Genomic DNA, 121,191 nt, shown 5'->3' on the forward strand with positions numbered 1-121,191 from the left:
GGTTCTTCCAGACACGGAGGACAAAGTTGCCTTGCCACAGTCTTGCACCCATATTATTAGAGACTCTGTTGATGAGCCCCTCATTTGGCAGTGGTGGTGGGATTGGGAAAATTCTGGTTCCCAGGGCAGCCAATTACAGGAGGTTAAGATTTCTGTGGATGGGAAGGGTATGGCACTGGTGAGGATGCTGCTCAGAGTGAGACCCCAGAGGCTTTGCAAAGGGCTGAACAGGGCTCCACCTCCTTGTGAAGTCCTACTTGGGCCATATTCACACACGCAGGCTAGGCCCAAGGCAGCATGCAGGGGTCTCCACCCTGAGGGCACCCGCTCCTACCCTAGGTCGTGACTATAGCTTGAGAGTTGAAGGAGTGACTACCTCGTTCCCAAGAGCATCCAAGCCCAGGAGCAAGTGGGCTTCTTCCTCCACACACAGCAAAGTGCACAAGCCTACGATGACACACACATCATCACTGGAGCACACATGGGCACACTCACCCAGTCACACACATTCTCACTCGCACTGTGACCCACATGGATCTCCAAACATTCACACTAACACACACACACGCTCCAGAACCAAGTCAGATCTAACATGTTTGATGGGGCTTGGGGTGGGGAGGGCTTCCAGTCCGGATGCTCCTCTGGACCCTGGCCCCCCTCCTGCAATACAGAGCCCCTGCGTGTCCCTGTCCTCCTGGTTAAAAGTCCTGAACGCCCCCGTAAGGGGCCCTGATCACCACCGTGCACGCAGCGACCTGGGGACCGCACCGGCAGTGGGCTGGGGTGCGGGGAAAGGCAAGGGTGCGAAGCGCAGTGTCTGCCACGCTGCCGCTGCCTCCTCCTCCGGGATTTTCCATCCCAGCTCGCGCGGGCCCGCGAGGAGCGAGCGCGCTTTGTCTCCCGCCCGGCTCCTGGCACGTTTCCGCCGAAGCCACCCGCGCCGCGCCCGAACACCCCCCTCCCCCGGCCGCGCCCCTCGCCCAGCCCGCAGCGCACGCCCGCCAGTGCGGCGCCCGCCGCTTTGTCTTCCCGCGGATGCCTGCGCCCAGCGCGAAAGCCCCGCGCCCATCAGCTGCCGCTGCGCCCCGGGACGCAGTACCTCGCGGCCTGATCTGGGGCGTGACGACCGCAGCAGCCCGCGCGGGGGGCGTCCGCCTGGAGCTCCCGGGTTCGTAGGTGGTGGGGACCCGCCCCGTCCCGCCCCGCACGTGCCCATCTGGGACTGGCTCCCCGCTGCGGCTCAGGAGCCCGGGTCCTCGGGGCGTGGCGGAGCAGGGAGGGTCGTCTCCACTCGTACAGTCTGGGGCCTGGATCCGGGTAGAGAGGGCCTGCAGGTAAGGCCCGAGGGGGCAGGTGGGGAGGGGTCCAAGCCCCTGTTACTTTCTCCCACCCCACCTCTCACACCCAGACCACTCTGACCTTAGGCGCAGGGGCCCCAAGCATCTGTCAATGCTTTCCTTTATAAGCGACTCTGAACAGGGTGGGGAGGGGTCTCCTAGCCTTTCCTTCTTGCATTTCACTCCTTCCCCACAAATAACCTAGGAAGGTCCCAGTGGGGAAGGGGACGAGTCCCTGGTCTCCTTGAGCACTCTCAACCCGCTTCTTCACCAAACCCTGGGCTCCTGGCTGGCTGGGTGGAATGGGGAAGGGTCTTACACCCTCCGACGGCCCTACTCAGAAATCCAGCGGTCTCATCCATCACATCAGACTCCTTTGTAACCCGGGGCAGCCAGGTGTGAAGGCGAAGGTCCCCACCCCAGAACACCCCCTCCCACCCTCAATAATCCAAGAAGCGGCGACTTCAGGCACAGGGGGGAGGGTGGAGAAGGCTCCAAGCATCCAACGCTCTCCGGGGAGGGGTGGGGGCGACCCGGCCCTCCTCCCTCACACTCCAGAACCCTCTGCATCGTCAAACACCAAGCTGTTCCGACCTCAAGCCCCTGGCCAAGGGAGGCTCACGGGTGGCCAGCGGCTCTCCAGGACGGGTGGTCTCGAGAGCGGCGAGGACACGTCCCACCAACTCCCCAGGCCCCCTCACGCCTCAGCTCATCCCCGCCCCAATAAGACAAAAGCGAGTCTTCACAGCACCAACCTCAGGAGGCGGGCAGGAGGGCGGTCAGCGCCTGTCAGCGCACCCAGCTCCTCCCGATTCCTCACGGCCCCGGCTTCCCGGCGTCGACTCTCGCGGCAGCTGCGGCGGCGGCGACCGCGGCTCGCGTGTCTGGAGCCTCCCTCGGACTCAGCACCTGGAAAGGCGAACAGCTCCGCGCCTCATTCCGGTGACCCCGCCTCCCCCGCGCCGCCGCAGCCAATGGCGACTCGGGCCCCGCCCAGGAGGCTGCCCATTGGGGGGCACCATCCCTTCGCCCTCCGGCCCCGCCCGCGGGATCCCGGGTCTCTCCATCAAGACCACATCCCCCAGAGACGGCCGGAATTTTCGCAAGGCCTTCTGGAATTTGTAGTCCTTTGAGGACGCAGAGTGGGCTCGTGCCGCGGGCAGGCAAGCAGAGATGGACTGCATTTCCCAGGGTGCATTGGCGAAGAGGGGGCGCGGAGCAGGGCGGGAGGGCTGTTTCCATAGCAAAGACGGCCGGTTGGGGATGGCTGGCGGAGAAATGGGGCAGGCCGCGGGCCCCTCGAAGAGTCGTGCGTGACCTCGGGCAGTCTCTTGGGAGGCCGTTTGCAATTCTTTATTTTCTCTTCTATTCACATCTCGGGACCCTAGGCCTCAGTTTTCCTATCTGGGAAAGGGTGGCAACGAGCCGTCCCCTGATCCACGCCTTGAGGTGATAAGGCAAACCCAGGGCTAGCCTCTTTGGTTCCTGCCCTGCAAAGGTGAAGGAGGATGGAGAGGACCTTCCCTGTGCATTCTGAACCTTACCTTTGCGTTTTTTTGTCGCACCATATCATAGAGGAGCATAACCCATGGGCCGCCAAGGCCTTCGGCGTCCTAGGTTCTGGCTTCCTCACCACCGCTGGCTACCACAGCGTCTCCACCAACACCGCCAGAGGGCGCTTCTCTTGCTTAAAACCGGTCACCGGCTTCGCGTTCGTTGCCTCGGGAGTTTCAGATCGCACTCCTCAGCGTGGCGGGTAAGGCCCTGCAAGATCTGGACTACCTTCATGGAAATCGGGGAGCCTGACGCACCGGTCCTCTCTCACTCCCTTGGACCTCTGCTGACTCCTCAGCACCCTTCGGGCCCCGACCAAGACGCTGCCTGTTTTGTGAAGATGTTTTAAATGCCCGCCCTGTGTCTGGGCAGCACCTTCTACCCCCACCCCGCCCCGCCCCACCCCCTACCGTCCCCTTTAGACTATAAGATCCACAGTAGGGGCCATGTCTGCATGACTCACACTTAATAGCCCATGGCCTGTGCACGCAGCAGGTACTCAGTAGATATGGAGATCTAGATGTTGGTTGACTTGAAGCTGAAGTTAGTTGAAAACCTCACTCACATACACCTCCCAAATCCCGATTTCCTAAGCTTGGGTATTGATCGCGGCGGGAGAACGTCACCTACAGGGATGCCACCCTCTTGGAGAACTGTCTGTCATTCCCACAGTGGGGTGGGATTTGGCCTGAATGCTTCCAGGGCTCCTCCAACCCTGTGATGCTAGGGATCGATGGATTCATGTCCAGTCTTCCTGTCCAGTCTCCCCTCAATACCATCAGTTCTTTATGCTCCTCTGTTTCTAGCTGTCAGCCCTACTTCCTTCTGTGCCTAAATGCCCTAACTTTCTGGGACAGGCCTGCCACTGCCAGTTATCAAGTAGAGACGGCCTGAGTTTCCTTTCCCTCTCCCAGCCTCTGTTCTGCACCACACGACCCCAGTACTGATGTTCTGCTTTGCTAGGTAGCGTCTTTCCTCACTGGCGTCGGCTCTTCTTCATTTATCACTCCTCCTCCCCCTTTGGAAGTTTTTTGGTGTCTGTCAGCTGAGGCATTGTGGGGAGAATGCTTCATCCGTGGGAATAACGAATTCCTGGTCAAAAAGGAAGTAACCAGGAGGACTATTACCTTGAGCCAGTTTCAAACCAAAGAGGCAAGGTCTGAGAGGAAGCAACCCTGCCATCATTGAGCTGGGGAAAACCCCGAGAAGGAGGCTAGGAGGAAGGAATGAGTTAAATGAATGGCATTGAGGAAAAAAACTAACAGGACTTCTAAGAGGCAAGGCAGAGGGACTTTGATCCTGGCTGGACTGTGAGGGAAGGCAGTCGGAGCTGGGGAAAGAGCTGGGGCCTGGTTCCTGATGGTGAGAAAACTAAGGAGGCAGGGGCAGTGGGCTGCGTGCTGAAGCAGGGTGCCCAGTTCTGTGGGTGCAGTGAGCAGAGACTGGAAGAGCAGGCAACGGCAGGCCCATGCCATGAAGTGGGCATCAGCGGAGGGCTACCAGAAAGCCCACGTTTTGGAGGCCGGTTTAGCCCTTTGGAAGTAGTGCTCGTTTTCAGAAAATTGGTAGAAATAAGAAAAGGTCCAGGATTCTCTCCACACACAGAGGCTAAAATAGCATCTGCCCAGGCAGAGTCAGGAAGCCTGGGTTCTAATCCCGACTTTGCCTCTGATTAGATGTGTGACCCTGGCCTGGGTCTGTCTCCTCTGTTTTAAAATGCTGCTTAGTGGTGGTAGGGCGCAGTTCAAAAGAGTGGAGGTGGGGAAATCCAGGCCCATTTACCAGCTGTGTGACCTTGCACAAATTACTCTCTTGAACCTGCAGTTCGCTTATTTGACAGAGTTATAAAGGATAAATGAGATGCCTATGTAAAGTACTTCATAAGTTTTTTTTAAAAGACTTGTTTATTTGGGGGCCAGCACTGTGGTATAGTGTGTAAAGCCACTGTGTGCAGTGCCAGCATCCCATATGGGTACCGATTCTAGTCCCGGCTGCTCCACTTCCAATCTAGGTCTCTGCTAGTGTGCCTGGGAAAGCAGCAGAGGATGATCCAAGTCCTTGGGCCCCTGAACCCACATGAGAGACCTAGAGGAAGCTCCTGGCTCCTGACTTCAGATTGGCCCAGCTCTAACTGTTACCCATTTGGAGAGTGAACCATTGGATGGAAGATCATTCTCTCTCTCTCTGTCTTTGTCTCTTTCTCTGTCTCTCTCTGCCTCTGCCTGTCAGTCACTCTGCCTTTCAAATAAATAAATCTTAAAAAAATGAAAATAATTAAAAAAAATGATTTATTTATTTACTTGAAAGGCAGAGTGACAGAGAGTAACAAAGGGAGATCTTCCATTTACTGGTTTACTCTCCAAATGGCCACAACAGCTAGGGCTAGTTCATGCCAAAGCCAGGACCCTGGAGCTCCATCTGGGTCTCCCATGTGGATGGCAGGGCCCAATGATCTGCTGGTTTCCTAGGTGCCTTAGCAAGGAGGTGGATCTGAAATGTAGCAGCTGGGACTTGAGCTGGTGCTCTGATATGGGCTGCCAGTGTCACAGGTGGCAGCGTAACATGCTGCACCATAATGCCGGCCCCTTCATAAATATTAAGCATGTAGCAAAGTTAGTCTGTACCTGCATTTTATATGATGGTTATCAGGTATTGGTTTGACTGTGAGTGAACAGCAGGAAGCAATGTCCTGGCTAATCTGCATTCCATTCCCCATTCCCTGTCCTAGTACTTGTGTGACTGGTCAGGCCGTTCATGAACTCTTCTGCCCTCAGTTTTCTCATCACCGAAATGGAAATATGTACAAAAGAATAGGAAGGATTAGATGAGACAAAGTGCTCAAGTCATAAAAAATGCTGAACACATTTGTCATTTTTAAGAGGTGGTTTTAGGGCACAGAACCTTAAGAGAAGGGCATTCTAGATGCTTGGGAGCAAGGGTTGTGAAGAATTCCAGGAGAACATTGTGCTGGTCTCCTGCCTTCTTCAAGAGGAAGAAGAGTTCTCAGATAACCTGTTTCTAGGGGTAGTGAGCGTTTTTAGGGGGATGTGTGCTTTGAAAAGGCCCAGGGCCGGGTGGAGATGACCAGGAGATGAGGCTGGGTGGGGAAGCTGCCGCGGTGATTACTGTAGAGCACGGGGAGTGGACGGGGAGCCGAGCTGCATCAGGGAGGCAGATGTTCAGAGGACGCTGGGTGCTCAGCTGAGGGGAGGGGTCAGTCCACGGTGAGGCCCAGGATTCTGCATGGGTCAAAGAGGTGGACAAATGGTGGTTCTCTCTCCTCCATGTAGAAGAGCAGAGCTGCGGATTCGGGCAGGAAGAGGAGGTGAGTTTGAATTGAGTATGCTATATCCAGGTGATGTATAACCTGCTAAGGTGGTTTGGAGCTGATCAGGGAGAACTGTTCTAGAGTCATAAATTATCACCATCTAGATTATAATTGAAGCCTTGGGGATGCATGAAATTCTTCAGTAGAGAGGGTCAAGGAGGAGACTAGAATCTCTTGAGAAATACCAACGTTGAAGGGATAAGTGGAGGAAGAAGAGCCCAGGAGGAAAGATGAGAATAGTCAGAGGAAGGAACATCAGAGAACAATCTTTAACAGAAGCCAAACAGTACAGAAATGTCAGATATGCCAAGGTCTGAAAACACACACACACACACACACACACACATTTAGCAACAAAGAGGTCATTGGTGGCCTTGGAGTGAGTAGGTTGAGTTAGAGGCACAAGAGTAGAAGTCTGAATGGGAGACAACTTTTGGGAGTGGATCAGCTTTAAAGGGGAGGAGAAAGAAAACCAGAGAGATAGAGGGTTGGGGAACAATTTGTTTCTAATTGGGAATGCGTAGGACATTAAAAAAACAAAAAGACTGAGAGAGAAGCCCATAGCAGGAAGCCCATAGCAGTGAAAGGAGAGAGAGGGATTGAAAGCTGGAGGGAAATCAGTAAGAGTGTGGGTAGTGGTGGGGTTCAGGGTGAGCAGGAGGACCCACTTTTCCTCTAAGATGGGGAGGGGAGGAAGGAGTGAGGAATTGGAAGTTAAACAAGTAGCTGATTAGGGGTGGGAAATTTGAAGAAAGAAGAAAAGATTCAAGATGGCTGCTTGGGCTGGGGGTTTGGCGCAATGGGGCACCCATACCCCATATTGAAGTGCCTGAGTTTCATGTCTGGTTCTGCTCCAGATCCCAGCTTCTTGCTAATGCACACCCTGGGAGGCAGCAGGTGATGGCTCAAGTACTTGAGTATCTGCCACCCACGGGGGAGAGGGGGGAGGCCCAGACTAAGCTCCCAGCTCCTGGCTTTGCAGGCATTTGAGGAGTAAAACAATATTGGAGATCCCTCTGTCTCTCTAGCTCTCTTTCTCTCTGCCTTTAAAATAAATTTTCAAAAAATTAAAAAGATGGCTGCCATGGAAAAAGGAAAGAAAGCTAATAGCAAACCAAAGAGGCTGTAGAGCAGTGATTAGGGCTTGTGGAGGTTGGGGACCATGGCTTTGTGAGGACACTAATCTGTGAGGGTGTGAGTTTTCTTTATCACCCTGAGATAGGCAAGGAGATGTCTTCTGGTGAGGGCTGAACTTTGTTGGACAAAGGATTTGGAGATACTGACAAGAGATGTGGAAGTTATGGTCCATGGAGAGGAAGGGGAAGCCAGGAAGTAATGGACAGATGGGACCAGTGAGAGGACAGATGTGGTGAGTAGCAAAGAGGAGGGAAGAGAGGGCAACACTGCTGCTCAGAGGTGGAGGAGCTGGGGGCAGCAGTCGGGGCAGGGTGGGCATGGGATTGAAAGGCAAGTCATTGGATGGTTTATTGGCAAGTGTCCCAGGCTGCTTTGAAGAAGAGAACTCTTGTAGCTCTGTGCTAAAGTGTACAGCGAGTGGAAAGCAAGACGATGCTTGGTCAGAGTGCAGAGCCCTCTGACATGAATGTCACAGAAACAAAGATTCTGGGGACAGTAATTGGAAGCCCTCTTGCCTGAAGTGTGCTGAGTGAGGAGGAAGGGAAGCAAGGAGCCTTTTCAGACGTTTTCACTGTAGTATTGTGTCAACTTCATCACACATGATCAATTGTATACACACCTAAAAGGCAGAATGCCTAGAAATAAAATTAACCAAACCAGAAAGCCACTCCAGATTTCACAGTGAAACTGGAACAACCAAGTTCAAAGGTAGTGATTCCTGAAATTTATATTTTAGTATAGTTTGTAGATTTTAGTATGTGCATATCAACTAGAAAATGTGTTTGAGAAACAAATTTGAATATTTTTTGCAAATTTCATTTCTTAGCAACGATTTGTTTTCTCAGTTTAGAACATAAATTAGAGAACTTGTGTTGATATTTTTTCCCCTACATGTAGAGCTTTGAGCTTAATTCATGCCTTTGAAATGCCATGAATTTGAAATGCAGCCATTTTCCTCTCTGTATTCTTGAAAGGGATTACAAGGATTTTATTAGTTTTTCAAATAATCTTGCCAGCACACTCAGACTTCCTACAAGGGTCTCCTATCAGCAATGGGATTGTGAGTGACACTGCAGACATGTTGTAGGTGGGATACTTAAGACTAGTCAAATAAGCAGCCAACTTTAGTGTTTCTTCAACAGCAGTACAGTTTACACTTACTGGACTTGCTATAGGATATGAAACATGAGCCTAAATGTAAATTGAGAAAAATGATCTCTAGTGTATAGTTTGAAAACATTTTAATTTTTTTTAAAGATTTATTTATTTGAAAGAGTTACACAGAGAGGGAAGGAGAGGCACAGAGAGAGGTCTTCCATCGTCTGCTGGTTCACTCTCCAGATGACCACAATGGCTGGAGCTGCACTGATCCGAAGCCAAGAGCCGGGAGCTTCTTTCGGGTCTCCCATGTGGGTGCAGGGGCCCAAGGACTTGGACCGTCTTCCACTGCTTTCCCATAGTGCTGCCCCGAAAACATTTTTACATAGTTGATGCAAGGACACTTCAAATAGTTCATGGAAAATGGAATTAAAAGATCATTTTGGTGCACAAAAATTTGGAAATTCCTGCAAATGAGAGATCTTCAAAAAGTTCATGAAAAATGTATATTATGAAAAAATCTATACATAGATTTTAAGCTTTTTTGGCCACCAACATGAACTCATCTTTTAATTCCATGTTTCCATGAAGTTTTTGGAGTACCCTTGTATGTCTTTGTAGTCTTGAAAATCTTTGTAATCTGTTCTTTTCTTAAAGTGGGGTGCTCAAAAAGCAATCAATTTATGAATGTTACAATAATATGTTCATTGCTTAAAATTTCTCATCTTAAACTTCCATAAAGTTCTGTTCTAAAAACTAATTATTTTAAGATTTTTTTATTTATTTTCATTTCATTTGAAAGACAGATAGACAGACAGAGACAGACAGAGATCTCCCATTTGCTGGTTCAGTCTCCAACAGCCTACAACAGCCAGATCTGGTTCAGGGCAAAACCAGGAGCCTGGAACTCAGTCCAGGGCTCCCATGTAAATGGCAGAGACCCAAGTTTTTGAGCCATTGCCTGCTACCTCCAAGGGTGTGCATTAGCAGGAAGCTGGGATCAGGAACAGAGCTGGAACTCAAACCCCGGCACTCCTACATGGGATGCAGGCCTCTTAATGGCTGTGCCAAATATCTGCCTCCAAATATTCATATAAGAGGAGAGTGTCAGATTGTGTCATACCTCTGCTCAAACTCCAAGTCATTTCTCATTGTTGTGGAGAGCTTGACAAACCCTGATGTCCTCACAAAGTCTGACAGTACCACATACCCTGACTCCTACAGCCTCTCTGCCTCATCCCCTAAGCCCCTCTGCTCCAGTACACAGACCTCCAATCTGTTCTTTGATTGCACTAAGCACAGGGCCTTTGCACTTGCTATTCTCTACTTGGAAGCCTTCCCTGGATAAACTCATGGCCAGCTCACGTAACATGGTGTCCTTTCAACTCCTGTACCCTCCGTTCCCCCTTGCTGCTTTATTATTTTTTTTTCAAGATTTATTTTATTTATTTGAGAGACAGAGTTACAGAGAGAGGTAGAGACACAGAGAGAGAGAGATCTTCCATCCACTGGTTCACTCCCCAGATGGCTGCAACAGCTGGAGCTGCGCTTATCCGAAACCGGGAACCAGGAGCTTCTTCCGGGTCTCCCATGTGGGTGCAGGGGCCCAAGGACTTGGGCCATCTTCTACTGCTTTCCCAGGCCATAGCAGAGAGCTGGACCAGAAGAGGAGCAGCCAGGACTAGAACCTGCGCCCATATGGGATGCTGGTGCTTCAGGCCAGGGCTTTAACCCACTCTGCCACAGCGCCGGCTCCAGTGCTTTATATTTGTGATAGCACTTAACACCTTCTGATGGCTACGTTCTCTTACTATATGTTTTTATTGTCTATCTCTTCTCTGCTCCCACCCTCCCAGTTACACACTAGGATAAGCTGTTCATTAGACTAGAAGCTTCATCTGTTTTGCTCACTGCTGTACTTTCAGTGCCTGGGTACTCAGTAGTACGCATCGAGTGAGTAAGAACAACACATCACGCCTCATACTGTGCCCAAATATCTGTTTTTGATTTATTTACATTGCAGTCCACATCTCTGACACGTGCATATATAGGATGTTTCATATTCTGGATATCATAGCTTAGTTGTGATTTTTAGTTTTTTTTTTTTTTATATAATCTGTAACAAGCATTTTCCCTCACTTGGTTTCATTTATTCATTTACTCATTCATTTAGCAAGTATTTAATGAGCTGTTTCTGTGTTGCAGGCCTTGCTGGGACAACAGTGGTGACCAGGATGCACGCCTTGGCCTCAGGTGACAGCCATTCTTTGTAAGCATCATACATATGAATGTTTAATATTCTATCATGTTTCATAGTCTACCTAACCTCTTCCTATTTAAGAATTTTTGTCTCTTATTAGAAATATGTGATGAACACCTACAAGTTATTCTTTAAGGTAAACTCCCAAATGGTTATTGCTTTCAAAAAGAGTGGTACCTGCTTTATCCCATCACCAGCATGATTGTTCCAGGTTTATCACAGCCTCTCTGATGTTGGTATTACCCCCAGTTTGCTCAGGAAGGATATAAAATACTTCTCTTTATCTTTGCAGGCAACTCACGTCTAGTAAGGTTGAATTTTTTTGTTCCTTTTTTCTGTCATTGGTTAATTCAATAGGTGCTCAGGAGGCTGTAGAGAGCCGGTTTCCTATGTTGCAGCTGTGCCCAATGTTTAGCACACAGGAGAGGTTTATCACATCATCCTAGAGGTGGAAGGAATTGCACTCATGATCCAGTTCCAGTAAAATTTCTGACACTGCCTTTCATCCCACTGTGCTCTGCCTCGGCTCTCCAGCCCAGTCCAGCTGTTACATCCAGAGCCCTGCCTCCTGGGTCACCATCTTGTTCCAGCAGCCCGAGGCTGAGGCTGGCACTGCTGCTCTAGTCAGGAGAGCACTGGGCTCTTGGTAGCTCTGTAATGATAAGCCCAGCCTCTCTGGGGTCCTTCTGTCTTGAAGCCCAGATCACCTCCAGGTCAGCTCCGCTGTGGTGTGTGTTTGGCAGGAAGTCTCCCGCCTTAGGCACTCCCTGATCTGAGTGTTCACAGAAGCCTGGTGTCCACCTGATCCCTGCCATTGCCCAGTGTCTTGGTATACCTTCAGGGAGGCCCAGGGTCACAGTGCATGTATCCAAATCAGCCAGGGGTCATGTACTGGGGTGGGGCCACAGTCATGTGGCAACTATGGTAACATCACTTAATGCAGTCTTCTTAGGGAACTATAGATTCTGTCCTTGCCATTGTCACTGATTTTTGTCATAAGATTGCAACTATAGATTTTAATTCTCTTGTCAATATGATTATATATGATATGTATTTTTAAAGATTTATTTACTTATTTAAAAGGCAGAGTTACAGAGAGGCAGAGGCAGAGAGAGAGAGAGAGGTTCACTCCCCAAATGGCCGCAACAGCTGGAGGTATGTGAATCCAAAGCCAGGAGCCAGGAGCTTCTGGGTCTCCCACGTGGGTGCAGAGGCCCAAGCACTTGGACCACCTTCTACTGCTTTCCCAGGCCATAACAGAGAGCAGGATTGGAAGTGGAGCAGCCGGAACTCGAACCGGCGCCTATATGGGATACTGGCACTGCTGGTGGTGGCTTTACCTGCTACGCCACAGTGCTGACCCCTACGGTAATGTTTTGATACCAAATAAAACCATAAATGGTGAAACTTCATCTGATCTGGATAGCCTGTCCAGATCGGAGTTACTCTGGTCAGGCAGAACCCTAGCACTTCATATGCTTCTCTAATTTCATCTTCATGACAATACCGTGAACTATACAATGATCATTTCCATTTTACACTCAAGGAAACTGAGGCCCAGAGAGGTTACAGGACTAGCCCACAGACACACAGCCAGTAACTGGCTGGCCATCACCTCCAGACCATGCTACTTTTGTTTACTGCCGTCTCCCCCATACCTAAAGTGATGCCTGGAACATAATAAGTATTCAGATACTTGTTAAATTAATTAATAGTACGTTCTACCTCAGTGCTACTTTTTTCTTTTTTTAAATGAATGAATTAATTTATTTTTAAAGGAATACAAATTTCATAAGTACAACTTTAAGAATATAGTTATTCTTCCCACCATACCCACCCTCCCACCCACACCCCTCCCCCCTCCTCCCTCTCCTCCTCCCAGTCCCATTCTCCATTAAGATTCATTTTCAATTAGCTTTGTACATAGAAGACCAACTCCATACTAAGTAAAGATTTCAATAATTTGCACACACACACACATACACACAAAACTGTTTGAGAATTAGGTTTTTTTTTTTTTTTGACAGGCAGAGTGGACAGTGAGAGAGAGAGAGACAGAGAGAAAGGTCTTCCCCTGCCGTCAGTTCACCCTCCAATGGCCGCTGCAGCCGGCACACCACGCTGATCCGATGGCAGGAGCCAGGTGCTTCTCCTGGTCTCCCATGGGGTGCAGGGCCCAAGTACTTGGGCCATCCTCCACTGCCTTCCCTGGCAACAGCAGAGAGCTGGCCTGGAAGAGGGGCAACCGGGACAGAATCTGGTGCCCCGACCAGGACTAGAACCCGGTGTGCCGGTGCCGCAGGCGGAGGATTAGCCTAGTGAGCAGCGGCGCAGGCTGAGAATTAGTTTTACAGTTAACTTTGATAATACAACTCATTGAGGACAGAGGTCCTGCATGAGGAGTTAGTGCACGGTGACTCTTGTTGTTAATTTAAGGTGCTACTTCTTCAGGTTACTAAGTTGGGGGAATAATGTGATCTCCCTAGACCATGACTTTGAATTTGGTTTTCCTGGAGCCTTACTGGCAGTTTCTCTAGTTTTTTTCTCGTGATTTTGGTTCCTGAGAAGATAACCTTAAGGAAATGTAAAGCACGTTGTATAACTGTGCTTCCACATCAGTCTCATTTGATCATGTGACTCTAGGTATGAAAGAACTTCCTCTTAACAGAAGGCCATGTGTAGGAATTACTGGCATTCCATTCTCCCATCCTATGGAAAAATATTCTGTGATTTTCTGTTTTGAATTTTGAACTTGAATTCAGAATTTAAAATCATCACAAATAATACATGCTCATTGTTGAGAATGCGAAAATAAAGGTAAGCAAAGTGGTGAAAAGAGGAATTACTTATATTCCCACCGCTTAGAGATAGTCACTGCTCCATTTTTCTGTTTGTGACTATATTGAAATTTGCGAATGTGCTGACTGATTCTGGGAAGGAGCTGCATTTTTCTGATGAGAAAGTGAACATGGGAGACTTGGTCCTCAGTTCAGGTCTACCTGAGCTAAGAGGAGCCACAGGTCTGAGTCCAGCAGGACACAGGCAGCAGAGATAAAGGGATGGGGTCACCTCCAGTTCACATCCCAGAATCTGACCATGGAGGGTGACCCAGAAGTGGCAGGAGGCTGGAATGAGGTGTGAGCCAGGACAACAACTTTGACCTGGCTGAACAGCCCGTACTTGACCTACAGCAAATTTCAGAGTTTTCCTGGAAATGAGAATGCCTTTTCCTGAGAATTGAAGGGGAGAGAGTCTTGGAAGATTCTGCCCCAGATGACTCACAAGTCAGAGAGACGCAGCCTGTGCAGGCCAGTGGCTGGGGACTCTGCGCATGATGAGCTCAAGTGCTGGGCTGTCCTCTGGACCAGTTCTCTTCCACCCTGATTTCTGAGGGAGTCCCATGGCACCTCTGGTTCATGTCTCACTGCAGGAAAAGGTGGGGATGTGTGTGATTCAAACCTGAGGTCATTTCTTTCGGACATCTTTGCTTCTTCAGAGCTGTCCTGTGTGAGATTCCTGAGAAGTCTGTGGTGTGGGCCAAGCGGCTCACATTTTCTAATGGTTTTTAATATTTCTTTTATTATTTAAACAGTTAAATATGTGTTTATATAGGTATGTATTTTTCATTTGAAAGGCAGAGAGAGAGAGAGAGATCGAGATCAAGATCTTTCTACTAGTTTACTTACCAAATGCCCATAACAGCTAGGGCTGGGCCAAGCTGAAACCTGGAAGTCAATATGAGTCTCCCACATGGGTGACAAGGACCCAAGTACTTGAGCTGTCACCTGCTGCCTACCATGGTTTGCATTAGCAGGAAGCTGGACTTCAGAATGCATCCAAAACTCAAACCCAGGCACTCCAATATGGGATATGGGTGTGCCAAGTAGTGGCTTAACTACTGTCAAATGCCCTCATATTTCCTTTTAAAGTTAATATAAATTTTGCATTCTTCTTCATAATACTTGTCTTGATACTAAAATAATGTGCTGGTTTTTTTTTTTTTTTAATCTTTAAGTGGAATTGCTGTTCTAGGTGCTACACACAAAGGCACTTTGTGCAAACATGGGTCGGCTGGGTGAACACTGGTAATCCCCATCTCCAGAATGCTCTGCTCAGGCTCTGATGGGTGTGAAAAGGTGTGATGAGCACACTGGGCTGGGAGCTAAAGAAACTAATATTTACCAGGCACTATCTATGTCAAGGGTGGTGCCAGGTGTTTTGCCTACATAGCTTCAGTTTCATCCTTGTAACCTGTAAGGATGCTTATTTGTTAAGCAAGAAATCAGAGAAATTGGGACACTTTCTCAAGGTCTGGAATGGGGCAGAAGCAAGAGGAAACTCCTGGTTTGTCTCAGTTTCTGCTTCTCTGGATACACCATACAGCCCCCTGGAGCCATTTATATAATTTTTCTGGAGACTGCATGGGACCATGGTCCACTACTATGTCCTGAGGGCTGGAAAGAAATCCCCCACATCTGTCTTTCTCTATTGAAGACTAAGAAGGCAGGGATGAGAGGATTTGACTATGGGCATGGGAAGATGGTACCTCTGAGTGTTTGGAACAAGCACGTTCCCCCATTCCTAAGTGGGCCAAGCAAGTGGAGGAAGAGGAATGAATTTTGGTGGGCAAGAGTGGGAAGGGATTAGAAGAAGCTGCTCCTCCTCTCAGGCAGGAGATTGCTTGCACAGAGCCTGAAGCCAAAGCCGGGGGCGTGGGGCTTCCCGTGAGCTGAGACTGGGGTTGAGACTTCCTTGCCTGTCCTCAGCCTTTCAAGTCAGGTAACTAGCCTGGTCACTGGGGACCTTGGCCTCCCTCTGCCTGGATGGTGGGGTCAGCCCAGCTGTGTATCTTGAGTTCCTAGGACACACATACTTCCACCTGCTGGACGAGCACACGAAGAGTATAGAGTATAGCACCCATCTTGAGAAGCAGAACTTCGAAGTTGTCTTCCTTACTCTTTCCGTTACCATTGATGCCCCCATCCATGTTCTGTGAGGTTACAGCCTCTCTCTCTTCCATGCTACCCCCTGGTCTGCTCAGTGCTCACTGAGCCCCCTTCTCCATGGGTGCTTTGGGTGATGGATTTCTTCATCCCCCTCCAGAGTAAGGAATGGATAGAGGTGGAGGCTGTGCCATTCTCATTTCCACCAGTTCCAAGTATGGATCAGATTCCCTTGAGGGACCTCACCAAAATCTCCGAAGCAGGGCCGGCGTTGGGGCCTAACAGGTGAAGCTACTGCCTGCAACATCCACATCCCATATGGGCGCCAGTTCACGTCCCAGCTGCTCCACTTCCAATCCAGCTCCCTCCTAATGTGCCTGTGAAAGCAGTGGAAGATGGCCCAAGTGCTCGAGCCCCTGCTACCCATGTGGGAGACCTCAAAAAAGCTCCTGGCTCCTGCTTTGGCCTTGTCCAGCGCTGGCTGTTGTGATCATATGAACATGAACCAGCAGGGGCCGGTGTTGTGACTAGCAGGTAAAGCTGCCATTGGCAGTGCTGCCTTCCTATATGGGTGCTGGTTCAAATTCTGGCTGCTCCACTTCCAATCCAGCTCTCTGATATGGCCTGGGGAAGCAGTAGAAGATGGCCCAAGTCCTTGGGCCCCTGCACCCACGTGGGAGACCCAGAGGAAGCTCCTGGATCCTAGCTTTAGATCAGCTCAGCTCTAGCCATTGTGGCCATTTGGGGAGTGAACCAGCAATGGAAGACCTCTCTTTCTCTGTCTCTGCCTCTCTGTAACTCTTCCTTTCAAATAAATAAAAATCTTAAAAAAAAGAAAGAAAGTGAATCAGCAGATGGAAGATCTCTGTCTCTCCCTCTCTCTCTGTAACTCTTTCAAATAAATAAATTTTTAAAAACCTCTGAGGCTCTCCGTCTTCAGAGTTTTTCAAATTCTTAGCAGTTCATTAGCAGGGAGCTGGATTGGAAGTGGAGCACCAGGCATTGTGATACAGTGGATTGAGCTGCCTCCTAGACAGTGACATCACTTATCAGAGCACCAGTTTGAGTCCTGGCTGCTCCACCTCTGATACTGCTCCCTGCTAATGCACCAGGAAAAGCAGCGGAAGAAGGCCCAAGTACTTGGGTCCCTATCAACCATGTGGGAGACCTGGATGAAATTCTAGGCTTCTAGCTTTGACCTGGCCCAGCCTGGGCCATTGCGGCTATTTGGCAAATGAACCAATGGATTGAAGATCACTTTCTCTCTCTCTCTGTCTTTTCTGTTTCTGTCACTCTTCCTTTCATATAAATAACAAACTTGTCTTTAAAATAAAAAGAATAAAAATCATTCTTGACAATTGTTACAGATCTGGAAGGGAATATACACGTCCTTTAGTTCTTTTGCTAATTTTGCATGTTTCACTCATTTACTCCTTTTTTAAAAAAAAAAGATTTATTTATTTATTTGAAAGTCAGAGTTACAGAAAGAGAGAGAGAGAGAGAGAGAGAGGGAGGGAGGGAGGGAGGGAGAGGTCTTCCATCCACTGGTTCACTCCCCAGTTGGCTGCAATGGCTGGAGATGTGCCAGGAGCCAGGAGCTTCCTCCAGGTCTCCAACGCAGGTGCAGGGGCCCAAGGACTTGGGCCATCTTTACTGCTTTCCCAGGCCACAGCAGAGAGCTCAATTGGAAGTGTAGTGACCGGGACTCTAACTGGTGCCCATATGAGGTGCCGGCACTGCAGGTGGCAGCTTTACCCACTACGCTGGGCCCCTCACTCATTTACTCTTTTAGCCTTGTTGCCAGTCTGTCGATGGCTCAAGTTCAAATTTCCTTCACTCTACTCAGACAAGCATTGGAGTGTTCCCAGTTGAGAGACCATCCATGGCTTTGTGGAACACTCCAGAGCACAAATTACAAAGCTCCAGCTTTGGTGGCTGGTGTTGTACCTCAGCAGATTAAGCCACTGCCTGTGATGGTAGGCATTCCATATTGAACTGCTGGTTCGAGCTCTGGCTGCTCCATTTCTGATCTAGCTCCTTGCTAATGCACCTGGGAAAGCAGAGCAGAAGGCCCAGGAGGAAGATGGTCTCCCTGCTACTCACGTGGAAGACCTGGATGGAGTTCCAGGTTCCTGGCTTTGGCCTGACCCAGCCCTAGCCATTGTGCCGCTTGGGGAGTGAACCAGCAGGTGGCAGATTTTTTTGTGTGTGTGTGTGTGTCTCTGTCTTCCTCCTCCTCTACCTCCTCCTCCTCCTCCTCCTCCTCCTCTTTCTCTCTCTTTTCCTCTCTCTTTGTTACCTTTCAAATAAATCTTTGAAAGAGTTGAAAAAACAACAACAAAGCTCCAGGTTATTCATAGTTATTTTTAATATTTATTTTAGTTATTTGAAAGACAGAGTTAGAGAGAGAGGTAGAGACATAGAGAGAGAAGTCTTCCATCCACTGTTCACTCCTCAAATGGCCGCAACAGCCAGTGCTGACCCGATCTGAAGCCAGGAGCCAGAAACTTCTTCTGGGTCTCTGATGTGGGTGCAGGGACCCAAGGACTTGGGCCATCAGCTGCTTTACCAGATGCATTAACACGGAGCTGGATTGAAGTGGAGCAGCTGGGACTCGAACTGGGGCTTTAACCCATTATGCCACAGTGCTGGCCCCTATTCACAATTGTTAACATGGTTATTCATTGAGGACATCCCAGCCACTTCTCCTTCCAAGGAGAGCCCATGATGTCATTCCTTTCCTTAGGTTGGTGGCACAGCTCTCTCAATTGCTGCTTCCCCAGGGCACAGAGCTGGCAGGTGCATGCTGGGGACAGGGGACTTGAGACTTAGAGAGCTAGATTCCTTACAATGATTATAAGTGTGCAAAAAGTCAAGTATGAGCTCACTCTGTCTAGGCTTGGAGGAGCTGGAAGCTGAACTCCTGGATGTTAACTAACAGTGGCCTTCTTTGGGAGAAGGTACATGCATCCTTCAGTTCTGTTAATCTGCGTGTTTAACTTTTCTGTCATGAACACATTGCTTTTCTAATAAGAAACAAAGAGAGCTAGGACCCAGTCTTATTATATATTTAAGTAACTGATGTTTTGTGGGTTTAACAGTGCCAACACACACATACACACACACACAGAGAGAGAGAGAGAGAGAGAGAGAGAGAAAGAGACAGAGAGAGAGAGACTCTATCCCTAAATTCTGAAATAAAAAAAAAAAAACCTGACAATTTCTCAGAGAGGTTTCTCAGAGTTATAAGTATAGCACACCAGTGACAGGACAATGTGTTTTTTAGTCCAGTCAATTTCTTCAACAGGTCTTCAGGTTGATCAAAATACCACACTTTGGAAATGCACAAACCTTTTTTCTTTAGCATCTACAGCACCAGTCACCTACACAGGGGTAAGGGTGGGAAGGAAAGACAAGAATACCTCATCCCATTGTTACCTCTGGGGTTGTGGGGCAGGTGCAAGATCACGTGCTCATAGGAGGCATGGCCCCGGTGACTCAGAAAAAGGTGGGGTGCAGCTTGTTATTTTAATGTTGAAAATATACACTGCAACCATTGGAATGGCTTTTCTGCACTCACTGTTGTTTAAGTTACAGCCGGCTTTTTTAAAAAACAAATATTTATTTATTTATTTGAGAGGCAGAGTTACAGGCAGATGGAGAGACAGAGACAGAGAGAGGGAGGAAGGGAAAGAGGGAGGGAGGGAGGGAGGGAGAGAGAGAGATCTTCCATCTCTTCCATCCACTGGTTCACTCCCCATATGTCCATGACAGCTGGAGCTGGGCTGATCTGAAGCGAGGAACCAGGAGCATCTTCTGGGTTTCCCGTGTGGGAGCAGGGGCGCAAACACTTGGGTCATCTTCCACTGCATTCCTAGGTTGTCAGCAGGGAGCTGGATTGGAAATGGAGCAGCCAGGACTCAAACTGGTACCCACATGGGATGCCAGTGCTGCAGGCTGAAGTTTAACCTACTGTGCTACAGCTCCATCCCCAAAGTTATAGTAGACTGTTGTCTCCTTTAACAGCAGCAGCAACAACGGGAAACGTCTCTTGCCTGCTATTCCCAGGGCTTCAGTCAGTCTGATCAGAGTTCTTCATGGCCATATGCCCCCTGTCCAGATGCACCTTCCCTGCTGGCCCCAGCCAGACATCGTCTTGCTTTCTGTCTTCTCTGAGGGGCTTCAGGCTCTGAGAGCTATCAGGCTCTCCTGGGACAAAAGAAAATGAGCAGCCATAGAGAGAGGCAGGGTTTCAGGCCAGCGCCATGGCTCATTAGGCTAATCCTCCACCTGCGGCACCGGCACCCTGGGTTGTAGTCCCGGTTGGGGCGCCGGTCCTGTCCCAGTTGCTCCTCTTCCAGGCCAGCTCTCTGCTGTGGCCAGGGAGTGCAGTGGAGGATGGCCCAAGTGCTTGGGCCCTGCACCCGCATGGGAGACCAGGAGAAGCACCTGGCTCCTGGCTTCAGATCAGCGCAATGTGCCGGCCGCAGCGCGCCGGCCGTGGCGGCCATTGCAGGGTGAACCAACGGCAAAGGAAGACCTTTCTCTCTGTCTCTCTCTCTCATTGTCCACTCTGCCTGTCAAAAATAAATAAATAAAAAATAAATTCCTCTACTTTATCTTGTTCTGTAACCCTCTGCTTGTATCTGGTTTCCTTCTTTTACCCTAAATGTGTAATTATTTCCCAGTGCAGAAAATCTTGCCTTCTCCCTCTTTCCTTGGAGCTCCATCCTGCCCTTCACAACAGATCTCTTGGGAAGAGCCCACATTTTGTGTCTCTGTGTCCTCGACTGCTTTTACTTCCCATGAAGGCCCAGCAGTCTACCAAAACTGCTCCTAAGGTCACCAATGACCTCTTAGCTGCAGATTATTAAATGGTATCTTTCTAGTCTTCCCTGAATTGGCCTGCCTCCCGATGGTTGACTCGTTTTTGTAATTCCTCTGTAAAACCTTGGAGATGTTGTGGGTATTTCTTGTTTCCTGCTGCTTTCCAGATGCTTCTGGCCGCTCTTCATCTAACCAAGCCTTCAATATCCGTATGCCCCAAGTTTTGTCCTTGGCCCTGCTGCTTGGTCTTCCTGCCCATTTGGTTCCTTCCATAAGTTTTTTGGTCAGAGGAGGTTTTACTGTGACTGAAGGCTGCAGAGAGAGAGAGAGAGAGAGAGAGGCCTATAATAGAGGTAGAGGCAGAGACAGAGAGAGGGAACATGGTGGCAGGGATCCAGTTATTGGAATCATCATCTGCTGTTTTCCGGGATGCACATTACAGAAAGCTGGAATCAGAAGCAGAGCCAGGACTCAAACCTAAGCACTAGGGATGTGGGTATCCCAAATGACGTCTCAACCACTGTGGCAAATTCACAACCCAAGGAATAGCTTTCTAATGGTGGAAATTCAGGTGTTGAACTCTTGATAGAGGGATTGGATGCAAGGGGGTAATTGTGGGTAACCCTCAGGTTCTTCTCTGCTGTGTCTCATCAAGACTATGTACCCACAGGATTGCTCCATGTGATATGCCAGAGTCTCCCAAAATGACTCATGTAGCTCTGATTTATTTGTCGCTACTCTACAGGACTGTAGGGAAATACAGCCAGCCTTCCGTATCGCTGGTTTCCCATCTGCAGATTCAGCCAACCATAGATTGAAAATTTTAATCTCATCTGTACTGAGCAAATTCAGACTTTTTTTCCTTGTCATTATTCGCTACACAATACAGTAGAACAACTATTTACATGGTATTAAGTATTATAGATAATCTAGAGATGATTTAAATATATGCGGAGGTTCTGTGCAAATACTATACCATATTATAGGATTTGAGCATCTGCGGATCTTGGTATCTGCAGGTCCTGAACTGATCCTCAGGGACACCAAGTGACAACTGTGTGACCATATCCATTCTGCTGCTAAGATGCATTCCCCACTTGGGGATTGTTTCCCACAGTGCTGCTGAAATGCTCTCATGTGTGTCTCCTCGTACACCTGCAGGGGTTGCTCCAGGGTCTATGTGCATCGTGAACTGGAACAGGTAAGGCCAAATTGCTCACACAGGTTTTACCAATGCGCACCTGGGTCCCCATCATTCTGAATGAAAGGAAGATGTACAAACCCTGCCCTCCTCAGGCCAGCAGCCCTCACTTCCTCTTCTTTGCTCCCAGGCTCCTGGGTGCTGTGGGTGCACCCCACATGGCTATGCAGAAACCCCTTTCCTGGGCCCTTGGTCCTGCTTGAGCACATGAGGCGAGGTCTCCATGCTCCACAGTCAGGCTCTTCCAACTTCTTCAGGATCAGAACTTTCTCTCTTGAGTGCCTGCTCCCCAGTACAAATGCAAACGTAGGGCTCCTTTTCCACCAGACATGAAAAAGTTTTTTTTCTTTTTCCTGAAGTCTCTTTCTTGGTCTATAATATTTTTTAAAAATTATTTAATGCAGTGCTTCCTCAGGTGTAAGGATTGCTCCCCATGCAGTGTAGCCTGGCTATTCTCAAAGCCAGGGTGGACATCTGGAAGCAATGGAGCCACAGAAGGCCCTACAAGGGAGGATGGTTCCCATGAGAAGAGTCCTGTTGCTTGCCAGGCATACCTGAAAGTTCACCAGCAGGCAGTTTCTGCATATGAGATTATTTTGTGTATGCTCACAGGAGTATGTGTGGTTTAAAGGAACACCCAGGACACTTATCCATCAGATGACAAATTCCTTTGTCATGGGAGTAATAAACCCAATGAGTTTGTCCATTTTACCAAAGCTTTCCTTTAGTAAGGCAAATGCTATAGAGAGAAACCCACAGTGACTGAGGGCAGATCAAAGACATTGGTAGAACTGGAGGCAAGAACAGTGACATTCTTAGCCTAGTCCATACTTTGGCTTACAATATCTATGAGAACTACCACCATGGTATTGAATGCAACAGCAGTTACCTCCTTCATGTAGAGTCTAGTGTTTGGCTTCCTATAGTCAAGACTTGGTGGCCATGCAGGATTGCTGACCTGGCTTCTGGAAGTGAGAGAACTGCAGATTTGGTTTGGCAAGGCCATTGCCCTCTGAGTGCTTCAACCAGAGCAACAGTCTGACCGCAGAACCATCCAGATGTCAGTCAGGTCAGTGTGGTAAAGGTTGGCATCTGAGATCAGCAGGCATGGAGGATTGGCTTCCTGGCTCCGGAATGTCACGATCACTATGGGTTACATAAGGATCATCTTGCCTGACAGCCCTGACCTGAAGGGTGAGCCCTGCTGGTTCTGTTCCTTCAGGAGCTGATCGTGGCTCAGCATCTCACCGTGGCTGTATCCATTTCCACAGTGAGGCTGGGAATCTCCCTGGATGTGTCACTGCATATTTCACAAAGAAGGCTGGGATGCTGGTGGTAGTGTTGCCCCATGACTGGCTGGACGCCCGCAGGGTCTAGGTGTGATCACCACTGGTCCCAGTAATAGACCAGCCCCTCTGCTTCTGCCTCTTCCTTGTTGGGAGAGAGAATCATCCTCTTTCTCAACAGGGGAGGTGTGATACAGAGGGTATAGTCTGCTCTCAAGGAACCTGGAACAAGTTGAGGGCAGCTGAGTTGGTAAGGAACCCCTGGGTGACAGAGGAGACTGAACTGCAGATTCTGTAGACACAGTCCACTCCCACACTCAACCAGGATTGCTGAGGAGTGGCCTGTCTTCACCAAGGGGCCAAGAGCTGCCACCCTGCCGCTTGCTTTTTTGAACATTAGTTATAAAGTAAATGGCAGATACTTAAAGCCTACAATGTGATGAGTTTTGATGCATGTCCACCCCTGTGGAACAATCAGCATAGTCAAGACAATGACCATATCCGTAACTTGTTTCCTTGTGCCCATTTGAAATCCTCTCTTCCTGCTCCACTCCCAGCCAATCACTGACCTGCTGGCAGTCACTATAGTGTAGTTTGCACTGTTTAAAACTGTGTATGTGTGGAATCATACAGTATATACACTAATTTTGTCTGTCTTCCTTCACTCAACATTATTTTAAGGATCATCTGTGTCAGTGTTTGTATAAACAGATTATGCAATCTTCATTGATGAGTAGTATTTCATCATATGGATAGACTACCTTTTTTTTTTTTTTAAAGATTTATTTATTTATTTGAAAGTCAGAGTTACACAGAGAAAGAAGGAAAAGCAGAGAGAGAGAGAGAGGTCTTCCATATACTGGTTCACTCTCCAGCTGGCCACAATGGCCGGAGCTGCGCCAATCCGAAGCCAGGAGCCCGGAGCCCAAGGACTTGGGCCATCTTCTACTGCTTTTACAGGCCATAGCAGAGAGCTGGATTGGAAGTGGAGAAGCTGGGTCTTGAACCGGCCGGCACTGCAGGTGATGGCTTTAACTGCTACACCACGGCGCCAGCCCCCACTACCTTTTGTTTATCCATTGATTTGCTGATGGACCTTTGAGTTACTTCTAATTTTAGAGCTATTACAAATAAAGCCACTACACATATTCATGTACAAGTGTTTTTGTGGAATATATGGTTTTTTAAAGATATATTTTATTTATTTGAAAGAATTATAGGAAGAAGTAGAGATAGAGAGAGAGATCGTCCATCCACTGGTTCACTCCCCAAATGGCCTCAATGGCTGGAGTTGAGCCGATCTAAAGCCAGGAGCCAGGAGCTTCTTCTGAGTCTCCTACGGGGGTGCAGGGGCCCAAGCACTTGAGCCAACCTCTGCTGCTTTCCCAGGCACATTAGCAGGGAACTGGATCAGAAGTGGAGCAACTGGGGCTTTAACTGGCACCCATATGGGATGCTGGCACTGCAGGTCAGGGCTTTAACCCACTGTACCACAATGCCAGCTGCAGCACCAACCTTGGAATATGTGTTTTTATTCCTCTTAAGTAAGTACCTAAAAGTGGGATGACTGGCTCATATGGTAGGTATATATTTAACTTTTAGAGAAATTGCCAAGCTCTTCTCCAAAGTGGTTGAATCATTTCATATCCTCTCCAGCAATTTATGAGAGTTACAGGTGCTCCATGTTCTTGTCAATGTTTGGTATAGGGAGTTTTTAAAATTGTAGCCATTCTAGTGGGTGTATACTAGTATCTCACTGTGGTTTTAATCTGCATTTCCCTAATGATTAATTATTTGAGTGTCTTTTCATGTGCTTACTTGCCATCCTTGTATCTTGTTGGTAACATGTTTCTTCAGGGTCTGGCATTGTGGCACAGTGGGTTAAGCTGCTACCTTTGATGCTAGTATCCCATATTGGTGTGTCAATTTGAGTCTTGATTGCTCTGCTTCCCTTCCTCCATTTATTTCCTTGCTTCCTTCCTAATGTTTATTTTATTTGAAAGGCAGAGTTACAGAGGGAGATCTGTCCACTGGTTACTCCCCCAATGGTTGCATCAGCCAAGGCTAGCCAGGCTGAAACCAGGAGCCAGGAGCTACATCTGGGTTTCCCCCATTGATGCAGGGGCCCAAGCACTTGGGCCATCCTATGCTGCTTTCCCAGACATCCAGGAGCTGGATCAGAAATGGAGCAGCCGGGACTTGGGGCAGTGCCCCCGTGGGCTGTGGTTTTACCCACTAAGCCACAATGCCAGCCTCTCTGCTTTTGATCCAGTTCCCTGCTAATGCACCTCGGGAAGCAGTGGAAGATGGCTCAAGTGCTTGGGCCCCTGCCACCCAGGTAGGAGACTCAGATGGAATTCTGAGTTAGGCTTCTGGCTTAGGCTGGACCCAGCCCTGACTGCTTTGGCCATTTGGGGAATGAACTAGCCAATAGAAGATTTCTGCTTCTCCCTCTTTCTCTGTCAGTCTCTTTTGAAATAAATAAATCTTTTTCATTTTTTAAGTTGGGTTGTTTATCTTCTATAATTCAATTATAAGATATTTTATATAAATATTAAAAAATTATAAATGCAGCAGAGGCTTGTAGTTTTATACATATAATTCAATAATGAATATATTTATTTACTATAGATATATACATACATATATATATATACATGAGGGAATTTTGGAAAACTTCATAGAAAAATGGAATTAAAAGAAAAGCTTATGTTGGTGCAAAAAGTTTTTGAAATCCATGCAAACTTGGCCGGCGCTGCGGCTCACTAGACTAATCCTCTGCCTTGCGGCGCAGGCACACCGGGTTCTAGTCCCGGTCGGGGCGCTGGATTCTGTCCCGGTTGCCCCTCTTCCAGGCCAGCTCTCTGCTGTGGCCCGGGAGTGCAGTGGAGGATGGCCCAGGTCCTTGGGCCCTGCACCCCATGGAAGACCAGGATAAGTACCTCACTCCTGCCATCAGATCAGTGCGGTGCGCCGGCCATTGGAGGGTGAACCAATGGCAAAGGAAGACCTTTCTCTCTGTCTCTCTCTCTCACTGTCCACTCTGCCTGTCAAAAAAAAAAATCCATGCATACTTTTTCATAATATACATTTTCGCTAAACAATTTGAAGATTCCTTGTATTTCAAATATTTGCAAATATTTCCTCTCAGGCTTTGACTTACCTTTTCATTTTTGTTGCATTGTATTTTGAAGTACAAAAGCTTTAAAAATTTATTGATTTTCATTTTTTATTTGAAAGGCAGAGGGACAGAGATCTTCCATCTGCTGGTTCACTCCCCAAATGCCCACAGTAGCCAGAACAGGGCTAAGCTGAAGACAAAACCTCAGAATTTAATTTTGGTCTCTTACATGGGTCATGGGGACCCAAGTACTTGAGCCATCACCTTCTGCCTCCCGGGGTGGAAACTAGCAGAGGAAGCTGGAATTGGAAGCAGAGTTGAGACTCTAACCCTGGCACTCCAATATGGGATGCAGGCGTCCTAAGTGGCAGCTTAACTTCTGTGCCAAACAGCCACCCCCTGAAGTACAAAAGTTTTATTCCTTGATGAGGATTTTTAGATTAATGTATTGATCAGTATATCAAAATATATCAAATATTTAGAAGATTTTTAGATTAATATATTGATCAAAATATCAAAACTAATTTTTAGATCAAAATATATCTTTTGTATCTTATCCTTTTTATGTACTGTTTAGGGAATCTTTGCCAAATTCAAGGCCACAAAGAATTTCTCCTATGTTTTCTTGTAGTCATTTTATAGTTTTAGTTCTTACACAATCCATTTCAAGTTAAATTTTATATATGGTATGAGGTAAGAGTGTAGGTTCTGGCACTCTTTTTTAAGATTCCTAGTGCGTTGGGTTAGTATTCTGCCTTCTCCCTACCATGCCTCTGTCTCCAGGTCTTCATGAAGCTAGCGTGTGTTCCAGGCTCTGATGTACATACAAGCACTGGGTGGGGACAGAGCTGCCCCCTTACACCCGCTTTGGATGCCCTGGAGAACCATCTGGCATTGAACTCTGCAGCAAAGATTAAGCACTGTCCCTTTGAGGCCATTCTACTCTTGATGGCTGTTTATTTCTGGTGACTGTTTGCCTTCCCAGGCATCCATCTGCTGAATGACAGCCAAAGGGTGTGGAGCTCCCCACTGGAACTCCCCAGCCAGAAGTCTACTCACCCAACACCCCTGCTGGCACATGCAGACACCTGCCTGCACGGAAGGTGGCCAGGCTTCCAGAATGAGGGCAGGTGCTGTCATCTTCATTTCAGGAATGAGAAAATGGAAGTTTCACAAGATCCAGTGACCTGCTTGAGGTCACCCAACTGGCCCATCCCAGAGAGCCTGACTCTAGAGAGTGCCTTAACCCTTGGGCCACACTGCCTGACACCTGGCTGTCAAGCTCCAGACCTCCTCCTGCCAGGCCAGCTGTTTCCACCCTGTCAGTACTACAAGTTGCAGGTGGAATTTTCCTGCCACCAGGACCAATTGCAACCCCACATTCTTGTATGGCTTCAAAGACAAGTGGCTTTAATGGAGGAAGATTTCAAAGTGTACATTGAAGGTCTTGGATACAAATCAAGAACTGGATTTGGGGGAGGCTGCTTTCCCCTTTTCAAATGAATCCAGACTATTTTTACTCCTCCTCCTCCTCCTCCTCCACCTCCTCTTTCTTCTTTCTTCTTTTTTGGTTGGGTTAGGAAAGGAAGTGCTCCTGTAGGGTTCAGGCGTCAGTTCCCAGTGCTCAAGTGCTGAGACTGTGGAGGGATGAAGGGAGAGGCTGCCTGAGGGACCCTCCTCCAGGTCTCCTGCAGCAGGCCCTCCGTGCTGTCTCATTGCCTCCTTTAAGATTCAAGTTTTGGAGAGCGAATTTAACCCAGTGGTTAAGAGATTGGTCCCAGGGCTGGCCCTGTGTCACAGTGGATTAAAACCCTGGCCTGCAGCGCTGGCACCCCATATGAGTCCCAGCTGCTCCACTTCCAATCCAGCTCCCTGCTAATGTGCCTGGGAAAACAGTGAAGGATGGCCCAGTTCCTTGGGCCCCTGCCCCCACATAAGAGACTTGGAAGAAGTTCCTGGCTCCTGGCTTCAGATCAGCTCAGCACTGGTGGTTGTAGCCATTTGGAGAGTGAACCAGCAGATGGAATCAATCAATCTCTCTCTCTCTCTCTTTGTGTGTGTGTGTGTGTGTGTGTCTACCTCTCTCTGTAACTCTTTAAAATACATAAAAATGAATCTTTAAAAAAAAAAAAAGACACTGGTCCCATATAGGAGTGGCTGATGTCAATACCCAGTTCTGGCTCCTGACTTTAGCTTTCTGCTAATGGCTGACCCTAGGAGGCAGCAGATGATAGCTCAGGTAATTGAGTTCTTGCCACTCACATGGGAAACCTGGATTGATTTTCCAATGCTTGATCGCTTGCTCTCTCTCTCTCTCTCTCTGCCTCTCAAATAGATGTTTTAAAAAAGACTCCAATTCCTCAGCCTGCCCAGTTTCCAACCCTTTCCCTGGCTTGTTCCTTGGGCCTCTATCCACCCAGCCAGGCTGGTCACTTAGGACATCCACCCCTGGTTGTACACCTTTACCTGGCACATACCGTTCTCCTCATCCCTCAGCATTGTATGCACCAGTGATGCTTCTCTTGGAGGACCAAGAACCAGCCTGGGTCCCAGCTTCTGTCAGCTGGACAGGTCCACTAGGAAGTAGCACCCCCAAGCCTGGCCACCCTCACCAAAGCTAAGCCTGTTTCTGAGGCTCAGCCTTGCAGAATCTCTTCCCCCGTTACCTGAAACTGGTAATGAGGCCTCTTTCCATTTTCCTCTGCATTATTTTCCCATGTGTCCTATCCTCCCTACCTGGACTTTAGGCTTCTCCCAGGCATGACATATCTGCCCCTTCCTCATTCCACCCCATCTCATTAGCCCCTGGCACCGTCCATGTAGCCCAGATCCACACGGATTACTTCCATTGCGTTTGTCCGGGTCCTAGTTTGGCAGGAAGGTGGGAGGCTTGCAAGCTGAGGTTTATAGTTTCCCTCTGAGTTCTGGAAAGGACACAGGCAATGGTGGCACAGAGAGGCGTGCTCCTGTTGGGAATGGAGGCTAGTGGCAGATCAAGGCTGGCATTTCTCTTTGAAGGAAAGAGAAATAAGAGTGTCCATGCAAGAGAGGTCTTGAGCAGAGTCAGCCCTTCTGCCATCCAGGAGTGCCCTGCCCACAGAGGCATGTCTATTGCTTCACACTGAGGGAGGGCAGGCATGGGGCTGGGATAATTACACACCACACCCCATGTGCCTGGTTGCAAGAGTATGTGCCCCATTCTCCAAGCTCTTCTGCTTGCAAGTGGACCTGTTCTGTGAAGCTTCATGTCTGTGTGGACTGGATTTGAAGAATCTAGAAAACCTGCACAACATGTGCTGCGCAGGGAATGGCTGCCAGGCTGAATCGGAACCAAGCATCATCTTGGCTCTCAGTAAGCTCATTGCCAACAGAGAAGATGACAGGAACACTCTTAAGTGTGGTCCCGGTCTCTGGCCATCACTAAAGGAAGGCGCTCTCTCCCAGAGAGAAGGTATCTAGAAGGATAGAGGTGAGGAAGGAAGTGGGAGGGGGGATGTGTGTGAGCAGAGCAGGCGGTTAGAGGCTCATGAAGGGTGGACTAAGCAAACAGCCAGCCAGCATCGCCTAGGTGCAGGGGAACACGTGGAAGATGAGGCTGAGACAGTCCTTAGGACCAATTTACAGACATCCTTGAAATGCATTTCAATGAAAAGACATCCTGATTGCTTTATGGGAGTGACCTTGGAGTCAGACAAGTAGACCTAGTTTTGTTGCTTCACAGCTGGGCAATCTTGGGCAAGTTAGCCCATTTCTCAAAGCCTCAGTTTCCTTATCTGTAAAACCTGGATGGTGTTAGCACCAACTCACAGGGCAGCTGTGAGGAGTCAGTGGAGTTGTTGCTTGTGATATGCACAGCAGGTGCCTGCATACAGTAAGCACTCAGCATATGATGGCTTTCAGAAGTGAGGGTCATAGAACAGCAGCACTGGAGTAGGCTTAACAATGGATTAGAAGAGCCAGCTGGCATCAGGAAGAAGAGGTGGGAGGCAATGCCCCAGGTCACGGCTTAAACATTTTGAACTTTCACTGGCAGAACTGGGGTAGAGATGAAGAGTTCAGCAGTTCTAACAGGTATCAAACTTCCAGACAGGGCTGGGCAGGACCCAGGTAACTGGCAGAAGTAAAGACATCTAAAAAGGCTTTGCCTGGGTCTCAACTCATCCCCACTGATAAGCCCCTTCTGTAAGCTGAGTCTCTAGCCCCAGGGAGCCAGCATTGAGGAGGGAGGCAGAGGAAGGGGTGGAGTGGAAGTCATATGGTGCTCAGACTTCTGCAGTAGACAGTAGTGCTGGGGCTGTGTCAGGAGATTGTTGGGGTACTTGAGAAATGGCATTCTAAAGCCACATGGGGCAGGGAATAAGGCTTAGCTCCATCACATACACACTGCATGATCCTGAATTCACTGTTCTGTTTTGTGCTATTTTTCTCACCTTGTTCCTCTTTATTTTCCTTTTGGGTTAATCTTTATATTATTATTGTGACTTTTCTCCTCTATTAATTGGAACTTACCCATGTGGGAGACCCTGAGAGAGCTCCTGGCTCCTGGTTTCTGCCTGGCCCAGCCCAGGCTGTGGCAGCCATCTGGGGAGTGAACCAGCAGATAGAAGGTCTCTATTGCTCCCTCTCTGTTTCTGTAACTCTGCCCATGTGACTCCAGTGCTTCTTGCTTGTCTAGGTCCTTCCCTCTCCTTGCTTTATTCTGTTCTCTCTTGCCAGTTATTTGATGCTATTAAGAAGGTATTTTTCTTGTTTCATGCAGTTTTTTTTTTAATGTGGTCATTTTCAGCAACTATACTCCCTAAGACAGTTGTTGGCACATCTCATGCTGTGTGACCTTGAGTGGGTCATTTTCCCTCCCTGGACCTCAGCCTCACCTACCCCACAGGGTGGTTGGGCAGATTAAATGAGGAAACAAAGGTCAAGGGCCTAGCAGAGTGTTTAGGCACTCAGTTCACTTCCCTCTTACTTCCTGGTGGGGTTGTGTCCTTTGGACAAAGCACAAATGCTCTATTGTGAAACTCAAGGTCCAGGCTGCAGCCACAGCTGGGATTTGAGAGCCAAAGCCAGAGTTCATCCTCCTTTAATCCCTGTTATATCAGCTAAAAATTTGACCCCAGAGATGGGGTCCTTTAGCCCAACCAAGAAACCCAGCCACGTGCCAGCGACAGGGAGATGCTTGACCACCAAACCCAATGCTGAGGATCACACAGGGCCCCTGGGGAACCCATGGCTTTGGAAGCATCCTGGGAAGTGCTACCATCAGGCTTGGGAGGCTAGTTTAACCGTGAATGACTGGGATGGCCTGGCCTGGGGGCTGAGACTCTGGGCAAACTCTTTCCCCTTGGATCTAGAAGGCAGCACTGAGCATCCATTCCCAGAGGAAGCGGCTTGTTAAGTGAGGAGGCCGGAAATGAGCCTCTGGACCATGGAAGCTGAGGACAGGAGGGAGTTCCCTGGGACAGTGCAAGCTTTTCCCAGAGTCAGTTCTGACCTGACCTCTCTCCATCCCCCCACATAGCCACCCCCAACCTGCTTGGGCCTCTATAGCTTCCCCCGACACCAAAGGGTTGAATGAGTCTCCAAACTCACAGACACTGCTTTCTGCGGGTACTGTTCTCTCAGAGTTCCCAAACCTCAGGGTCACACAGCACCACCGTCCCCGTCACTACGGCTCCTTTGGATGTTGATAAGAGAGGCCCCTGTCCTTCGCTGAGCACTACCTCTGTCATTTCTGTCCCCGTGGCCCTCACACCAGTCCCTGGAAGGTGAGGTCTGGCAGAAAGGCTGGGTATGTCCATTCTAATGGTATGCATAGCAGGGTCCTAGCCCAGAGAGACCCTTCCCATTTTTAGAGTGAGGTGGGGTGGGCAGCAGGTTGGAAACCATTGTATAGGTCATAGAAGCAGCCAAGGCCCAGAAGAACGAAAAGTCCTCTGATGCTGAATTGTTACAGAATACGTTATAGATGAAACCACTTACTGGTGTTACTGGTGTATGTACATAACACAAACCACTTTCTTAAAACAGTGGTTTATTTTTATTTATTTGAAAGACAGGATGACAGAGAGGGAGAGAGACAGAGAGAAAGAGATCTATCCAGTGGTTCACTCGCCAAGCAGCTGCAATAAGTGGAGCTGGGCCAGATTGGAACCAGGAGCCAGAGCTCCATCTGGGTCTCCCATGTGGGTGGCAGGGACTCAATCATTTGAAGCTACATCAGAAGTAGAACAGCTGGAACTGGAACCAGTGCTTCAGTATCGGAGGCTGGTATCCCAGGCTGTGCCACAACATTGGCCCCCACAGCTTAAAAAAAAAGATTTATTTATTTATTTGAAAGTCAGAATTACACAGAGAGAGAATGAGAGGCAGAGACAGAGAGAGGTCTTCCATCCGCTGGTTCACTACCCAGTTGGCTGCAATGGCTGGAGCTGCACCGATCCAAAGCCAGGAGCCAGGAGCTTCCTCTGGGTCTTCCCACGCGGGTGCAAGGGCCCAAGCACTTGGGCCATCTTCCACAGCTTTCCCAGGCCATAGCAGAGAACTGGATTGGAAGTGGAACAGCCTGGACTTGAACCAGCACCCATATGGGATACCGGCATGGCAGGCGATGGCTTTACCTGCTACGCCACAGCACCAGCCCCCACAGATAGCTTTTAAAAACAAACTCAACCAGTTTAAAAAGGGGGGGTACACCCTTACTAAATAAAAAATGCAATTTGAAGATGGATAAAACATTATCAATTAAGGGTCCCCAATCCCTAGACTGTTGCAGTTGCATCCTTTGGAGATTGCAGCCACTCTCAGAAGGTTCAGCTACCTCCTAATTATCCAGCAGGGAGTCAGTGTGTCTTTGCAGGGAAATATTACCAAGGGCTTTTAGCGGGAACTGTCTCAAAGAAATTCCCTACAGAGGCAGAGAGAGGAGAACTAGGAGAGCTCCAGACTTGGAGGCACACACTCCAGTATGGCAAACATCACTACCTCTTGTTTTCAAACTTGGAATTTCTCTGGAACTCTTTGAACTCCCATAGCAAAATTTGGACCTTGTATCTTACATCCTAAGATGTTTTCTGATGTGGTTGCTTTGGCCTGGACTGCCCTTTCTTGCTCTGTCTGCCTGTACACCTTTGTTGATCACTTAAGAGACTATTCAAGGCCCCTCCCCACAAAGCTGCCCTGACCTTGATGTTCCTAGTGGAGAGATCAGCTCATCAAAATCTACCAGAGAGTCAGATATGAATGAGAATAAGATAAAACGTGTGCTATTTCTGCCTTCCTCTGGTACACCTGTTCTGGAACATTCTTTGATCATTCACAAGAGCACTCTGAATTGTGTTTGCTTCTCAGTGCCCCCACTGGGCTGTGAACTTCTTGAGAGCAGGGTTGAGATGCACCCCCACACATACACAGAGACTCCTCAACCCCACCCTCCACATCCATGGAGCCTTTGGTTGGACCTGGCTCTGCAGGACTTGGCAGTGAATGAATGTTGAGTGCTGGCTCAAGCCTCTGTCTGGTAGGGTATTCATCAGTCTGCCCCAGGGCACTTAGTCCAGGACCCCACAGGCAGCAGATACCCTACCCCCATGAAATGCAAGTAAGAGACTGAATTGCAGAGCCTCTACCATGAAAGATGCTGAGAAGCTGAGAGTCCTAGCAGCTCTCCCAAGCTCAGTCTGTACACTTAAAAATGAATTTCAAGGATCTTACCTGGGGCTGCCACCTTGAGAAATTTTATTTTATTTTTTTTTTAAAGATTTATTTATTTAAAAGGCAGAGTTACAGCGTAATAGAGATCTTCCATCTGCTGGTTCACTCCCTAAATGGCTGCAATGGCCCGAGCTGGGCCAGGCTGAAGTGAGGAACCTAGAACTCTATCCAAGTCTCCCATGTGGTTGGCAGGGTCCTAAGCACTTGGGTCATCTTCTGCCTTCCCACGAGCATGGGCAGGGAGCTGGGTCAGAAGCAGAGCAGCCAGGAATCAAACTGGCACTCTGATACAGGATGCTAGCATCACAGGGTGGTGGCTTAACCTGCTGCACCACAATGTTGGCCATGCCTTAAGAAATTTTAAAGCCGCGTACAGTAGAGAGCTTATCCCCAAGAGGGGTGCCATGGGGTATCTGCTAGGAGAAGTGAACCTTTGAGGACCCCTTGGGTGGAAATCCTGTTACTAACCCAGCTGGGATGAAATCCTAGACTAATCAGGTCATGGCCTATCCTGCACAGGGATAAACCAGGTGAGCACCCCCATGGTGTCACTTGGCTTTGAAAATAAATGTTGAGGCTGGTGCCATGGCTCACTAGGCTAATCCTCGGCCTGAGGTGCCGGTACACCGGGTTCTAGTCCCAGTTGGGGCGCTGGTTCTATCCCGGTTGCTCCTCTTCCAGTCCAGCTCTCTGCTGTGGCCCAGGAAGGCAGTGGAGGATGGCCCAAGTGCTTGGGCCCTGCACCCACATGGGAGACCAGGAGGAAGCACCTGGCTGCTGGCTTTGGATTGGCACAATGTGCTGGCTGTAGCAGGCATTTGGGGGGTAAACCAATGGAAGGAAGACCTTTCTGTCTCTTTCAGTGTCTAACTCTGCTGAAAGAAAGAAAGAAAGAAAGAAAGAAAGAAAGAAAGAAAGAAAGAAAGAAAGAAAGAAAGAAAGAAAGAAAGAAAGAAAGGAGGGAGGGAGGGAGGGAGGGAGGGAGGGAGGGAGGGAGGGAGGGAGGGAGGGAGGGAGGGAGGGAAGGGAAAGAAAGAGAAAGAGAGGAAGAGAGAGAGAAAGAGAGAGAGAAAGAGAGGGAGGGAGGGAGGGAGAAAGAGAAAAAGAGAGAGAGAAAGAGAGAGAGAGAGAAGTTGCATAAATTACCATCTGACTGTGGTATTGAGAAACAGTTTGACCATCATTCTAGGCATTTCTGCTTTGGGCCCGGGGCCTGTCCCCTCCAAACAGTGCCTCTGGCTCTGGCTGCCCCCTATCCCTACCCCCAGTGTGCTGTCATGGTGTAGGGACTTTGGGCCTCCGGCACATCGAAGCTTGTGGGACATTATTTCCAGGTATTTATCCTCCTAGATTTCATCACCAAAGACTGTTTCCCTCCTGGGCCTCCTGCACTTGGTTCCTGCACTGTCCTCTAATGACCCAGGCAGAGCGGGAGTTCTCATCCACCTGCATGACCCAGCTCACCTCAGAAAGAGCAGCTCCCCTAAGGCTGGAGGTGAACAGGAAGGGGTCACCTTCTATGCAGTCAGCAGGCCAGAGACCAGATCAGGACCCCTGAATCTGTGGAGGAGGAGACAGGACTGCCCGGGGGGTCATCAGTGGTGTCAGGAGCCTGCCTCCCATCCCACCCCACCCCTCCAAGTCAGTCTCTCTCTCTGTTTTCCTGCAGGCATGGGGTTGCAGATGAGTAAACAGACTTTGGAACCTCCCAATGAACTTGGGGTGGAGGCCTCAGCCTTCTCTCTTCTCTGGGGAGGAGGCAGATCCAGCTTTTCTCTGCCAAGGAGAAGGCTCCTCTGTGTCTTGCCCTATATGAGAATTGGGCATACCCCACCTAAGCCCCTGAGCACCAGCTGAACCCTGGCCAGGGATGAGCACAGCCTTCCATTTTCCCGGGAAGACAGCTTCACTCTCCCTGGACGCTGGGCCTTTTGCCCTCCCTGGCTCTTCACCCCCTGCTCTCATGCCTTTGAACCTCTGGCTCCCCACCCCATGCTGGCTTACCCCATCATCTTGGGGACTTGCATTCCGCTGAGTAAAGCCTGCTGGATGCTGTGTGCCTTGCACTGCCAAAATAAATGTGCACAAGACACTGTCCTTTGCCTCAAGAAATCTACTAACATCTAATTGTGCAGCAGGACTGTGGAGCACAGATGAAAGAACTATTCATGGTGACCTTCCAGGGTTGGAGGGGAGGGAGGTTTCCCCAGAGGAGGAATACCTGGGTAGGGCCAGTCAGTGGAGGGACCATCACACCCAGAATCATGGAGGTGTGAAATAGCTTGGCACATTCAGGGAACCACAACTAATGTATTGCCTGCCACACCAGAGAGAACCAAGAGAAGAGGATGGTGCCAGCGCCGCAGCTCACTAGGCTAATCCTCCACCTTGCGGCGCCGGCACACCGGGTTCTAGTCCCAGTCGGGGCGCCGGATTCTGTCCCGGTTGCCCCTCTTCCAGGCCAGCTCTCTGCTGTGGCCAGGGAGTGCAGTGGAGGATGGCCCAAGAACTTGGGCCCTGCACCCCATGGGAGAACAGGATAAGTAACCTGGCTCCTGCCATCAGATCAGCGTGGTGCGCCGGCCACAGCGCACCGGCCACGGCGGCCATTGGAGGGTGAACCAATGGCAAAAAGACCTTTCTCTCGTCTCTCTCTCTCTCACTGTCCACTCTGCCTGTCAAAAATAAATAAATAAATAAATAAATAAATAAATAAAAAAGAGAGAGAGAGAGAGAGAGAAGAGGATGGAGAGGGGAGCCAGGCTGCTTTAAGGCCTTGAAGACCAAGTTCAGGGCACCCATAGCATGAGGGCAGTATCAGGAGACTGCAGTAAGGGTCCGGGGAGACTCCATCCATTATTTCTCTTTTTAAAATTTTAAAATCTATTTTCATTTTATTTTGAGGGACACACAGAGAAGATCTTTCATCTACTTATTTTCCCCTCAAATTCCTACAACAGTCAGGCATGGGCCAGGCCAAAGCCAGGAATCCAGAACCCTATCCAGGTCTCCCATGTGGGTGGCAGGGACTCAAGCACTTGAGCCATTACCTGCTGTCTCCCAGGGTATGTATGATCAAGAAACTGGAATCAGAAACTGAGGTTCAGGGGGCTGGTACCGAGAAGTAGTAGGCTAAGCCTCTGCTTGCAGGGCTGGCCTCTCATATGGGCACTGTTTTAAGTCCCAGCTGCTCCTCTTCCTTTGGATCAGCTCAGCTCCAACCATTGCAGCCATTTGGAGAGTGAACCAGCAGACGGAAGACCTTTCTCTCTGTCTGCAACTCTACCTTTTAAACAAGTAAATAATCTTCTAAAAATGATAGCCAGAGTCATATTAAAAGAAAGAAAGAGAGAGAGAGAGAGAGAGGGAGGGTGGGAGGAAGGGAGGAAGGGAGGAAGGGAGGGAGGAAGGAAGGAAGGAAGGAAGGAAGGAAAGAAAGAAAGAAAGAAGGAGCAAACAAACAAACTGAGCCAGGACAGAAGCCCAGGCACTCAGATATAGGAAACAGGAGTCCCAAGCAGTGTCTTAATCACTGCACCCAATGCCCATTCCTTTTTCTTTTCTTTTTTCTTTTTTTAAAGATTTATTTATTTATTTATTTGAAAGGCAGAGTTACAGAAAAGCAGAGGCAGAGAGAGAGAAAGAGGTCTTCCATACGCTGGTTCACTCCCCAAATGGCCACAACAGCCAAAGTTGTGCCAATCCGAAGCTAGGAGCCAGGAGCTTCTTCCAGGTCACCCACACAGGTGCAGGAGCCCAAGGACTTGGGACATCTACTGTTTTCCCAGGCCATAGCAGAGAGCTGGATGGGAAGAGGAGCAGCCAGGACTGGTGCCCATATGGGAAATGGTGCCCATATGGGATGCCGGCACTGCAGACTTTATCCGCCACAGTGCTGACCCCTTTTCTTTAAAAAAAAAAAAAAAAAAAAAAAAAAAAAAAAAAAGAAGTTTTATTGAAGTATAGTTGTGATACGGGACACAAGCTACACATATGTGAAGTGTATAATCTGACACATTGTAACATGTATACACCTGTGAAACCACCTCAGTCAAGAGCAGGAACATATCCCGCACCTTAAATGTTTCTTCCTTTCCTTTGCATTCTCTCCCTCCAGCTACTGTCTCCAGGCAACCTCCCATCTGCTGCTCGGTGTCTACAGATGAGTTTGCATTTTCTGAATTTTAAATAAGTGGATTCATTTGGTATGAACTATTTTTGTTCTTTCATTCAACATAATTATTTTGAGATTCCTCCATGCTCTTGTGTAGACTGATAGTTCATTCTGTCTCTTTGCTGAGTAGTATTCCACTGCATGGGTTATTGCACAATTTGCTTCTCTCTTCACGTGTTGATGGACATCCGGGTTGTTTCCAGTTTGGGGCTGTTACAGATAAAGTTGCTCTAAGTGTTTGTGTATAAGTGTCTGTGTGAATACTTGCTTCTCTTCCTCTTGGGTAAATAAATATTTAGGAATGGCCATGTGATAGATACACTCACGTTTCACTTAAAATACATGTTTCTAGTTTATTGATTAAAGAGACAGAGTGAGAGTGAGAGTGAGAGTGAGAGAGAGAGAGAGAGAGAGAGATCCAGTTCAATGGCTCCTACAATGGCCAAGGCTGAGCCAGGGCTAGAGCCAGGAATTGGGAAATTAATCCAGGTCTCCCATGTGAGTAGTAGGAACCCAATTACCTGGGCCACAACCTGCTGCCTCACAAGGTCTACACTGGGGAAGCCTGGAGTGAAGAGCTAAAGATGGAAATCAAATATAGACACTTAGATGTGGGATAGGGTGTTTTAACTGCTAGGTTAAAAGCCCACTGCCGGGCTGGCGCCGCAGCTCAATAGGCTAATCCTTTACCTTTTGGCGCTGGCACACCGGGTTCTAGTCCCGGTCGGGGCACCGGATTCTTTCCCAGTTGCCCCTCTTCCAGGCCAGCTCTCTGCTGTGGCCCGGAGGTGCAGTGGAGGATGGCCCAAGAACTTGGGCCCTGCACCCATGGGAGACCAGGAGAAGCACCTGGCTCCTGCCATCGGATCAGTGCGGTGCGCCGGCCGCAGCAGCCATTGGAGGGTGAACCAATGGCAAAAAGGAAGACCTTTCTCTCTGTCTCTCTCTCTCACTGTCCACTCTGCCTGTCAAAAATAATAAAAATTAAAAAAAATTTAAAAAAAGCCCACTGCCATAAAAAATTATTTGAAAGGTAGAAATACAGACACAGAGAGACATAGTATGTTTTACTTTTAAAAAAAGATTATTTATTTATTTGAAAGGCAAAGTGACAGAGAGAGAAAGAGAAATAGAGAGAGTAGAGAGCTCTTCCATCTACTGGTTCACTCTCCAGATGACCACAATGGCCTGGGCATGGCCAGGAGCCAGGAGCTCCATCTGGGTCTCCCACGTAGGTGGCAAGGGACCATCTTCTGCTGCTTTTCCAGGCACATTAGCAGGGAGTTGGATCAGAAGTGGAGCAGCTGAAACTTGAATCAGTGCTCATATGGGATGCTGGCAACCTGATGCACCACAGTGCCCACCCCAAGTGTTTTACTTTTTAAGAAAGTGCCAAGCTGTGTGCCAAAGTACCCATTGTGTTTCACATTCCCACCAGCACTGGAAGAGCCTTCCTCAGCTGGCTGCAAGCTACGGGAATCTTAGTACTGAGTCTCCGTTAGATTGGCCCAGCTAGTGACTACAGCTGAAGCCCAAGACCTGCACTCCCAGGCCCTGGCCAAAGAGCTGGACTGTCCCGTGTGCCTTCCCAAGGTGGTGTTGGTGCCACCTTCTCTCAGGAGGCTTTTGGCACGTGGGCTGCCCCAGGGGCTTCAGGAATTGAGCAGGACCAGGAGGGGTGATGAGCTGTGGGGACTTTCCAGCTCAGCACCTGTGAGGATCCCTCTGGACCTGCAGAGTCCATGATCCCAGATTGCAGAAGTTAGTTTTTGCACAGATGAATTCTCTGAGCTGATGTCAGGGCTCCCACATACCATAGGAGCAGCCATGGTCCCTGACTCAGGGCCCTGCTCCAGGGAAGTAGCTCCTGAGTCCAGGGCCCCAGAGCCCTCAGGGTCTTCTCAGATGGAAGAATGCTGATTTCCCACAGGAAAGCTGTGGACAGAATCAGGACTAGAGGCCAATCTCAATGTCAGGGTCACTAGTGACCACTGCTGCGGCCTGGCCATTCTGATTTGTGACTCAGGATCTCTGGTGTTCCACACAATGTGCAAGGTGTGAGTCCTTCTAGAGTTTGGGGTATGCTATTCATTCATTCACCCACTAATTCATGCATCAGCCTTCATCAGTGCCTCCTCAGAATTAGAGTTAACTCAGGCAGGTTGGGGTGCAGTTGTGAGAACCCCTTCCTTCCTGTCCCTGCCATGGGATTTCAAGAGAATTGAACAGGAGGGGCATTGATGGTTTCTTCACAGACAGTGACCAGTTCTTGTCTGGGACAGTCGGCAGGAGGGCGGTCGTGGGATCTGAGCAGGGCCGTGGTGGTAGGAGGGAGGACAAGGCCGCGCAGGGTGAGGAGGTGGTCAGCTCTTGCTTCTCGTGGTTCTAATACTACTCTCACTGGCACTTGCCAGACACTGAGTGCATTTCTGATGTGTAGATGAGCAGGTCATGGAGGGGAAAGGATGGCTGCTTGGTCTCAGGAGCGAAGCCTGAAACCAGCCCTTGGAGGTGGCTGTTGGGCCAAGGCATGCATCTCCCCACCCAGCCACCCCTGCCTGAGCGGCCATCCTTCCTGAGGTGAAGGGGGGACCTCAGATGTCTCGCACCCCCACCCCACCCCAGATTCAGCAGGAAGCCACAGACTAATGTCTGATAGTCCTCAGCCTTTGACTCCCTGAGTCTCACCGTCATCCACCAAAGGTAGGTGCTTGATCCCTTCCTGCCCCAGATTCCTCAAGGCAGTGAAGGGTTCCCTGGGGCCATGACTTTGAACTGCTGATAAGCAGTGGCCTTGGTTTACCTTGGATACCCCATCCTCTGGGGCAGGAGGAGAGGAGCAGGGAAACCAGAGGCTGGTGGGGGAGGCTCGATCCTTGTCAAGGAGGAACTGACTGAGTCTCAGCTGGAATCAGGAGCCTCTGCATTGTGTGACCTTTTCTTGGTTATGTACAGCGAGGGCAGCGCAGGCCAGCCCGTCAGTAGAAGGACCCATCAGAGGGCCATCCCCAGATGGCCTCCGAATGGCATTCACCAAAACCAGTTTCCTTTCAAATTAGTGTGCTGGGTAGGGCGGGGAGCATGGGCTGCTGGGTGTGTTAGTGTAGGTGGGACCCTGGGGATGCATGGGGCGGGGAACAGCCTGGAGGCCTGGGTTCCAAGCCCTTGTGTCTCCCCCAACCATGAGAGGGAATCCCTTCTCCTCACTGGGCCGACTCTGGCTCTGATCCCAGGGGACTGCAAATCCTTGTTTGTGTCCCAGTCCAGATACTAGGCACAGGTGGTGGTGGGGAAGAAGGCAGCAGAGCAGAAGCTGCTCCCTCCTGCCTCTCTGGCTAAGGTTTCAGCTATTCAGCCAGTTGGCGCCAAGTGTTTACAATGAGTGCATCTCAGCCTGAGATCTAAGGGGGATCTAAATCAGACCACCTGGGAGGGTTTGATGCGTTATGATCAATGAGGTTATTTGGTCACTGGCTCCTTGTTACAGTGAACTGCCTTTTAGGTCACCTGGGGTTTCAGAGCTAGGAGAGCACTTAGAGGTGTCCACTCACTCCTTTAGTTCATAGAGGATGAATCAGAGACCTTGAGGGGTAGGAAGAAATGGCAGCCTCATCTGCATGGGCCCCATGGACTCCTAGGGACCTCAGTGCTTTGGCCTTCTGGGTTGGCAGTGGTCTTTGGTTCTGTCACTGCCACCACCTTGGCCTATTGCCTGCTCTGTGGCGTGATCAATAGGGTCTTCCTTTTCCTGTTATTAAGGAGAGAGGAGAGCCTGTCTGGGTAGGCCTGGCTGGGGAATGAGGCCCTCCTGTAAGCCAGGCTTCTGCAGCAATTGGTAGCATCCCCAGGGTTGGGGAACAGTTGTCCACGTGTAGGAGTTTGGACTCAGATAACACAGGTGAGGAGTCCATAGCCAGAGTGGGGGGTGGGGCCTGGGTCCCGACCCAGTGCCAGGAGATAAGGTTGTGAAGTGCCAGGCAGTGCCTGGTAGAGTGGGGAGCCGTGGCTGTAGCTGTCATTCTCAGGCTGGGGCTGAGGCTTTGCTGGTAAAGACCTGAGCCAGGCACTGAGTGGTGGTGTCAGCCTGAGGCACCAGGAAGAGGCCTAGTGAGGAGGTGCTTGGGCACAGGCCAGATGGTCCAGCCAGGCATTCATCCCTGGACTCAGGACATGAATTCCTGCCAGCAACTCAGGTGCAGCCAGAGGGTGACCCTTCTATCTCATGCAGCCCTGCCAGGAAGTTTCCCCTGGGCAGCTGCCACCCGGCCTCAGGGGAGGGAGGAGGAATGCAGATCTGGGCGGGGCATGCCCCAGGAGTGAGGCTGTGATCTGGGTGCTGCATTTGTGCAGCAAGCACTCCCCCTGGGTTATTGGCACCACCTGGAAGCTACAGATGTGGGGTACACAGCCCAGGGAGTGTGGCCTTGCCCTAAGACAGGTGCCCCCCCCCCGACAGGTGCCTCTAACCCTTTCTCTGTGCCCTCCATACCTGTCTAGGTCCCATGTGGAGATGCCCCTGGCTGCTTGCCCAGTGAGCAAGAGAGGAAGAGAATGCAGCCAGACAGATGGGCCCTCAGCACCCAGGGGCCACTGCCAGCCTGCAAGGGATGAGGGATGACCTGAAGCCCTAGCACATCTGTGAGGGGGGAAATGAGCAGGCTGGATGAGCCCCTGACCCTGACCTTTTTGGTGACCACTGAGAACTTCCAGACTCAAACCTCTGATGCTTCAGATGCAAGCAGACACTGCCGCCATCTTCTCTCCTCGTGCCTATTCTGCTCTTGGTACCCCTGATCCTGCCCCTTAACCATCCCTTCCTTGCTCTTCCAATTTTTTCCTGCCTACCCCTGGCCCATCTTAGTCCCTCCACATCCTGCAGGCAGCCTTCTCTCCTGGACCAGCCATGCGACGCCTGTCCCTAGCTCTGCCTGGCTCTGTGGTACATGCAGCGGTTGTTGGTCTCCAGCGAGGGCAGGTTGAGGGGGTGATGAGGATCTGGCAGTGGAGACAGTGAGACAGGAATAGTCGGCGGGGAGCCAGGCCTGTCTGGCCAGTGTATCTGGGGACTGGGCACAGCAATGGTAGACCTGGCCCTAGACTAGCTGGCGGGGTCAGGCTGGTGCTTCACCAGCGTATTAGTCAGGTCTGTGCTCAGTGGCAGAGACCTGGGGTTCTGGTCTCTCTGAAGGATGGGGTGAAGGCTATGGCCTCCCCTGGGACTCATGGCAGCAGGAATCAGGAAATGAGGCAGGGTGACTGGATATGATTGGGAGTCATTAGAAGGCCTATTGTGGGTGCAAAGGCAAACACCCCAGTTTGTGGGGCTCCACCTGCTAAATGGGGCAGTACCTCTTTCCCAACAGGCTTGGATCAGAGTTTGTGGGAGGCAACCATGGAGCATTTGACAGGGCAGCCCCACCCATCGTTTAATCCCACCCCCACTTAGTACCTTGAGGGCATCAGTGCCCCAAGAGGGGCCGCTAGGAGTAGCTGGAGATATTCTCAGAAGCAACTGTCACAGCCTGACCTAGTCACTGCTCAGCCGGCCCACCTATCACAGGTGAGAAATTCGGGGGGGGGGGGCAACAAGCACCATTCATGGTGAGCCTGGCACAGCCCTGTGCCTGCTACCTGCCCTCCACTCCCACACAGGCTTCGTGGGGGCCTGGGTTCTCCCAGCGCCCGTGGGACCAGTGTCTGGACCTGGGTCAGTGACTACAGGATTAGCTGGTGACAGAGCTAGTTTAGCATTATTAGTCATTAAGGAAATGCAAACTAGAGCCACAGAGAAGTGCCGCCACATGACTGTTAGTCTGGCTAAAAGAAAAAATTTGACAACATCACGTGCTGATCAGGACACAAAGCAGCTGGAACTCTCAGACATGCTGGAGAAAATGCAAAATGGTACAGCCACTTTGGCCAGCACTTGGCATTGTCTAAAGTTAAGCATGCACTTGCCATACAACCCAGCAATCTTATTGCTAGATATTTCCCCAGGAGAAATGAAAATTTAGGCTCACACAAAATCCTATATACAACCACTTATAGCAGCTTTATTCATAATCACCCCAAACTGAATATAATCCAAATGTCCTTCAGCTGGTGAGCAAACAAAAAACTATGATACATACATCCATAGTATGGAATACTATACAGCCATAAAAAGGAATGGACTATATTGATAAGAGTAACAATGTGGGATGGATCTCAAATGTGCTATGTTACATGAAAGAAGCCAGACTCAACAAGTTCCATACTTACAATTCTGTTTACATTTCTGAAAAAGCAAAACAGATCAGTGGTTGCAGGAGCCTGTGGGCAGTGATGGTGAGGTTGACTTCAAAGGGGTACAAGGGAATTGTGGGGGGCTGGTAGAAGTACTTTATATGTTGATTGTGGTGATGATTACGTGGCTGTATGCATTTATCAAAACTCATAAAACTGGGTTTATCCTAGTAGTTGAGACAGTAATTAATACCCACATTCTATATAGCCTGGGTTTGCTGCCTGACTGTCGCTTTTGATGCCAGCTTCCTGCTAATACACTCCATGGGAGGCAGTGGTGATGGCTCAAGTAACTGGGGTCCTGCTACCAATGTGGGAATCCTGAATTGAATTTCCAGCTTCTGGCTTTGACCCAGCCCAGCCCTGGCTGTTGTTGGGAAGTGAACCAGTGGATGAGAACTCTGTCTCTGTGTTGCTCTGTGTGTATATGTGTGTCTGCCTCTCAAATTTAAAAAGGTCATAGAACTTTACCCCACAATAGGTGGATTTTACTGCATGCACGTAAAACTTCAATAAACCTGACTATAAAAGACACACCCATCCCAGGGACTTGGAGTGTGTTTTCTCATCCATTCAGTCATTTGATTGCTCCCTCAGCAGGCATTCATTGAGTGCCTATACCAGATATCATGTCCATTAAATCTTCCCTAAGAGCTTCAGGCTCCTGTGTCACATGGAAACCCCCATAGGAAGAGCAGCCAGAGCCAACCCTCGACGGCTGTGGATGAGTGTGAAGTTCCCTGTGGGTACATTCCCATGGGGTCAGGCTTCCTGGCTCGGAGCCTCTTGAGGGAGTCCAAACTCTAGAAAGTGTGGCTAAAGTGGTGGAGCCAAGAAGGGTCACTTGGGAGGGATTTGCTTCCTCACTGAGGCATTGTCCCCACAGAATTTGAGCAGGATGTGGCCAGGTAGCCATGCCCCTCAAGGTTCTGTCCACAGAGCCTGGCCATGGTGGGGAAGCAGGGCCTAGGCACATTTGCTCGGGGGCTCCTCCCCTGTTCACGAGGATGTCTGTGTCTGCCCACCTGAGACGGAAGTGGCCTTGGCTTCCCTGGTGAGAACTCATGTGAGAAATCTTAAGATGAACTCATGGTGTGGGGCATGCATCCAGAATCATTGTCCTATGGAACAAAGAACAAACCAGAACTGAGGGTGTCAACCCCGACATCTTAAAAATATGAACGGAGTAGAGAACAAATGACAAGATGGATGGAGAGGACACCGTTTAGTGTGTTAAAAACATAGAACAGTGCCATATATTGTAACAGATACAAACTCAAAAACTTAAAAAACATGAACGGGCTGGCACCGTGGCGCAGTAGGTTAATCCTCCACCTGTGGCACTGGCATCCCATGTGGGCGCCGGTTCTAGTCCCAGTTGCCCCTCTTCCAATGCAGCTCTCTGCTGTGTCCTGGGAAAGCAGTAGACGATGGCCCAAGTGCTCGGGCCCCTGCAATCGCATGGGAGACCAGGAAGAAACTCTTGGCTCCTGGCTTCGGATCGGCGTAGCTCTGGCTGTTGCGGCCATTTAGGGAGTGAACCAATGGAAGGAAAACCTTTTTTTTTTTTTTTTTTTTTTGACAGGCAGAGTGGACAGTGAGAGAGAGAGACAGAGAGAAAGGTCTTCCTTTTGCCGTTGGTTCACCCTCCAATGGCCGCCGCGGCTGGCGCGCTGCGGCCGGCGCGCTGCGGCCGGCGCACCGCGCTGATCCAATGGCAGGAGCCAGGAGCCAGGTGCTTTGGAAGGAAAACCTTTCTCTCTGTCTCTCCCTCTCACTGTCTGTAACTCTACCTCCCAAATAAATAAATAAAATCTTTTTTAAAAAAAGAAAAAAAAAAAACATGAACAAGAAGGAGACATACTAACTTCAGAAGTGGATTAGTTTTGAGGAAGACTGTTAGTGAGAAAGAAAACAAAGAAGGCAAAATGTTAGCACTTGTTAAACCTGAGGTGCATGAGTTATACGGAGGGAGTGCTACCTCCCAAATAAATAAATAAAATCTTTTTAAAAAAAAGAAAAAAAAACATGAACAAGAAGGAGACATACTAACTTCAGAAGTGGATTAGTTTTGAGGAGGACTGTTAGTGAAAAAGAAAACAAAGAAGGCAAAATGTTAGCACTTGTTAAACCTGAGGTGCATGAGTTATACGGAGGGAGTGTGTTACATAACATTTTCTGTACTTTGGGTTGAAATATTTTGTGCTTTCAAAGCCAGACAGCCATTGCAGTACACTGAGCTCCACAGAGACAGCGCTGTGGCAAGTGAGAGCTGGAGGGGTACTGGGGGTGACTGTGCCTTGCTGAGGAGAAATAACTAAACATGGGCAAAGGAGATCCTAAGAAGCAGAGAGGCCAAATGTCACCGTACGCATTCCTTGTGCAAACTTGGCATGAGGAGCACAAGAAGGAGCATCCAGATACTTCCGTCAACTTCCCGGAGTTTCCTAAGAAGTGCCCAGAGAGGGGGAAGACCGTGTGTGCTAAAGAGAAGGGAAAATGTGAAGACAGGGCCTAGACACACAAGGCTCATTATGAGAGAGAAAGAAACCTAGCTCCTTCGTAAAGGGAGACACCTTCCCCCCAAAAAAAAGAAGAAGAAGAAGAAGAAGAAGTTCAAGGATCCCAAAACACCTAAGAGGTTTCCTTCAGTCTCTGTCTTTCTTCCTTCCCCCCTTCCTTCCTTCCTTTATTTCTTTTTTGGTCTTTTTCTTGTTCTGTTCTGAGTATCTCACAAAAATCAAAGGAGAACATCCTGGCCTTTCCACTGGCGATGTTGCAAAGAAGCTGGGAGAGGTGTGGAGTATCACTGCCGCAGAGGCCAAGCAGCCTGGGAGAGAGGGCTGCTAAGCTGAAGGAAAACTACGGAAAGAATTTTGCCACACGCCGAGCTTCAGGAAAACCTGATGCGGCAAACAGAGCTGTCCAGGATGGAAAGAGCCAGGAGAGGAAGGAAGAGGAGGAAGACGCAGGAGAAGATGAATGAGTTGGTTCTAGTGAAGCTTTTTTTTTCTTGTCTAGAAAGCATTTAACCCACCCTATACACAACACACTGCTTTTCAAGAAAAAAAAAATTGAACTGTAAGGCTGTATAAGATTTGTTTTTAAACTGTAGCAGTGTCTTTTTCTGCTTAGTTAACGCACTACCAAATGGATCCTTAGAGAGCCTTGTCCTGGTGGTATTTTTTTTTTTTTTTTTTGACAGGCAGAGTGGACAGTGAGAGAGAGAGAGAGACAGAGAGAAAGGTCTTCCTTTTGCCGTTGGTTCACCCTCCAATGGCTACCGTGGCCGGCGCTGATCCGATGGCAGGAGCCAGGTGCTTCTCTTGGTCTCCCATGTGGTGCAGGGCCCAAGGACTTGGGCCATCCTCCACTGCACTCCCGGGCCACAGCAGAGAGCTGGCCTGGAAGAGGGGCAACCGGGACAGAATCCGGCGCCCCGACCGGGACTAGAACCCGGTGTGCTGGCACCTCAAGGCGGAGGATTAACCTAGTGAGCCATGGCGCTGGCGTGGTATTTTCAATAGCCATTAGCCTTGCCTGGTACAGTATGGGGGTTGTAAGTTGGCGTGGAAATTTAAAGCAGGTTCTTGTTGGTGCATAGCATGGATTCGTTGTAGAGAGGTGGTGGTTTTTTCATCTTCAGTTGTCTCTGATGCAGCGTATCTGAAATAATTGTTCTATTACCTGAATGCTACTCTGACTTGCAGCTGTTTTGTTGACACTGCAAATGCTTCTAAGTAAATACAATTTTTTAAGTAAAGAAAATAAAAATAAAAGCAAGCCAAGGGACAAGAGTTCATCTTAGTGATGAAGACACCAGTTAAGGGTGAGAGTGTTGTGGCAAAAGGGGCTAAATTGCCACCAATTGCAACATCCGCATCCCGGGTTAGAGGTCCTGGTTTGAGTCCTAGCTACCCTGCTTCCAATTCACTTCCCTCCTGACGTGCTGGGAAGGCAGTGAATGATGGCCTAGGTGCTCGGGTCCCTGTCACCCACGCGGGAGACCTGGAGGAGTTCTTGGCTGCTGGCTTTGGTCTGGCCCAAGCCAGGTTGTTGTGGACATTTGGGGAATGAGCCAGCAGATGAGAGATCTCTCTTTGTTACTCTGCCTTTCAAATAAAGAAATTGGTTACAATGGTAAGTTGTATGTTATCTATATTTTGCCACAATAAAAATAAATAAAAACAAGTCAGAACAGGCAAATCTCTAGAGACAGAAAGTACATCAGTGGCTGCCTGGGGCTGGGGAGGATGCCAGCAAAATGGCTAGGGTGTAGGCTTTCTTTCTGGGGACAGCAATGTCCTGAAATTGATTTTACTGATGGATGCACAACCCTGGGACCACACTGAACGCCATGAGTGGAAGGCTTTCAGGGGCTGAGATGTGTTATACGTGACCTATATCTCAGTAAAGTTGGTTTCAAAAAGTCAAAAGGGGAAATCGTGTCTGCGTTGGCCACCTGACAGGAGCCAGCGGTCTGTCTGCTCTGAGCTTGGCACTGTCATGAGTATTGTGGAGGCATCCAGAGCTCCAAAACCACCACGTGGCACAGGGAGTCGTAGGCGCTGCAGAACAAGGTTAATGAGAATCGTCTCTGGGCTCCAGGGGTTTTGAGCATTAATTAATGCTCTCAAGGCCCTTGGTGACTGTGAAATCAAAGGTTCTGCAAATGTGTGCATGCTGGCCTTAGCAGCACCGAGCAGGTACACGGGAGCAGGAAGCCAGCCTTCTTAGCATTCATTTAGCTCCCTGAAGTGGCTGCGAGTCCAGGCCAGGCTGAAGCTGTCTGTCTGGGCCTTGTCCTGCTTCCCAGGCCATTCCTAGGCCTGAGTGGTCTGGATGGCCCAGAGCTCCAGGGTGGCTGCCCTGGGTGCCCCGGGTGGCCAGGGCCCTCTCTCAGTGACTGTCCCTTCAGGCCTAGAGAAGACTTCAAGTGAGGGTGGCGGACAGCTTCCCAGGTGGCCAGTCCTTTGGGCGTTGTGTGTGCCTACTAGGATTCAGCACAGCCAGGCCCTGTGGGACCCTGCCTGCAGCACTCATTCTGTCCCTCTGCCCAGGGCATCCTGCAGCTATCACACCATCCCATTTTGCCTTAGCTCAGGGATTTCCTGCCTGTTAGCTCTTTCCTGCTGCTGTCCAAGAACTCTCCCGAGAAGGGCCCTGGGTTGTCCCAAGGCCAAGTGGCACAGCCTCTCCCCCTCCTTTGTTCTGGCTTTGGTCACCCAGACATGGAGTCTCAGAGCACACCACCCCATGGGCCCACATGCAGGAGCACCGCACTCTCTCCCCAGAGCCCCTGCTTGTGCTGGGCCACGTAATACCCTCCCCTGCAGCTGTGGCCACAAACCCACTTGTAATCACTGGGTGGTTCTCTAACCAGGGAGGGAGGAGACAGAAACATGCACAGGCCAGGATCCAGGATCTGTGGTCTTGACACTTGGAGCTCTGGGATGGAAACCCTGGGGGCCCTTCAGCTTAGGGATCCTGGGGGCCCATGACTTTGATGATCTGCAGCCCAGGAGACACATGGCCCTGGGTGTCCACAACCCGGGGAACTCATAGTCTCCAATACCTGATGACCCTGGAGCCTGTGACTCTGGGCCAGCCTCTTGCATATGGACTTCTGTAACCAAGCCCTGCAGGGGTGCCTGCTGAGAGTGGTGCTGAGGGGATGCAGTGCTGAGATGCAACACAGCCTTCCCCATGCTGGGTCTGTTTCTGGGGACTAACCCAGCCCTCCACGGTTCCTCCGGGTAAGCTGCATCCTCGTGGATGGACACTGGTCACTCCTGCCAGGTAGCTCTAAAGATCACGAACCTTGTCATCCATATCGGCCGTCCCTCCCTTCCTCTCCCTCCCAGCTGCCTGTCATCCTCTATCACAGCCAACTATTATTAGGTCTTTCCTTAAGCAGGGCCTGTCAAACCAGATGGGGCTGAGGCCAGAGCCTGTTGGCTGCCTGCCAGCGACCTCCCACAGGGAGGCAGGGTAGTATTGTGGTTAGACCCACAGGCACTGGAGACAGCTTCCTGGGTTCAAACTCTGTGTCTACCTCTTTCCTGCTATGTGATCCTCAGTAGGCTGCTTAATCTCTCTGCTCCATCTGCAAAATAAGGGCGAGTGCTTTGCATGGGCCTGGCATCCAGTAAACACCCAAGGAAGGTCATCTGACAATGGTGCTGAATTGACTGCTTCTAAATCTCCCCGTACAGCTGTCTGTCCTCCACATCTAAGAATGTGTCCCATGAGAGTGGGCCAGGCCTCTTCCCCAAGCCCAGTGACCCCTGTCCCCCAGCCCAGCAGAGGAAGAACTGTCCATACTAGATGGATGCTGGTACTCCCAATGCAATGTTGGTATGCCATGCTCAACTGCTGTCAACACCACTAAGAACTGCCCCTCCAACACCTTAGTCCCCCCACCCCACTGCCTCCCAGGGGGCTGTGAGGCTACATCCCAGGAGGGCCTCTGCATGGTCAGACCATCCCAGGGGCAGCAGGGAGGCAGCCAGCTTTCTTCTATTCCTAGTTCAAGTTCTCTGCCACTGCAGCCCATCTCTAATTTGGAAGTTCTCTTATTATGTTTTCTTCATGTGGCTCAGGGGAAAATCAAATGAAAGGGGAATTCCTGGGTGTTTGGTGAGGGGTGGCTGCTGGCAGACAGCAACTGCATGTCCCTGCCTAGATGGCACATCTGTGCTGCCCAGGAGCATCAGAATAGAAAGGGCCTTTCCTGGGCATGGGTATGGGATACTCCTGGGCTGGGGTGCCCCCAGTTGCAGGAACAGATGGGAGCCTGAATCGTGTCTTTGCCATCAGCTCCCTCAGTGCCCTAGCACAGATGCTACCTCTCCAGGCCTCATCGGCCCGGTCTTCAAAATGGGAATGACAAGCTGGCTCAGGGTCCAGAGGACTACGGCACAGTCCCCTTACAGAGGGTGGAGGATCGCTTAGCTGCCAGCGTAAGGGAGGCCAAGGCCCAGTTTAGCTCACCCCTGGTGCCCAAGGCCCCCATCCTCACATCTCTCTCACCTCCTTTCCTGGTCAGCAGTGTCTGCTGGTCTGGGGGTCCCAGGAGAGGCCACTCCAACCTCCTATCTGTGTATGTATGTATATGTGTGTATGTATATGTATGTATGTATATGTGTATATGTATATGTATGTATATAGGTGTGTGTATATATATATATATGTATTTAAAAGGAAGAGAGACAGAAAGAGAGAGAGAATGAATAGCTTCCATTTGCTGGTTAACACCCCAAATGGCCACGGTGGTCAGGGCTGGGCCAAGCCAAAGCCAGGAACCAGGAACTCTATCCAGGTCTTCTAAATGGGTGGCAGGGACCCTAGTACTTGGGCCATCTTCACTGCCTTCCCAGGTGCATTAGCAGGTAGCTGGATCAAAAGTGGAGCAGCTAGGACTTGAGGCGATGCTCCAAAATAGGATGCTGGCATTGTAGGTGGTAGCTTAGTCTGCTGTGCCACAATGCTGGCCCCAAGAGCAGAGAGTCCGAATGATGTTGATGGTGGCTGGGGAGCTGTGGATACTGACTGCTAGTTTTTCCAATGGGCAGAGGGTACCAAGTCCAGCTCATTCTACACATGGGATGTGAGAAAGTTTGGAGATAGAGTGTGGTTCACTTCCAGGGGACAAGTCACACTGTGCCACTCTTGCATAGGATATATTCGAGGGTATTAGGAAGTGGTGGTACCCGGCTGGCAGGGATGGATCACATTGGTGCTATGGGCCAGGTCCAGAAACGACCTTACCCTGAAGGCAATGGGGAGCCATAGGTGGTTGTAGGTGGGGAGTGCCATGATCATGTGCTCTAAGGTTCATTCTAGTTATAAGTATGGAGATTGAACTGGAGGTATGAGAACAGGTCTGAGAGGCCTGAAAGAGAGCAAAGGTGGGAGGTTGGCAAAGAGGGCATGAACAAGTGAGAATTAAGGAAGTAAAACTGGCAGGACATGTTATATGGGTCCTTGGGCCCCTTTTGTTACCCTGATGAGTTGTAGAAGCCTATGGGAGGGGCTAAGCATATCAGGTCCCATGTGAGGTCCCTGACTTAATTCTACTGCCCATCCTCAAGTGACCTTTGAAGTAGAGAACCATCATGCCCAAGAAGGAAGCCCAGTTGGGTAGTGACGCTGCAAGGATCAGGATCCAGATCTCTCAGCGTGAGCCAGTGGGCCACAAGGCGCTGGGTCTCAGACAAACATGTTTGCAGGTAGCCAGAGCAATTCTTCCTATGAAGGGCGCCAGGTGTGGCTGCAAGGGCTCCCTGCCCCTGCCTCACTGCCTGCCCAGTTCCCAGTGCTGTGACTCTGCCTACCTTTGAGGTAGGGTTCCAGGGCACCAACTGACTCATCACCTATTCACAGGACAGAGCAGGATCATCTAGGGCTGGGCCACAGGGAATGCGAAGTATAGGCAGCTTCTAGATGTTTTATACTAAACTCAGTGATCCTCAGTACAAGTTAGTGCTATTTCCCCCACTTTATATATATATATATATATATATATATATATGATTTATTTATTTATTTATTTATTTATTTGAAAGTCAGAGTTACACAGAGAAGGAGAGGCAGAGAGAGAGAGAGGTCTTCCATCCTCGGGTTCACTCCCCGGATGGCTGCAATGGCCAGAGCTGCGCCGATCCGAAGCCAGGAGCCAGGAGCTTCTTTCAGGTCTCCCATGCAGGTGCAGGGGCCCAAGGACTTGGGCCATCCTCTACTGCTTTCCCAGGCCATAGCAGAGAGCTGGATCAGAAGAGGAGCAGCCAGGACTAGAACCTGCACCCATATGGCATGCCGGCACTTCAGGCCAGGGTGTTAAACTGCTGTGCCACAGCGCCGGCTCCCTCACTTTATATTTTTAAGTTACAGAAAAATTATTTATTTGAAAGTCAGAGAGCTCTCCCATCCTCTGATTCCTTCCCCAATGTTGACGAAAGTCAGGGCTAGGGCAAGCCGCAGCCAGGAGCCAGGAGCCAGGAGCTCAATGAGTCTCATTTGGGACTTGAGCTATCATCTGCTGCCTCCTGGGGTGCTCATTTGCAGGAAGCTAGAATCAGAAGTGGAGCTAAGGCTCAAGTCGAGGCACTCCAGTATGGGATGCAGACATCCCAAGTGGCGGCCTAACTGCTGTGCCGAAGATCTGGTCCTTATCCTCGTTTTACAAATGACTAAATGGAGGAGTAGAGAGGTTTGGTAACTTGTTCATAAATATCCAGCCAGGCTGGGCCTGAACCCAGGTGGTCTGGCCCCAGTATAACCACGCCCACCCACATCTCCCATCCCCCACCTGTTCCTTTTCTGCCTTCCCCTCCTACACCCCATCCCCAGATTTCCTACCTCCAAAGATGCTCCACTCCCCTTCCTGAGGACCTGGGTAACTGACCAGGGCTGAGTGACCTTGACCCAGCCATGCCTCCTGGACATGACCTTGGCTTATCCAGCCAACCCCTCCCATCTGCTCTGGCCAGCCCACCCAGCCTGAGGGGAGTCAATTCAGATCTTTGGGTGGAGATTGGGCACCCCTGCCAGCTGGCTGACCCATGGGAGGTCAGATGGAGGCTGAGAGTTAGTCCCACCAGCGTCTTGCCTGCCACAGCCTTGCCACGTGCACAGACCACAGACCACAGAGACATGGAGCCTGTTGTACTGCCCAGTTTAAAATAAGACAGGCCTGGCTCCACAATGAGAGGTGCCAGGCCACCCCCTAAAATGGACATATGTGCAGGAAGATCTATGGTCATAACCTGGTGACCCATTGTGACTGCATTAACTGCTGTCCCTTCTTGCGGGAGGGCTCAGCCTAGCCCCTTCTTTCAGACCTGATTGCTCTTCTCTTGGCCTGGGGGTGGCCTCTCTCACTTGCTTGCTGCAGCTCGCTCTCCATTTACTGGCTGAGTATGGCTGTCTCTGCAGGGATGCACCAGGGTCGGGGAGAGAGGCAGGAAGAGAAGTAAGGGGGCTGAGAAGGGCTTCTTTGACGCTGGACTTGGGGTCTGACATTCAGGCTTTCTCTAGATCAGATGCACGACTTCTGGGCCTTTCTCCGCTGGGCATTTCCATGGGCTTCCTCAGAGGGACCCTCATCCCCCACTCCTGTAGGGACTGTCAAGTGCAGTTGCCTGGCATAGGCTCCTCCTTATGTGGCTGCTTGTGATCCACCCCAGCGTCTTTCCATCCCTGTCACCTCACTTGAGAGGAAGCTCTCTTGGACTAGCTGCCTTTAAAAAAAAAAAAAAGATTTATTTATTTATTTGAAAGTTAGAGTTACACAGAGAGAGGAAAGGCGGGGGGGGTGTCTTCCATCTGCTGGTTCGCTCCCCAATTGGCCGCAACAGCCAGAGCTGTGCCCATCTGAAGCCAGGATTCAGGAGCTTCCCCCGGGTCTCCTACATGGGTGCAGGGGCCCAAGCATTTAGACCATCTTCCGCTGCATTCCCAGGCCATAGTAGAGAGCTGGATTGGAAGTGGAGCAGCTGGGTCTCGAATTGGTGCCCATATGGAATGCCGGCACTACAGGCAGCAGCTTATCTGCTACGTCACAGCGCTGGCCCCAGGCTAGCTGCTTTTATGATGACTCAGCCAGCTCCCAACTGCTGGGGTTTGGCAACAGATGTGGAGCTCCCTCGCCCCACCCCCTGCAGGCATCTATAAGCCACAGAGAGAACTCTGGGCGTTTGCATTTGAACAATGTGGAGAACTCTGGACAGTTTGACACAGAGGAGGGATATGATAGTTGGCTATTGCACCAGTCCAGGCCAAAGATGACAGTGGTTTTTTCTTGCCATGGGAGCTGTGGAGGACAAGGGAGCTGACCTACTGATAGACTTACTGCTAGGTTGTGCTGAAAATGAGCCCAGTGTTTTGGCTTGATTGATGAGGCGGTTGGAGAAGAGAAATGACAATTGTTGAGGGGACATATGGCATAGAGCAGGTTGAGTAGGCAGAAATCTAGGGTTTTTGACCATGCAAAGGCTTAGATGCTTTTCAGATGTCAAGCAGAGCTGTCAAGGAGGCACACAGATGAAAGCAAGTCTTCCATTGGCCCATCCTGTGCTTTTGTGCAAGTGAGGAAAGGGTATCCTTACTCCAGGTGAATGTAACCTCCTACCAGGAGTCATGGCTTGTGAGCAGAGCACAGGCAGACGCCAGCCCCTGAGTCCCCTTGGCCACATGCATTTGCTCAGTGAACAATCTACATACCTATGAATGGTAGCCCTGGATGTGCTTGTCTGGCTCTCAGAGGACTACTGGGGACTGGAGAAGAGCTCTGAGCCCGTGGGATGCTTCTCTGGATGCTATGTGGCATAGCAGCTCCACCAGCCAAGTGGGCAGGAAAGACCAGGGCTTCACCTAGGTGGACTGGAAGCCCTTGGTTTCCAGGGCCTGGATTCCCTTCTCCTCCTCAGGTGAAGCTCCCTGCTTCCCGCAGGACTGAGTGACTGTGGTCCTCTTAATGTTGTCTTCTCTGGGTCCATCCTGGGAAGCCCCAAAAGTAGGGTGTCAGGAGGCCTCATGTTCCTCTGCCCCCCACCACTGTCCATCCTTGATGCAAGGGTAATGACCGCTGTCACCATGCTGATGACCATCATGTCCCCGGAGGGGATCCACAGTCAGAGTGCCCCCAGGCATCCAGTAGGAGGAGCTGAAGTAGTCAATGACGCCATGGAGATGGAAATGGTTGAAAATGCAAGCAGCCCAGTGTTTGATAGAGGGGTGGCTGGGTTCAAATCCCAGGGCCACTTCCAATAGCTGTGTAACCTCGGCAAGACCTTTAGAGTAAAAGTGGGATGATAATAGCATCTACTTCCTAGGGCTAATGTGAAAAATGAATCTGTTCTCTTTTTTTTGTTTTAATTTTTTTGACAGGCAGAGTGGACAGTGAGAGAGAGACAGAGAAAAGGTCTTCCTTTTGCTGTTGGTTCACCCTCCAATAGCCGCTGCAGCCAGTGCGCTGCGGCTGGCGCACCTCGCTGATCCGAAAGTAGGAGCCAGGTGCTTATCCTGGTCTCCCATGGGCCATCCTCCACTGCACTCCTGGGCCACAGCAGAGAGCTGGCCTGGAAGAGGGGCAACCGGGACAGAAGCCGGTGCCCCGACCAGGACTAGAACCTGGTGTGCCGGCGCCACAGGTGGAGGATTAGCCTATTGAGCCACAGTGCCGGCCAGAATCCGTTCTTTCACATGAAGTACTTGGCACAGTGTCCCAAATTGTAAGCACCCAGTGAATATTAGCTCATACAAGGGAACTTCTAGAAGTTCATGGGAAATTTGCATTATGTATTTTTAAAATTTTTGTGTATTTTATTGATTTAAAGACACAGAGATGGAGAGGGATCTCCTGTCTACCAGTTCATTCCCCATTGCCTGCAACAGCTGGACAAAGCCAGGAGCCAGGATCTCAACCAGGTCTTCCACCTGGGTGGCAGAGACCCAACCACTTGAGCCATCATCACCTGCTACCTTCCAGGGTGTGCATTAGCATGAAGCTGGAACCAGGAACAGAGCTGGGATTTAAACCTAGGCACTCTAATATGGCATGTGGGCATCCCAAGCAGCAAGTTAACCACTACCCCAAATACGTTATGTTATTTTTTAATTTCATTTTTCTAAGAACCATTTGAAGTCCCCTGGTATCAGGAATGCTTCCTTCTCATTGAAATCGTGAAGGCCCCTGCGAGCTGCTGAGAAAGCAGGCAGAGGAGGAAGCTGCTTCCTCCTCCCAATTTGGGGTTCTCCAGGGGTCACATTCCAAGAGCTTTGTGAAGGTCAAACTCAAGGCAGCCAAATGGGGGATCCTCCCCTCTGCAAACACTTCCAGGGAAGGGGATTTCACAACTCCCCAGGACCCAGTCCAGCAGTGCCCAGCCGCCTCCTCCGTGTGTCTTCCTGGGGTAGTAGCGAGTCCTGACCTCAACACTGAGCACTTTTCCAGTCTCAGAGTAAAAGGGGAATGATCCCAGCATGTGGGTCTTTGTGCCCCACTACCAGCTTCTCATCAGCCTGTTTGGGGTCCTGTCACTTGAAAAAATCTGACGAGCCCCACTTGGGACTCCCGCTTCCCATGTCGGAGTGCCTTGGTTCACGTTCCTTCTCTGCTTCTGATCCAGCATTCCTGCCTATGCACACCCTGGGGAGCAGCAGATGAAGGTTCCTGGCTTCTGCTTGGCTTAGCCCTGGCTGTTGTGGGCATTTGGGGGCAGGCAACAGAGAATAGAAGATCTCTCTCTTTCTCTCTTCTTTCCAAATAAATATTTATTTAATGAGCCCCTTACACTCTCTTTATAGCATTTAAAAAAAAAAAAAGCTTTCTCAAATACATCCCTTACCAGACAAATTTTGCTAGGTCCCTCCTTAGGAAAGGCCTGGTTATAACTTGCTAGTTGAACCAACAGGCCCTGAATTTTCTGGGTGGTAAGGCTGCTTCCACTATTTACTGACTGTGAGGCCATGGTGCTTGCCCTATCAGTCCTTTCCCAAATTAAATGATCTGCTAGAAATGTTGTCCCTAGGATCAGGTATCCAGGGCTCAATTTACCACTCTGTCCCCATCCTGACTCAGTGGCTCCCTGGGCAACCCTTTAGCTTCCCCAGGCCTCAACCTTTTTTTTTTTTTTTTTTTTTTACAGGCAGAGTTAGACAATGAGAGAGATAGAGACAGAGACAGAGAGAAAGGTCTTCCTTCCGTTGGTTCACCCCTCAAATGGCTGGTAGCGGCATGCTGTGCCGATCCAAAGCCAGGAGCCAGGCACTCCCTCCTGGTCTCCCATGTGGGTACAGGACCCAAGCACTTGGACCATCCTCCACTGCCTTCCCGGGCCACAACAGAGAGCTGGACTGGAAGAGGGGCAACCGGGACAGAACCGGCGCTCCAACCAGGACTAGAACCCAGAGTACCGGCAGTGCAGGTGGAGGATTAGCCTATTGAGCCATGGCGCTGGCCAAGGCCTCAACCTTTTTACCTTCAACTAAAAGGATGAACTTGAGAGTCACTGAGGATTCTTCCCACCAAAGCCCATGAGATTGATTCAGGCACTGCCCCCCGCTGTGCCCCCACACTGGAAGATAGTAGGCACCACGTGCACATGTGGGAGTGCCAATGAGTGTCATGGGCTCTAGGAGCACAGCCTGCCTGGGGGGAGCCAGAGTTGGAAAATGTCATTTGAACCTCAATGGTGACATTTTACCTATAGCTGGGACCACTTTGGATTGTAGGAAATCTTGATCTAAGTGTGGGGAGCCACAGATGTCCCGTGTTTTCGTGAAGCTAGGAATTGGCCCTAGGGATGGATGTGCCACATAGAAAGGGCAGTTATTCCCAGCAAAGGCTCTCCCTGCTCTGTCTGGAGGGCAGGTGCATTCTAGACTCTTTATATGTTTTTAAAGATTTTACTTATTTATTTGAGAAGTACAGTTATAGAGAAAGAAGGAGAAACAGAGAGAGGTCTTCCATCCACTGGTTCACTCCACAAATGGCCTCAATGGCCAGAGATGGACCAATCCAAAGCCAGGAGCCAGGAGCCAGGAATCTCTTCTGGGTCTCCTTCGTGGGTGCTTGGGATGCCAGTGCCACAGGCGAAGGCTCAGGCCCACTATGCCGTAGTGCCGGCCCGCATTCTAGACTTTGGCCTTTCTTTTAGGACCCACTCCACCATTCAACCTTCAATTCAAGCCAAGTATCTCAAAAGGAAATAACTGGGACGCCCACCCAAGGTCTGGAGTTTGTAAATCCTTGGAGCGAGAATCCTGGTTTATCAACTTCTTGCTGTGTGCTCTGAGACAGCGTTGGAAACACGTATAGTGGTGGAAACAGTCCTGCTTTGTCCTTGTCACTGGCCTCTGAATACATCCCCTCTCGTGCCTGCAGGAGGCCCCGTAAACAAGCAGAACTGTTTCATTTTAGCTCTAAAGAAGGAGGGGGACATCCATAGCCGAGCTCCCACACTGTGGGAGGGGACCCCTCTCTGACAATTTGATGCTTGAGGGGCAGTTGCTGTTAAAGATAAGGTCCTATAGGTAATTGTCCCGGAGGTGACTGACCTGCGGGCCAGAAATGAGGCTCCTAGAGGAGGCAGAGACTCTTCTCTCTGGGAGTGTGTGAGAGATTTCTGGATTCTGAGATGTGGGAAAATGGTGTCCAACTGATTTGGTTTTAGCCTAGGAAGTCTCACATCCCAGGAAACCCCTCAGATCCAGGCATAGCAAGACAGAAGTTTGGATGATTCCAGTGTGGGGACGGTGCTGCCCACACTGAGGCAGGAGGGAGCAGGGGGTGGGAAAGAGAGACCCCACCTGGCTGCTGCTGTTGGCTGGGAGGAGCCAGTGAGTCCAGGCAGTGCCCACAGGCAAGCTGTTTATGGAGCAAAGACTTTTACAAAGCCTGACATCTGCCCAGGAGCCGTTGTTCAGACCCATCTCTTGGCCCCCAAGGAAAGAGAAGCCTTTCCAGAAGCCAGAAAGGGGCCTCCGGGCAGCCAGGGAGGCCAGCAGAGCGTGGAGGAGCAGGTGTCTCAGGGTCACCACCAGCAGTGAGCAAAGAAGCCAGCGGATGTGTCTGGCACAGGTGAGACCCCCGGAATGTCCAGGACATTCCCGGGGTGCAGGGTTCCCTTGGACAGGGTGCTAAACCCAGCTAGTTCTGGCAGGGGCTTGTGCCCCTGGAATTGGGCAGGATATTAAGACTCCTTTTCAAAAAATTGGAGGAGCAGATTTGTTTCCTTTTTCTTTTTTTAAAAAAGATTTATTGTATTTACTTGAAAGGAAGAGTTACAGAGAGAGGAGAGACAAAGAGAGGTCTTCCATCTGCTGGTTCACTCCCCAATGGCTGCAATGACCAGGGCTGGGCCAGGCTGAAGCTAGGAGTCAAGAGTTGCATCCAGGTTTCCCATGTGGGTGCAAGGGCACAAGTACTTGCACCGTCCTCTGCTGCTTTTCCAGGCACATTAGCAGGGGGCTGGATCGGAAGTGGAGCAGCCAGGACTTGAGCCAGCACCCATATGGGATGCCGGTGCTGCAGGCGGTGGCTTAACCCACTACACCACAATGCCAGCCCCTCAGATTTTTTTTTTTTTTTTAGTGAAGAAAATTTTACTACTCTAAGAAGAGTCCTCATAGGAGAAGAACATTGTACCCAAGGTAGCAACTTTTTTTTTTTTTTTTTTTTTTTTTTTAATTTTTGACAGGCAGAGTGGACAGTGAGAGAGAGAGAGACAGAGAGAAAGGTCTTCCTTTGCCGTTGGTTCACCCTCCAATGGCCGCCGCTGCAGCCGGCGCACCGCGCTGATCCGATGGCAGGAGCCAGGATCCAGGTGCTTTTCCTGGTCTCCCATGGGGTGCAGGGCCCAAGCACCTGGGCCATCCTCCACTGCACTCCCTGGCCACAGCAGAGAGCTGGCCTGGAAGAGGGGCAACCGGGACAGAATCCGGCGCCCCGACCGGGACTAGAACCCGGTGTGCCGGCGCCGCAAGGTGGAGGATTAGCCTATTGAGCCACGGCGCCGGCTCCCAAGGTAGCAACTTTTAAAAAAGATTTATTTATTTGTTTGAAAGGTAGAATGACAGACAGAGTGGAAGACACTGAGAGAAAGAAATTGCTCTTGCTGGTTCACTCCCCCAGTGGCCACAAAAGCCAGGGCTGGGCCAGATCAAAGCCAGAAGCCAGGAACTCCATTCTGGTCTCCCACATGTGTGGCAGAGCCCTAAGGTAAGGACTTGGGCCATCTTTTGCTGCCTTCCCAGGTGCATTAGCAGGGAGCTGGATCAGAAATGCAGCAGCCAGGACTTGTACTGTGTCACAGTGGCAGCTTAACCTGCTGGACCACAGCGCCACCCCCTCAACTTCCTCTTAAGAAGAAGGAGCTTTTTCCTCTAAGCCCTGGTATCCAAGGTGAAAACATGCAAGCTCACAGTGAAGTGTCATGAATCTCATGTTCATAAAAGAAACGCGTACAGTGTACCATGCAGGTATGTGAGAGCACCTGGGGACTCATCCCGGCTGCTGAGACAGGCTAGCAGTGCTGGTGAGGGCCAGTAGGGACTCTCCCACCTCCGGGGAAGGATCCCCATTATGTTTGCTGTGGCTTTGTTGGGACCTGAATCCCTTAGGTGTGTCTCTGCAAGCTGGGGATTAGCTATGCCCTGTCCACTTGCTGAGGGCTGTATGGTCTCATTCCCAGGCCTGGCAATAAATAGATGTCCCACAAGTACTTCCAGAAGCTTACTGAATTGTCCCTGAAGTCCTGTGTAGTGAAACAATTGTGTGACAGGTACCTGCAGTTCTGTTGGTGAAAGCTCTCCCGGCAACCTCAGAAGCCTGTGGAAGAGAGCAGTGTCACTCTGGGCCCTGGCCCCATCGTCCAGCCAGCTCCATGAGCCCAGGCAGTCAGTCTGCCGAATCACCCAGAGCCCCATCACTGCCACCTGTGGCCAAACTGCCTGGCCTGCTTCTCCCTCCATCTGATTCCTTCCTTCTGCTCACATACAGGTGGGCATCTGGCTGGCCAGCCCCGATCTGGGTGCTGAGGTCACAAATGCACAAGACAGGCTCTTGGAATGGCCCCTGTTTTGAGATGGACAGAGAGAGAAGTGATGTTCGCTTCTTAGAGAGAAGATGAGGAGATTCAATTCCAACTTCCCAGACAAGTGGAGCTTCCTGCTATGTAAGGGTCTTCTGGCATCCATTCCTGCTTCCCTTGGCGCAGTGTCCACTCGCAGCCCAGTGACTTCCCTCCCTCCCTCTGTAGGGTCAGACCCTGAGAGGCTCATGTCCATCAGCACATCCCCTCCACGTGACCACAGCGACTGGCTCAGGGGGGGGAGCAGACGCAGTCAGGCGCAGTCAGGCCCAGCAGGGATTTTTGGATGGACCCTGGGGAGATGGTTTCTTGAGCCTCAGTGGAAGCCACTTAGAGAAAGGCTTCCTGGCTCTTTCCGATGGCCAGGGTGGAGACCTGAGTTTGAAGCCTTTGACACCTGTGTTGTGTTGAGTATGGCCAGACTGGAGATGAAGCCATGGCCAGAGGCAGGGGAAGAGAATTCCAGGGCAGTGAACTCAGAGCCCTGCCTGACCTTGGCTGGACTCATCTGTTACATGAGCTAACCACCGTCCATGTTGTTTGTGCTGCCTTGGGTTGGGTGCTTTGCACGTTGCAGCTGAGAGCATGCAGCTGACCTCACTAAAGAGAAATTTCCTTCCAGGCTGCCAGGTCAAGCCTGAGGCAGCCTAGGGTCAGGGGAAGGAGGACCAGGCAGCCGGCTGGTACCATATCCAGGAACCAACAACCTTGTACCTATGGCCAAGGGGCAATAGGAAGGGGACCTCAAGGTGGACAGAGGGGCAGTAGGTCTGAGAGAGCAGGGGTGGTGCCCAGGGTCCTTGCCCCTAGCCTCGACTTGAAAGTTCCCATTTAACTCCGTCCACCCAGTAAAGGCAGAGTGCAGTCCACTTAACAGAATTCAGAGCAGCTGCCACTTGGAAGCAGGAAAGATGTGTGTAGGTGGGTGGGGAGGAGGTGGCTAATTATGCAGGAAAAATCGTTTTCTTGATATTCTTTTGGAAATATGCGCGGAGCGGAGGGAGCAGTGAGAGAGGCGACAGGAAGGGAGAGTGTTTTAGCAGGGGGCACGTCTGACCACACTGGCCTTTTTGGGGAAGCATCTGGGACCCATGGAACACCCAGGAGGGACTCTTTAATATGGAACATCATGCATGGGTCACTCAAGGATTTGTTGGGAGTGACTGAGCCCTCCTCTTGTGTGTGTCTGTACTACACACTGATTCTGCCTGCCCTCTGACCATCGGGCTGGGTGTCTGGGGCATCTGGACTTTCCATGCTCTGGGGAAGAGGAAGGGAACTTGTTCCTCACAGGGGAGGAGGCTGCAATGTGCCAGAGACACAGCAAGCTGGGAGCTCTTTGTGCCATTTTTGTCCCCTTATGGAATCTTCCCTCAGATACCCATATCCCGCATGCCCTGAGTGGCATAGGGGCGTCTCCAAGTAGGTTGTGAATGTTAGATTCTGATAATTCTCCAGCTGTGCGTAAGCTGAACATTTCTGGGGACTATTTCCGCGTAATTATAAATACTTGAGGATATTAAACTCCCAGGTTCTGCATGGAGGGTATTATTTGAGCAGTGGTTGGCTGCAGAGCTGGAAACACAAACATCTTTTCATTCTTCCCTCCTGGTGCATTCAGAATATCTTTGTGGGATTCAAAAGAAAAAAGTTTCAGTGGAGAGAAAAAAAAAAACAATCACCACCTGGAAGCAGTGTCAGTTGCTAATATTTCTAAATAGCTTTCAATCAGAAAAGAGGAACGTGACCACTTCAGTTCATTGTGGTGGGGTGGTGACGCCTTTTCTCGATGGGTTAGGAAAGCAATTACCCAACAGCCTACCTGTGCCTCCGTGGTGATAAAATGCTCCCTTGAAGGGGGCTGACATGCCACACGGTGGGTCCTTCCACACTCGCTCCTCGGGATGTGTTCTCACGTGCAGATCCTCTATGGGCAGTGAGAGCCAGTGAGTGGCTCCCCCTGAGCACTGTCTTGGTGTGGGGGCTCCAGGGATCATGAGTCCCCCCATGCAGAGGCTGGGGTCTAGGGCACCTGGGGAGGCACTGCTGCTCTGGCCCTGCCCAGTGGCCCCTGGGATGCCCTGGGGCCTGTCCAGCCTCCCACCCTGGGTCACACCTTGTCTCCTCATTTGCCATCCTCTCGTCCTGGGAAATCTGCCATAGACAGGTCCTCCATCTCTCTCCCATCCCCTGTCCTGAAGCTGGCTCCTGCTGGCCACAGCCTCCGGTCCCCCTCCTCCATCCCTGGAGACCATTGCTCCTGGGTCTTTGAACACCCCCACCCCCCACTACCACTTTTAAAGGCTTTTATGTGCTGATCCCCCCTCACCAGCCATTGCCCTTTCTGGTATCTAAGACCTGCCTTTGCCTTGGGTAACTGTGACCCTGGGGTGAAGAACCCATCCCTCTCTCTCTCTCTCTCTCTCTCTAGAAAACTTTTATTTAATAAATATAAATTTCAAAAGTACCACTTTTGTATTATAGCAGATTTTCCCCCCATAACCACCATCCCACCCGCAAACCATCCCATCTCCTACTCCCTCTTCCATCCCATTCTTCATTAGATTCATTTTTAATTATCTTTATACACAGAAGATCAACTTAGTATATACTAAGTAAAGCTTTCAACAGTTTGCACACACACAGACACACAAAGTAGAAAGTACTGTTTGAAGAAGAGTTTTACTATTAATTCACATAGTACAACACATTAAGGATGGAGGTCCTACATGGGGAGTAAGTGCACAGTGACTCCCGTTGTTGATTTAACAATTGACACTTATGACGTCAGTAATCACCCGAGGCTCTTGTCATGAGCGGCCAAGGCTATGGAAGCCTCTTGAGTTCACAAACTCCGATCTTATTTCAACAAGGCCATAATCAAAGTGGAAGTTCTCTCCTCCCTTCAGAGAAAGGTACCTCCTTCTTTGATGGCCCGAAGAATCCATCTCATTGTCCCCATCACAAGCTTCCTGGGGGCCTCTCCATTTCCTGCCAGAGCCAGGCCCCCGTGTGCAGGCCTGACCCTGTGTAGTCTTGGCCCCTGGGGTGACACCTCTGCCACACTGGGCAGCTCCCTGTGTCTCCTGCACCCTCTGCTCCCATGGAGGCCTCTGGTAGGCAGCCCAGCGGACTTGCATTCCCTTCTCTTCCGCCTGGGACCCTACGACCCCACTGCCTCCATCTCTCCCCTGTGATGCTGCCTTCGAGGGCCTCTCTGCCCAGCAGGAGCTGCTGCCGGGTGGAAGTCCCGGCCCGGTCGCTTCCTGCTCCCCGATCCCTGGACACGGACTCGGTCCCCAGTGAGACACCATGAAGACTGGTTAAAGCGCAAAATCAGAACTTCGTTTCTCATCCCAGGTGCGGGACCCTCGGGGAAGCAGCCCCACTCGCTGCCCGCAGGTGTGTGGCTGGCGCGGTGGGCGGCGTGTTTGAGTGACAAACGATCCAACATTGCTTTGGAAGCCGGAGGTCTCCTACAAAGGTGGGCCAGAGTGGGGAACCCCGGGGGCGCTGCGCTCCCTGTACACGTCCAGCCGCCCCCAGCCAGGACCCTCTCCAGATCACCGCCCTTGGGTAGGGGACGTGGAGGATTCAGGACTAGGGAGACAAACCCAGCTGGACCCGGTGGACCCCGAGTTCCTTGGTGCCTGCACCCGTGGTCGCCTTGTGGGGCAGCGCGGGACTCGGGCGCCCCCTGGAGGCCGTGAGGGCCGCGGACGCGCAGCGCAGGCGGAGGAGGGCGCTCCTTTAAACTTCCTGCGGGTCAGCTGGAGAAACATCCTCCGTGCACGTGCGCGCGCACAGGAGCAGAAACGTTTGAAACCAAACACAAATGCCTAATTAAGCCTCAAGCCGACGTTTACGCAGACAGGGTGCATTCCAAGCTCGTACATGCATCAGCTCCTTTAGATGTCTCTGCAAAGCCACTAGGGAGGGGCAGGTTCCCATGCTATGGAGGAGGAAACCGTGGCACAGTGCGACGGGCACCTTACTCAAGACCACACAGTAAGTGACAGGGGCAAGATCTGACTCAGCTGTTCGGCACCAGAGTCAATGGCCTTCCTCACTCCTGGAGACCCAGTGTCAACACTCATTCAAGAAATGGAGGGGCTCCTGGAGGAGTGCCTTTTTATTTATTTATTTTTGTTGACAGGCAGAGTGGACAGTGAGAGAGAGAGAGAGACAGAGAGAAAGGTCTTCCTTTTCCGTTGGTTCACCCTCCAATGGCCGCTGCGGCCGGCGCGCTGCAGCCAGCGCACCGCGCTGATCTGAAGGCAGGAGCCAGGTGCTTCTCCTGGTCTCCCATGTGGTTGCAGGCAGCAAGGACTTGGGCCATCCTCCACTGCACTCCCAGGCCACAGCAGAGAGCTGGCCTGGAAGAGGGACAACCGGGACAGGACCGGCGCCCCGACCGGGACTAGAACCCGGGGTGCCGGCGCTGCAGGTGGAGGATTAACCTATGGAGCCGTGGCGCCGGCCAGAGGAGTGCCTTTTGCACACACCCGTGGGCCAGGCAGGATTGTGGAGTCCTCGCAGGTGCATCCAGGCCCAGGATGGTGCTCTGTCACTAGATCTTGCAGGCACCCAGAATTTGAAGCAAGCTTCCCTTCAGGTCCTGGTGGGCTGGCCTGGGGTGGCAGGGCCAGGCTGGGGCTGGAGCCTTGTGGCCTCCTTTCCTGCAGAGAGGTGAACCCATTCTTTTTAGTGTCTGCTGCCCTCCTCTTTGGCCACAAGGCCATTCCTGTCCAGGCTGTCCACCTGTCCATTCTTGTCCACCACCTCCCTTTGAATGTAGGTACTCACTCTCTGGAAGCAACCTCCAGCTCCGGTGGTTTAATACTGACAAACTTCTGTTGAGATTTGTATCCCCCTGGGCTCCCTCTAAGTCCTGCTTAGACCACCTTAAGCAGGGGTGAACTTGTTTTCAACCTGAGCACAGACTGCGGCGGAAGTCGGAACAGAAGGCGGCTGAGAGTCAGGGCCATCCTGGGGCCAGCAGGTCACTCCACTGCCCTCCCAGAGGCACAAGGTCTCTCCCTGAGCTTGCTCTCATCTTCCTCCCAGCAGCCCCTTCACCCCCTCCTCCCTCAATAGCCTTCCCCGTCTCCCGGCTCCTGTTTCCGCTGAACATCTGCTGACCTGCGTCTCCCAGCCTCTGCTTTCCTCTTTGCCGCACCCGCACCAGCTGCCGACCTCCTGCCGACCGCCTCGTTGCCGGGGTTCTGCACTCGTGTTCCCAAGCCCGCGCACCTCTTTTTCGCCAGGACACATCAGCTCTGTCTGGATTGGCTGCCGTGGGTCCTGGTGCCCGCGTGGTCTAATCAGCCGGGCCAAGAAGAGACGACACTAATGAGGCCAGAACGCGGCTGTTCCTTCTTCAGCAGGTGCCATGGTGATGCAGGCACTCGGTCAGGCTGTCTGCTCTGCTTGCCTTTCACTGGGGACCTTCATTATTGTCACCAGAGATCTTTTCAAGGTCCTTAAAATTTTCTCGGGCACCCAGCCCGGTTCCCCGGGGAGGCTGCTATTCAAAGCCCAGCCAGAGAGCACCATACCGGCCATTCCGTTGGCTAAACCGTAAGCCGCTTCCTCCTCCCTCTGTAGTCTCGCCTTTCTTTCGGAAGGGGGAGGGGAAGCCGTATTTAATCAACACCAACCACTAGATTAGATTAGTGATCTCCGCGCATTGCATTCCTTCCAGAAGCAGTTACCTCTCCTGCCCTCCACGAAGAGCAAGAGCGTGTGGTCAAGAGGAAATTGAATCAAGTCCTTTAATCAGCCACAGTAGTATTTGAATCATTTCATTTAGGATCTGACAACCACAAATTACTTTATTTTTCAGGCCAATTTTAGCCAACCAGGAGAGCTGGCCCGGTCCAACTCACGCTTAATAAATCACCCTCCTGCCTGATGGTGGCAACTTTGGGGAAGAGATTTTCCTGGAGCTTTTCAAAAATAATCAAAAGCGATCTCCCATGCTGTATGTGCCTGATGTGAGTTCTTGGACGTGCACCTCCTCCCGTCTCTCTGGGGCTGGGGAGGAAAGAACCGGCACAGGAGGCAGCGAGCGAGCTGTCACCTCCGCAGCCTGGGCTCTTTATTCCTCGCCATGAAAACAAGTCAAACAGAATCAGATGCCAGGCACACACTGTCTCACGGAGGCTCTCCCTCCACAGCCCTGGACTCTCCCATCACCTGCTGAAATCCCTTCTCTGTCAAAAAAGAAAGAGGAGCTTCTGCCACCCCCAGCGTGGCCTCCACAAGCTGTGGGGGCGGACACGTGGCATAGAGCTTAGCTTGGAGTGCCTGGGTTCCAGTTTCTACTCCACAGCCGACCCAGCTTCCTGCTAATGCACACCTGAAGGGCAGCTGGTGATGGCTCAAGTACTTGTGGCTCAAGTACTTGGCCACCCACATGGAAGACCAGCATTGAGTTCTAGACTCCTGGCTTCCACATGGTCCAGACCTGACTGTTGCTGGCTTTGGGGGAGTGAACGAGGAGATGGGAGACCTGTCTGCCTCTGTCTTTCACATAAATATTTTAAAAGTACCTGTGAAGTCTCAGTAAAAGGCCAAACACAAGGGCCCGCCTTCAGAGCCAGCCCGACATCAGCTGCCCTGAGCTCCCAGTGACATCCCCTCCCCCCAGCTGCCAGGTGCATGTGCCTGGGCTGGAATCCCCCGGGGCTTCATTCCCTCCCAGCTGCTGCCACAGCCACAAGTCCGCACCCAGGGCCGCTTGCAGCCTGCAGTCTGTGCCAAGGAAACAAGGCAGGGAGGAGGCTGGGTCTCTTGGGGCACGTTGCCCTCTTGGAGGTGCAGCACCCATGAGTAACTGGCATTAAGCGTGGGAGACTGAGAGCCTGCGATGTGGCAGAGCAGGTTAAGCCACTGCTCACAACATCAGCATTCTGTATCAGAGTGCTGGTTTGAGTCCCGGCTCTGCTCCGTGTCCTGCTCCCTGCTAAAGCCCCTGGGAAGGCAGCAGATGGCCCAAGTACTTGAGCACCTGCCGCCCATGGGGAGACTTGGATGGAGTTCCTGGCTCCTGGCTTCACCCCAGCCTAGTCGTTTGAAGAGTGAACCCAGAGGATGGAAGGTCTCTCTCCCATTCTGCGTTTCAAATACATCTTTTAAAAAGAAAGAAGACTCAGGTACATGCAGAGAATTGTAAATTTTTCACAAAATCTGGCTTTTAGACTTGCTCAGTCAGGGATGTATTGATGTGAAAATAGAACTGTCAACAGCTGGGGCCCAGGGAGCCTCTGGGAGGGAGCCAGATGTGAGTCCTGCCAGGCCCCCTGGGGACTGACTGTGGGCAGAGTCCCCCTGGCACTGGTCACTCGTTGCCTGACTCTGGGCATCCCCTTTCTGTAGACAGGCCCTTGGTTCTTGCTGACCCCAACACTTGAGCTCACATTAACAAGGCTTTGGACTGATGACACTCAGTAGTTCAAGAGCCACTATCCAGTAAGGGGGCCTATTTGGGGGGTCTCCAAGGGACAGGGTGCCTCATGCATCTTGGGCTACTTGCTGTCTGGCAGCAGGCCCCACGCAGAACCTCCTGGAAGGGCATCTGCATGACTGCAGGGGTAGGGAGGGGTATGGGGATGGAGGTGAGGGAGAGGGCTGCTATCTTGGTCTGTTGGAATTGCTATAATGAAATACCAGAAACTCGGTGACTTAGAAACAACTTTTTTCTCACAGGAGGCTGGGACATCCATGATCAAGATGCCAGCAGAAGTGGTATCTGGTAAGGGCCCACTTTCTGTTCATACAGGAAGATTCTCACTGTGTCCTCACATGACAGAAAGGGCAGGTGAGCTCCCTGGGGCCTCTATCAGGGCACAGGTCCTAATCATGAAAGCTCTACCCCTTATCATCTGATCACCTCCCAGAGTCCCTGCCTCCTAGACTGTCACATTGGCAATTGGGTTTCAACAGATACATTTGGGGTGTCCTAGACATTCAGTCCCTAGCAGCTACTGAAGTGTCCCAACCCCCTCCACTGGCGCCCCTACTGCCTGCACACACACATACACCCTGCCAGCTCCAGGGAACCCTAACTCTGAAACTGACCCCTAAGTAGCTCTGGGACCCTCTTAATTTCTCATCATCAGACACGGAACAGGGAAGGAAGACCACAATCTCTTCCCTCCTCGGGTTGTTTGGAAAATTAACTGAGATGAGACTCCAGGAACATAAAGTTTTTAGGAAATATTAAAGACAATAGGTGATTTGACCTACTTGCAATCAGAGATCAAGGAATGCATAGACAAGTGCAGAGTAGAGATATGATCTTGTTCTAGCAAGATGAATACTTTTTTTAAAGATTTATTTATTTGAAAGAGTTACAGAGGGAGAGGAAGAGGGAGAGAGAGAGAGAGAGAGAGAGAGAGAGAGAGAGAGAGAGGTCTTCCATCCGCTGGTTAACTCTCCAATTGGCTGCAATGGCCGGAGCTATGCCGATCCGAAGCCAGGAGCCAGGAGCTTCTTCCAGATCTCCCATGCGGGTGCAGGGGCCCAAGGACTTGGGCCATCTTCTACTGCTTTCCTAGGCCAAAGCAGAGAGCTGGATCAGAAGTGGAGTGGCCGGGTCTCGAACCGGGGTCCATATGGGATGCCAGTACTGCAGGAGAGGGCGTTAACCCACTGCGCCACAGCGCCGGCCCCGAATACTTTTTTTTAAAGATTTATTTATTTGTTTGAAAGTCTGAGTTACACACAGAGAGAAGGAGAAGCAGAGAGAGAGAGAGAGAGAGAGAGAGAGAGAGAGGTGTCTTCCATCCGATGGTTCACTCTTCAATTGGCTGCAATGGCCAGAGCCGTGCAATCAGAAGCCAGGAGCCAGGAGCTTCCTCCAGGTCTTCCCATGTGGATGCAGGGGCCCAAGGACTTGGGCCATCTTCCACTGTTTTCCCAGGCAATAGCAGAGAGCCGGATGGGAAGTGGAGCAGCCGGGACTTGAACTGATGCCCATATGGGATGGCGGCACTACAGGCAGCGGCTTTACCCTCTACGCCACAATGCCAGCCCTGATGAATTGATGCAAGAAGACATTTTATTACAGAAAAAAAAATTAAATAACGTTTGTGTACAAACACAACTACAAACACGACTCATAAAATATAACCAAAAAAAACCAAGTTATCTTTGTCTCCCTTTGTCCTTTAAATTTAGCCCTGGGAGCTACTTTTCCCCTTGCGCCTTGTTGAAATATAAGCTGAGTCCTTTTATGATCCCTTCTTCACCCAGGGACGTGCAGTTTCTTCCGCTGAGTTTTCCCACTCCTCTAGGAGGTTTTCTCCGACAGGTTCTAAGACGACTCCAGGCCGGCTCTCTCACATCAGTGGCCACCTCTTGTCCCCTGGAAACCTTCACTCCTGCTTTGTCCTCACCACCTCTGGGCAGGCAGGCCGATCCCAATGCAGCGCCCCTCCCTGCTGCACCTGCTCCTGCCATTGCAGCCTGTCTCCTGCCACTGAGATTCCTCTGGCATGAGTCGTCCAGGTTCACTGTGTCTCTGAGCTTTCCAAGAGTTCTGCCAGCAGCTCCATTCCCTAGGCCTCAGGTGAGGGACGAGCATCCCAGCCCTGAACAGTCCCGAGTGCAGACTCCAGTCCCTCATGAGAGCTCATGAGAGGCCGAGTTAGGGCTCTACCCCCTACCACAGTGCACCTCGCTGGACTTTGCCAAGGTCTCCAGGGAGAAGAGTGCTTCCCACCACTATGATATGAGGTTGGTAGGCTAGGAGAGGAGAGGCCAGCCAGCTCCGGGCACGTAGTACGCATGGCAATGGCCCAAGCAGGCCAGCAACTCCCACCTTGGCTGCCCCGTTGGAGATCTTGACCCTTACTCCTTGAATCCCCAGTAGGAAGAATCCTGGGATCCCTATGCCCAGGGTGACCCCACAAGCGCCAGGTCTGGAGGCAGAACAAAGACCATGCCCCAGGAAGTAGGAGAGAGGAGGCTGGAGGGATGCAGAATGGGTGTAGGGGAGGAGGGCAGGCCCTGCAGCCAGCGTTGTCTTGGGGAGAAAGCCCAGAACCCCCGTCACCGGGGGAGGGGCCTGGATCCTGCTCTAGAGCCACCCAGGAAGAGACAGATGGTCTGAGAAAGCCAGGCAGACGCTAGGAACGTCCACACCAGCAAGCCCATGTCAGATGATTAAATGGCAGCAGATAAATTTAACTAAACGTGACTAATGGGGACACAAAGGGGAAGCGAAGAGAAATAGAATATTTTAGCAACATAAGGAAATGAGAAGAAAATGACTTTGCAGTGAAATGTCAGACTTCTGTGCCTGCAGGAGATGTAATCTGGTCATTGCAGGCTCAGGAGAGTGGGGAGTCTGTGGTTATTTCAAGCCAGTTTCAATTCACTTTAGTTTAATAACATATGGCCTAATACCTTTGAGACAGGGTCAGGGATGGAGCTGGGAGCTGGACAGTGCCAGCCCCGTTGACTGGGATGGTTCTTGTTTGTTGCTTTACTAAAAGACCCTGGGCTTCTCCTCCTTTCTTCCTGCTTCCATTCATTCACAGTGTGAATGTCCAAGCCTGGGGATTAAGAGAAGACACAGCTCAGACTGCCCCAGCCCACGGGTGGTGCCTGCCAGCTAGGGAGGCAGGCAGGTGAACAGGAAGTTGCAGAGTAGGGGCCGCCTCCTGGGCTTAACACTGGTTGGCCTAACAGGAGTTCGTGGAATGAATGCATGATTGAAAGGGTGGTTCTGGGCCGCCGTTGTGGTGCAGCAGGTTAAGTTGCCGCCTGCTCTGCTTCTGATCCAGCTCCCTGCTAACGCGCCCGGGAAGGCAGCGGAAGATGACCTAAGTAACTGGAGACCTGCCACCCATGTGGGTACCCAGATAGAGTTCCAGGCTCTTGGCTTTGGTCGGGCCTAGCTCTGACCGTCACGGCCATTTGGGGAGTTAAACAGTGGATAGAAGACTCTTTCTATCTCTGTCACTCTGCCTTCCAAATAAATAAAATCCTAAAACAGAAGAGAGATCTAGGAAGGCGCCATAAATGGGTGAACATCAAGCTGGGTCTTGACGGATGGCTAAGTTTAGCAGGCGGACAGGAGAGTGAAGAACGGGCCAAGCAGAAGGAACTGCATGTGGCAAGGTAGGAAACCCACGAGACAAGCAGATGCTGGCTTCGCTCACGGGGCTGCCATAGGCACAGGGTGAGAAGGGGCAAAGGTCAGGAGGTGACACAGGGTCAGTGGACAGTATCCAGGAAGGGGGACCTAGGAGAAGACCTCCCCAAGCCACCTAAGGTCAACCAGCCCTGGAAGCTCTACTCCAGCCCCGTGGCCTACTCATCCTTCAAGGCCCAAGTCAGACCCCACTTCCTGCAGGAAGACTTCCTGCCCAGCTCAGACTGGGATGGGTCCTCCTTCCCCTAGGCGGTGCTCCCAGCAAACTCCATGGCACCGAACTTCCCCGCCCGCCCGAGCTCCGGGTGGGCTGGCTCCTCACATGCCTGCTCCGCTCCTCCAGCTGAGGCTGCCGTGCTCCTCCCCCGGCACACAGCGGGGGTTCCCTGGAGTCAGGCTGTCCCGTCCACTGGACAAGCACGAACAAGGACCCTCAGGGTTGTGAGTGGGGACGGGGAGAATGGGGCGGGGAGATCCGGCTGAGGGAAGGGTGCATCCGCTAATGTCACATCGGATCTTTGAACTCTCTAGAGGGACTCGAGGTGACCTGGATGACAGCTCCTCTTTGGTCCCCAGAACCCTGGCTGGAAGGAGTGGGGTAGTCAGGGCTATTGGGCCTGAGCAACAAAGCCAGAGAAGCCTGGCCCAGGCGGAGAAGCTGGGATGCTGGAGAGGTTGGGCGGGGAAGGAGGGAGGAGGGAGAAGCCGGGGTTCATGACAGGGACCGGCAGTACACGCGCCGTGCCCAGTAAGCAAGTCGCCTCTCTGGACAGAGCTGGGAAAGACAAAGCTGCAAGTTCCCTAGATGTCCGCTAGGGGGAAACAGAGGCTAGAGCAGCCGCAGGTCGCTATGGTAACCACGAAGCTGACGCTGCGTTTTCCTTAGCCCCGCCCAGCAGGTGTCCGGGAGGCTGCAAAGTCCCGGCTCAGCTCCGCACAGGCAGCGAGTCCAGACAAAGGCCCAGGTACGGATGGTTTTCTCCGCGTAGCTCACACGGTTTAGCAGTTGTAGGAGGAAAATCAAACGGGTTTTGGAGGATGGACGTTTGGCCTAGTAGTGGTTAAGCCACCTGCTGGAACCATCGCATCCCGTGTGCCAGTGCCTGGTTTGAATCCCAGCTCCTCGGCTTCGATTCAGCTTCTCTCTGATGAGCAAAGTGGCAGGCAACACGTAATGGCTCAAGAACTTGGGTCCCTGACCACCCATATGGGAGACCTCTGTGAGATCCCGGCTCCTGGTACTATCGTGGGTATCTGAGGAGTGAACCAGTCCTTAGGAATTCTGTCTCTCCGCCTCGCAAATGTTTTATTTATTTGTTTTTTAAAAGATTCATTTATTTATTTGAAAGTCAGAGTTACACAGAGAAAGGAGAGGCAGAGAGAGAAAGGTCTTCCATCCACTGGTTTACTCCCTAGTTGGCCAAACGGCCAGAGCTGTGCTGATCCGAAGCCAGGAGCCAGGAGCTTCTTCTGGGTCTCCCACGTGGGTGCAGGGGCCCAAGCTACTACTACTTTCCCAGGCCATAGCAGAGAGCTGGATTGGAAGTAGAGCAGCCAGGACTCGAACCGGCACCCATGTGGGATGCTGATACTGCCGGCAGTGACTTTACCCAGTATGCCACAGTGCCAGCCCCTCTCATTTTTTTTAAATGGATTTTGAATCAACCAAACCAGCTCCTTCATTATACAGGGAAGAAAGAAACCCACAGAGGAGACCAGCCTTGTAGCATAGCAGGTAAAGCTGCCACCTGAGATGCTGGCATCCCATAGGGGTGCCGGTTCAAGTCCCAGCTGCTCCACTTCTGATCCAGCTCCCTGATAATGGCCTGGGAAAGCAGCAGAAGGTAGCCCAAGTGCTTGGGCCCCTGCACTCAAATGGATGACCTGGAAGAAGCTCCTGGTTTCTGGCTTCAGCTTGGCCCTGCCCAGCTGTTGCCACCATTTGAGGAGTGAACCAATAGATGGAAGATTCTCTCTCTCTCTCTCTCTCTCTTTAACTCCCAATGTAATTCTGCCTTTTAAATAAAAAAAAAAACTTTGTTTTAATGATTTATTTTCTTGAAAGGCAGAGTTACACAGAGGCAGAGGCAGAGAGAGAGAGAGGTCTTCCATCTGCTGGTTCACTCCCCAAATGGTTGCAAAAGGGCAGGAGCTGTGCCAATCTGAAGCCAGGAGCCAAGAGCCAAGAGCTTCTTCCAGGTCTCCCATGTGGATGCAGGGCCCCAAGGACTTGGGCCATCCTCCACTGCTTTCCCAGGAGTATTAGCAGGCAGCTGGTTCAGAAGTGGAGCAACTGGGACTCAAAGTGGCACTCATATGGGACGCCGGTGCTGCAAGCAGAGCCTTTACCCACTACACCACAGTGCCGCCCCCGCCCCGCCAAAATAGCTTTAAAAAACAAGAAAAGAAAAGAAACCCAGAGAGGGAAAGACGCTTATTGGAGGCCAAAGAGCAGACCTAGAAATGGAACTGAAGAGAAAGCAGAAAAGAAAAGAGAGCAGCGATGCCAATTAGGAAAGCCCAGTCTAGCAGTGGGTTCCACATTTAAATGACCATTGTTGGAGCACCAGCTGCCACCTGCCGTGGTGTAGCTGAGGCACGTCTTTCGGCTGATCACATGCAGACTTCTTCCGTGCCCTTCTCCTTCAGCGAGGGTCTGCCTTCCCTGGGCTTCCGTTTCATCTGTGCAATGTAGTGGATCTCAAAAGCCATTGCTCCTTATAAGAAAGCAAAGCCTTCATTTGATAAACTCAGCCCAGGGAACTCAGCGCACTCTGAAGGGCACACCAGTGCTAAGACTTTTGGGGTTGAGATCGGAAGTCTCTGTAACTGCCCCCCACCCCCACCCCCGGCACGCTCAGCCTCAGGACAGACTAGCCCGGGGCCCTTGGGTTCATGTGTCTGGTGCGAATGTTCAATGACGGTAGTCATGAACAAAACTACCTTGACTGGAATATTTGCAAATCAGTTAGCTCGCACGTTGATTTTAAAACTCAGACACAAACATGGCAGGCGTCTGGGGTGCAGTTAAGACAGACTCCACCTGGGACACCTGTGTCCCTTGTCATAGGGCCTGGTTACAGTGCAGGCTCTTTGGCTTTAAACCCACTTTCCTGCTGATGAACCCTGAAAGGCAGCAGGTGACAGCTCAAGTACTTGGGTCCCTACCTCCCTACTTGCATCCTACATGGGGGACCTAGCTGAGGTTCCAGGCTCTGGCTTCAGCCTGGCCCAGCCCTGGTTGTAGCAGACATCTGGGGAATGAACCAATGGATGGAAAATCTCTCTCTTAACAAGATGCAAGAACATCCTTCTTTGGGCTTCCTCAGTTTTTATCTACCCTCCTTTTCCATCCTGTCCCTGACTCGCTTTATCCATTTTCTGGTTTCTAATCAGAGCCCTTTGGCTGCGAAAGACCGCCGATGCCCTTTGTGTCTTGGAGGGCCTGGAGACATCGGTCCCCCAGATGACCATCCACACCCCCGGGCTCCTGAGCGTCCTCGACCCCGGAGGCACAGAGATGCCTGGGGAAAAGCCTGGGGAAAGCCTTCCTTGGCAGACATTTTTCCTGACTCCAGGCCCTCATGGAGATGCTGGGCTAAATCAGACCAGCCCATGCCCGCAGCTGACAACGAGGAGAGCTGAGAAACAAGGAGGTGAGAGACTGACACAAGTAGGGCCTCTCTGACAGAGCCAGGGGGCTGAGCTAGAACTGAGTGGGGGCTCTGCCCCCCGAGCCTGTTGCCTGCAGGGACTCCATTACCTCTGAGGTGACGGCACCGGCTCCTGACCAGGATGGAGCAAGAGTCGACGGGGCCCTTCTGCATGGCCTGGGGTGGCAGGAGGATGCCCAGGAGGCTTCGTAAGGCAACGAGGGGCGCAGAAGTCTTGGGCTACGTAGGTGCTTGTTGAATGGGGGCCGGTGGAGACGGAGTGGCTGGCATGGGCAGAGAGGGTCCGGAAACCGACCACGGGCACACCTCATCAGGCACCACCGGGGGATCTGTGACAAGACCCCAAGTGCTCGCAGATCTCTGTGTGTGTCCAGGAGCCTGAGGCTCTGGTCTTTCCCGTTATCCGTCCCCCCAGTATATCTGAATGAGGAATTTTCACTAGACTGAACTAACGCCAAGCTGTGGAACGGTTTTCCATCCACACAGCAGAACGATACAAAGGAATCGACTCAATACGCACGGTGACTAGGTGGACTATATTAGATGGACTTTACTCTTGATGGAAAAAAAAATCCAATCTGAAAAACTCATATATTGTGTGACTTCATTTATGGAACAGTCTAGAAGTGGCAGAAGTGTGGAGGTGGGGACTAGATCAGTGATTGCTGTGGGCTGGAGAGGGAGGCAGGGCGGGTCTCACCACACAAGGGAAGCACAGGACGCTTCTCTGTGGGATTAGGACGTCTGCATCTTGAATGTAATGGGGCTGCATGAGTGTGCACGTGTGACAAGATGCCAGAGGAATATACATAAAGACATACCCAGAAAAGAGTATGTGTGAGGTCTGTAGAAGAGGGGAGTATGTTTTAGCAACAGTTTCTGGGTTTTGATATTGCACTAGAGTTAGGTAGGATATCACCACCAGGGGAAGCTGGGTGATGAGTACATGAGACGTTTCTGAACTACTTGTAGTATTTATTATTTTTTCAAAAAGATTTACTTATTTGAAAGGCAGAGAGAGAGAGAGAATATCTTTCATCTGCTGGTTCACTCTCCAAATGGCCGCAACGGCCAAAGCTGGGCTGATCTGAAGCCAGGAGCCAGGAGCTTCTTCTGGGTCTTCCATGTGGGTGCAGGGGCTCAAGGACTTGAGCCATCTTCTACTGCTTCCCCGAGCCATAGCAGAGTGCCGGATCAGAAGAGGAGCAGCTGGGCCTCGAACCAGTGCCCATATAGGATGCTGGTGCCACAGGCAGCGGCTTTACCCGCTATGCCACAGCACCGGCCGCCTTGTAGTATTTACTGTAAATCTATAATTAACTAAAAAAACTTACATTAAATGTATACCCATGAGTCAGCTTTATTCTGTCTTGGAGCTTTTGAGTATGGGAGTAGGTAGTGTAAATCCGGTGTAATTATCCAAGACTGTGGTTGCAAGAGTCAGAAAACTCATTTTAAACTGGTATACGAAATTAAAAAAAAAAAAAGAGGAGGAAATTACTGGTGCATGCATTTAAACAAAGAAACAGCAGGGCTAGAGCGGCACATATGGCAGCTAACTCAAGACTGGCTCAGACAAGATTCTCTCCCCTACTTCCTCTCCCCCCACCGTTCCCTTCCCTCATCCCCTGTCCTGTCCCTCTTCCACCCTCCATCTCTACCTCTCCTCCGTCTCCCAATCTGAAGTCTGGGGTCCTGCCTGCTGCTTGGGTTGCTACAATCCAGGGGGAAAGTTTCCTTCTGCTAGCATGCACATAAAACATCCAGAGAAGGATCTGATTGGCCTGCTTTGCGTCATACGGAAGGCAGTGATTGGTTGCTTCACCAAAACCTCAGAGAGGAGAGAGCCGACCTTCCCTCAAAGGAAGGAGGTGCTGTTACTGTGCAGAAGGGGGAAAAAAAAAAAAAAAGGCTGCCCATTATGGTATATATGATGGGTAACTTAATGAAAACCAGAAATAAGGGAATAGTTTGCTGGCACCGTTTAAGGCCCCAGCGTGGTCTGCATGCACAATGTTGGGCATCATACTGGTTTCAGCACCTGCGGGGTCCTCTCCTGAAGCCTGGGGGGTGGGGAGATGGGAGGAAGGTCTACAGAGGGACATGAGAGTCTACAGGATCAAGGCCAAACGGAAGGGGCCACTAAAATGTCCTGGAGAGGGTGAGAGCCCTCAGGACTCAACAGTGGCATGCCTGAGACAGAGACCACTTGGATCACTCCTCTGACACTGGGTGGCTGAATGGCCTTGCGAAGTTTCTTAAATTCTCTGAAATGGAGAAGAGAAGATGGACTTCATAAATTGCTAAATTCGACTGATGTAATAATATATGTAAAAATGCCGAGCCTGGCTCCAGCAGGTAGAAACCGTCAGATAGAAACGCATTCTTGCTTTGTGGGTCTTTAGAGCAGTAGTGGGTCTCAGTGGCCGGAAGGTGGCGCTCGAGGCCAGCGGTCCGGAGACCGGGGCCCTGGAAGATTCAGACAGAGCAATGGCCTGGGGTTGGCCGGAAGGCTCCCGGGGGCTGGGACTCCGGGGTGGACTTGCAGCTGTTTATTAAGACTATATCATGTTTTTGGTTCACAGTGACTATAATTTAAACAGATGCGCAAGTGTTTCTGGGTAAACTCAGAGGCTAATATCAAGATATGGACAAGGCTGTTTCTGGAAGCTCTAGGGGAGAATCTGTTTCTTTGCTTTTTTCAACTTCTGGAAACCACCAGCATTCCTTGGCTACGGCCCCCTTCTTCTGTCTTCAGCGTCATCAGTGCTGCCTCTCCTTGGTCATGGCTCCTTAGTCACAGCTGAGAAGGTTCTCCACCTTTGTGTATCTTCGGGATTAGATTTATCCACCTGGATAATCCAAACTTAACCTCCCCCTTTTTAAAATCATTAATTTAATCGCACCCATAGTTCCTTTTCCCGTGTAAGGAAATATATTCACAGGTCCTGGGAATTTGGACATGGACCTCTTTGGGAAGCCATCATTCCTGCTGACCCATCAAAACAAAGCATAGCCCAGGTCTGAGAGTTTATGGTTGAGATGCCCTCTGGGTGGAGGCATTGAAAACAATGCCAGGCAATAGTCTTCAGGGTGTGTAAACAGGATTACTGGGGCATGGGCTGTGGTGCAGTGGGTTAAGCCACCACTTGGGGTACCTGCATCCTATATCAGTGCATGGGTTGAGTTCCGCCTACACCTCCAATACCCCTTTCTGCTAACGCACCTGGGAGGCAGCAGATGCTGGCCCAAGTACTTGAGTTCCTGCCACCATGTGGGAGACCCAGCTGGAGCTCCTGCCTCTCGGCTTTGGCCGGGCCCAGCCCCAGGGGCTGTAGGCATCTGGGGGGTAAACCAGCAGATGGAAGATTTCTCTCTCCTTCTTTCTGTCACTCTGGCTCCCAAATAAATAAAGCATTTTACGAAATAGTTCTTGTATCCAAACTGCTATTGTGTATTGAGATGTCGTTCATCAAAATAAAGGACAGAGCAGGTGGAGCAGGAGTGGGAGGGGGTGCCTGAGAGGAGTAATCAAGAAGACATGTCTGCTGAGAGGTAGGAAAAGGGGGCCCAGGCCCACATCAGCTTCCGCATGGCTCAGAGCCTGCTTCCTGCCACTCTCTAAAGGCATCGGTTAGTCCTTATCCAACACCTCCTGTGCCCTGTGGATTCCTGCTACTGTTGTTCATTGTCTTCAATGTGAAAAATGCTGTCGTGGCGTCAAAATTTTGTCAACATTTAGGCTTTTTTTTTTTTTAAGTAAAATCCATATAATGTAAAATTAGCCACATACAACTAGAATGGTTAAACAATAAGAAATGCTGGCAAGGATGTAAGTCGGAATCCCCACACATTGTTGCTGGGAATGCGAAATAATGCAGCCCCCCTGGAAAACAGACTTGCAATTCCTTAAAATGTCAACCATGAGGCTACCAAATGTCCAGCGATCCCACGTCTCAGTATCGCCCCAAGGGAGATGAAAACATGTCCCCATAAAAGTGTTCACACAACTATTCCTAGCAGTGTTGTTATTATGAATGCATTAAAAGCCAAAGTGTACACATCCCAACTGATGAATGAACACAGTATATCTATATTTACCAGCAATAAAAATGGAATACTTACATGTGCTACAACATGGATGAACCTCAAAAGCACTATGGTGCATGAAAGAAGTCAGTTACAAAAAGAAATCATATTGCATGATCCCATTTATAGGAAATGTCCAGAATAGGCTAATCTAGTGTACAGAAAACACAGCAAGTTCCTAGGACTGAGAGGTGGTGGGGATGAGATTAGAGAGTGGCTATTATGGGGCACAGTTTTCTTGGGATGATGAAAATGTTTTATAGTGATTTTTTTTTTTTTACTGAATTGTACACTTTCAATTGTGAGCCCTATGATAGATAAATGGTATCCCAAAAGAGCTGTTAAAAAGAAAAAAAGAAAGAGCTGGTGTGTGGGGACAAGGGTGGAATGTAGAAAATTCTAGGAGCTGCAGAAAGGGCAGCATTGGGAGCCAAGGGAGGAACAGGCTTCAGGGAGATCAGTCTCAGCTGGGACAGAGGACGATTAAGTCTGGCAGGCAGCAAGCAGAGTAGCCAAGACCTGAACAGGCACCCCGAGATAGGATACCTGCCTGGCAGGCAGCAGCCCCCAATTCTTTATTGAAGATATTATTCTAAGTGTCTCTGGCTCCCATTGTTGCTATCTTCTAATTTCCATTCCTCCAAAGCTAATCTGTCTTTTCTCTCTAGCTACTTTTAAGATTTTTGAGGGGCTGGCATTGTGGCACAGCTGAGTAAGCCAGCACCTGCTTCGCTGGCATCCTGTATTAAAGCACCGGTTCGAGTCCCAGCTGCTGCACTTCTGAACCTGCTCCCTGCTAACACACCTGGGAAAGCAGCAGAAAATGGCCCAAATACCTGGACCCCTGTCACTCACGTGGGATACTGGGGTGAAATTCCAGGCTCCTGGCTTCAGCATGGCCCAGCCCTCTTTTTCTCTGTCACTCTTTCTTTCAAATAAATAAACAATTTTTTTAAAAAAGATCATTAGTGTTCTTCAGTGTCCCTGTGCTGTGTGTCAGTGTAAATTTATTTTCATTCATCATGTTTGGACTGCTGGCATTCCAGAATCTGTACATTTGTATCTTTTACCAATTCTGGAAATTCTCAGCCTTTACCTTTTCAAATATTGTCTCAATTTTCTCTATTTCTTATTCTGGAACCCAGATTAGATATGTTATGGCTGAGTCTGTTTTTTTTTTTTTTAAGATTTGTTTATTTATTTGAAAGTCAGAGTTACACAGAGAGAGAGGGAGAGAGAGAGAGCTTCCATCTGCTGGTTTACTCCCCAGATGGCTGCAATGGCTGGGGCTAGGTTTGACTAAAGCCAGGAGCTTCTTCCGGGTCTCCCACGAGGGTGGCAGGGGCCCAAGAACTCAGGCCATCTTCCACTGCTTTTCCCAGGCACATTAGCAGGGAGCTGAATTGGAAGTGGAACAGCCAGGACACGAACCGGTGCCCACATGGGGTGGTGGTGTCACAGGTGGTGGGTGGCTTTGCTAGGCCACAATATCAGTCCCATACTTTTATTTTTTGTTTAAGATTTATTTACTTATTTGAAAGAGTTACAGAGAGAAAGAGACACACACACAGAGATCTATCCACTGCGTTCACTTTCCAAATGGCCACAGCAGCAGGGGCCAGGCCAAGTCAAAGCTGGAAACCATTCGCTTCATCTGGGTCCTTCCACGTAGGTGGCAGGGGCCCAAACACCTGGGCCATCCTCCACTGCTTTCCCAGGCCGTTAGCTGGGAGCTGGATCGGAAGCAGAGCAGGTGGGATGTGAACCAGCGCCCATATGGGATGCCAGCATCATTGGCAGCGACTTTCCGTGCTATGCCACGATGCCAGCCCCATCTGTACACTTTCTCCTTCATTTTTTTTTCCATCCCATCATTTGTGAATTATTTCCTCAGATCTACATTCTGGTCACTGATGTCTAATCTGCTGTTAATTCTGTGTATTTTATTAATTTTTTAAAGATGTATTTACTTATTTGAAAGAAAAAAAAAAGAGTTACAGAGAGAGAGAGAGGTCTTCCATCCGGTGGTTCACTCCGCAGATGGCTGCAACGGCTGGAGCTGCGCCGATCTGAAGCCAGGAGCCAGGAGCTTCTTCCAGATCTCCCATACGGGTGCAGGGGCCCAAGAGCTTAGGCCATCCTCTATTGCTTCCCCAAGCCATAGCAGAGAGCTGGATCAGAAGTGCAGCAGCCAGAACTCGAACCGGCGCCCATTTGGGATGCTGGCACTGCAGTCGGCGGCTTTACCCCCACAGCGCTGACCCCCATGTCCAAGGTTTAAGACGGCAGTCTCCAGTGGAGGGTTTCACCCTTGGAGTCCCTATTTTTACTGGAGGTTGGGGGTTGTCTCCATTAGACACCCTACTTCAGATGGGACGTGGGCTTTGTTACCTCTCTGGTGCTTCAGGAGCACCAGAAACAAAGCTCAGGGCAGTCTCCCTTGGCAGATAACTTCCAGGGGAAGGCAGGCTTTCAATGTTCTGCCTATACTCGTCATCAGTTTTGTTTCGTGGTTTTTTGTTTTTTTTTTTTTTTTTTTTTTGCCCTCTGTGTAGTCCTTACCAATTTTCCAGCTCATGCATGCATTTTAAAAGATTTTTAAAATATTCTAAACAACACGGAAGTGCACGTGTGAATTCCTTAGAGGAGACTCAGGGGTGCCCGCCTTCGGAGTTCTGGGGCCACAGCCTCTTATCTGCTGTGAACTGCACATCCCTCTCCCGGGGGGTAAACTCCGAGTGCTTTCCACTGCATCCACTTACTCCGGGAGCAATGAAAGCTGGAATCACGAGCTGAGCAGCTGGGACTCACACCAGGAACTCTGACTTGGGATGCGCTTATCTCGAACAGCGGCTTAACCCACTGCACCACGACCCCTTGAAGTTCACCATCTTTGTGCTGAAATTTGCCATCATCTGTGGCTTACTCCAAGCACAACACCCTAAGCAATGCGATGGTCCAACATGTCTGCGGCACAGTCTGGGCGGCACTCGTGCGGGACCTCCCGGAAATTTTTTTCTCTTCTGCGGTATCATTAAATATTTCGTCAAGTTTCTTGATCGTAGTAAGTGTAGTATGGGGAGCCAGTGTGAAGACAGGCCCTGAGAATCGCCTCTTGACAAGGATTCGGGAATGCCCAAGCCCTAACGCTGCCTCACTCCCCGTCCTGTCCCATTCTTAACAGCTGACGTCAGAACCTGAAATCATCTCGTGGCTATGTTTACGCTCTTACTGTCTACTTCGTCCACAGGCACCTACGCAGAGACCCCTCCTGCCCAAGCCACAGCTGTCTGACCCCCGCAGGCAAGATGGCGGTGGCTCACTGATCGAGCCCAGTGATTGACAGCCACACCGCTCCCCAGCTCCGCCCTAACCGCGGGCCCCACCGCAGCGCCCCTCGGGGCCCCCTCTGTGGGGGCCTGCGCGCGGGGGCGTCTGGGAAGTGTAGTTCGCGCATCCGCCACCGTCCCGGGGTTGCGGGCGCGAGCCTCCGCGTGCGCAGGCGCACTTCCGGCTCTGCCCGCCGCTGCAGCCATTGTCCGGCCCTGGTGCGGCTGAGGCCGCTCGGGGCAAGCCCATCAGCAGATCAGGATTGGAGAGAACCGAGCCTGCTGCAGGCGCGGGAGGAGCCGGCCAGCGGCTCTGGGTGGCCTGAGGTTGCAAGATTCGGAGGCCCCCGGAGGCGGTGATTCCGAGTGCGCGGGTGGGGGCGGCACTTCTCACGGGTTCGGGAGGTGGGGGGGTGCCCGCAGGCCATCGGCCACCGTGCAGCGGGTGAGACTGGGCGTGACTGCTGTGAGGTGTCCTGGAGGCGGCCGGGCCTTTCAGCTGGGGAAGGAGGCGCGGCGTGCCCGGGCGGGGCCCACGCTCCGCTGCCCGCCGCGCTCGGGCTGCAGCGGCTGAGGGCCGGAGGCGGGGCGGCGGGGCGGGGTGGGACCGGGCGGCGGCCGCAGCCGGTGAGCACGCCCTGTCCTCTCTCCCCAGCTCCGGTCGGGCAGCGGGCCCCGGCGAGGCAGGAATGGCCCCGAGGCCGCCGACGGCCGCGCCCCAGGTGAGCAGCGCGTCCCCGACCTCCGGGGGCGTCCCATCCAGCGAGGCCCCCCCGGGCATGTTTGGGGACTGTTCGTGTCCTCCGCCTGGCGACTTGGAGCCTCGTAGCCACGCGAGATACCCCGGGGCGCCCAGGGCTGGAGAGAGCGGGATTCCCAACACGGGGGCCGCCCTGTGGGCTAGAGGGGCCGGGGCCGTGCGGTCTGGTGATGCTGGGCAATGTCCGGCAGTGCTGAGTGCTGAGTGCCACGCCAGTTCTTGAACTCTTGTCCATCCGTGGAGAGGGTGAGGTGACGGACAGGCAGCTGGGGAGGAGGAAGTGAGTGGCGATGAGTGAGGGGAGAGGAACCCAGCGGCTGACCCGGGGGCCACAGAGAAACTTTAGCCGAAGAAGGCCCGTCGGAATCTGCCTAGGAAGAGGCTGGTGGAAACGGGCTTTTTTTTTGGGCAAGGAAGAAAGCAAAAGACAAAATCAGACTGACTTGCCCCGAATTTTTGTCTTTTTTTTTTTTTTTTGACAGGCAGAGTGGACAGTGAGAGAGAGAGAGACAGAGAGAGAAAGGTCTTCCTTTGCCGTTGGTTCACCCTCCAATGGCCGCCGCGGCCGGCGCCATCTGATGGCAGGAGCCAGGTGCTTTTCCTGGTCTCCCATGGGGTGCAGGGCCCAAGCACCTGGGCCATCCTCCACTGCACTCCCTGGCCACAGCAGAGAGCTGGCCTGGAAGAGGGGCAACCGGGACAGAATCCGGCGCCCCAACCGGGACTAGAACCTGGTGTGCCGGCGCCGCAAGGCGGAGGATTAGCCTAGTGAGCCGCGGCGCCAGCCTTTTCTTGTCTTTTTCTGCCTTGATGAAGGAATGCTAGTGCGCAGCCCCCGGAAGTTCGGCCTGCACCTTGATTAATGTGAATGAAACTGATTTGGGAGCTCATTTAGACTTGCGGCAGAGGGCGCATTTTCTAGAAGCATCCTCACTCGGGGTTATCCGTGGATTTACAGAGTCTGTCGGTGAAAATGTAAGGATCCAGGCCGGCGCCGCGGCTCACTAGGCTAATCCTCCACCTTGCGGCGCCTGCACACCGGGTTCTAGTCCCGGTCGGGGCACCGGATTCTGTCCCGGTTGCCCCTCTTCCAGGCCAGCTCTCTGCTGTGGCCAGGGAGTGCAGTGGAGGATGGCCCAAGTGCTTGGGCCCTGCACCCCATGGGAGACCAGGAGAAGCACCTGGCTCCTGCCAATGGATCAGCGCGGTGCGCCGGCTGCAGTGCGCGGGCCGCGGCAGCCATTGGAGGGTGAACCAACGGCAAAGGAAGACCTTTCTCTCTGTCTCTCTCTCACTGTCCACTCTGCCTGTCAAAAAAAAAAAAAAAAAAAAAAAAAAAAAGGATCCAGATGGCAATGTGTGAGACAGTCATATCAGTCCAGATAAAAATACCAACTAGTAATGTCCTTTAAAAGCAGCTTTTAGGGTGGGTGCCTGGCACTGCTGTTAGGATGCTCCTGGAAATGCCGGCGTCCCATGTCTGGGATCCAGCTGCTGCTCATGCACGTACTAGAAGGCAGCAGGTGGTGGCTTAAGAACTTGAGTCCCTGCCACCACGTAGGAGCCCCTGACGGTCAGTCCCAGGGTCCTGGTTTCCACCTGGCCCAACCCAGGCCTTTGTAGGCCTTTGAAGCAGCACGTGGGAGATCTCTCTCTCTCTCTCTGTGTCTCTTGTCTCTTTGCCTTTCAAATACAATAAGTAAATTAAAAGTGTTTATTAAAAACAACTAGTAATGTCCTTTAAAAGCGTTTTATTGCCTGGGACCCCTGCGTCCCATGGTGGAGTGCCTGGGTTTGAGTCTGAGCTCCACTTCTGGTTCTGGCTTCCTACTGATGCGTACTCCAGAAGGCAGCAGGCAATGGCTCAAGAAGTTGAGTCCCTACCACCTGTGGGAAAGACCTAGCGCAAGTTCCCAGCTCCTGGTCCTGCCCCTGCTGATGTGGAAAGTTGGAGAGTGAGCCAGTGCATGGGAGATCTCTGTCCCTGCCTCTCAAGTAAAACTACAGCGCTTTACAGTAAATAAAAAACACAGCATACAGTGCCTTTAGGTATATTTTTACTTCTTCTGGTTTCTGTTCTTTAGGGAGAGCCCTGAGGAGTAAGACAAGTCACACTACTAGGCCGAGAGAGTTACTTGGTTTGGGGAGAGCCAGAGCAAGCCATTTTCACCTTTGCAAAGAGTTTCCTCCTCAGGAGGGAGAATTAGGATGACCAGGGGCGTGGGCCTCTGAAGGGGGAGTTGCCTTGTGAGTGGAGAAAGTATGTGTTCCGAGTGGAGAATTTTAGAGGCTACCTTAAACTTCACTTTTAAGGCTATGTTCCCTAGGCAGTCTGATTTAGTTTTATTCTAATGGAATGACCTGGTGGTGTTCTTGGATTATCTAACTCGCAATAAGCCTGCAATGGGACATGTCAGGCAGAAATCCCTCTTTGTCAGTAATTCCCCTTCTCTGAGCACGGACCTCTGGAAATGCAAGGGTGAGTGAGCGAGTCATGTGACTGCTCGTCTGGACAGTTAGTTCTGCTCCCTGCAGAAGGGATGTCCTGGGCTGCTGCAGAAGTCCAGGAGCTGCTTGAGTTCGGAGAAGGGGCAGGAATTCTCCCTGCAGGACGGAGTCAGAGATGTCTTTGAATAGGGCAGAGGCTGAGCAGAGTGAAGACGCAGTGTCTGGGAGCAGAGCTGATCGACTGGGTCAGAGAAGCTGGGGAGCAAGATGAGGGCCTTGCTCATGGAGCAGTGCCCTGGGAGACACCTGTGGGCTACGGGAAATGAGAAGGCGAGAATAAAAAGGAGTTTGGACTCCTTTTTGGCCTTGTAACTCGTTCGTTCTTTCATTCACTTATTCAGCCTATAGTGTGTCGGGCGCTTGTCTAGGCAGTTGTGATACTTCAGTGAACAAAAATCTGTCCAGGACTCTGCCCTCCTGGAGCTTCCATTCTAGGGAGGGGAAGGAGAGGGCTCCAGTGATAAGTAGTATCCTGGAATATCCAGTGATATGTAGTATCCTGGAAGGTAACTACCTCAAGAAGGAAAAAAGGGGGGAGAGACAGGTAAGGGGCTTGAGTCAGGAGGAGACATTTTGTAGTAGGGGTGTAGTTTTTGGTTTTGTTTTTCTTTTTTTTTTTTTTTTTTTTGACAGGCAGAGTGGACAGTGAGAGAGAGAGACAGAGAGAAAGGTCTTCCTTTTTTGCCGTTGGTTCACCCTCCAATGGCTGCTGCGGCCGGCACATCGTGCTGATCTGAAGCCAGGAGCCAGGTGCTTCTCCTGGTCTCCATTGCAGGTGCAGGGCCCAAGCACTTGGGCCATCCTCCACTGCACTCCCGGGCCATAGCAGAGAGCTGGCCTGGAAGAGGCAACCGAGACAGAATCCAGCGCCCCGACCGGGACTAGAACCCGGTGTGCCGGCGCCGCAAGGCGGAGGATTAGCCTAGTGAGCCATGGCGCCGGCCTTGGTTTTGTTTTTATGTCTCTGGCCCAGATGTCCACACCTAAGAAGGTAACCGTTAAAAAATGTATATTTACTTATTTGAGAGGCAGAGTTACAAGGAGAGAGGGAGAGACAGATACAGAAAGATCCATCCACTGGTTCACTCCCAAATGGGCACAGCGGCTAGGGCTGGATCAGGCCGAAGCCAGGAGCCTGGAACTCCACTGGGGGTCTCCCACGGAGGTGGCTGGGGCCCAGATATTTGAACCATCTTCCAATGCCTTCCTAGGCGTTTTCACAGGGAGCTGGATTAGAAGTAGAGCACTCATACAGGATGCCTGCGTCACAGCAGCGGCTTAACCTGCCGCTATGCCACAACGTAGGCCACAGGTATTGTTTGTTGGTTGTTTGGTTGTTTTTTTGCGAGACAGCTGCCATCCTCAGGTTCACTCTCACAGAGGGCAGATGGAGGCTGAAGACAGGAGCTGGCAACTCAGTACAGTCCTCCTGTGTAGGTAGCAGGGACCCAACCACCAGCCATCCTTGCTGCCTCAGGGCCTGCATTTAGCAGGAAGCTGGAGACAGAAGTGGAGGTGCTGGGACTCCAAAGGGTGCTCTGATAGGAAATATGGACACCCACGTGGCAGCTTAACCCACTTAGCTACAATACCTGCCCCTGTTGTTTTCATAGTAGCCAACCTGGTAGGCGTGAAGTGGTGTCTCCTTGTAGTTTTGATTTGTATTTCTTTAGTGGTCAGTGATATTATAGTTCTTTCATATGCTTATAAGCCATTTGGATATGTATCTTCTTTGGAGAAATGTTATGCCCATTTTTGGATTGGGTTTGATTTTTTGTTGTTGAGATTTATATATTATAAATAATATAGATCTTTATAGTATGCATATAAATCTTAATATTATAGACATTTTAATAGAAAAAAAGATATTTAGGATACCTCTTTAGCACTTCTGTATGTGGTTTGATGAATTTCCTTCTTTTCTCCCTATGCATGTTTTCCCCTCAAATGTTTTCAGTTATAACTTATTTTAAATTACATATGATTTTTATGAGGGTTTTTCTTTCTTATGAAGTTTTTTATGTATTTATTTTTACTTATTTAAAGGCAGAGTGACAGAGAGACAAAAAGAGAGATCTTCCATCCACTGGTTCATTCCCTAATGTCTGCTACACCACGTTTGGGCCAGACCAAAGCCAGGAGCCTAGAACTTCAGCTGGGTCTCCTGTGTGGGTGGCAGGGATCCATCAACTGCTGCCTCCCAGGGTGCACATTAGCAGGAAGCTGGATTGGAAGCAGAGTAACTGGGACTCAACCCAGGCACTTATGGTACATCCCAATATTTTAATAAAAAAAGTTGGGGGCTGGTGCTGTGGCACAGTGGGTAAACGCCCTGGCCTGAAGTGCCAGCATCCCATGTGGGTGCTGGTTCTAGTCCCAACTGCTCCTCTTCTGATCCAGCTCTCTGCTATGGCCTGGGATAGCAGTGGAAGATGGCCTGAGTCCTTGGGCGCCTGGACCCACATGGGAAACCTGGAAGAAGCTCCTGGCTCCTGGCTTTGGATCTGCTCAGCTTTGGCCGTTGCGGCCCTCTGGGAGGTGAACCAGTGGATGGAAGACCTCTCTCTCTGTCTCTACCTCTCTCTAACTCTGTGCTTCAAATAATAAAATAAATCTTAAAAAAAAAAAAAGTTAGTTCATTCCCTCAAATGGCTGCAATGGCCAAGGCTGAACCAGTCCAAAGCCAGGAGCCAGGAGCTAGGAGCTTCATCCTGGTATCCCAAGTGAGTGCAGGGGCCCAAGCATTTGGGTCATCTTCTGCTGCTTTCCCAGGTATATTAGCAGAGAGCTGGATTGGAAGTGGAGCAGCCAGCACTCAAACCGGTGCCCATATTGATACTGGTATTGCAGGCGGGGACTTTACCCACTATGCTGCAATGCTGTCCCCAAATTTTGTTTTACTATTATGAATAATATTGGGATAAAGTCCCACTTGGTTATCCCAGGTAATTATTTTAAGAATACTTATGCAATTGAAAAGTGTTTACATCTGTAATTTTTTTTTGAAAGGCAGAGAGATACACAGAGAACCTATTCACTTATCTGTCCCCAAATACCCAGAGAGGAAGGATGCCAAAGTTGGGAACCAACTACTTGAGCCCTCGCCACTGCCTCCCAGGAAGCTGTAGTCAAGAGCTGGAGTTGAGGATTGAACCCAGGTACTCCATTATGGGACAGAGGCATCCTAACCAGTGTCTTAACCATTAGGCCAAACACCTGCCCCTGCATCTCTCTTAAATGAAGTAGCCAGCAGAGAACGAGATCTCTTTGACAGGCTTTGGTGTCAAGCATCTCCTTAACTTACAGAAACATTCAGATTACTTTTCTTCTTTCTCAGTCTTTTGAAAGAATTTACTCATGAAACACTTTGACCTAGGATTTTTATAGAGAGGATGATTTGGGAGCAATTTTCACTGTGTACACCTCAATTATTAAGGTTTTTATGTCAACATTGATAATTTAGAACACCCATCCTTTGTCAAGATTTTCCAACTTCCTAACGTACTGTTAGTGTCATTTTACTGTTTTGTTTCTCCTTCCATCTTTAAATTCATTTTAAAAAATTTTCTTTAACTGTATATATCAGAGATTTTTCTACGTGGCTGACATTTGAGAGGAACCAACTTTTCGGTTTGGTGACAGTATCATCATTTTTCTGCTTGCCCCTGCTTTTTATGGTCTAGGAAGTTCATTCACTAACCCCCATGAATTTTAGCCTCAAGGCAACTCCTCACTTCCCCGCAGTCAGAACTGCTCCGCTGCCTCACTCGGGAGGCATCTCTGAGCCCCTGCTCCTTGCCAGCAGTGGCTCTCATCTAGGGGCCCCCGTCAGGGCCAGCTGCAAGTGGTACCCGCTTCCGGTGGGGCAGTGCTGAAGTGGCAGTGAGGCGATCAGGGAGAGGGAGCGCATGAACAACTAAGCCCGGGCCTGGTCTGTGCTGCGTGCTCTGTAAGTCTTCACTGCTGGAGGCAGGCACTCAGAGCCGGTGGTTAAGACACTGCTTGGGATACTCGCTTCCCATATCAGAACCTGGGTTTGATCCCGTCTCTGCTCCCAGTTCCACCTTCCTGCTAATGTGCATCCTGAAGGGGGGGCAGCAAGTGAGGTTCAAGTACTTGGGTTCCTGCCACCCATATTAGAAACCTGGATTGAGTTCCCAGCTTCAGCTTTGGCTTCAGCCTGGCCCAGGCCCGACAGCTATGGGCATTTGGAGAGCGAACCAGTGGATAGGAGATTTCTCTCTCTCCCTCTCTCTGCATCTCAATAAATAAAGAATAAGTAAATAAAAAATTTAAATAAATCTTTGCTGTTGTTCTTTCATTGTGAACTACCTGAAGAGCTTTTAAAAGATGCCTGACAGCCCTCTGTGCATGGGCAGTTGAGAACAGTTGCCCAGGTCGTTCTTGACCATCTCCGCACTCTGGATTGTGGACAGATGGCTGCAGTTCTGCGATAGAGATGTGGGCCAAATGCCAAGGGAGGATGGGGAAAGGACCACTGTGCTTGTTCTAGAATGACAGTGAGGGTTTTTTTTTTTTTTTCACATAGAGCTGAGGGAAAACATTGTGTCATGGTGCTGGTGTTGAGGTGCATCAGATTAAGCCACATCTGACAATGCTGGCATCCCAAATCGGGGTGCTGTTTCGAGTTTTAGCTGTTCCATTTCCAATCCAGCTCCCTGCTGATGTGCCTGAGAAAGCAACAGGTGATGACCCAAGTACTTGTGCTCCTGCTACCCAGATGGGGTTCTGGGTTCTGATTTGGTCTGGCTCAGCCCCAACTGTTGGTAGCCATTTGTGGAGGGAACCTGTGGATGGAGGAGTCTTTTTCTCTCTCTCTCTCTGTCTCTCCTGTCTTACTCTGCCTTTCAAAGAAATAAATCTTAAAAGAAAGATCATACCCAGAATAGGTTGCATGAAGGGAGGAAGACACAAAATAGAATGATGTTGTCGGGACAAAGAGTCCTCATGGCAGAGATGTGGTATGTGTGGCAGGAGACAAATTTGACAGAAAGGTGATTCAGTAGCCCAAGGAGAATGGCCTGAAGTAGGGATCTAGAATAATCTGGAACAGTGCTGCCCAAAAGAAATATAGCTACATTGTAATATTAAATGTTCCAGTAGCCACTATCTAAAAAGAAGGGAAATTAAGTTTAGTAATATATAATTTAACCTGCCATATCTGGGGTATTATTTCTACATGTAATCACTTTTTATATTGCTAATGAAGGCCGGTGCTGCCCGCACCCCGGGTTCTAGTCCCAGTCGGGGCGCCGGATTCTGTCCCAGTTGCTCCTCTTCCAGTCTAGCTCTCTGCTGTGGCCCGGGAGGGCAGTGGAGGATGGCCCAAGTGCTTAGGCCCTGCACCCGCATGGGAGACCAGGAGAAGCACCTGGCTCCTGGCTTCGGATCAGCACAGTGCGCCGGCCGCAGTGCGCTGGCCACAGCGCGCTGGCCACAGCGGCCATTGAAGGGTGAACCAACGGAAGGAAGACCTTTCTCTCTGACTCTCTCTCTCACTGTCCACTCTGCCTGTCCAAAAAAAAAATTGCTAATGATGCATTTAATTCTTTTTGATACTAAATCTCCAAAATTGCTTTATATTTTATACATATCACATAGCTTGATATAATCAAGAAACAGCAAAAATCAGTGTGGCTACAGTTTAGTGAGTAATGAGGGAGTTGGAATTTTATTTTTTTAAGGATGTATTTACTCATTTATTTGAAAGGCAGAGAAACAGGGAGAGAGAGTGAGTGTGAGAGAGAGATCTGTCCTCTAGTTCACTCTCCAAATGGCCACAACAGCCAGGTCTGGGCCAGGCTGAAGCCTGGAGCCAGGAATTCCCTCCCAGTCTACTACTTGGATGGCAGGGGCCCAAGTACTTGGACCATCTTCTGCTGCCTTCCCAAGTTGCATTAGCAGGGAGCTGGATCAGAAGCAAAGCAGCTGGGACTTGAATTAGCACTCCGATATGGGATGTCAACATCTCAAGCAGAGGCTTAACCCACTGTGCCACAATGCCGGCTCCTGAATTTTATTCTTAGTCCAGAAGGGTTCTCTTGGTTTTATGGAGTGGGTCCCTCATAATACAACTGTACTATGGAGTACTGTGAAGCAGTTCAAATCAAGAAGAAATAAAATTATATAAGTCTTTAAGGAAAGATCTCTAAGATACTTAGTTAAATGTAAAAACAAGTTGTGAAACAATATGTATGGTGTTTTATAAAACAATTTGTGTGTGTGTGTGTGTGAAACATAGACAAGAGACTCCAAGTGTGTACACCAAACTATGAAGAATGGTTTCTTCTGGGGAGTAAAGTGGGATTGGTTATGAGGGTGAAGATGAGCCCTCCCTTTTTACTCCACACTGTACTTCATGCAAAGAAAGTGGAGGGCAGCAAGGAACTGGTTGGTGATTATATAAAAGACTTGGCTTTGCACAGCGTCGGGAGGATATCTAAATGGGTATGCATGTTTGCAGGACAAATTGCCCCTCATGACTTTCCTGCTGGCCACACCAGATCCTCTACAACATTAGGTAAATGGCTAGTGCATAAAACCCCATGTGTGTCCCGCCCCACCGCAGGACAGCACATGTGTGGTCACCACTTCTTTTTTTTTTTTTTTTGACAGGCAGAGTGGATAGTGAGAGAGAGAGACAGAAAGAAAGGTCTTCCTTTTGCCGTTGGTTCACCCTCCAATGGCCGCCACGGCTGGTGCGCTGCGGCCGGCACACCGCGCTGATCTGAAGGCAGGAGCCAGGTGCTTCTTCTGGTCTCCCATGGGGTGCAGGGCCCAAGCACTTGGGCCATCCTCCACTGCCTTCCCGGGCCACAGCAGAGAGCTGGCCTGGAAGAGGGGCAACCGGGACAGAATCCGGCGCCCCGACCGGGACTAGAACCCGGTGTGCCGGCGCCGCTAGGTGGAGGATTAGCCTATTGAGCCGTGGCGCTGGCCTACCACTTCTGATATATCTCACAGTATGTTCATAGTATTGCCCTGGGAACATTGATGGGGTCGATCCCTTGTTGAGCAGGAATGTGGTCCTACAGGAATCAGTAACATTCAAAGATGTGGCCGTGGACTTCACCAGGGAGGAATGGCACCACGTGGACTCTGCGCAGAGAACGTTGTACAAGGATGTGATGCTGGAGAACTATAGCCACCTGGTAGCTCTTGGTAAGTACCACTTACTTCTTTCAGAGCCTTGTCTATTGGTGGGTCCCTCCTTTCTCAGCTGCTAAAGTTATGCTCATAGCTTGGGTAACTAAGTGGGTTCAGGAGTCAGAGTTTGGTCATCTCTTTGGGATCTAGCTTTATAGGAATTGAGCCTGTGCAATTGCAGAACTGGAGAAAGGGAGCTGGTTCCATGATTCCTCAAGCTGCACCCTTTTCCTTCGGAGTTCCTGAGGATCAAAGGCTAGTACTGACTTGTAGGAGGGTACTCTGTCACCTGCACAAACAACCACATCTTGTGTGTTCACCCATGAGCAGGATATCAAGTTTCCAAGCCAGAGGTGATCTTCAAGTTGGAACAAGGAGAAGAGCCGTGGATATCAGAGGGAGAAATCCAGAGACGCTTCTGTGCAGGTAAATGAGTGAGAATCAGGCAGGGAGGAATCAGTGCAGGTAATGGCACAGCTGAGGGAGGGGGAAGTGCCTTGGAGTCCCTGATTTGAGAGCTCTTAGACCTGCATGGAGAGCTGAAGTCATGTTCCTGGTCACACCTTTGTGTGTCTCTGTTCTTCAGTAGCGTGCTCTTGCTGTCAGTAGGTCTTAGAGAAGAGGGTACCTCTTTTTCTTTTCTGAAAGTAGCCCTTGTCCTGCATTTAGAATACCATCTCTGCCTATTCTGTAGCCCTCCTTGCTGGGTTATTTTCTCCTCTGGTATCCTTAGACTCTCTTCATTATTTAAAGGCCCTTTTCTCACTCATTCAGATAGGAGTTAAACTCCTGTGTCTCCTCCTTGTTGTGTATTGTTTCTTTCACTGTCTGGTGCCCTAGAGGTACAGGAAATACCCACAGCCTTGATTCTTCCTCCCTTTATAACCTGCCTTGAATTTCCTTTCCCTGACCACACGCTTTAAACCTCTGTCTAGGGAGTAGCACCATCCTCCTTCCAGCCCATGTCTGTTAGGTTTTTAACAAATTTTTCATGTTATGTGAAAGGCAGAGAGAGAGAGAGAATCTTTGATCCACTGGTTTAGTCTCCAAATGCTCACACAGCCAGGGCACCCAGCTCCAAGTCAGGAAAGTGGGAATTCAACCCAGTGTCCCATGTAAGGGGCTGGGAGCCGAGGACTTGAGCCTCATCTACTGCTTCCCGAAATGTGTATTAGCAGGAAGCTGGAATCAGAAATGGAGCTGGGACTCAAACTCCAGTGTGGGAGGCACATGTCCCCCATGGCTCTTTAACCCCTGAACCAACACCTGCCCCCTATGCTGGTTTGACTCACTGCCTCCACTTTCTGTAGGCTCATCCTCACCTGATGTTCTGACTTGTTGAGTGCTTCCTGGCATTAGGTCTTTGGCTTTTCTTGCTTTCTCCAGTAAGTGAATCTTCCTGAAGGAACCTGCCCTCCAGCCTCCTCCCCCTTCTCTCTGTTTTCCCCCTACAAGGATGCCTGCCTTCTGGTAGTTGCGGCCTGTTGGTCTGTGTTGTAGACTCTGGAATCTCCCTTATTTGTACCCTGGTCACTTTTTTTTTTTTTTCTTTTCATAAGATCTCTCCACTTAGAAGTCTCATGAAGTTCATATAGAATATGTAAACTCTGAATTCATCATTTTTTAATTCTTGTTTTGAATGTAACTCCTTGAGCTTCAGTATCAGCTAAGCTGGTACCTGCTGTTTCTGGTAGCCAGCAGAGGCCCAGGCACGATAGCATCCACAAGGGATCCCTTGGTATGCATCTCCCTGCCAGAGGTCATATTGTAGACAGGACTTCAATGACAGTACCACAGTGTGACAGTTCAGGAGGTATTTTAGTACTTCCAGACTCTAGGTATATTACCTGCCTAGAAGACGTACGTGGAGGTCAGGGAGTGAGTGAGTGCAGACAGAGGCGGTGGGGTTGTGGGGAGACCCATGGGCCAGTGCTTTTATTGGGTTCAGAGTATTATCTGAATATTTTATGCAGGGGGTTTTAATTGGTGGGTTTAAAGCAGTAGTTCCAGGAGGTCCTGCTGTGACTGAGAAATGGTCATCTTAAGGGTAAATGTTGGAATGGCCCGATAGATGGGGCTGTGGGAAAGCAGGGAGCCCAGCCTGGTAGGCTGGAGAGAGCCCTCTAAGGTTGTCGTCTCTGGCCACCAGCTATAGCTATTTGAGGAGGTTGTGCCGTGCATCTGCTATGAGAAGTTAAGCTTATGTTTAAAAATGGGTGCCGAGGGCACATAAAATTAGAAACACTCGCTCTAATCCCCAGCCAGCACATTGAGCCACCTTACTGGTCTCCCATTACTACCTGGACCTATTAAAAAGCACTGAGTTTCTAACCCCTCAGGCCAGAGTCCATAATCAGTTTAGTCTTTTTTTCTTTCAATCCAGGTTCTTTTCCTCCTTAAGGAGTGTCTGATGTTTTTTGCCTTTTAACTTCTGCTGGGGACATCTTGGATCAGGCCAGAGGCTGTAATTCCCAGCTGGAAGTACTCATTCTGTCTTTCTATAATACATATTGGATTTTTAAAGTTACACCATTTTTGTTTTATAAATCACGTACTCACAGAATCGTGGAAACACCACCACTGTTTAAATTTTTTTTTTTTTTTTTTTTTGACAGGCAGAGTGGAAAGTGAGCGAGAGAGAGACAGAGAGAAAGGTCTTCCTTTTGCCGTTGGTTCACCCTCCAATGGCCGCTGTGGCCACCGCAGCTGGCACACCGTGCTGATCCGATGGCAGGAGCCAGGTACTTCTCCTGGTCTCCCATGGGGTGCAGGGCCCAAGCACTTGGGCCATCCTCCACTGCACTCCCTGGCCACAGCAGAGAGCTGGCCTGGAAGAGGGGCAACCGGGACAGAATCTGGCGCCCCAACCGGGACTAGAACCTGGTGTGCCGGCGCCGCTAGTCGGGGGATTAGCCTAGTGAGCCGTGGCGCCGGCCACCTACCTACCTCTTAACAAGACCTTGCTAATACTCCCTGAACCTCATTATAGAAAATAGAAACTCCCCTTATTGAAAGGTTTCCTCTCACACCTTCCGCTGTTATCTTTCTATTCCTGCTGAAACAAATTCCCTTTAGGCTGAACTTCTAACATTCCCTGTAAGTAACATATACTTTCCCTTAATTGGTAATAGAAGTATGTTCTGCCCATCGAGAGCATTGATTTGTTTAGGTCAAGGTCTATTAACTTGTGAAACTAATACAAATGTGCTTTTATTGGGTCCTTCCCTGATTTCAAATAGCATTTATATCATCTCCACTATGCAAACTCGGATTTAATATTGTGCCATCCAGTAGTTTTTCACTTTTTTTTTTACTTGTCAAAATATTGGATTCTATTCTTAGATTTCAAGCTCTTAGAGGAAGAGCCTGTTATTATCTTCCTATACATTCTATGTGTGTGTGTTGCAGAGCATACAAAAGGCAGATAGAAATACCTTGATTGATTGTTAGGGAATGTGGCTGGGGAGAGAATTTCCTCATTCATTCAACAAATATTTCTTGAATGTCCCACTGGGAAGGATTCTAAAAAAAAATACAAAGTATTCTCTGCCTTTAGATTAGAATCGATTCTTGTTGCAAGGTAAGGAATTTGGGGTTTAGGGCCCCTTAGTTGTTTTCCTTTCCCAACATGTTATTTTGAAAATTTTCAAATATATAGAAAAATTGAAAAGCTTAAATAGTGAATGCCACATACCCACTGTTAAGATTATCACATTTATTGTTCAGATTTTGTTATATTTGCTTTATCACATATCTCTTTATACATCTATATTACTGTAAGTAAAAAAGTAATATATCTGTCTTTTTATTTATTTATTCATTTGAAAGAGAATGCTCCTGTCTACTGCTTTACTCCCCATATGTTCACAGTGGCAGTGATTTGGGGAAGGCTAGTGGGAGCTGGGAACTAAATCCTGGTCTTCCATGTGGGTTGCAGGAATCTGGCTACTTGAGCCATTGCTGCTGCCTCCTAGGACCTACACTAGCAGGAAGCTGGAGGTGGGCATTAAATGTGGGACATGGGCATCCTAACAAGCAGCTTAGTGGCTTAATGAAATGCCCACCTCTGACTGACTTTTTGATGCATTTCCAAGTAAGTTGCAAGTGTGACTACTTTTCATACTCGACATGCATGTCATTCATTGGTGCTCAATATTTATTTATGATTCTTTTTAAGAAAATGTCAAAAAAAAGTAACTGGAATTTTCTAAAGAAATTTTCTGTAACATCCATAACAAGCTGTGGTTTGTAGCAATTTTTAGATTTCCTACTTTATTGAGCTCATCAGTTCTATTTGCACAGTATACATGCTATTTGTTAAGCGAACTATTTTCAGAATTGATTTTGTTACCTTCTGAATAAACGAATTGAAAAAACAAAAAAAGAGAAAATGTCATAGTAAAATGTACAACTCTTAATTGTATGATACAGTTGGGTTTTAACATGTGTATTCACTTTGAAACCCAATTTATAACCCAAATTCCTATTGATATGGAACATTTCCATCACTCCAAGAAGCTCCCTGTCCTTAGTATTTAAATGTTACCCTTCTTAAAACCTATAAATTAATTAATTCTATGTTATTGATATTCTAAGATAAAAACAGGGACTTAGCGATCCATTTATTAGGCAGATTGAAATAAATCCTTTGGATCAGTATGTAAAGGTGATTAAAGTAGAATCAGAGCTCAGATAGACTAACATCACAGCCAAGTGCTAAGGGGAAAGATGATCTGCCTTGGGATGGGTGTTTGGTATAGTGGTTAAGATGCTGCTTGGGACACCCACATCACCGTATTAGAGTGCCTGCATTCAAGTCCTGGCTCCCTATTTCTGATTTCAGCTTCCTGCTGGTGGCACGCCTTGGGAGGCAGCAGATGGTTCCTCAAGTACTTGCATCCCTGCCACCCGGGTAGAAGACCTGGATTGAGTTCTGGGCTCCTGGCATTGTGCTGGTCCAGCCCAAGCATCACAGGCATTTGGGGAATAAGCCAGCAGATAGAAGATGTTTCTCTGTCTCTCTGCATTTCAAATAAATACAAATAAAATAGAAATTATGAAATGGGTTTATTAGGAAAGTAGATTTTGTGGTGGGTTATGAAATGGACCAGAGGTATGGAAAGCAGATGAAATATTACAAGATGGACTATAATGCTATTCCATTTGCATTGCTAACACCCTCATGCTCACATATGCCTCTATATGCAAATTAGCCCTCCTGGGTGGACTTCCTTCATTCTCTGGACTTAGCACATGCTCTGGGTTGGCAATCTTCATTACTTTCCTTTCCTCCATTTTAGCTCTTCTCCCCATGCCATGGGACTAATTTCAAAACAGTCATGAGTAATTTATATCTTTTTCATTTCATCATCCTTCTCTAGCAGTTTGTCTCAACAGGAAGGAACAGGAGATCTTTTCCCTTTGAATTTCTTTCAGACTGGAAGACCAGGAGTGAAGCCAAATCATCAAATCTTCATCAGGGCATAGCTGAAGTGTCCCGTAGCACAGATGGTCTCTCCAGTGCCACTTTAGAAGACACCTGTGATATTAGTAGCCAGTTAGAAAGGCACCAGGAAAACGGGAAGAGACATCTGGGGCCAGAGGCATCTGCCCAGAAGAAAATAATCACACCAGAGAAAAGTTTTGAGCAAAATAAATTTAGTGAAGATTCTAGGTTGAATAAAGACCTGCTTACACAACTGAACATTCCTTCAAGAATAAGGCCTAGTGAATGTGAGACGCTTGGAAACAATTTGGGACATAATTCAGACTTACTTAATCAAAACAATGCCCTTGCGAAGAAGAAACCATATAAGTGTAATAAATGTAGGAAAGCCTTTATTCATCGATCATCACTTACCAAACATGAGAAAACACATAAAGGAGAGGGTGCTTACCCTACTGGTGCAGATCAGGGAATTTATCCTGGAAAGAAACATCATGAGTGTACTGACTGTGGGAAAACCTTCCTGTGGAAGACACAACTGACGGAGCATCAGAGAATTCACACTGGGGAGAAACCCTTTGAATGCAATGTGTGCGGAAAGGCCTTCAGGCACAGCTCATCCCTTGGGCAGCACGAGAATGCTCATACTGGAGAGAAACCCTACCAGTGTAGTCTCTGCGGCAAAGCCTTCCAGCGCAGTTCCTCCCTTGTTCAACACCAGAGAATTCACACCGGAGAGAAGCCCTATCGATGTAATCTGTGTGGGAGGTCCTTCAGGCATGGCACATCCCTCACTCAGCACGAGGTTACACACAGTGGTGAGAAACCCTTCCAGTGTAAGGAATGTGGGAAAGCCTTTAGTCGGTGTTCTTCCCTCGTCCAACACGAGAGGACTCATACTGGAGAGAAACCTTTTGAATGTAGCATATGTGGGCGGGCTTTTGGTCAGAGCCCATCTCTTTATAAGCATATGAGGATTCATAAGAGAGGCAAACCTTACCAAAGCAATAGCTACAGCATAGATTTCAAGCACACCTCCTCTCTTACTCAAGATGAAAGTACTGTGACTGAAGTGAAATCCTACCATTGTAACGACTGTGGGGAAGACTTCAGTCACATTACAGACTTCACTGACCATCAGAGGATCCATGCTGGAGAGAACCCCTATGACTGTGAGCAGGCCTTTAGTCAACAAACTATCTCTCATCCCGGAGAGAAGCCGTATCAGTGTAATGTATGTGGGAAGGCGTTCAAAAGGAGTACCAGTTTCATAGAGCATCACAGGATTCATACTGGAGAAAAACCGTACGAATGTAATGAGTGTGGAGAAGCCTTCAGTCGACGCTCGTCGCTTACTCAACATGAGAGAACCCATACTGGCGAGAAACCCTATGAATGTATTGACTGTGGGAAAGCCTTCAGTCAAAGTTCATCCCTTATTCAGCACGAGAGAACTCATACTGGAGAGAAACCCTATGAATGTAACGAATGTGGGCGCGCCTTTCGAAAGAAAACCAACCTGCATGATCATCAGCGAATTCATACTGGAGAAAAACCCTATGCTTGTAAGGAATGCGGGAAAAACTTCAGTCGAAGCTCAGCTCTCACCAAACACCAGAGAATTCATGCACGAAATAAACTCTAGGAACCCTGAAACTAAGGAATGTGTAGAAAGCTTTAGCTAAAATGCTGTTCTGGTTCAGGACCACAGCATTCTTACTGGAGAGGGTTTGAGAATCTAATGACTTGTGTGTGATGAAAGCTTGTATATTGTGTGTGGAGAAAACTGTGTGCCACTAGACAGAATGTCTTTTTAATAAAAGCCACATGCATATTTGATTACAAGCAGCTGTAAAACTGACTACAGACAGCATATATAGCCAGTTGAAAATGATATGCCTATATATTGGATTTTATAAAGCTTTTGAATATATATATACACATATATATATATATATATATGAGATCACCAAGTTTCAATCACTTGATGTGTAACCCTGTTTACAGTCTTTTTTAAAAAATAAATAAAACTCCAGTAATGACCAAAAGTCATTTTTAAAAATTGCTTGACAACTGCAACTCTTAAAGTAAGTCCACTGTGGAAACCAACTCCACCTGCAGAAATTTGCCATTCAAAGAATTAGTTTAAGTAGCATAACCACTTCATTGTACAGATAAAGAGACAAAGCCAAAGATTTGAAGTGGTTTGCACAGTATGGTACAGCCCATAAGAGCTAAGTGGATTGGAGAATGCAGGTCTCCTGGATCTTTGTCCCCATGGCATTGTGACTGAAGGGTTTGAAGTGAATCAGATACCCAAACATTTAATAAGCACCCTTGAGTTGAGCACTTAGAAATTCCTAAAAGCATAAGAAGCAGGATGTATGTAGCTTTGCCACAGGCCTATTTAAATCAACTTGTAGAAGCTTACAAACCAGAACATCAGCGGCAGCTGTTGATAGTTGAGCTTCTGGTGACTTTTTCCTTTTCCCAGTTAGAAGTTTGCATAGAGCTAACATGTCAGTTTCATAGAACTATTAAGTCCTCTTGTGCTTTTTAGGGCACTCCTATGAAAGCGCACTGACCTAAGCTTTATATATCAGATCGGTAGGAAAGCAACTAAGGAAAAACTAAGAGCAGAATGTTCCCCAAATCAGTTTTGTTACACAGAAATAAAAATCCAGCTACTTTTTGCCATAAATTATCTGACTCCATTTAGAGAAACAACATGTATTGACTCATTTTGTGCACAAATATTTCACCATAAAAATACCAGCTTGTTGGGGGCAGCACTGTGATGTGGTGAGTTAAGCCACTGCCTGCAGGACCGGCATCTCATGTGGGTGCTGGTTCCAGTCCCAGCTGCTCCACTTCTGATCCCGCTCCATGCTAATGTGCCTGGGAAAGTAGCAGAAGATGGCCCAAGTGCTTGGGCCCCTGCATCCAAGCTCCTGGCTCCTGGCTTCATCCTGGCCCAGTCCTGGCATTGCAGCCATTTGGGGAGTGAATCAGCAGATCAAAGACTCTGCTTCTCTCTCTGTTTCTGTAACTCCACCTTTCAAATAAATCTTTTTTTTTTTAAAAAAATACCAGCTTGTTTTATTTCTATGATTCTTTCCTATGAGTAAAGCATGAGCTAGGTAAGCTTCAGTGGTCCACTCCAGTTTTTTTTTATTTTACTTGAAAAGCACAATTAGAGAGATGGAGACAGGTGTTCCATCCTCTGGTTCACTCCCTAATGGCTGCAACGTTAAGGGCTGGGCCAAGCTGAAGCCAGGCACCTGGAACTCATCTGGGTCTCCCGCTTGGGTCGTCTCATGGCTTTCCTAGGCACCTAGGACATTAGCAGGGAGCTGTATCAGAAGTGAAGCAGCTGGGATTCAACTTGACCCAGAGCCCATATGGAATGTCTGTCACTGGCAGTGACTTTACCCACTATGCCATAACGCCGGCCCCACCACTCCAATTCTCAATGTCTCCTCACGCTTCCCATCACATAGTCTAAATGAATTTCTAGAACCTTTGTTCATTGACACCAACATTACAGGCAGATTTGGAAACAACTGTGAATGTTAACCTGTTCACTAAAGAGGTGTTTTCCCCTCTCAGAGGCAAAATTCCTTAAGCCTAATTATGATTCTCAGTGAAGAGTGATATGGGTGGTGTGCCAGGTGGCAGGATCCATCACCCTCTCATCCTGTATAGCATAAAGTGGCTTTCAAGTATTTTCATTCTTTGCAGAGGAAAATGTGTATGGTGGCTGAAATATGCTGTGTAGCCCTGTAATTCTATCACTTGCAAGCCAAGATGTTCTTCCAAGAAATTATTATCCAAAAAAAAAAACTTTATGATGCTCAGTGCTTAGTGTGTACAATGCCAGGACCGTGCTTGTATTGGCTGATACATGGTTTACCAGTGGGTGATTCTACTCAGACCCTCCCCTACTGATTAACTAGGAATCCTGACAGTGCTGCTGATTGGGGATCTCTAATGTGGACTATTTGCAGGAATGGCATGAATTGTAACCAAATGGTGACCTTGTTACGGAAATTTATAAAAAACTTAGTTCCAGAACACCCAAAGAATACCAGGGATTTGTTTGTGGTGCCTGGCCTAGATCCAGCACCACTGTAAATCTCAGCCATCTTCATTGACAAGGAGGAAGCCTAGGAAGTGTGTGGCTAATTGAACAGGACTCCTAAGCCCAGCACCTCACACCATGCCCTTAGGAATACCCAGCCTTTCAGGGCAAAATGAAATACATCCTTGTAACATTGTATTCTTCCAATAAAGGCTTCTGAGTCCAATGGTAATCAGTTTGTCTTTCTCAATTTTTAGAACATGGTAAAGATTAGAGAATGGTGCATCAGGAAGGAGGGACTGGAGCTGGCATTGTGGTGCAGCAGATTAAGCCACTGCTTGCAATGCTGGCATCCTGTATCAGAGTGCCAGTTAGAGCCCCAACTGCTCTGCTTCCCATCTAGCTTCCTGCTAATGCACCTGTGAAGACAGTGGAAGATGGCCCAAGGGCTTCGACCCCTGCCAATCATGTAGGAGACCAGGATGGACTTCCTGTCGTCGGCCTAACCCAAATCTGGCTGTTGTGGCCATTTTAGGGGTAACCAGCAAATGAAAGATTCTCTCCACTTCCCTCTAAGTAAGTAAATAGGTACGTATTTTTAAAAGGGTGAATTAGCTGCTAAATTCTATTCTTCACAAGTCTGAGTTAATAGCTACCATTTATTGAGTGCTTATTGCTTAAAAGGCGTTGTCCTACATGTTTCACATCTGTCATTCGATTTAATCTTTATAGCTGATTAAGGTGTTACACTGGTTCTTGTCCTTGCCGAGCTTTCCCGCCTCTTGTTGTAATAATCCCTGCTGTCCTGACCACAGGAATGTGAGTCAGGATAACCCTGGGACTCAGTGATAGTATTAAGGGTAGGAATGTGATCTTGTTAGGCCAGTTAGGGTCCTTTGCCAGAATTTTTTCAAAGTAGAAATGGCAGTGAAACTTGGCCTTATTTAAGGCTAACTTGACTGGAGAAATAAAGGCCTAGAGCTTCCTGGAGCTGGATTTCTTGCCAGAAATCAGTGGCCTCCTGTAGTAGGAGAGGATAAGGCTGACGTAGCGTTCTCGTTTCTATTCCCTGTGGTCCTGGAACTTGGCTCAATTTCTGAAGCACGTATCAGTCATTACCAGCCCAGTGATTCATCCTTTTTGCTTAAGCTGATTTTTTGTGTGTTTCTGTTGCTTGGATTATAGAAACCTAATATTTGTATTATATCCTTGTTTGACAGTACAGGAGAGGGACCTAAAGATGTAACTTGAATTTGCCCAAGGCAGATTCAGGTTTTGAACCTGGGATTGTCTGACTTTAAAGGCATAGCTCTTAATATTTAAGCTGATGTCTCCAGAGCTCTGTTAACTCCAAGGAGCTGCAAGTAACTCAGTGTCATTTGAGGGTGAGTAGATGACAGATTAAGTTGGAGTCTGAGTAGAGAAGGTGAAAAACCATGAAATTTTTTTCTGACAATTTCCAGAAATCTCCTAAACTCGCAATCTCATACCTTAATGTATCAGTTACCATTTGGCCACACTACAGATTAAATCTTACATTATACTTTTTTAACAACCCATTCTATCATGTTTTCCATGTTATTAGATGGTCTCTTGCTCTCTTTAACAAGTTCCCTATTATTGAGATACTATTTGGTTTAGTTTTGATTTTTAATTTATAATGACATTGAGCATTTTTATCTTTTTCCGCACCCCATCATTTGTTTCTATTGAATTTTTTCTTAAGGTATCCAGAATGAGAAAATGTCCAATATGGGATTATGAGATAAGCATGTTTGGGGTAGTATAATGGTGTGAGGACCATACAAGAATAAGCATAAACTTGATACAATGGGGCAGCAGTGATGGTCTCAGAATTGCAGAAGGGATCCAGGGGATTCCAGTCTGGGAAAGGACTCAAGGACAGGCATTCCATCTGCCAGAACACCCAGCACAGCTCTAGATGGGAAGCAGATACTTCCGCTTGTTAGGTACGTCGGAGGTGGTAATGCTCGGTTCTTTACAGCTGCAGTGGGCTGTTAGACATACTAATCTGGTTAAATCCTACTCATCCATTCTAGTGCAAATGTTACATAAGGAAAGGTCTTGATGACTCCTGCTTCAAATTTGTCTCCCTCTTGTAAGTTTTCATAGATTATTGTTAATACCCTTCATGTTACCTCAGTTTCTGATTGTGATTATTTGACTTTATCCTACACTAGAGTGCCAGGGACTCAGAATCCACTTCTATGGTTTTACCCCTTTTTGTTTCCCAGCTTATCAGCCTACTAGGCACATATAATATAGTCTTATTTTTTATTTATTTTTTTATAGGCAGAGTGGACAGTGAGAGAGAAAGACAGAGAGAAAGGTCTTCCTTTGCCCTTGGTTCACCCTCCAATGGCCGCCACGGCCGGCGCACCACGCTGATCCAAAGGCAGGAGCCAGGTATTTCTCCTGGTCTCCCATGGGGTGCGGGGCCCAAGCACTTGGGCCATCCTCCACTGCACTCCCTGGCCACAGCAGAGAGCTGGCCTGGAAGAGGGGCAACCAGGACAGAATCCGGTGCCCCGACCGGGACTAGAACCCGGTGTGCCGGCGCTGCAGGCGGAGGATTAGCCTATTGAGCTGCGGCGCCGGCATAATATAGTCTTATTAGGTGAGTAATGGAGTGGAGTTCTTGAAAGTTTATTTTATTTTTATTAATTTGAAGGGCACAGCAACAGAGAAAGAGAGCTCTTCATCTGCTGGTTTACCCCTCAAGTGTCTGCAACAGCTGGAGCTGGACCAGACCAAAGCCAAGAACACAGAATTCCATCTTGGCAGGGACCCAAGTGCTTGAGCCATTACCTCACAGGGTGTGCATGAATAGGACACTGGGTAGGAAGCAGAGGTGGGCTTCATCCCAGGCACTCCAGTATTAGATGTGAGCATCCCAGGTGGCAGCTTAACCTGCTGTGGCACAACGCCGACTCCAAGTGGAGTTTTGTTGAGAGACAAAACTGGCTCATAAAGTGTTGGTCAGTCTTGAAATCAGAATCTTATAAAATGTAGAAATCTGTAAGGGAAAAAATGAGAACTTCTATACACTACTATTGAGAAGGTAAGTTGGTAGAATCATTTTTGAGAGTAACTTGGTAATACCCACTAAAATTGAAGATAAGCATATCTCATGACCCATATGAATGAGATATGACTCATATCTCATTCCACTTGTAGATAAATATCCTAGACAAGGAATTCTACCGGGTAAGCACAAAGAGACACGCGCGAAGATGTTCATTGCAACAGTGTTTGAAAGAGTAAGATTGCAGCCGGTGTCGAGGCTCACTAGGTTAATCCTCTGCCTGCGGCGCCGGTACCCCAGGTTCTAGTCCCAGTTGGGGCGCCGGATTCTGTCCCAGTTGCTCCTTTTCCAGTCCAGCTCTCTGCTGTGACCTGGGAAGGCAGTGGAGGATGGCCCAAGTGCTTGGGCCCTGCACCTGTATGGGAGACCAGGAGAAGCACCTGGCTCCTGGCTTTGGATTGGCGCAGCACACCGGCCGTGGCGGCCACTTGGGGGGTGAACCAACGAAAGGAAGACCTTTCTCTCTCTCACTGTCTAACTCTGCCTGTCCAAAAGAACAACAACAACAAAAAAAAAAAAAGTAAAATTGCAGACACAATAGAAATGTCAGTAAAATGAATGGGCTAGTAAGTTGTGGGATAGTCTTATGATTCAAGACTTATTTAAATGAAGAAACTAAAGTATTGGGGGTGGGGGGGGACATTTAAAAGAGCTCTACCAATTCCACTCCTGTACCCATGCAACTAAATGCGGCTAGAGAAGAACAGAACCATGTTGGTTAGTCCTTGAATTTCCTGTCTCCTCTCTCCAGCATTTGTTTTCCTCATCCTTGCCTCACTCTCCTGGGATGCTATTTTAAATCTTCTTACTTCTCAGAGTAATAAGAAGTCTTATTCCTCCCTCAGTTGATGACCTTGTTCCCTAGTTAACTGAGAAAAAGAAAAGCAAGAAGAAAAGAATTCTTCTATGTGCATCAGGTCCTTGCACTCTTCTTGTTCTGGTTGACACTTTTTTTTTTCTTTTGACAGGCAGAGTGGACAGTGAGAGAGAGACAGAGAGAAAGGTCTTCCTTTGCCGTTGGTTCACCCTCCAATGGCCGCCGCGGCCGGCGCGCTGCGGCCAGCGCACCGCGCTGATCCGAAGACAGGAGCCAGGTGCTTTTCCTGGTCTCCCATGGGGTGCAGGGCCCAAGTACTTGGGCCATCCTCCACTGCACTCCCTGGCCACAGCAGAGAGCTGGCCTGGAAGAGGGGCAACCGGGACAAAATCTGGCGCCCCGACCGGGACTAGAACCTGGTGTGCTAGTGCCACAAGGCGGAGGATTAGCCTAGTGAGCTGTGGCACCGGCCGGCACTGTTCTCTTACCTAACATCAACCCTTCCTCTGGTGGAGTAGATCCCAACCTTAAGCCATATCCTACAGTTGTCCTATTTACTGAATCTTCTTTTATCTGTTGGCTCTTTCCCACTGGCATAATAGCAAGTAATTTTTCTCATCTTACATGGACATATCCTACATCCCCTCCAGTTACCCACCACTCCCTGTTCTGATGTCCTTAATAAAGCAGGGTTCTTTGGTAGAGGTCTTTAACTCTCTTCTTCCATCGCTTAATGCTCACTCCACTCAAGTCTTTGTTTCTGCTTATCAAAGACCAGTGATTGACTCGATGCAGCTTAACCCAATGGCCCATTTTTAGCCCCTGACCCTGATCTTTTCAACATTGTTTGATACAGCTGATCACTTCCTCGCCCTCGACACATACTTTTCACTTGGCTTCTAGGCTACACTGATCTAGATTTCTGAGCACTTTATTTTTAAAATTTATTTGAAAGGAAGAGTTAGATACACACACACAGAGAGAGAGAGAGAGAGAGAGAGAACTCTTCCATCTACCGATTCACTTCCCAAATGGCTGCAGAAACTGGAGTTGACAGGCAGAAGCCAGGAGCCTGGAACTCCACCTGGGTCTCCCGCATGGGTGACAGAGAACCAAGTACTTGGGCCATCATCTGCTGCCTTCACAGGCATATCTATTAGGAAGAGGAGACTTCTCTGATACAGGAAGCTGACATTTCTATTTATTCATTCATTCATTCATTCACTCCCCAAATGGCTGCCACAGCCAGTGCTGCGCCGATCCGAAGCCAGGAGCCAGGTGCTTCTTCCTGGTCTTCCATGAGGGTGCAGAGGCCCAAACACTCTGGTCATCCTCCACTGCCCTCCCGGGCCACAGCAGAGAGCTGGACTGGAAGAGGAGCAACCGGGACTAGAATCTGGTGCCCATATGGATGCCAGCGCCGCAGGCAGAGGATTAACCTAGTGAGCCACGGCGCCAGCCCTAGGATGCTGGCATTCCAAGCTGTGGCTTAACCACTGTGCCACAACACTGGACAGCTACTTCTCCCAAGTAGTGTTTCCTTACTCCAGACATGGAAGTTCCCTGAGAGAGCAGTGATTGAATCCCTTGCTCTCTCTCTTTTTTTTTTTTTTTTTGACAGGCAGAGTGGACAGAGAGAGAGACAGAGAGAAAGGTCTTCCTTTTCCATTGGTTCATTCCCCAGTGGCCAGCGCACCGCGCTGATCCAAAGCCAGGAGCCAGGTGCTTCTCTTGGTCTCCCATGCTGGTGCAGGGCCCAAGCACTTGGGCCATTCTCCACTGCCCTCCCGGGCCACAGCAGAGAGCTGGACTGGAAGAGGAGCAACCGGGACTAGAACCTGGGGTGCCGGCGCCGCAGGCGGAGGATTAGCCTATTGAATCTCGGCGCCGGCTGCTCTCTTTTTCAAATAGTCATCCTGTTTGGGCTCTCATCCCATCTCGTGGCTTGATTTGTGGACAACTTCAACATTCTTGTCTCTAGTTCAGGATAATCATATAAACAAATGCCTACTTGAGGTCTCCACTTGGAAATCTAACATGTCTCAGGTTTACTGTGTCCTAAGATAACTCATGGACCTCCCAGCTCCATCATAAACATGTTCTTCCCTAGGTCTTCTCTGTGATAAAAGGGACCCTGTCCTTCCAGTGGCTCCAAAATGGGCAACTGTTGGTGATTGCTTTCTTTTGCACACTAAATCCAAACTGCAGTAAGTCCTGTCTACTAACTTCCGGGATGGAAGAGGGTGACTATTTCATTTGGCCTCTGTTGGTGCCATCCTAGTCCACATCACCACACCTCTGGCCCAGGTTTTTGCGGTAGCTTCCTGACTGATTCCCTTGCTTCCAATCTTCCCTCTCTGTGATCACAGAGCCAGCGTGACCCTGTCAAAGCATAAGGTGATGTCGTGCATCTGTTCTAAGCCCTGTAATGGCTCTCCATTTCACCTAACAAAAGCTAAAGTAAGAGCCTCCAACAGAGAGGCACCACTTGCCTCCTGGTAGTGCCTGTGTGACTCACCACTTCCCTTTTGACCGTTCTGCTCCAGGCCCACCAGCTCCTGCAGTTAACTAAACACACACAGCCAGCCCCACTTCAGCACCTCTACATTGGCCCTAACCCCTGACCCCTTCCCCTTCAGATCTTTGCCCAACTATTTCTTACCAAAGGGCCCTTCCTTACTACCCAATCAAAGCAGCAGACCCCTTCACTGCGTGCCCCAGCCCCCTTCCCAGCTTTATTTTATCCTTAACACCTACAGATACCTGACATTCTGGATTGTCGCTCCCCCTCTTCGTGGAGGAACGACACTAAGCCCTGCCTAGGCTTCATATCCGAGTCACGGCACCATTATGTCGCTCCCCGTCTTTTGCTCCCCGGGCTAATCTGACGGATTCCAACCTGGCGGCCCACGTCTCTGCCTCTGGTTCCAGATTTTCGCCTTTTGCCCCCCCAGGCTGACTTAAAGAATTCCAAGCTGGCTTACGTCTCCGCCTCGGCCTGCACTCGCGGCTTCATCCTCCCTAACATTTTTCTCTACCCGGTATATTTCCCTAAGTTTTCTTCCAACAATATTCCTCCCTCATTTCTCCTGGCTTCTCCCCACAGTCCGTATCCAAGTCTAAGTTTCTTATAGGTTTCACTTTCACTTTCAACCTGCAGTCTGTATCTAAGTTTCTTCTTGCTTTCACTTTAAATCCTAACTTCTTTCCCACAGTCCGTATCCGAGTCTATGCCTAGGCTTTCGATAGCTTCTTCTGGCACCTTTTCTGTCCGGCTTTTCCCTAGGCTCTTTGCTAGTCTCTCTCTCCGGTATTTTCCACTTCTTCCCGTTTCTTCTCTCCTAAGTTTCCTATCCGAGTCACGGCACCATTATGTCGCTCCCCCTCTTCGTGGAGGAACGACACAGGACCTTGCGCTGTTCTTTTGTCTGCTCGGCCCTCCCCGGGTTTGCTGCTGGTTCTTCCCGGGTTGGCTACCATCCCTTCCACCTCCGTGGAAGGGCGGTTCCCCCTGGCCACTTTCCCCACTTCTGCGGGGGAGCGGCACACTGCCGGCCGGCTCTCTCGGGGGCTGCACAGGTGTTCCTCAGGTGTTCCCCTTAGATGTTCCTGGTGCATGTTGTCTCTCTCCTCCTTTATAGTCCTCTTCCTCCAATCCCAACTCTGCTACCCACACGCCGAGTACGCTGCTCTCCTCCAATCAGGAGCAGGTCCTGCTGTTTATTGGTTGAACTGGAGGCAGCTGTGTAGAAGCTGCTTCTCCCTTCTCAGCGCCATATTGTGGGAGAGCAGATGCATAGAATAAGTCTTAATTCCAGTAACTCAGTCTAGTCCGAGTTGCTCCCAGTTGCTCCCCACACTGGATATTTTACCTTCTCTAGGATGTGAGCTCTGGAGGGTAGGGATTTGGGGAGGGATTAATTTTATCGAGTATAACATACAGAAAAGCACACATGATTGACAACTGAAGGCAGTGGCTTTTGTGTCTTTTGCTCAGTGCTGTGTTCTCCACACAGGAAATACTCAAATATTTAATGAATGATGGTGCTGGATTTACAAGTGTTCAGAAGGCTAAGATCTTGAAAACAGTGGAAGATAAAGTTATAGAAGAAGGCACACAAGGAGACAGAGGAAGCTTCTCAAAGTTCTTGGAAAATGGAGTAAAAAAATTGGGGGGCAGGCATTTGGCATAGTGGTATTTGGCATAGTCACCGCGTGGGATGCCTGTATCCCATTTTGGAGTGCCTTGGTTGGGGTCTTGGCTCTGCTACTGATTCCAGTTCCCTGTTAATGGAGATTCAGGAAGGCAGCAAGTGAGTACCTGCCCAAGCAGGAGACCCAAATGGGGTTCCTGGCTCCTGACCTCAGCCTGGCCCAGCCCCGGCTGTTATAGCCATCTGGGAAATGAACCAGCAGATGGAAGGTCTCTGTTGCTCTGCCTTTCAAATAAATAAATAAATATTTTAAAAAGTGAAAGCACAAAGTTCTGCCAATTCTGCAAAACAGCCTAAGGGATCCCATCCCTGCCCCCGTGGTTGACAAAAGGTGGAGTCTGGAGAGCTCTTCCAATCACCCACATCTCCTCCCACACAGGTCTGTGTTTAAAAATGAATAAATAAAGATAAAAAAGCAAATATGGCAAAACATTAACATTAGCTAAAAGAAGGTGTCACATAGGTGTTGGCCTCTCTGAATGTTTACTCTTTTTTTAAATTTATTTTTATTTATTTATTTTTTTGCCAGGCAGTTAGACAGTGAGAGAGACAGAGAAAGGTCTTCCTTCCATTGGTTCACCCCCCCAAATGGCCGCTACGGCCGGCACACTGTGCCAATCCGAAGCCAGGAGCCAGGTGCTTCCTCCTGGTCTCCCATGTGGGTGCAGGGCACCTGGGCCATCTTCCACTGCCCTCCCGGGCCACAAAAGAGAGCTGGACTGGAAGAGGGGCAACCAGGACAGAATCCGGCCCCCCGACTGGGACTAGAACCCGGTGTGCCGGCGGCGCTAGGCAGAGGATTAACCAAGTGAGCCGTGGTGCCGGCCCTGAATGTTTACTCTTACGATTAAAATCATTCTTCTTGCTCTTGTCTGACCCCTTTTCTCACAGTCAGGCCCTTCCTTCTGGGCCTGAGGCCAGCTGAGCTGCGTAGCCAGCATACCTGAAAGATTTAGGAGAAGGAATAATGGTTATTCCTGTTTTTTAAAAAGGTGATCCATGCTCAAGAAGGAAGGGAGGGCACTGTTAGGATCATTCCCACTCCCCAGATGTGATTTTGAAGGACCAATTAAAATGGGGGAGGGGGGTAAGCATTTGGCCCAACTGTTAAGATGCAAATGTATCCTCTGTTGGAGTGCCTGGGCACCACTCCCAGCTCTAACTCCTGCTTTCAGCTTCTTGATAATGCAAACCCTGGGAGGCAGTGGTGATGCTTCACGTAGTTGAGTTCCTGCAACCCACGTGGAAATCTGGAGTTGAGCTCCTGGCTCCCGACTGTGTTCCCCCTGTCCCGGTCATTGCAGGCATTTGGAGAGTGAACCAGCAGATGGGAGTGCTCTCTCTGACTCTCTGCCTCTCAAATAAATTTCAACAATAAACACAAAGATGGAGAGGGCCTCCTATAGATAAAGAATATAAGCGACTATTTGCAGGAGTTGGTGGAAGGAGATTACTAATTTTTGCTAACAAATTTTAGTGAAACTCCTATAATTTTGGAAAAAACACTTTAAAATTTTTATTGATTTATTTACTTATTCAAGAGACAGAAAGCAAGAGACAGAGAGAGAGAGCTCCCTGCAAGGTGTCCGGCGCATCCTGGGCCAGTCCAGTTTCTTCAAGTTCTTTAGGAGGCAGGCCAGAGGGCATTTTGAGTCCCACCCTCAGGATTAGCCAGATCCCAAGGTCTCCCCGGTAGCCCAGATCTACTGACATTCGGTCAAGGCGTCCCCAGTCCTGGACTTCAGCAGAGGGATTAGAGGTCAGTCCTCTACAGGGCCAAGCCAGTGGCGGGACATCTCCACAGCCGCTGGAAAGCTAAACAATGGAGAGAACAGAGACCACGTGCGCACAATTTGGAGGTCTCTGTTCTGACGGAGAGCTAGCCGGAGATCACAGAGACTGGGCCAACCCAGAGGAGGGAGGGAGAGCAAGGGAGGAGTTACTTACAGTTGGTCAAGTGTGGTCCGTAGTCAGCCTGGGGCACCAGACAGGTTCAAGGAGCGAGGGGGCCTCAAACCCAGAAAGGGGAGGCGCCAACCTCAGCTCCCGGGTTTGGGCACCATCTGCAAGGTGTCCAGCGCGTAACAAATCTTCCCAGGCAGACGAATCAATTAATTCACAGGCTTTTATTGGGGATCCGCTCCCAGGCGAGGTTCCCCAGTCCCAACAGAGCAACAGAGCAGGGGCTGGGAAAGTCGCTCGTCAGAGATTGGGAGGGCTCCTTTTATAGATTCAGGGCATGGGGGTTAAAGGTTGAGGCGGGTCTGATCCTCATTGGTTGACCTTTAGGCACCTGCAGGGACCTTGACAAGGACTTTTCTTCCCCGGAAGTACAGGTAGGAACTTTCCATTCCCAGAAGTATAGGCCTTCCCTCCTTGCAGACCCCAAAGCTACCACTCCCATGCATTGGTTCACTCCCCAAATGCCTGCAAATGACCTGGTTTAGGGCTGAAGCCAGAAGCCAGGAATTCAATCCAGGCCTGCTGTGGGGAGCAACTGGGAGCAACCCGGACTAGACTAAGTTACTGGAATTAAGACTTATTCTATGCATCTGCTCTCCCACAATATGGTGCTGGGAGAGGAGGAAACAGCGTCTACTCAGCTGCCTCCAGTTCAACCAATAAACAGCAGGACTTGCTCCTGATTGGAGGAGAGCAGCGTACTCGGCGTGTGGGTAGCAGAGTTGGGATTGGAGGAAGAGGACTATAAAGGAGGAGAGAGACGGCATGCATGGGGAACATCTATCTGAAGGAACACCTGTGCAGCCCCGGAGAGAGCCGGCCGGCGGTGTGCCGCTCCCCCGCGGAAGTGGGGAAAGTGGCAGGGGGAACCGCCCTTCCACGGAGGTGGAAGGGACGGTAGCCAACCCGGGAAGAACCAGCAGCAAACCCGGGGAGGGCCGAGCAGACAAAAGAACAGCACAGGGTCCTGTGTCGTTCCTCCACGAAGACAGGGAGCGACAGCCTGCCATTTAGGTGGCAGGAACCCAACTATTTGAGCCATCACCACTGCCTCCCACGGTGCACATTAGCAGCAGGCTGGAATCAAGAGGAGAGCCCAGCCTGGAAACTGATATACCGTGTAGCAGGTGTCCCAACCAGTGTTGTAACTGCTAGGCCAAACGCCTGCCCCACTTTTTAATTTTGTTTTAACATATTTTAGTGGATAAAGGAACCAAGAAATTAGAACATGAAATATAAATGATAGTTTAGTGTGCTGTGAACAAGTATCATCAGAATTTGTAGTGATTGCTTTTGGATTTTAATGTTCAATTTCCAAAGTTAAGAGTTGTCCCAGGATTTTGACAGAGGCATTTCTATTGGTTTGGAGTTGCTGATAAAACCCTAAAATTGAAAACAAAATCGCATGTTCTGCATTCTAAAGGGTGTCACAAAGGACCGGTACATTGTGCCACAGGACTCACTATAACACATGTGCACCACCACTTCATTCTATAGCCCTGTAGAATAAGGTTTTATCCAGAGGAGGCGGACCTCATGCTGCAAGGCCTCTACCCCTCCCCTGACAGATCAGGGAGACTGCGAGCGACTGGAGACGCTAGGGCATCTGAAAACACAGGAGCTTGGCATCTTCATCTGCAGCACACGCGGAGGCCCACTTCAAGGGCTGCCACCTGGAGTTCTGGGAGAACGTGACTGTGACCCAGAAGTGTGTGCACATGCGTGTGAAAGGTGGTGAGAAACAAGTCCCTGGCAGCAGAGTGTGAAGCTCTCTTAAGGGCTGGCATTTGGGTTGTGCCTGGGTAGGGGGAGAGGAAGGACAGGTCTGCTCCTTCTGTTCTCTTTGTTGCCAAAGAGCGTACTGCAGAATTTCAGTGGCTCCTGCACAGGGTATCCATATAATTGATTGTCCAAGTTGGGACCTCTCGGGATGAAGGAGCTAACTAGATTGGAAGCTCAATCTGCGGTGGAAAACTGGGCTGGTGAACATCCACCCTGGGCCTGGAAGGGAGGAGGTCAGGTGGTCAAGAGCCATCGGGGGTGTGTCCCACTGGTTGCCTGCCAAAGTAAGGGCTAATGCCAGGAGAGGAGTTAAAGGTGAGGACTGTGTGAGTCCTTAGGAAAAGGCCGGCTGTCCTGCTGGGAATCACAGGGCAGGGGTCAAGCTGAATGCAGGGTTACTGTGGGGGAGGCCACGCTCTCAAGCTGACAGGACTAAGGCAGCCAGATGGGGCACCAGAGCTTCTCCCCTGCCTCACCTTCAATACTGACTTTTGGTTTCCAACCTCGCCCAACACATGGCAAGGGCAGGGAGTAGAGGGTGTAGGAGGGCATAGGCAGGCAATTGTGGATCTAAGAATATGGTAGGAATTTGGCATTTTTAAATGGCTGGGCTAGGGTTTTTTTTTTTTTTAAGAATTATTTATTTTATTTGAAACAGTTACATGGAGAGAGGAGCGGCAGAGAGAGAGAGAGAGAGAGAGAGGTCTTCCATCCTCTGGTTCACTCTCCAGTTGGCCCCAACAGCTGGAGCTGTGCCGATCGAAGCCAGGAACCAGGAGCTTCTTCCAGGTCTCCCACATGGGTGCAGGGGCCCAAGGACTTGGGCCATCTTCCACTGGCTTTCCCAGGCCATAGCAGAGAGCTGGATCGGAATGGAGCAGCCGGGTCTCGAACTCATGCCCATATGGGATGCCAGCACTGCAGGCGGCGGCTTTACCCACTATGCCACATCGCCGGCCCCAGGCTAGGTTTTTTTATTTATTTTTGTTGTTGTTGTTGTTGTTTTTTGACAGGCAGAGTGGACAATGAGAGAGACAGAGAGAAAGGTCTTCCTTTGCCGTTGGTTCACCCTCCAATGGCCGCCGTGGCCGGCGCACCGCGCTGATCCGAAGCCAGGAGCCAGGTGCTTCTCCTGGTCTCCCATGGGGTGCAGGGCCCAAGCACTTGGGCCATCCTCCACTGCACTGCCTGGCCATAGCAGAGAGCTGGCCTGGAAGAGGGGCAACCGGGACAGAATCTGGCGCCCCGACCGGGACTAGAACCCGGTGTGCCACTGCTGCAAGGTGGAGGATTAGCCTAGTGAGCCGCGGCGCCGGCGTGGGCTAGGTTTTAATAACCGAAAGTATACAAAATCGTTTCTGCCCAGCTTAAGGTGTCCTAAAGGAGGATTTCATGGCACAGTGGAGTGAGAAGGGTTTCCAATGGTGACACCACCGATTTAGGGCTAACAATACGAAGCTGTGGGTCCACCCTTTAAAGAGGTGTCCAAAGGAGGACCATTGGCGTCTCCTGACATTTGTGAGTGGTGGGTAGGACGCGTATTTCCGCCAGGTGCGTTCGCACAGCGCGGGAAGAGTCTCCGCAGCGCCGGGACGCGAGGCGCGGCTGCAGACTACACTACCCGAAAGCCTTGGCGGCGGCGCACTTCCGCTTCCGTGTACGGCGTCTTCCGCCTCGCGCTCGGACCTGGACAGAGACGGCTTGTGCGTGGTGGTGTGTGCTCCCTGGGCGCGGTGTGAGCGAATGTGGTTCCGTGGCCTCTGCCGAATTCCTTGTCCTTGGGACCCTGTCACCCTCCTCCCGTGGCCGCTCGCGGTCGGGACTAGGACACCCGGGCCAGATACTTCCCCGCTTCTCCCGCGCTTTGCCCTCTGGCGGGATGCAGGCATATGTTAACACGTGACCTCCCGGAAAAATGCGGATAAATTGAACCGTATGAGATTGGCTAGGTAAGCGGAGAAACTCTAGGTGGCCAGGCTTCCGCTTTGAAAAAGTGGCTTTTCCTGAGGAAGTCCAGGTTTCTTGTCCTCTGAAATAGGGGTGGGTGAAGAGCAGACACCATTTCTCTTCGCTTTCCTGGGGACGGGCAGGGTTCTGTGCAGGCTGGCGGGAGGGAATAATGGCGAGCTAGGCCACGGGGACCGAGTTTTCCACAGAAAATACCGCCGGCAGAGTGAGATGTTCAGAAAAGCATTCCAAAGGCATCAAAGAGCTGACGAGCGTGAAGAATTAGGGATCCACCTCTGAGAAGCAGGGGACACTTCGCAGTCCCAGCACTTGAAGCTGCATTTTGCTGCTGAAAACAACGCCTGTCCAGCCCGCCTGTGACGGTGGTGGACTTGATAACCCCATGTTTGAAATGAGGTCCTGGATAAGACACCCTCGGGAAGATGTTGAACTAGAAAAATGATCTCTGACTTAGATATGGCTTCCAAACGGAGGTCACCAGGAGGCGTAGGGAGCCCTGTTAACATTGCCCTAGTGGTGGTGTGCCCTCCTGCTCCGCAGAGACAAAACTATCCCTAGGAAAAAATCACATAATAAAGTGTTGTTTTTCCTAAGATTTTATTTATTTGTAAGGCAGAGTTAGAGAGAGGGAGAGACAGAAAGGTCTTCCATCCACTGGCTACTCCCCAAATGGCTGCAACAGCCGGAGATGGGCTGATCTGATGCAGGAGCTTCTTGACACATGGGTTCAGGGGCCCAAGGACTTGAGCCACGTTATTATACTGCTCTCCCAGGCCATAGCAGAGAGCTAGATCGAAGAGGAGCAGCCAGAACTTGGACCAGTATCCATATGGGATGCCAGCACTGCAGATGGAGGCTTAGCCCAGTATGCCACAGCGCTGGCCCCATGTTTTATTTTTTTGAGAAAACTCCAAGCACACTCTCAGACATAACCAGAAATACAAGGAAACAATATGATGCAGAAATAACAGACAACAAAGTGCTCACTTCAGATAGTGGAATCATTAGAGAAAGTATAAAATAGCAATTTGTACTATATTTAAAAGTTAAAGACAAGCACAAAAATATCTACAAAAACCAGGAATCATAAAAAAGATATTGCATATTTGAAAAGATAACCAAATAGAATATTTTTAAAGTAGCTTTTAAAAAAAACCCAATTTTGTGTTTAACAGCAAACTAGATATGAAAGAAGAGAGTTAATGAATTAGAATATGGATGAGAAGAAATTATCTAGAAGCTAGTGAGCAGAGACACTAGTTTGTTGGAAAATATAGATGACAGGCCAAAACATGTTAAAACCCCTAGGTAAGAAGTCCAACATAAATTTAATAATTTCCAAAAGGAAAATAAAAAGCTATGTGAAATTCTTTTTTTTTTTTTTAATTATTTTTTTTTGACAGGCAGAGTGGACAGTGAGAGAGAGAGACAGAGAGAAAGGTCTTCCTTTGCCGTTGGTTCACCCTCCAATGGCCGTTGCGGCCGGCGCGCTGCGGCCGGAGCACCGCGCTGATCCGATGGCAGGAGCCAGGTGCTTTTCCTGGTCTCCCATGGGGTGCAGGGCCCAAGCACCTGGGCCATCCTCCACTGCACTCCCTGGCCACAGCAGAGAGCTGGCCTGGAAGAGGGGCAACCGGGACAGAATCCCGTGCCCCGACAGGGACTAGAACCCGGTGTGCCGGCGCCGCAAGGCGGAGGATTAGCCTAGTGAGCCGTGGCGCCAGTGCTATGTGAAATTCTTAAAAAGTTAATGGCTGGGAGTGTTCCAGAATTTATGGAAGACATGCCAATATACATATTCAAGGAGCCAAACAAAAAAATCTATAACTAGATACATCAGGATAAAATAATAGAAAATCAAAGGCAGATAAAAATTTTAAAAGCCATTGTAAAATAAAAATGCCTTCAAAGAAATAAAAGCTGACCTCTCACTGGCAACAGTGGAAGCCATGTGAATGAGGAATGAATTCATTCCACCAAAGAAAATACCTGCCCAGCTAGACATAAAAGAAGTCTTTGAGGCGTAAGCACATCGTAAGTCCCTTTTATGCAAGCACAAACGAATTTCATCACGATCAGACCTTACATCTAAAGACTGTGTTTCATATAAAAGGAAAATTATCCCAAATAACCAAAAACATAAGCAAAGATAGAACCCAAAGGAAGTAGCAAATATGGATAAATCTAAGTGATTATAAAGCAACAATGTTATGTATGTTAGCCTTTAAAAGGACAGAGTTAGGAGTCAGAGTTTGGCGAATGGCTGATTCCTGTTAGGACACCTGCATCCCCTGTCAGAATGCTTGGTTTGAGTTCTGGTTCCTCCATTTCCAGTGCAGCTTCCTGCTAATGTGCACCCTGGGAGGCAGCATGTTATGGCTAAAATACTTCGATCTTCGCCACTCACATGGGAGACCCAAGTTAAGTTCCAGGCTCTCGACTTCAGCCTGGTACAACCCTGACTGTTGCAGGCATTTAGGGAATGAACCAGTGGATAAAAGATTTCTCTGTCCCTATCTCTTGGCCTTTCAAAGAAAATTAAATAAATAGAAATAGAAATAAATGCAAATACAGAGTTAGGATTCAAGACACCCTCAGGAAGATGTTGAACTAGAGAAAAATGATCCCTGCCATAGATATGACACTCATTTCTGGCAAAGACAGAATAGCTTTAGTAAATTACGTTTCCTACTAGAAATAACTAGAAGAGATGGAAAAAAAAAAATCCTGAGAGAGAGAAGGCATTGGAAAACTACCAAGGCAGCTAGGAACTGAGGAGCCAGGATGCAAGGGAGGGGGAGCTCATTTAGGTGAATCTGATGTTATGAGCACCTCCTTTTAAAGGAGCAGCTGATGATTCTGGCCTACAGGGATAAGCTGAGGCTTGACAGATCAGCAGATAAGAATCAGATGCGAGAAGTTTTCAGCATTCTCAAGGACATGGAGAGTTTAAGACACCCCCTCCTTCCCATCCATTCCTAAGAGGAACACCCCCAGGTACACCCCAGGCTGTCAACTAGGACACTTTGAAGGGCTCAGCCTGGGAGTAGGGGTAAACCAGAAGACAGACCTTAGGAAGAGAGAAATGTGAGTGACATCAGTGAGGATGGCAGAGTAAGGACCTCCAAAATTATCTGCTCCATAAAAAGCAACAAAAATACTGGTAGAAACTCTCAGAATCACCTTTTTTAAAAAAAATGTTTTATTTATTTATTTGAGAGGTAGAGTTACAGACTGTGAGAGGGAGAGACAGAGAGAAAGGTCTTCCT

General features: G+C 49.7%; 2 protein-coding genes and 1 long non-coding RNA gene across 28 annotated transcripts; 2 read left to right on the plus strand and 1 right to left on the minus strand.

Moving 5' to 3' along the window:
• The first annotated feature begins 2,702 nt into the window (after window positions 1–2,702).
• Window positions 2,703–84,169, plus strand: LOC149120991 (uncharacterized). Of its 15 annotated transcripts, none has more exons than XR_016225321.1 (6): window positions 2,960–3,093; window positions 10,660–10,723; window positions 65,216–65,339; window positions 69,566–69,611; window positions 73,906–73,984; window positions 84,033–84,169. XR_016225321.1 is itself a non-coding variant. In XM_089320377.1 (5 exons), the coding sequence occupies exons 1-4, from the start codon at window positions 2,846–2,848 to the stop codon at window positions 65,292–65,294; spliced, it is 459 nt and encodes a 152-aa protein (XP_089176503.1). In that variant the 5' UTR covers window positions 2,703–2,845; the 3' UTR covers window positions 65,295–65,339; window positions 67,701–67,834. The 15 variants fall into 15 exon arrangements, 5 of the variants coding, with proteins under 5 accessions (XP_089176503.1, XP_089176502.1, XP_089176501.1 ...); XR_016225319.1 differs by lacking the exon at window positions 84,033–84,169 and adding an exon at window positions 76,416–76,548; XR_016225328.1 differs by lacking the exons at window positions 2,960–3,093; window positions 84,033–84,169 and adding exons at window positions 6,080–6,216; window positions 76,416–76,548.
• A 63-nt stretch (window positions 84,170–84,232) lies between these two features.
• Window positions 84,233–103,064, plus strand: ZFP90 (ZFP90 zinc finger protein). Of its 12 annotated transcripts, none has more exons than XM_070062652.2 (6): window positions 84,284–84,477; window positions 84,767–84,833; window positions 88,591–88,691; window positions 94,435–94,561; window positions 94,877–94,972; window positions 99,983–103,064. In XM_070062652.2, the coding sequence occupies exons 3-6, from the start codon at window positions 88,671–88,673 to the stop codon at window positions 101,635–101,637; spliced, it is 1,899 nt and encodes a 632-aa protein (XP_069918753.1). In that variant the 5' UTR covers window positions 84,284–84,477; window positions 84,767–84,833; window positions 88,591–88,670; the 3' UTR covers window positions 101,638–103,064. The 12 variants fall into 12 exon arrangements, with proteins under 12 accessions (XP_069918752.1, XP_008255742.1, XP_069918751.1 ...); XM_089320352.1 differs by lacking the exon at window positions 88,591–88,691 and adding an exon at window positions 93,864–93,920 and having other exon boundaries at window positions 84,295–84,477; XM_089320353.1 differs by lacking the exon at window positions 88,591–88,691 and adding an exon at window positions 93,864–93,920 and having other exon boundaries at window positions 84,295–84,467.
• LOC149120992 (uncharacterized) lies at window positions 99,980–114,294 on the minus strand. The gene is made up of 2 exons (XR_016225332.1): window positions 114,158–114,294; window positions 99,980–100,085 (listed from the first exon to the last, which is right to left on the minus strand). It is a non-coding gene; the product is annotated as an uncharacterized LOC149120992 (long non-coding RNA).
• Window positions 114,295–121,191: the final 6,897 nt, after the last annotated feature.

Source organism: Oryctolagus cuniculus, chromosome 18, assembly GCF_051225735.1.
Source record: "Oryctolagus cuniculus isolate XC-2025 breed Fujian yellow rabbit chromosome 18, ASM5122573v1, whole genome shotgun sequence".
Lineage (NCBI taxonomy): Eukaryota > Metazoa > Chordata > Mammalia > Lagomorpha > Leporidae > Oryctolagus > Oryctolagus cuniculus.

Coding starts and splice junctions, on each gene's coding strand:
- LOC149120991 (XM_089320375.1), top strand. CDS start 2,846: ATGGAGAGGACCTTCCCTGTGCATTCTGAACCTTACCTTTGCGTTTTT. Junction 3,094..10,659: donor CGCACTCCTCAGCGTGGCGG/GTAAGGCCCTGC, acceptor TCTGTGTTGCAG/GCCTTGCTGGGACAACAGTG. Junction 10,708..21,601: donor GATGCACGCCTTGGCCTCAG/GTGACAGCCATT, acceptor TGTTTCCCACAG/TGCTGCTGAAATGCTCTCAT.
- ZFP90 (XM_070062651.2), top strand. CDS start 84,801: ATGGCCCCGAGGCCGCCGACGGCCGCGCCCCAG. Junction 94,562..94,876: donor TAGCCACCTGGTAGCTCTTG/GTAAGTACCACT, acceptor ACCCATGAGCAG/GATATCAAGTTTCCAAGCCA. Junction 94,973..99,982: donor CCAGAGACGCTTCTGTGCAG/GTAAATGAGTGA, acceptor AATTTCTTTCAG/ACTGGAAGACCAGGAGTGAA.